The following is a 144,179-nucleotide window of genomic DNA, read 5'->3' on the forward strand; positions in this document are numbered from 1 at the left end:
TAAATCGGAAGCATCAAGGCCATCAAATTCAGCCTGAAGCAAGCTGAGTTACTAAACTACAGATTCTATACACTTACTTTTTTCATGTATTCTAATTTGACCAACTTATCCTTCCTCACTCTGTAATCTGTATTTATATTTGTGTGAACTTCAAGAATGTGTGCGTGTGAAAGGTGATGTGTATTTTATTATTTTACTTAGATCGATTTAAGCTAACTTCTTTGTTAGACTCAAAATAACTTTCTTACTGATTCCTTTATGATCACAGTGCGTGAACAGTTACGTGTTCACTGAATAGTTAAGTATATATGAAGAGAGGAGAAAGAGGGGAACCATTCAGTCCCTTCTCACCTGGTCATAACAGCCTTTTCAAATGAAAGTTTAGTTTGCCCCTTATAATGGTTTCCAATAACTTCATCACCACCAATGTTAGCTGGTCGGTCATTTACTAATTTATCACTATCTCCTATTTTAAGTGGTGTTGGATCCTTGGTCGCTAGTTTAGCTGGACTAATGGATCCAGGTTGCACGCTTGTTTTGGGATGAATTGGTACCATAGACATAGATCAGCAGATAGTTCTTATGTAGAACACATTCTATTTATTGACAAAGGAACTCTGCAGCCACACTTGTGTACTTACAACTAAAACCCTGTCTCTACATTACATAGGCTCTCACTCTAGACTACCAACTACTGATTACAGGCTACAGACTACTAAAGTAGCCTGCGCTACTTTGTCATTGGATAATAAGATCGTGTGATCTTCTATTACCACATTCTTCAAAAAGGTATATTACACATTAGATTACCAAACTCCTCCACCTTTACTCAGAAATATATTTTACAGTTACAATTACAATTTTTCTCAAAACATCAAATTATTTACACTGATAAGTAATTTACAAATTCAGCCTTTCTGGGGGTTTCCTTATGCATATAGAATGTCTCAGCTTTCCAGCTTCAGATGTTTTGTCAGGAACCTCTTTTTCACATGTTGTTCCAACATCAGGTTCTTCGTTGGACACCTGCAAATCTGTTTCCTCAACTTTTGCAGGTACAGCCGATCCTTCAGACACATCTGTACTCAGTTGAATTCTTTCAACAGGAGATGTTGGTGCAGTCATGATCACTGCGGGAATCATTTCCTGATACTTTGTTTCTCTCCTCCTTACATGACCTATGTGTCTCCATATGATTCAGTTTTCTACTTTCATGTGGTGAGAAAAAGGTCCAGTGACCACTTAGTTCACCTGATAATCACATAGGTCCTCGCCAGAATTTTTCGCATAAACCATCTCTCCTACACTAAACTTTCTGTCATGACTATGCCAATCATGTACAATTTTCTGACTTCCCTAATTCCTTTCCACTTTCCCCTTTAAATTTGGCATTACTAAGCTCAATCTCATTCTGAGATGGTGATCCATCAACAATTCCGCAGGTGTAACATCTGTTGCGTGTGAGAGGTGGTTCTATAATGGAAAAGAAAATGTGCTAACTTGGTCTCTATGGAGTCTCCAATTAATTTCCTCATACCATTTTTGAATGTTTGAACTGCTCGCTGGGCCAGTCCATTTGAAGAAGGGTGGTATGATGAAGCTTTTACATGAGTAATACCATTGAAGCTGATAAACCATTGAAACTCAGCATTCATAAATGCCGTCTGTCATCTGAAATGACCACTTTTGGTAGCCTGTTGATTGCAAAACTTTGATGTTTGTCAATTGTAGCAGAAGATGTTGGTGACTTTATCTCATATATGTCCATCCATTTTGAGTGTGCATCAACAACAAGGAGAAACATTGTTCCCATAAAAGGTCCCACATAGTCAATATGCAATTGCACCAATGGCCTTCCAGGCCACACCCACAGGTTAACGGAGCTGCTAGAGGTAACTTTTGCACTTGCTGACACTGTACACAACTTTTCACTAAGCTCTCTAATTCTCCATCCATTCCAGGCCACCATAGGTAGCTGCGTGCTATGGTCTTCCTTCTGAAAATGCCTGGAATGTGCACTATGTAATTCCATTAACAATCACTCTAGCTCCCCACAATAAATTACCACCCTGGCTGGTTATCTCATATCCTCTGTGAAAATACAGTTTCATCTCATCAGATTCCTGTTCTTGTGACCAACCGTGAAGAACTTGTTCTCGTACTTTGGATAAGACTGGGTCAAGACTGTTTGTCTCTCACATACTAGTGATGAATCTAAGAAGTTCAATAATAAAATGAGTTCTTGAGGGACTGGAATATCCTCATTGTTTTCTTTCAAGGCAAACAATTAAGTGCATCAGCGTTTGCAATCTGATCTCCAGGCCTGTGGATGAAAGTATACTCATACGCTGCCAGAATCAAAGGTATAATTTGTGTTTCTGTGTCTTCTTTTGATGAGCTTTCTTCTTTTTGATAATGACTTTATTTTTGGGATTCTTTTTGACTTCCATATTGGCCAGACTACTCTCAGGTGCAAGCTCATCTTGAGTGAACTCAATGGTTGAGTCTCCCAGGGTTTCATTATTTGTCTGCTTCTTGGAAAATTCTGCAACTTTTGTCTCCAAAGCCTCTTTAGCTTCATGCAGCTGCTTCTTCAGTTCTTCCATCTCTTTTTGCATTGGTGTACTGCCTCCTGGAAAATTAAGTATTGTCGTATCTTCTCTGCCAACTCATCCTTCATTTTACTTAGAGAAGTGCAGAACCCATTCTGTTTATCCTCATACTTTTCCAGAGGCACATACTTAGACAGGAGGGAAACTGGTAGTGTGTGAAAGTCTTTTGGCAGGTTTTCACTTTTCTTTCGGAGGTTGTTCACCTCAATCCAGCCTCTGTCCCTCAGGATGGTCTCCCCTAGTTATTTTTGCTGTCCTACTATGCCTTTGCTTGAAACATCCTGCATTTCTTTACGCTTTTGAGTCTTTACGCGCTCCTTTTTCAAAACAGGGATATTTCAGCTTCCTTTTGGAATCTCTGTGATAAATCAAGGCTGATTTCCCTCAGCTAGTTTTGTCCTAATAGGCTTGGTCCACGGCCTTTCAATATCAACACTTGTAGCTTTGCTGATTGGCTTCTGTACTGTGCAGTAATCCTGCTTATGCCTTTGATTTTGATGTCTTCTCCCATGTAAGTTTTCAATTTGGAATCCATTTCTTCCAAATTTAATTTACATTCTACATATTCAGGTATTTAAAAGTATGCTCACCTATCACTGAAGAGGAAGCTCCTATATCCACTTCCATTCTGACAGGCCTAATATTTACCCTCACAGTTACATAGATTGGTTTTGTTCTTCCCACCTTTAAATTATACAATGAATAAATATTGGAACCTGCTACTTCAGGCTCTTCTATGTTATGAATCTCACAGGTTTTTTTTTGATTGAAAGTCTGCCTGATTCCATCCTTGCAATGTATCATGAAGTGTCCGTTTCGATGACAGTAAAAACATTCGATTTTTTAAAACTTCGATTCATTACAAGGTTGTCTGCTTCCAGCTCTGTTACCATTATTCCATGTTTTCACTGTAAAGTCATTTATTTTTATTTGTCTGTAAGCTGTGACTGCTTCCCACTTCTTATCAGAGCTGTATATTTTTGCGCCCTTTTTTGCTGGGGCTCCCCACCCAATGTGAAGGATGGTGCCAGTTTGCACTCCCCATATGGCTTTTGAGTCCCTCACTGCGCCTTCCAAGGCCAGTGTTATTTCCAGCGCCTTCTGAAAATCCAAATTTGTTTCAGATAGTAATCTCTTCTGAATCGAATCTTCATTTATACTGCACACCAAACGATCTCTAAGCATTTCATTTGTAGATGTACCAAACCTGCAATATTCTGTTAACTGTTTTAGACTTGCCACATAACAAGTGACTGTCTTCCTGGGGCTCTATTTCTTGAGTTAAATTTGAACAGTTGAATTGTTACCGAGTGGTTGGGCTGATAATGATTCTTCACAAGGTTCACTAAATCATCAAAACATTTTGAATCTGGAGCACTGATTGCCATTAAACTTCGGATCAATCCATATGTCTTACTCCCACACGTGGATAAGAGGATCTCATGCCCCTTCTCCTCCCCGGCAATATCATTAGCTTGGAGAAAGAACGTGAAGTGTTCAACATAATGAGACCAATCCTCCGCAGTTGGGTCGAAAGGATCAACTCTTCCAAACTGCAGCATGCTTCAAGGAGGCTGCTTCAACGATTAGGGTGGAAATTCCACTCACAATTACCGTGCGAGGTATGGCCTGATCTCGCTTGATTTCCTTCCTTTTCTTGCTTTTTTTTCACATCCTTCCTTGCTATTTCTTGCTTTTTTTTCAACTCATCACCGGTTTGTTGGACTTTTGGTCACTAGTTTAGTTGGACTAATGGATCCAGATTGCATGCTTGTTTCAGGATGACTGAGTTGGTACCATAAACAAAGCAGATCAGCAGACAGTTCTTATGTAGAACATATTCTATTTATTTACAAAGGAGCTCAGCAGCTACACTTGTGTACTTACAACTGTCTCTACATTACTACATTACAGACTCTTACTCTAGTCTACTAACTACTGACTTCAGACTACTAAGGTAGACTGTGCTACTCTGCCATTGGATAATAAGATCATGAGATCTTCTATTATAACCTTTTTCTTAAAGATATATTACACATCAGATTACCACAGTGGTATAATATTTGCAATTCTCGAGTCCTCAGGGATTACTCCTTCCAAAGGGCATTTGATACATTGCTGCACAGCAGGCTTATAAGCAAAGTTAGAGCTCATGGAATAAAAGGGACAGTAGCGACATCAATACAAAATTGGCTTTGTGACAGGAAATAGAGAATAGTAGTTAATGAATGTTTTTCACAATGGAGGAAGATATATAATGGAGTTCCCAGGGCTGGTATTAGTACTCCTGCTCTTCCTTATATATACTCATTACCTAGACCTTGGAGTACAGGGCACAATTTCAAAATTTGTGGATGATGCAAAACTTGGGAGTATTGTGGACTGTGAGGAGGATAGTGTGGAATTTCAAAAGGACATAGACAGGTTGGAGAAATTGGCAGACAAGTGGGAGATAAAATATAAAGCCGGGAAGTGTGAAGTGATTTTAGTAGAAAAACGCAAAGAGGCAATAGAAAATAAAGGATACAATTCTAAAGGAGATGCAGGAGCAGAGGGACTGAGGTATAAATCACTGAACATGGCATTACAGGTTGAGAGTATGGTTAATAAAGTATTCAGTATCCTAGCTTTATTAAAAGGGGAATAGACTACAAAAATAAGGTGATTATGCTAAACTTGTATAAACCATTGGTTTATCCTCAATTGGAGTATTATCCAGTTTTGGAAGAAGGTAAAAGCATTAGACAGAGTGCAGAAAAGTTTCACGAGAATGATTCCAGGAATGAAGAACATCAGTAATATCTGTCTAGATTGGAGAATTTGGGGCTGTTGTCCTGGAATAAGAGGAGGTTGAGAGTAGATTTGATCGAGGTATTCAAAATTGTGAGAGGTCTGAACAAGAGTAAATAGGGATAACTTGTTCCCATTGGTGGGATGGTTGAGGATGAGAGGGCACAGATTGAAGGTAATGGGCAGAAGTAGCAATGGTGACATGAGGGAAAATTTCTTTATGAAGCAAGTGGTTAGGACTTGGAATGTGTTGTCTGAAAGTGTGGTGGAGGCAGGTTCAATCAAGGTATTCAAGGAAAAATTGGATTATTATCTGAAAAAAAAGAGTGTGCAGGACTATGGGGAGAAACAGGGGGAATGGCACTAGATGAATTGCTTCTTTGGAAAGCCAGCACAGACATGACAGGCTGAATGGCCTCCTGGGCTGTAACTATTCTATTGCGACTTTTATCCAATGAGCATTGAAGGATTGTGACCAATGTGTCTGCTATTTCTTCTGCTATACCTTTCCTCCTTTTAGCAATCAGCATACATTCCATTGGACCAGGTGTCTTACCAACTTTCAGCAACACTAACCTTTTTGTTATATCTTCTCTATCTATTACTATTCTGACCTTCACTTTCCTCATTCACATCATCCATTTCCTTTGTGAAGACAGATGCAATGTACTCATTTAATATGTTTGCCATGCCATCATACTCTAAATGAAGGTTTTCCTTTGGGTCCTTAATAGTCCAACTTTTTCCTTAGCAAACCACTCACACTTTTATGCATATGAAAAGTATTAAAGCTCAACTTTGTTTCCTGCTAATCTTTTCTTTTAATCTCTTTTTGCCTCCCATATTAACTTCCAATTCAATCCTGTACTTTCCATAATCTTCCTGGTTATTAATTAACGGATGGATGGATTAATTGATGGATAGACAATGACACATTGAGGCTATGTCTGCAGATGCTCAAAGCTCCAGAATCAAGACAGTGAGAAAACTTTCATTTAACTCTGTTACTTTAAAGTAATGTAAAGTCATTCATATACCCTCCAACACTAGTCAACAGAAATTGCTTTAGGCAGTAGCCATTTTGAAATGCTAAAGTAGTAAGCATAACTAAAAATTCAATAGGAAATACAACAGGAACTTAATTATTAATTAGAACAAGGTGAATATTCAATCAGTCATATGGACAACTGCTTGCTTTGATTTAAAGAATTGCAATTCAACTTCAATGCAATAATTTATAATAGTATGTTTATGCTCGTGCAACTGATGTAGAATAACCATTTTCTTCAACGTAGTTCATCCTCATCCTGTAATTCCTGCTCAAAATAATTATCTAAATTATAACACTGACATCATCATTAATTTATCATTTCTTAATCAGCAAATTACTCATATAATGAGTAAGAACTCTTTGAACTTGCAGTAAAATTAGACCAGGAACACAGGATGCCTTAAGTGTTGAGAGTCTGTTACCTTATATAATAACAAAACTTACACTTTAATTTTAAAAATTTGAAGGAGGTAAATGATTGTAACTATATTCTAAGATGAACTGGTTTATGCTTAATGTATGAGATGGAGTGCATGATCAATTGTTCTACATGGCAGTACTCTGCAATTAATTATCAACTCAATCTAATTTGAGAGGCTCACAGTACTATGTACTGCTGTAATGAATGGTTATAACTGGGTCTGGTTCACCAAATTCTTTTGTATTAAAATGTCGAACAGATTAGCTAGTACAATGCCTCACAAGTACACAGCATCTTAATAGTGAAGATTTTGGCCAGGAATTTCTGGCCCTACCGCTGGGATCTTCTGGTCCCACTGAAAGTCAAAGACCCACCATATCCCACACCACAGGTCCCACTATGATGGTGCTGAAAAATCCCGGCATTTATGTTTGAACTTGTATGCTGTTGAGTTGCTAACTTACATTTGCTTCATTGTGGAGGTGCAGAGTGAAAATGAATGTACTTTCCCAAGGAAAACAGAAAAATGGAAGGGTTCACTATTGGCTATTATCATGCATTGCTAAGCAGCCAGGAAAGCCAATTTTTCTTTCCAAATCTTTACTGGGTATAGCTGTGCCATACTGGAAGTGCCCTGTCTGTTGTTTTAAGAAAAAGTCACACTTGCACTTATATACCACGTTCACATCCTAGGTATATTCCTTGGTGTACTTTTTAAATGTAGTGTCTGCCTACACTCACTTGCATATCATTGGCCATAAAATGTTTCATAAACCAGTGCAAGTGTGCACCATGGTGTCACCCCAGAATAGTAACTTTGATTGATGGCCATTTCTGGTTCCTGGAAAAAAAAGCACAAACCAATGATTGGCTGCTGACTGCTGTGGCTAAAGCCCACATCTCATACTCTTAAAATAGTCAGTTCACAAAGGAGATGTCTCTTTATCTCAGTCGAAGTGAAGCCTCAGACAGCTCAGCTTTGAAGGGTTAACCTAGGCTGAGCAGATATTTGTCTTATAGTCTATGTTTAGAATATTACTTGGCAACCAAAGATTTTTAAAATTGGCAGGTAGAATTCAGTTAATGATTAAATCACTCCAGCAGAAACTCCTGCACATGCTGCAGGAGTGCTCGCTTCTCAAGCTTGATGAGTGTGGGTGGTATAGCATCAGCATCTGAATCTTTGCACATGGCGAGTGAGTCAGTAGCTTTGCTAAGCTCCTTCCTGGTGGGTTTGATATTCAGCTCTGCCATGACGGGCAGGCTATGATGTCTAGAGCTTCTTCTGTGAGAATGCTCACCCTAGAGTTCAACCCAAGGTATTGTTCCACACAAATGTCTCTGTGTCTGATGGAGAGAGGGGACAATGCCCCTGGATATGCATGATACAATGATTGTGACTCTGTACAAGAGCAAGGGCAACTGCAGTGATTGCAACAAATATTGAGGCATTGACCTACTTAGCATTGTGAGAAAATTACTTGCCCGTGTTTCCTTTGTCAGGCTGCAGATCCTGATTGAACACATCTACCCTGAATCCCAGTGTGGTTTCAGAACTGGAAAATTGACAATTGACATAATCTTCTCAGTCTAGCAGCTGCAAGAGAAATGCCATGAACAAAGGAGACCACTATATATTGTCTTCAATCATCTCACTAAGGCACTTGACCGTGTGAGCAGAGATGGTCTGTTTAAGCTAATGGAGAAAATTGGCTGCCTGCCGAAGCTGCTCAAAGTGATCTCCTCTTTCCATAACAACATGAGGAGTAAGATCAGCTATGACAGGGTAAAATCAGAACCTTTGAGGTCAGTATTGGAGTCAAACAGGGTTGTGTTCTGGCATTGACACTCTTTGGCATATGCTTCTCTTGCTGCTGTCATATGCCTTTAGGCCATCTACAGAAAGTGTCTACAGTTAAGAAATAGAGGTAGTTTAAGTAAGTTATACTGGTATTTGTGGGTGTTTCAGGAATGAGTTTCAGCTTTAATGTTTAAATTTGATTTGCATTTCTTTATCTCTGCGTTAAGAAAGGTCAAATTGAGTTTCAGGTTCACTTTAAAAGGTGCTTGCATTTCTAATGAGAGTTTACGATATAAGGAGTTAAGCAAACACAACAGTAGAAAAAAACTGTGCTGTCACCTTCAGGCAAGTGGACAGTTTGCAAAAGATCATCTAAAACCTGGACAAGAGTGGAATGATATAGTTTGTGGATTATGCAAAAGAATTAAAGAGTTGGAACTAACCATGAAACTCCACAGGGAGAATATAATTCACACTGCCCAAAGAGAAGTGGAAAAGGCCTGTTCGAAATGGGATCTGGGGAAACAACAATATCATAAAAGGATTAAAGACCAAACCAAGCAATGGTATGAAACATTTTTGTCTGAACATAAAAAGCATCTCAATAAAACCCATGAAACAGCAAAAAGAGATTTTGGCCAGAGGAGAAATGAAATGTTAACTCACAAAAATGCCATTTTGACTTTGTTAAATCAAAATGAGAATTTACCACATTTGGAGTTTGGAAAATGAGCTTGAGGATGGAATTACTCCAACAGCTAATAAGAAGGATGATTGGGCTGTTAACTTAAATGAAACATTCTTTGCTGTGTTAAAGACTGGGAATAAGAGGAAGACAAAAACATAAGAACATAAGAAATAGGAGCAGGAGCAGGCCATTCAGCCCATCAAGCCTGCCCCACCATTCAATAAAATCATGGCTGATCTGCCCCAGGCTTCAACTCCTCTTTTGTGCCAGCTCCTCATAGCCTGCAGCACCCTGGTATTTCAAAGTCTGTCTACCTCCTCTTTAAATACTTTCAGTGATCTCACCTCTACAATTCTCTGGAGTAGAGAATTCCAAACATTTACTACCCTCTGAGGGAAGAAATTCCTTTTCATCTCAGTTTTAAATTAGTGTCCCCTTATCCTGTAATTATGTCCCCTAGTTCGAGATTCCCCCACTAGTGGAAGCATCTTCTCAACAGCTACCCTGTCAAGGGCCCTCAGAATTTTGTACGTTGCAATAAGATCACCCCTCATTCTTCTAAACTCTAATGAATAAAGGCCTAATCTACTTAGCCATTCTTGATATGTCAACCCCTTCATCCCATGAATCAGCCTTGTGAGTCTCTTTTGAACTGCCTCCAATGCCAGTATATCCTGTCTTAAATATGGGGACCAAAACTGTACACAGTACTCCAGGTATAGCCTCACTAACACCCTGTACTGTTGTAACAAGGCTTCCCTATTTTTAAACTTCAACTCCCTAGCAATACAATCCAGAATTCCATTTGTCTTCTTAATTACTTGCTGTACCTGCATGCTAACTTTTGTATTTCATGCACAAGAACACCTAGATCCCTCTGTACTGTACATTTTTGGAGTCTCTCTCTATTTAAATAATAGTCTGCCTTTTGATTCTTCCTACCAAAGATGGGCAGACAGAAAGGCTCCAAGCTTCAGATTTAAAGAGACAAAAGCTGCAGAAAGTCAATTTATAGCGAGAACAGCTTGCAAGAGGTAAGAAGGTCCAAAGAGATGGCTGAAGGTCAGTAACTCTTTGCTATGGGCACGTGAAGCAGGGGTGCACTGTTGGTGGCTGAGTCGGTAAGAGAGAGTGCATGGAAGACAGCTTGAATGCTGTGGTAGCTCAGGGGAGAGGAACATCAGAAGGAGAGTTTGAAATCCTGGAGGTAAACCCTTGCGGAAGATGTCTGAGCGAAAGTGTTGGTTTGGGAGACAATTCCAAAGCGAGTTCTTGGAAAGCAGAGATTGGAAACCCTCATGGGAAAGACACAGTAAAACTGATTGGCTCACGGTATGACATGCGCCTGGGGGGAGTTGAGGAGAGATCCATAGCAGCTGGTTGAGATTGCATTTGCCACTTAGTTTCAGGATGTGGTGTGTCTGACCACAGGGTGCCTTTGGGCTATGTACTTACCATGAACATTAAAGCATAAGATAGTTTTAAGCATAAGATAGTTTTTGAAACTTGTGTTATCATTACAAATCTGTATATATCTGTAAAGTTGAGGGTGAAGGCATATTGTAATATAGTTCATCTTCTCTAGTTTAATATGTGTTTCATTCTTTTGTTAAAAGCTCATTAACTGACCCCGGTGACTTTGTTCAGCAGCTCCTCTTCACTATTTATACAAATAAATAAAAGTTGGGATCCATCAAACTGGGATCAGGTGTGCCCAGGGCTAATCTCAGCTGGGATCATGACACTACTTACATAGAAGACCTGATGGAAAGGTGTTCAACCTTGCTCACCTGAGATCCAAAGGAAAGGTGCATCAAGTCCTCATCAGAGATTTGTTCTGTGCTGATGATGCTGCATTAGCATTCCATACCAAGGAACATCTTCATTGGCAACTGGACAGGTGTTCTCATGCCTGTTAAAAACGCTTGTTTTGACCACCAATATCAGGAAGACAAATGACTTGGTCCCGGACTTTGCCATCCCATCACCTTTCAGCATTGACAATGTGAAGCTGGCAGTTGTCGATAGCTTCACATATGCTCTGCAATCACTTGATGCTGAAATCAGTACACACATCACAAAAGCTGCAGCTGTTATGTCCAAGCTGGATAAGAGAGTGCGGAACAACAGCAACCTGACTGGGAGCACAAACTACAAAGCTTACCAAGCCTGTGTCCCCAGTGCACACCTCTACAGTGGTGTGTCCTGGACAAGATATGCTAGGCAGGAGAAGAGGCTGCACAGTTTCCACCAGCGTTGTTTTAGATATCCTTGGCACCTCTTGACAGGACAAGGTCGACAACTCACAGTTCCTGGACCATGTTAATTCCATCAGCATATGCTTATTGCTAAACCAATATAATTTGTGCTGGCTTGGTCACATTCATCTGATGGATGGCAGTCATGTACCTAAAGACCTTCTGTACAGTGAATTGGTCACTGGGTCAAGACCTCATGGGCATCCATACCTCTGTTACAAGGACACCTGCAAGTGAGAAATGAAGAGGGCTGTCATTGATACTGACAACTGGGAGACAGTTGCTGTGACCTCTGGAGGCTGACTGTTTGGAAGGGCATTGGAAGAGGGAAAGGGGAGCAGAAATAATAAGCTCAGCTGGCGAGGAGGTCCCAGAGAAAAACAGAGGCCAGTGAATCATGTACCTTTTTAGCCCACTGTCTTCCTCTGCTGTGAATGCAGCAGAGACTGCCATGCCAGAGCGGGGCTCCTGAGCCACACCAGGTGATGATCAACACAGAGTTGACCATCATGGCGCAAACCCTTGTCTTATGAGATGTAAGACTACCACAGCAATGTTAAATACTAAAAATTCACATTTTCAAATGCATTATTTTAAGCTAGAAAACATTCTTATTATTGGAGAAGACAATGGAATAGTGGTGATGTCATTGACTTGTAATCCAGAGACCCTGGATAATGCTCTTGGGACATGGGTTCACTGAGGTGGGATTTAAATTGAATTGATAATCTGGAATGAAAAGTTAGTTTCAGTACTGGTGACCATGAAACTATTGTCGATTGTTACAAAAACCCATCTGGTTCACTAATGTCCTTTAGGGAAGGAAGTCTGTCATTCTTACCTGGTCTGGTCTTCATGTGGCTGCAGACCTACAGCAATGTGGTTGACTCTTTACTGCCCTCTGAAATGGCTGAACAAGCCACCCAGTTCAAGGACAATTAGAAATAGGCCTTGCCAGTAACACCCGCATCCCATGAAATAATAAAAGAAATGCATGTATTGCCAGATACAGGAGAACATAATGTTTTTTTCCTGATTGTTACTGTCATGCTTTATAGATGAATCTTTACAATTAAGCAGAATTCACTTAATTTTTTTCTTGCATGTATTGATTTTTCTAAAGCTATCTCCAAATATTTCAACATTAGTGACATGTTATCTTAGAAAACCAGAGTTTGGTCCAGCAATAATTATCCAGCATTTGTCATCTATCTATTGGGGTTTAAATTATGACAGGTTCTTCTATCTCCTGTGCTGATTTTTCTTTTGCTGATTTTGAGCTTGATGTAGGCTTTTAGTTACATTTTGCTCTTATTTGCATAGCAGTTATCTGCTTTTCACAGTCACCTCCAATAAACATGTTGCTAAACCATACTTGCCTTCCTCTCAAGTTAAGACCTGTCCCCCAGTAATTATTACTTGGACGTGCAGTTCATATTCTTTAGTTGCATTGAGCTGAATCTTTGCCTTTGGGTAGAAGCATGCTATTCAAGGACTTAGAAAATTGAGGTGGAGTTTATTGCTTAGTATATCGGTCAGTGGACATAAACCTAATTTGTTACACTAAGAATCTTGAAACCTTAATAGGTTTACCTTAGGCTACATCTTCCTATCGGTTTTCTGTGTGAAACTATGTGAATTTAGCTCGTACAATCTAGAGGTCTTATCCTTATGGATTGATAAAACAATTAGGTCATATGTGCTTGTTAGAAGATTAACATAAGCCTTCAGACTGCTTTGTTGCTTCATTTGTTGAATAAATATATGTATTGTGTTAGATGGCCATAGCTGGTTAAATGCTACTTGAATTGGAATATGTTTAGATAATTGCTCTCAAGAGCCTCATTGGGCCACATTTCACAATTAGTTTCTGTAAATTCCTTTAGCCTGTCAAGAATTTCTTTGTCAGAATTTTCTCTTTCTCTATTTTTTATTCTCATTTTAACCATTTAATTTCCCTTAATTTTTTTATTTGGCCCATGGACATTTTCCTTTGTGTCACATCACCATTTTCTATTTGCAAAGTATTTCATACATTTATCCTAGGTTATCAGCATGGTACATGACGGCAGAAAGATGTCTGCTTCCATTCCTGCATGCAATGTTGCTTGCCACATCCACACCAGTTGTTGTTGTTGAATATTGTTAAATCTGCATTTCATCAGAATGTCTGCCATTGCAAGACAGTTAAAGGACACATAGGCCAGGATTTTCCCCTCAGCGATTTGGGGGCAGGGCCTGCTCACCTAGGGGAAAATGACACGGGATGACATTGGGAGGAATCCCGACGTCATCCCGGTCCCTTTAAATTTTTAGGAAGGCAGCCGGACAGCAAAATTAACTGTCCGCCCGCCGATCTGTCAATGGCCAATTGAGGTCATTGACAGGCTAATTAAAGACCTGCCCATCCAACCTTAAGGCTGGTGGGCAGGCCAGGAGCCCCAGCGGGCTTCTGATTATTTATGAAACCTCATCCACTGGCGAGATGAAGTTTCATGTCCGTTTTGTAAAAAAGTTATAAACTTTATGTGTTTTTTATTAACATGTCCCATCTCGTGTGACATTGTCACATGAAGGGGACATGTTAATAATGTTTTAATTTTTGTATTTTTAAAGTTTTTCTGACTGTCACGGGTTTCCCTGAGACAGGACTTTGTCTCAGGGAGCAGTACGTTCTTTTGCGCGCATGCGTGAAAGAGCTCACTACGACAGATGGGGAATCCGTCCCCCCTCACACAGGAAGCACATAGCACTTCCTGTCGGGCAGGCCACTGGGTGGGCCATAATTGGCCCGCCCATTTAAAATGGCAGCAGGCCCCGTTTCAGTGGCGGGGGTCGGCTGGCCACCCGCTGCCGAGCTGGAGGGGCCCGCCCACCATCCGAGGGCAAAATTCTGCCCATGATCTCATTTTAGCAGACCTCTTACAGCTCACAAATCTGCCTGATTGGATTTCCAGCATTGGGCTTTATGGAAAACCTACCAAAATGTCTGCTTTAACAATGTAGGAATGCATTTTTCCCATGAACAGATTTTCCTGTTTCAACATTGGTGAATTTGACCCTTTAGGAAGTATCTTCATAACTGACAGATGTGAAATATGTCCATCTCAAATATGAGAAAGATTGAAAATAAAACATCACAGGCATAATCTTGGAAGAGTGGAACAATTCTAATTTTGCTTTCGTTAATGCAATGAGCCATATGGATCACCTTATACCTATGGTATAAAATGGCAAGGGAATATTTACCATAATCATTTACCTCTGATTTTCAGCAGTTAAGTCTCGTAACATAATCTATGGCCAGCTCTGTTCAACGTCTCCTTGTTAGTCAGTGAGACGAAGTCACTATTAGCAAAATTGATGGTTAATTATTTGGAGGTTAAAACATAACGTCAGATAGGCACATCCCTATTTCTAATTTTCAAAGCAAACAGACTTCTTATTTTTTGTGTAAACATGTAGCTAACTCCTTTGAGTTACTTTCTCTATCAATTATTTCTGAAACCACACATTGTTCTAGGAATCAAGATTCAAATATTTCATGAATATTTTCAATTATAAAATGCATGGGTGAAAAACGTTTATGTATGAAAAAATAAATTGCCATCCACAATTTCACCAACACGTCTATTCTAGCTAACTAATTTTCTTTAAATGATTGACAAGAGTGGATTTATTTGTTATGATTGATCCAAAAGCCTGAAGTATTCGGCTGCAGGAGCTTAGAGTATTGAAGGTCAAGAACCATTCCTCTAAATTGGAAGATTTGGATGAGATAAAATTCCTAAAGTGACAGATGACTTAATGAAATGCAAATCAGTGTGACATCAAAGCTAACTGAACTTTTTAACTTTTCAGTTCATTTGTTCTTCAAAGACAGAGATTCTTACCATTCTTTGAATTCAAAGTAGATGCTTAATCTAAAAGTGCTACCCTGAATTGCAACAAGTGTACGTTGCAATCTCATTGCTGACATTTGATTAAACTCAGGGAATGCTGTATCATTGGGCAGGATTTTCCCCCCGTTTGGGGGGAAGTTAAAGTGCGGGCACACAAGAAGCGCGCCTCCAATCGGCGCCCCCGACGGCGGGGGGGGGCACCGCCATTTTACGTGGGTGGGTCAATTAAGGCCTGCCCAGCATGACATTCACCAGGAAGCGCAATGTGCTCCCTGTGCGGGCGGGGAGAATCCTGAAACCCGAGAGTGCACTCTTCTGCGCATGCTCACAAAAGTGCACACTCACCTCCCTGAGGCTAAGTGCTGCCTCAGGGAGATCAGGTCTACAGTAAAAAATATTAAAAATAAAAAAAAAATCCATGACCTGTCCCCAGATGTGACATTGTCACATGAGTTGGGACACATCCATAACTTTTTTAAAAACTTTACTTACTATTTTTAAAACCTACATGAAACCTCATCGCACTGTGGATAAGGTATCATTCTTTTTCTGAAGCCCGCCAGGGCTCCTGGCCTGCCCGCCAACCTTAAGGTTGGATGGGCAGATCCATTAATTACTTCAACGGCTCTGTCAATGGCCTCAATTGGCCATTGACAGGTTGGCGGGCGCACAGCTGATTTTGCAGTGCCCCTGCCATCCTGAAAATGTAAATGGGGCGCGGTGACATCGGGAGTTCTGCGTGTCACTTTAAGCATCGGTAAGTGGGCCCCGACCCCGCTCGCCAAAGGGAAAATCCTGCCCATTGTATGACTTAGATTATGTCAATATGCGCCAAATACTTTGTGATTACTGCTCCTGAGAAATATAGTGACAATGACGGTGCTATACATGTAGTCAAATAAACTAAATTGGATACTGTGTCAAACATCGAGGACAGGATTTTCTGCTCGGCATGCAGGCACTTAGGCACTTGCCCGGCATGCCTGAGTATGAAATAGTGTACTATAACGTCGGGTGAGCGTCTCAATGTCATCGCGCACTCACATGATATTTCGGTCAACGGGCACATGCCAGAGTAGGCAGCGCGCCTGCTGACAATTAAGAGGGCTATTAATCCCATTAATCAATTAATTAATTAGAATTTTTCACTGCCTGTCCAACCTTATGGTTGACAGACAGGCAAACAGGCCAGGTGGCCTTCGCAATTTTGCAAAACCTCATCCACGGGTGGTATGAGGTTTCCAATAGTGAATAAAAAACTTTTAAAGTTAAAACGTTTTAAACTCATTTGTAATATGCCCCTGTCCATGTAGCAGAGTTACATGTGGGGACATGTTTACCTTATTTTTCAAATCTTCATTTGTAAGTTTTAAATCCTTCAATTCCCTGAGGCAGATCTGTGCCTTCAAGGAGCTCTCAATGAGCACATCCCTGTGCATACGAAAACTTCAGTGCTCACACCCCTCCCACCGCCACCCGGCAACTGTAAGGCTCTCTGCGGGGGTTTCACGCTGACTGGCCGTTAATTGGCTAACCAGCATGAAATCGTGGTCAGGGCCCGATCGCGGGCAGCAGGTCATTGTGTGGTCGCTCCTTGGCCCACCTGCCACGCCCACCCAACGAAGGGAAAATCCTCCCCAAGGTTTTTTCTGTTTAGCAACTTGAAATATTGTAATATTTATGATATTGTAATACATTGGCTGCACTAGTGCTTGAATGGAATTAGTAACTTGCTCTATATAGTGCTTTTAACAGAAAGCCACCTCGTTACTTCATGGGAGTTGCAATAGGTAAATTTGCGTGTGGAGCGAGAGAAGATATTAGAAGAGCTAATCAAAAATTTAGTCAAGAAGATAAGTTTCAAGAAGACACTTAAAAGGGAATAGGAAACTGCACAGGTTTATGGAGGAAATCCAACGTGTGGAGCCTAGAGGGTTGAAAGCATGATGGCCAATAGTGGATCAAAGGGTGTAGAGGCCAGAGGAGGTAGGCCTGTGGCAGATAGTAGGACTCAAAAAAGTCACAGAGACAGAGAAGGATGAACATCTTAAATTGTAGATATAGGAGGGGAGAGAGGCAGCTGGGGGTAGATTAGGTCAGAAAGGAGAAAGTTGATGAGTGAGCAGGACTAGGTATAGTCAATGAACTGAGGTTCACAGAGAGTGGATGATGAAAGGCTAGCCAAGAATAGAAGTAGTTGAATCTGGAAGTAATCAGAAACATTGCTGGGGTTATTAGCAACAGGTGGGCTAAGGCAGGGCTGAGACAAAGGCAAATAATATGTGAGGGTGGATGTAGACAGTCTTTGTGATAGACATGATATAAGGTGCATAGCTTGGCTTGTCTTTGCAAACTGTCTGGTTCAACCCAAGACATTGGCTGGGAAACAGAACAGAATCAGTGGCAAAGGTACGAAGTTTATAGTGGTGAAGGAAAATGATAGCTTTGGTTTTTGAAATGTTTAACTAGAGGAAATTGTAGCTCATACAAGACTGGATGTTGGACAGCATTCTGATAATACAGAGGCAATGGAGGAGTTAAGAGAAGCTGAGCTGTTCATCGTCAGTTCACTTGGCAATATTAACCAAATTGGAAGAATTTAATTTTAAAAAAGGCAGGTTTGGGTCAGATAGAAGGCTAAATTTTTGAAGAATCTCTTTCCCAACCCAAACTTGCCTTTGACCCATCCATTCTGGCTTCAACTGAAGCAGAAAGGTGGGTGGGTGACCAGCCTATGAAGGTGGGTTGCAGCTTTAAATATGATTATAAGCATGTAAAGCCTTATTGCCATTCAGCCTTTGAAATTCAAACACTGTCAGCCAGGGTTCCTGAGAACTGAGGAAACCAAAAGCTTTCTCAAGGTGAGGACATGGTTGATTCAGGAGGTAAATGCCTTCACAAGCATCCCCTGGATTCAGAGCCCTGCCTGAGGAGCCTCTGAAATCAAAGCTCCTTGACACTCCACCCCAATGACCTTCCTCACCTCCTACCCCACTCTCCACCCCCCACCCACACCTCCCCCCCCTCCCCCAGCAAGGCCTCAGATCTCCCTAAACCCTTCTTAGCAGGCTCCAATCCACTCTCACATTCCCAAGGCCTCCAATCCCACACTTCCCTCTCTGTGAGACATCTAATCTGCCCCCCTTCAGGCCACCAATCTCTCTTCAGGGATTGGCAGCTGCCACAATCGCCCAGCCACCCCAGCTCACCCACAATCTCCACCTCCCTTTGGTTGACCAGGCCCCTCCGATCAACCCCAATATAGCTCCTGATTGATCCCCACATCCCCTCCCACCAGTGGACCCTCTTCAATCAACAACCACCCCGCCACATCACCGCTAACCCCCCAATCCCAGCTGACCCCTGTTCACAGTGCGCATTTAACTGCTGTTGAGGCTGTCAATTTACTAGCTTCCCACTGGCTGAAGGCTATCAAACTGGATCTCCAAACAGGAAAGCAGAATGCACAGCGTAGTTTTAATGGCGGGGAATCCTGAATTGTGGGTTTATTGCTTACTTTCTGACTGACCCAGTCCCTGTGGGTCAGATAAGCAAAGTTTTTCCCCATGCCCTTGAATAATCTTGTCGATTTGGGCAAAGAGATGAGGAAGAAGAGGGATCCAAGGATAAATCCTTGAAGGACCCTTTGCAGGGCAGGAAGGGAAGTCATTGCTGTAGATTTCTACAATTGAATGGGTAAAGCTGGAAGTGTGGTCAGTCTCACTGAACTGGATAATGCAGGTGACTCATTAAACAAATTGGACAACAATGTCCAGTAATGGCCAACTGGCAAATTACACTGAAAATTACTTTGACTGTCATTGGCATTTGCTGGAACCAAAAAAAAATGTATAAAATAAGTAGAAATCGGTGGAAACATTCAAGCCAAGAAAAACACAGAATTTGCGCAATAGTCCCACTTCCTATATGAAAATGAAAGTCTGAAGCCATCTGGACACACCATTTTTAATAAAATGCAATTGCGTAATGTTTATCAACTTTAAACACAAATAATTATTACATTATTAAGAAGCATTCAAAAATACAGAAAGAAAATAAGTGTTAGTGAAGAAATATTGTTAAAAAGCATTGGAAAAGCATCATCATATAACAAGAGAAGTATGTGGTTGGCTCTCTTTACACTTAAAATTTTAAATTTAAATTTTATAGCTCATTCAGATGGCATAAATTCAGAAAATTCCTGTGAGGTACTTGTTTACACTCTGGACATCAGACCATTAATCCATTTCACTTGACTAAACTTATCTCCATTTCCAGAAGCCACACAAAACAACATAATTTTCCAAAAGTCTGAATGCCCAAGTAGGCCAGAGTATCCATTTGTGCTCATCGATCACAGAGACAGGCTTGTTATAGGTGGAGGAAACCTCCATCATATCAAAGGGAAAGTAGATCTCAATGGCAACAGCCATGAAATTACCATTCAGAAAACAAATCGCAAGCTATTTCAGATTTCTCAGAGCATTTAATTTGCATCAATTTTTAATGAGGCTATATTTATATGAGACTAGCTAGGGCTCGGCACTTATCTCTTACCATCACTGTTGCAAAGCAATGATGGAAAGAAGCAAATTCAGATACAAAAAGGGATTACAATAGATTTAATAGTGTGCTTAATTATGGTAATTAATACAACAGAATGTGAAATAAAATGATGTAAAACAAGAATGAAGCTGTGAAAGGACTGCTGAAAACTCCATTGTGTAGACATTGCAGGAAGCAATGTGTCCAGGCCTGAAAATGGGAGAGTTTAGTAAAAGGTTACAGGAGAATCTGCTTATTGATATTCAATTCCAACTGTTCTTCCAAATAACTAATGATTTCTTAATCTATGCTCTAACGGAGGAAGCCCAAAGACTTTAAATGTTGTATAAAAGCCTCACATCAGCTCTCTATGAGAACAATAAGAAGTTATTGCACTTGAGTCAGAACAGTCAGAATAGATTGGATGTTCCAATAAGATTAATAGTGAGGCTAACGGCATTCATTGTTATAAAAGGAAATATCTGACAGCAACTTACCTGGATCAGTTAAATATGAAATCCAGAACTTGTTGTCAGAAATGCTCTGCTCCTCCAAATGATACATTACATTCCATGCCAAGAGGCTCAGCACTGAAATCACTACAGGGTTATGGACTTGGGGCACTTTTCCACTAGCTTCCCACTAAAGACAGCTGAAAACGTTAGGCCTGGTTCTTTCAAGAGTAAGTGGGGTGGAATGCAGGCTGCATTAACTCCCAGGGCCAGGCAGTGTTGCAGCTCTCTAGTTGCTTGACCTGCACAATCGTATCAATGAATTCCTCCTCTGGTGAGTTTTTAATGGTATGATAAATGATAATTACTGCTGAACATCCTCTATCAAATCTCACATCAAAATCTCAATGCTTGATGTCACTTTCTGAAAGTGTAATTCTGTCTTATCACGTTTTACAGTTAATTATTATTGACACAAAACAATTACTATCTTTTGGGCATCTTAATATGATTTACATTGATTTGCTTCAAATTGATTGCCAGGGAGTTTAACAATTTTTTTTTATTTTTATAACTATTTTACATTTGTAATTGTTAAAGCTAAAACGGTTAGTAATCTGACCGATATAAACTAATATCGCCAAATATTTCAAGGCATGGATTATGATTGGAACAAAGAAACTTATTAGTTACATATGAAAAAAGGTGGGAAACATTGTTGGAAGGAGATGTTGTGGGAGAAACTCAACTATTTGGAAGTTAATTCTATTAAATTACTTTAATATTATTAGTATAGACAATACTCAAATTATAAACCAACAAACAGCTTTTGTGTTTTCTAGCCTCATGCTCGATTACTTGATACCTTTTGAGTGAAACTTTATATAAAGTAATGATGATTATAATTCTAGGATGTACATGCCTACCTCAATAAAACATATAAAAGATTAACAAAAACCAAAATACCTGGAAAAACTCAGCAGGTCTGACAACATCTGCGGAGAGGAATATAGTTAACGTTTCGAGTCCGTATGACTCTTCAACAGAACTAAGGAAAAATAGAAAAGAGGTGAAATATAAGCTGGTTTAGGGGGGTGGGGGGTGGGGGGGGTGGGGGGGTGGGGTGGGGGGGGAGGTGGGACAGGTAGAGCTGGATAAAAGGCCAGTGATAGGTGGAGATTGCCAAAAGATGTCATAGACAAAAGGACAAAGAGGTGTTGACGGTGGTGATATTAGCTAAGAAATGTGCTAATGGTGACATTAAGGGTAGAAAGCAGGATGAGCAAGGGACAGATAGCCCTAGTGGGGGTGGGGTGGGGGGAAGGGATCAAAATAGGCTAAAAAGGTAGAGATAAAACAAAGGATGGAAATACATTTAAAAATAATGGAAATAGGTGGGAAAAGAAAAATATATGTAAATTATTGGAAAAAGGAGGATCGGAAAGGGGGTGGGGATGGAGGAGCGAGTTCATGATCTAAAGTTGTTGAACTCAATATTCAGTTCTGAAGGCTGTAAGGTGCCTAGTCGGAAGATGAGGTGCTGTTTCTCCAGTTTGTGTTGAGCTTCACTGGAACATTGCAGCAGGCCAAGGACGGACTTGTGGGCATGAGAGCAGGGTGGTGTGTTGAAATGGCAAGCGTCAGAGAGGTCTAGGTCATGCTTGTGGACAGACCGAAGGTGTTCCGCAAAGCGGTCACCCAGTCTGTGTTTGGTTTTTATAAAAGATTAATTCTTTCTGGTTGTATTGAAGCTCTATTGCATGGATATCTTAAGTTATAAAAAATTACAATGATGGAAGATGAATAGGAAGGAAGTTTGATTACCGCAACTAATTCCCTGCACTTGTGCAATCATTCATTAAAAGATTTGTACAGGTACTGCATCTTAAAACTGACAACTTCGTGATCAAGTCCGTGATGGATTTTGGATCTTGCCGGTTTTTGGAGGAAAACAAAATCAGAACCTTAATTCAATTAGTACGAGATACATAAAATCAATTGAATATGTTTCCTTTCATTAAGGTTTGAAATAAGAATGCATAATAGTGAAGAAATAAGATTTGAAAAATAACTAAATAATAGGGTAAGTAAGGTTGACAGGCTGGGTCAGGTTGGCAGATTGAGTCAAGCAGGGTCGGGTGGGGTCAAGGGTTAATTGGACTATTTGGATCATGGGAAAAGACTATGGGTAGAATGTTCCCCCTGTCGGGGGGGTTGTGCAAGGACGAGCACGGACCCGATCAGCGCCCCTGATCGGGTCCGTGCCGTCATTTTATGTGGGTGGGCCAATTAAGTGCCTCAGGGAGATTACTTTAAAGTTTCTAAAATTTAATAAAGGAGAAAAAAATCTTTAGACCATGCCCCTGCATGTGAAAATGTCACATGAGCTAGGACATGTGTAGTAATTTTATTAAAAATTTTTCCAAGATTTCAAAAACATTCATGAAACCTCATCCCGCCCGTGGCTGAGGTTCCAAGAAAAATGCGAAGGCCACCTGGGCTCTTCGCCTGCCTGCCAACCTTAAGGTTAGAAGGGCATCTTTCTCAATAGGGTTAAATAGTTAATGGCCTTAACAGGCGTTTGGCAGATCGGTGGGCTCGTAGCTGAGTTGGCTGTGTGTCTGCCAAACTGAAAATCTAAACGACACGCGGTGACATTGAGGCGCATGCCCGACATCACCCCACGCCATTTTATGCCTCAGCGAGCGGTCCCTACCTCCACTCGCTGAGCCGGAAATTCTCCCCCGTATCTCTACAACTGGTCCGGAGTGCTGCTGCACCAATGAAGCACCTAGCCGAATTGTCCTGGTAAGTTATTTCACTCATTTGAAAGTGACTAAAATTAATGCATGAATATCCAGCTTTGGGACAACTCCAGTTTTCGGATAGCCAGGTTTGATACATTGTACTGGTATTAATTTAAAATCAAGGTCAAATATTAAAATGCAATATTTTGGAGACATTGTGAAAAAAAGTTTTTCTAAAGCTTATCCACTATCTAATGAAAAATGAGCCACAATTTCCTCCAGTTAAACAATGGGAAAACTAAAATCTTAATCTTCAGCCACCCTTGTACTGCCACCTCCCCCCTCAGCCCCCCTCAACCACCTCCCTTGAACAGTCACCTTCAATCTCCATCAATTTCATCCTTCAGCAACTAATGTCTCAAGTCAAACAAGCTTGTATGCAATTTTGGCATTAATTTTAACCCAAAGCTGAGCTTGCATCCCATATCCTTTCCATCACAAAGAATGCTGAGTTCCACATCCATGACATTGTCCACCTCTGCCCCTGCCTCAAACAATCTGCTATTGAAGCCTTCACTTTTGGCATCACCCCTCCTTTGTATCTTTATAACATTGTCCAGTCCTGCAACCCTCTGATAATTCTGCTTACCTGTCCATCCTCACTCTCCCTTTGCCTGATGAAGCTTGTGCCTCCAGTTTTCTAGGCCATAAACTCTGGTATTCCCTCATTAAACCTCTGCACTGTCCCTCCTCCCTCTCCTACTTTAAGAAGCTCCTTAAATCCCATTTCACTGACCGAGGTTTTAGTTATTGCTCCTAATACTTCCTCCTTTGGAACAATGGGATTCTTTCCTATGTTCATGGCACTAATAAATGCAAATCATTGCTGCTGCTATTGTTATTAAAGCAGCACATCATTGAAACTGACAGAGTGTTTAACACTCCAGCAACTAGAGGAATGTGATTGTATCTTTCAGAACTGTAAATCAAAATTAGAGAACATTAAAAACGGACCTATGCTGTGATCCCTTTATTTATAAATCCTTCCTTTGACAAATTTGATGCCTTGTTTCACCCACCTTCTCTGATTGACCAGGGAACCCCAGGTGGGATGCTAATGGCTTTGTTTAGTTAAGGAGACTTGGCAAATCCCACTGCATCTGTCAACAGGTCCCAACCTCCCTCAAGTGCCACTGTTTTTGCTGGGACCATCCACAGGAAATTATACCCATAGCCCTAAAGCAAGCTAGTCTGATTTATAGACTTATATAAGCTATTTAAAAAACTCAAATATCATTATTAGTGTTTGATTAATGTGTGATATGAAATGACTTATTTCCATCAAACAATTTTTTGTTTCAGAATTTCACAGATATTTTACAGTGCAGAAGGAGGCTATTTAGCCCATCATGTCTGTACCAGTTCACCGAATGAGCAATTTTCTTAGTGCTATTCTCCTGCCTCCGGCCCATAACCATGCACATTCTTCCTTTTCAAATAATAGTCAAGTTCCCTTTTAAATGCTTCGATTGAACCTGTCTCCACCACACTTTCAGGCACTGCATTCCAGACATTAACCACTCACTGAATGAAATTGTTTTTCTCTCATATTGCTTTTGCTTCTTTTGCGAATTACTTTAAATCTGTGCCCTCTCATTCTTGATCCTTTCATGAGTAGGAACAGCTTTTCCCTATTTACTCTGTCTAAATTCCTCATGATTTTGAATACCTCTGGGCGTAATTGCCCCAGATTTGCACTAAGTGCAGTAATGGGCAGGTAAGACGGCGTTTTACCCTCTGGCTGCAATGCCGGCTTTTCATACCATATTCTTCCAAACCCGCTACATTAATTAGGCATTCCTGGGATACAGGCTGTTTCAATGGGGGGCTAGCTCTGATTCACCTGCCATACTGTCACCTCGCTGCGTCTTCATGCCAGGCACCACATTTAAAGTACAGCCGCTCTCAGTGCTTCCACCCAGGACTACAGCAAAGAAGACATGGCCCCGGAAGGGAAGAAGAATGCAGCCCTCCAACACCTTTTGGAACCTGTGGAGGCCCGCTGTGATATCCTCTACCGCTGCTCTGGCCAAAGGAGGGGAAGCAACATTACCACTCTGGCTTGGTAGGCAATGGCAGTGGTGATCAGTGTCAATGTTGCACAGAAAAGGTTTGCCATCCAATACAGGCGGAGAATGAATGACCTCATATATGCTGCCAGGGTATGGCAACCATCTCATCACTCTAAACTCACACACTCAAGCCCATCACACATTCCCTGGTATTTCACTCACTGCCAACTCAAGGGACATCACCACCCAGTCTCACACACACATACTCTTACATGTCCATCTGACCTTAGCTCCTCTGGAGACTGCCTCCTCAGCCCTCACCATCTTGAGGCCACTTGCACAGATTAACATTTGCCCCCTGACACATGCTGAGATACCCTCCTTCCCCAGTACAGCTCTGGTCCTGCAACCTCTTCCGTTGCCTGAGGCCACTTCTCCCCCTTCCCCAAGCCAGACTTTGTCCTGCAGCCGTTGAAAAGCCACCCACATATGGCTGATCTGGTAGGTAGAGACTTACTTGTGAGTCACCCTAAAAGTGATGTGGTGATGCCTGTGAAGCCTGGCGTTGATGACTGTGGGTGCTGACCATAGCAAAGTAGGTAAACAGATCTTGAAGTCCTGAGCAAAGTGCAGCCCGCAATATATATGCTGTTGTGAAACACATCAGCATGTTTTCCCACTGACATGGGCAGATGATCCAGCGGGGGGAGGGGGGATGAGTCCACCAGGCTGGCCTTATAATGATATGCTGATGTGTTACAGTGGGGTTCCCGACATCTGGTGGCAGAGAATGTGACCCTCCATTAGCTGGTGGAGCATATGATCGCAAACTGGCTTCACAATGTTGTGAAACCGATTTTAGGCCTTTTTGCCGTTTTCCTTTTCTAGCACCTAAGGACTCAGAAGGGCCTGTCAAAGTGGCAACAAGGAGGATTTCAAACTTGAATCTATTGGCAATTTAACAATATAATTCTGCCATTATTGGGCAAGCCCCTGCTCTATCTTTTCTACCTTGAAGCATTATTAATACTATGGGGGGAATACCTGCATACTAATAAACAAATCCATGCACCCAACATATATGGGAAATGTTCAACTTACATAAAATTAATTTGCATTCTATTCCAGTGCAAAACATCTGTTAAATATTTAGTTACTATAGTTTTTTTATAATTAATTTCATTCATCAAGTATCAGCTATCGTAATCAATGTTTAAGTAACTGAAATTTCTTTAATTACCTTCACAATTAGAGATTCATGCACATAATTCAAATAAAAGAGCCTGTTAAAATTCTCAAAAACTCCCTACAAGGTATAGCAATACCTATACTGGAATTGATAATTATATTGAAACCACCATTGTGCTCTTATTGGCTAGATTCTGTAGACAAATGAGTCATCTTGAAACTGTCCCAGTACACTTGCTTTATTGCAGAGTCAAACATCTGTTACTTCTAAGATTTTCATTTTCACATTAATCTCTAAACTTCTGAAAGCACAGAGCCAATTTATTTCATAGCAGAAATTCCACAATGTTCACCATACTCCAGTGAAGTATTCTGCTTGGAATAACATGTGTGATAGTGATTCTAATTTGCTGAATAAGTTCCTTAGCTCCGTTATTCAGTGATGCACTACCACTCACTGGAAGAGTTGATTACCAATTCCTTTTTACCTTGAAAGAAGCAATTGTGAATAGTCAATGACAGTACTTTACTCCAATATGATATGTTCCACAGAGCAACACCCAAAATCTATAAGACTGCAGTAAAATTGCTTACATAAGCCAGTTGGTTTTCCATTAACTGTGGAGAGTTTGGTGATATTGTTCACCTAGAGAGATTTTTAAGCACTTGAATTTGCCTGGGGCAATAAGTAAAAAGAAGAGATAAGATATGATAATGAGGAGTCTGCATGCATGAAAACACCATTTTGAACAAGGTGTCTGCCACACATTGAAAAGAAAAGTATAATTATTAGAGAATAATATATAGATAGAGAATCTGAAGAAAAAAGACATTCAGCACTATCGGATACAGAAAAGCACAATTACACCTAAATCTAAATGATCTACCACAACTGCAGATTTGGCTTTCTAGTTAATAAAATCCCTGCCACAGTGCAAATAAATCAGTACATTGACAACAAATTCAGAGGTTTGGATGTTTTACTGCAGAAACAATTCTGCAGAAACAAGCACACCAGGACTAACTTATTCCTTTCAAATATTCATTAACTGAATTTCTTCCTGTCTCTGTTAAGTTTAAGCAAAAGCTATCACCTGTTACTTCTGGTGCTTCCACTCTTGTCATAGGTCATTGTTGCGTTTTATGCCTCCGAGATATGCAGAGACGATACACCAATTTCTATGTGTACTGGAGGAGTGTATGCTCTCACTTTTATAGCAGTTAGCCTCAGTCCAGTATCTCTCTCTGGCATAGTGCTATTGTCATTGGATTAGTTAATCCTGAGATCTAGGGTAATTCTCTGGGGACCATGGCAGATGGTGGAATTTGAATGCAATAAAAATCTGGAATTATAAATCTAATGATGACCATTAAATTGTTGTAAAAACCCATCTGATTCACTAATGCCCTTTAGAGAAGTCTGCTATCCTTACCTGGTCTGGTCTACATTTGACTCCAGACCACAGCAATGCATTTGATTCTTAAATGTCCCCTGGAAGTGCCTATCTAGCCACTCAGTTGTCTCACTCCCTACAAAGTCTCAAAAAAGGAATGAAACCAGACAGACCACCTGGCATTGGCCTAGGCACCTGAAACAGCAAACTCCACCTTATTGATCCTTTACCAATATCTGGGGGCTAGGCAGCTGGAGCTGTCAAGCAACAGCCCACATCCTGTGAATGAATAAAAAAAAACTCTCTTTCTAAGTGACCACACCCAGGCTTAAATAATCATACACAGTGTCAACAGCCACATAACCAAACAATGCAAATATTGAGTTCTGTGTCTTTTCCTCCTTGTATAACCAAATACCTTATTTTAAATTAAACCATCTGAAACAACTAACATATGTACATTGAGTTATTTCTTAAAGTTCAGTTTCTCCATTTCCTCCAAGTACTGAAATAGTCTTTGACATATGGAATGGGCAATAAATGCTGGCCTAGCAGTGACTCCCACACCCAGTGAATACATCTTAAAAAATGAAGTCTCTGATGACAGCGCTGAGATATACAAATTTGAGGTTGTCGTTCTTTGTGATTAACTACTTGGAACCTCCACGATACAGAACCTCAAAGTTGTAGTAATGAAGATGACCTGACCGTTTATAAATGCATAGGGGTCGCTGACCAGATCCTGACATGGCTAACAATGCAGTGAACACTTAGTAATCAGTGCAGAGAGTGAACCTTCTCCCACAGAGATAAAGGTGCCAATGTTCACAAGGGTAGATGCAGAGTCGTCCCCCCTGCTCTCCAGTAGACTTTTGAGTTCAGTTTCGGACTACGCATAAGTGATTGATCGTTCGCTTCTTTTATTGTTCTGTGAGAGTTCAGCTCCAGTCACATTTCCTGAATCATCTGTTGATATATAATGTCTCTACATGTAGGTTGAAATGTGCAAAGACTGCCAGAGATGATATCCTCACCTTTAATGTAACAAACATTATTGATTGGAAAAACTCAGCAGGTCTGGCAGCATTGGCAGAGAAGAAAAGAGTTGACGTTTCCAGTCCTCATGACCCTTCAGCAGAACTGGGTGAATCCAAGGAGAGGGGCGAAATATAAGCTGGTTTAAGGTGGGGGGGGGGTGGTGGTTGGGTTGGGGGAGAGAAGTGGAGGGGGGTGGTGTGGTTGTAGGGACATGCAAGCAGTGATAGGAGCAGATAATCAAAAGATGTCACAGACAAAAGAACAAAAGAACACAGAGGTGTTGAAGGTGGTGATATTATCTAAACAAATGTTCTAATTAAGAATGGATGGTAGGGCACTCAAGGTATAGCGCTAGTGGGGGTGGAGGGGCATAAAATATTTAAAAATAATGGAAATAGGTGGGAAAAGAAAAATCTATACAAATTATTGGAAAAAACAAAAGGAAGGGGGAAGAAACAGAAAGGGGGTGGGGAAGGAGGAGGGAGATCAAGATCTAAAGTTGTTGAATTCAATATTCAGTACGGATTCAGCAACTTTAGATCTTGAACTCCCACTTCCTTCCCCACCCCCTTTCTGTTTCATCCCCCTTCCTTTTGTTTTTTCCAATAATTTATATAGATTTTTCTTTTCCCACCTATTTCCATTATTTTTAAATCTTTCATGCCCCCCCAACCCCACTACAGCTATACCTTGAGTGCCCTACCATCCATTCTTAATTAGCACATTTGCTTAGATAATATCACCACCTTCAACACCTCTGTGTTCTTTTGTTCTTTTGTCTGTGACATCTTTTGATTATCTGCTCCTGTCACTGCTTGCTTGTCCCTACAACCACACCATCCTCCTCCACTTATCTCCCCACACCCAACCCCCCCCCCACCTTAAACCAGCTTATATTTCACCCCTCTCCTTGGATTCACCCAGTTCTGCTGAAGTGTCATGAGGACTCGAAACATCAACTCTTTTCTTCTCCGCTGATGCTGCCAGACCTGCTGAGTTTTTCCAGGTAATTCTGTTTTTGTTTTGGATTTCCAGCATCCGCAGTTTTTTTGTTTTTATCATATATTGATTGATTGCTGTACAATTGTCGATTCCTATTGTGCATCTTTGCACAGTAGCTCCTAAAGAGGCTCTGCGATCTCTGCATACTTAGGAAAAATTTGTGATAAAAGTTGGTAGTACCGAGGAACGATGCCAACACTTTCATGTTATATGGGGTCAGAAGTGCATAAATGGTATTGAAGTTGCAATTTGTAGGCTTTACTCCAGCTGCTGTCATTCTGCATTCTAACAAAGCCAATATCAGATGCTGTGAATGTGCATTTGTCCTTGCTGAGTGTCAAATTATGTTCTGCAATTCAAATGAGCACCACCGATAACCGCTGATCATGCGTCTCCTTTGGACAACAATGTCATCAAATAGGTTGAGTGTCTCCTCAACATCCGGCAAGACTGAAGAAATGAACTTCTGGAATGCACTAAGTGCAGAACTTAGTCCATAGGGCATTCTGCAGCACGGAAACACATCTTCAATAATAAAAGTTGTAGGGTATTGGCTTTGCTCCACTTGTGGTATCTGGAGGTAGCCCTGTCTCATTTCAAGTTTTGTGAAGATTATTGCTGAAAAAAGACATTTTGTCAAAGCTTTTCATCTTGCACTCATCAGGACAATCACAAGAACACCAATGTCAGGGGAAGCAACAACTTTATACTGTATGAGAACCAATATCACTCTCTTCTCATAAAGTATAAAGTTGTTGCTTCCCCTGATGTTGCAATTGTCCTGATGAGTGCAAGATGAAAAGCTTTGACAAAATGTCTTTTTCCAGCAATACTCAAGTTCTGTACTACCAAACGTCGATTTGTGAAGATTGTGGAGTCAAGAATGATGCTGATAATTCTTGGATTGTAGAAAGTGGATACTTGTTAAGAATAATAACTTTGTTGACTGCCTTAACCTCGGCACTTAAGCTCACCATTTTCATGTCGTGCAATGGCGAGGTTCAATATTCATGGTTAAAAACAAAAAACAAAAAACTGCAGATGCTGGAAATACAAAACAAAAACAGAAATACCTGGAAAAACTCAGCAGGTCTGGCAGCATTGGCGGAGAAGAAAAGAGTTGACGTTTCGAGTCCTCATGACTGTTCTGTCGAAGGGTCATGAGGACTCGTAACGTCAACTCTTTTCTTCTCCGCTGATGCTGCCAGACCTGCTGAGTTTTTCCAGGTAATTCTGTTTTTGTTCAGTATTCATGGTGTTGAGTTGATTTGCTCAATGACACCATCTGTTTCTAGTTGCTTCAGCTCCTGTGATACTTGGCAAGGATTGCAAATGGCAACCATCTCAAATTTTGTGAACCTGGCAGAATTTGTTTTGTTGACATGAAGAGCAGGACAGTACCCTTAAGAGGCCATCGTGCAGAGGGTCATTTTATTTAATATCCCACCTTTCGTCCTGAGTGAGCTCCGTTCACCATTTTTGTCAACTGGTAAGGGGAGGGTGTGTGGTTGAGGTTGGGATGGGGCCAAATCTGCTCGGTCTCGGGGAGACAGACCTATGTCATGCGTACTACTTCCAGTTCCAAGTTTTCATTGAGGTGGCCCAGGAGGAGTGCATGGATGGGGGTTTTGATGTTGAGCATGAGAAAGCCACCTGCTGCATCTTCTGGATGCCGGACAGCATGAACTGCCATGCCTGTAATGAGGTGGGGCAAATTAGAAAAAATTGTCACACCTCCAAGGCTGCCAATTCTACCAAGGTGGCTGAGACTGGCACTGCCACACCTTCCCCCACAACACCATCCCAAAACCCACAAGGGGAGTCAGCGCCAGGTACCAATAGCACCATGTCTACTGGTGAGGAGGAGGGAGAATGCCCACACAGAAGGAAAGCGCAGCGTTACAGCAGGAACATCGAAGCGAGGCCCCTGTGACTGCGAGTGTTCCTGAGCATGACCTGTGCCCGCAAGTGTCCCCCAGCATGACCCCGTGTACACGAGTGTCCCCGAGCGATTACCCAATGGCCGCGAATGTCCCCGAGTGTGACCCCATGTCTGCGAAGGTCCCCAAGCGTGACCCCGTATCCGCGAATGTCCCCAAGCGTGACCCCGTGTCCGCGAATGTCCCCGAGCGCTACCCCGTGTCCGCGAATGTCTCCGAGCGTGACCCCGTGTCCGCGAATGTCCCCGCACGTGACCCCGTGTGCGCCAATGTCCCCGAGCGTGACCCTGCCTGCAAGTGTCCCCAGGTGTGACCCCATGCCCGCAAGTATCCCCGAGTGTGACTCCATGCCCGCGAGTGTCCTCGAGTATGATCCTGTGTACGTGAGTGTCCCCGAGCATGACCCCGTGTACTCGAGTGTCCCTGAGTGAGACCCCGTGCCCTCGAGTGTCTCCGAGCATGACCCCATACCCATGAGTGTACCCAAGCGTGACCCCATGGACGCCAGTATCCCCGAGCGTGACCCCGTGTAATCAAGTGTCCCCCAGCATGACCCCTTGCCCGTGAGTGTCCCTAAGCGTGGCCTTGTGTACGCGAGTATCCCCGAGCATGATCCCATGCATGCGTGAATCCGTGTACTTGAGTGTCCCCGGGCGTGACCCCATGTACTCAAATGTCCCCGAGTATTATCTTGTGCCTGCAAATGTCTCCGAGTGTGACCCCGTGCCCGTGAGTGTCCCCATGCCCACCAAGGAGTCCTTCTGCCCCCCTCCCCTCCCCACCCACAGGTAATCGCCCAGCAACTGCACCTGAGACTGAGGACTTGCCCTCTCTGGTGGCAAGTATTCCTTCTGAGGCTTGGCTCTGATATGGAAGCACAGAAGATCGGGAGGGTGTGGAGCAGGCCATGTCTGGTGAAATGGGTGTCTCTTTCCCTCCGCAGCGTGGGAAAGAAGGAGGAGGCACCACTCCTCTGAAGTGGAGGAAGACAGGGAGAAGATCAGCCCCTCCAGGGAAGAGGTGCTGGTGTCTCCCATGGACCCTTCACCTCACCCTGATGGGGTGACGATCTTGTCAACTTCACCACAGATGCAGGCAACCAGGCTGGGCACCCTGGAGGCAGAGGTGGTTGAGGTCCTTGTGGCTGAATCTGCCCAGCAGCAGCCTAACATCCCCAGGGTCCTGCCCGACCTGGCTGGGGACTGTGGTGGCGAGGCCCAGCCCACTGGATCACTGGGCAACAGTGGAGAAGGGGAAGGTCCCTCTCTTTGTCTCAGCCTTTTGAGCCAGGCACATCAGTCCTGGGGTCAGATCTCTTCCCAGAGGTAAAAGTCACTACATCGCTGAAGAGGATGGTGCATTCTTCAAAATCTCCTGTGTCACCACATCAGTCACTGGAGTGACCCACTGCCAGAGGCAGAGCAGGGTCCCAAACCACTGCTGCCCAGTGGCCCAAAGCCCCCGAGGGTACCCAGAGAGGACCCCTCTGTTATTGATTCTGGGATGGGATCATGTTGGAGTTAGGGTCAGTTGCTGGGTTCAGGCCACCCACTACAATCTGTGGTGATGACCCGGAGGAGGGTGGCAGCTTGGTGGAGGGCACTGGGAATAATTTGGAGTCCATCACCAGTGAAGCAATGGATGCCGTCATGACCCCAACCAAGTCTCCACTTATCCACCACAGGAGAACTCTAGGAATTCCTCGCTGAAAACTTGGGTCACCACAATAGAGTTCAATTGCCCTCGACCAGTTGGTCAGAGCTGGTGCCGCTCATCCGATCCGCATGCTCTGCCCTAAAAACCCAGGCGTGGGCAGGTGCGTGAACCAGAATGAATACCACAATGCTCTTGTCATGCAGAAAACTCAGACCCATTCGGGAGACAAAGCTACATGGCAGGGAGGGGTCTATATGAGTCACCTGCCTCTAATTCTCATAGTGTGGCTATCTTGTTGGCTCCACATTTTCAGCCAGCAATCTTGGGGGTGAAGGAGACTGTACCAGGCCACTTGCTCCATCTACCCATCTGCTTGGGGGATGTGACTCTTCACTTTGTGAATGTGTACACTCCCAGGTTGCAGCAAGTGAGATTCTGTGAAGGAGTGCCCACTCTTCTCAGCTTCATTGATGCTGGCGAGTGCATTTTCCTTGGCGGGTGGATTTCAACTGCACCCCTGAGGCAAGGGACCACTCTGGTACCCAGCATTGGTGGGAAAGCTGAGGGACGTGATGACTCGGTGGACGTCTGATGGAATTTCCATCCTGACTCCAGCACCTTCACCTTCATGAGCTCTGGAGTTGCAGTGTTCAGAATCGACCATTTTTATATTTCTAAGGCAATCCTCTTCTGTTCTCTGGCGCATACTGTGCAGTAGGTGCCAGCTCGGACCATGATCACTCTGTGCTAGACTGGAGTCTGAATTCTGACACTTTAACAACCTGCTGCTGTAGGATAAGCGGCATACAGGGCACCAGTTACCTGAGTGATGCGATGATAGGTGGCAGATTGGGAAATTCTGCAGATGTCAGCTGCTGCCCAATGCAAAGGAATTGTGTCAAAGTCACCCTGACTGTGGTAGGCAATGGGCGGCCACCTGTGGCTTCAGGCCCTCCTCCAAGAGGCTGCAGAGATCTGCAACCACCTGGCAAGACAGTGGCAGCCATCGTTGGCACTGCTGCTCTGACAGGTCAAGAAGGCTGACTGCATTTACACCCTGTGTACTGGATGGAGCCTTTCTCTGTCTAGTGAATTTTGGCCATTTCCTCTGCACCATTCCACTGTGTGTGTGTTTGTGTTTGTGTGTGTGTGCACTTAGCTTGCTGCAGCTGACTCTGCTCCACCAGGTCCAACCGCTCCCTATGACAATGATGGGGCTCACACTCCTCCTCAGTGGGCCATCTAATTTAAGAGTAACTGGCAACCATGTCACAGGGTAAATGTGCCTGACTGCCCATTGAGTTAGCAGAGTATAATACAGAGAGCTTTCCACAATTTATCTCTCTGATACAATTTTATTTGCAGCAGTCTCTTGACTTGCTTCTTTAGTAACAACACTCTTCCATTGGCTGAACTCAGCCCTACCATTTCACCCTTTATAGTCCTTATAGCCTTGAGTGTAACTGGTTTAGGCTGATATTTTCTCAGCCCTCTGGAGTCGAGGGGGTGGGGTGCTGCAGGAAAGTTGCAAAAAGATGTGTCAACCTGGCACCACATTTTTCTAGATTATTTTGTGCATTTTTTCTAGGTGCGACCTTCAGGCACCATGGCAACCTGCAGCCATCAGTGCAAAGCCAATTAAGGCACTTGAGTGGGCGATGAAGCTGGATTTCCCCTCCATTTACCTCTTTTCCTGGAGCTGACCAGAGCCCCTACAGTGTGCATAACTCACCAGCTCAAAGGTGCACAGCAGCTTGAGCATTACATTAGATTTGAGAATAATCTTACGAAAACAGGAAGCCTGTGTTCAAAGGTATGCACAGGTCTGCCATTGTAGCAAGTTCTCAAACAATCTGCTGCCATTGAGCATGCTATAGCTTAAGGGACTCAATGTAGGCACTTCGTTCTCAACCTCCCTCTGGTAGCAAAGCTCTTTCTTGGCCCCTACCCCCAACACCTCACCAGCAATGCACCCTCCTCCAGTTACTGTAACTGCTCCTGATTGGCCCTCCTACATTATCAGCCTGATCACCAGCCCTAATTGGATGACAAACCAGGAGGCAGCCTGGGCGCACAACTGACACTTCGGGACACAGGTCTCGGGTCACGGAAATGGTCTCCCCGCTCAAAAGTCTTTAAAGAGCAGAATGTTCTGGCCAATCATTTCCCTCTGTATTCTCACTTCACAGAGTTGATGAAGTGTGGTGTCTGTGTGCCACTGGAAAATTTGCACTATTGTAGAGACATTGCTAGTAATTACCTCCTCAGCTACCTTAACTGGGTTACCCTGCCTCAGCTGGGTGGGTTGCCACCATTGGACTCTGCCCATTTCTGGGAAAAGTGGTCGGAGGCAGAAACACATAGGCAAACCAGGCCAAAGCACCTTTCTCCCATTTTGCTCACTCCCCAGCTTCATACCTACCTCCAAGAGCCAGGTAAAAATCCCCCCATGTCCCCAGCCCAAGTGAAAATTTCCCCCTTTATATTTTAAGTAAAGAATTTGAATCAAATCTTGAGACAAAAGGTTGGATCTTTGCGCGATAGTAGAAAGTAGACTACCATCTCGACATCATCAGGTTAACCTTATTGCTTAGAGTCATGATCTGTCCACAGTCTTTGTTATTTTGGTAAATTCTCAGGGCTTTTTTTGCAAGGGCAACTTCAGAAACAATTTCCCTGTAAACAGAGTCAAAATCCAGAAGCCTTTAGTGGCAATCTGACTTTAAGTAAGATTTGAGCCAGCCTCAAGTGGTTAGACTGCACAACTGGTACAACTGGATAGAATTTGTATCAGAATCCTGCAAGCAGACCCAGATTTGTACAAGCAAGATGCCTGCTGCTCATTTCAGACAGGTGTCCTAGCCACCTAAAAGGTGCCTGCTTCCAATATGGCGATCTGTAAGGCAGAACACATGGTGAGTTCATCAACTGAAATTTAGAGACCCAGTGAACCATGTTAGACCAGAAAAATGAGCAAAACTAAATTGACTTTCAATTTCAGTTTTGTATGGCAGTATAGAAAATAAACAAAGACAGAGTGAAGCAATGTAATGTGTCTTGCAGAGACAAACCTCATCAGAGATTGGAACTTATCCAGTTTATTGTTGCAGTTCTGTTAAATTGGAAACAGAATTCACGGATTGCTTTCACTGGGAAATAAGTTTTGTAGGGAAAACCCTGTTCTAAATTACAATCTATTGATAGGCAACTACACAACACCAATTATGTTTTAAATTGTTACCATGCAATTGTTTTCTAATACAGGCTCCCTGCTTTCTAGAATATATGACAAGTTCTGTGCAATATCATATCATTATTAAGACTGAGATAATAAATGTTTGATTGCGTTTAAATTCAATAGCAATAAAATAGAACATATTGATATAAAATTGACATTACGATATAACAGCATTGCTGAAATATAGTATAATATTTGAATAAAGCTCTCTATTCCTATAGGCAAACTTTTGCTAACCTTTTAATAAAAGGTCAGTACCCAAAATGTTACATCAGCCATTCTCTGCACAGAAGCTGTCTGATGGCCTGACTGCAGCAGACTCAGATTCCAGGTGGCCAAATTTTCAGCATTGCAGATTTTTGTTTAATTTATGTTATATTCACAAAAACTCCTATTCAACATGAGAGGAGAGAGTCACATAACAAATTTTAACAGTACTGATGGTTTGGTTAAAATAAAAATACATTCAGAATGGAATATATGAAAACTGTTGGCAAATCACAAATGGGAAAATAGTAAAATAATATTTAAAATAAAGCTGTTTTAAAAAGGGATGTGTTGCAATTGAACTAACTCTTAAGTTCAGATGACTTTAACCCACCATTCCAACTTGCAATACTCCTGAAATACTCTCCCAATTAATCACAATATTCTATGTAATGAGTTGCCAAATGAAACAAACTTCTGCTTCAAATCCCTAAATGCTAATTTAGGAATGTGGTTAGTTATGTTTAGGTATTGTGCAATCAGGAATTAAAGTCTTCTGTAGTGTTCAAAACAAGTGATCTTTTCTTTGTTTTAAGATTTTCCTTGAAGTATTTCCTTGAAATGTGTAATTTTTCAAGATCACAGTGCACAATGAAGATCAATTTGCACTTCATAGAGCAATGACATTGATTGCCCTTCATTACATCATCCTGAGTTTACTTATTCAATGTCTACTTTCCAGCACCTCTCTGCGCAGCAGACAGTCCCTCTGCCTGAAATTTATCTGCAAGTATCCAAGCTCTTCTTGAATTCTTTTACAACATATTTTATTAACTTTTTGCTTTTCTGTTTTTCACCCATGTGCAAAACTACTATCGAACAATTCTAAGTTGTGATAACAACAAAGGTTCAGATTTGCACCAGTTCAGCTAAGGCGCTGAAATTTAAGTGGATACACGTTTTGGAATTTTCCCAGATGCCATGATCTAATTAACCACCAATGAGGGTATCAGAAAGAAACTAGGTAATGATCTATTAGTTGCAACTTCACTGGGATTAAGTACAATATTCTCAGAGTTTCTATGCAAAGAATTGTGACCAAAAAACTGATAAAATGGACCGTGGAGAAACAGAAACTCTGGTATTTAGTCTTCTATTACCTGCAGAAAGTTTATATTTTCAGACTCTCTTTACTTGTGTCAACTGGGATGCAAGAAGTGAACATTGTGAATTTAAACAGTCCACTATATTTCAAGATACACTCTTGTCTAGCGCTTGTGTTTTCTGCAAAGCAATAGAAACGAATAAGCAGGGGTGAAAGTAACTTAAATATCTTACCAGTATGGTCTTATCACAGCTCCCTTCCCATCTCCATTCCAATCAGTGATAATCTTTAAATGAAGCTCCGAAATCAGGAGGCATGGAATGAGCACCTCTCACACTGATTAGTGCTGTTTGTGCAGCTACCAGTAATCATTCGTTTGATCACTCACTGCAAAGCCAGGAAGACAGCTGATCTGTGCCGCATTTCACGGGGGAATGGTTAAGGAAGGAACAACTGGGGACCCTGCTAGGATCAGCACAGAATACCAGAACCAACTGGGTCGAAAACTCCCTTACCCTCAGCTCCAGGGAAGAAGCTGACGAGAGAGATTTCAGACACTCAGGTGATTGGCCAAATCGAAATGGGAGCCTTCAATGGAATCATAAACCCTCTTCCTCTTACTTTTCTGTGACCTTTGCATCCTGATGTTCCTGCAGGAACCTCCGAAAACTTTGACTTCTCATGGCAGCACCTCTGATAGGTTAATAACAAAAGTATAAGTTGTGCAGCAATACAAGTCAAATATCCAGCCAACCAGTCAGGAATACAAACCGACAGTTACAAATGGAGATTCTTGCCCGTGTGAAAATGCACGGGCACTTTCTCACCAGTACACCGTACCGGACTGTACCAGCTTAATTTCACCTCTGCAAATAAGTAAATATTTGAAACTAATAGTGCAAATCATGATCAATTAGTTATGTAGTACAATAACATCACATTTTCTCAGAACATAGATTATATTTTATGACACTTTTAGGCTGAATGAGCACTTTTAATCTATTGTTTTGCAGTGTATATTAGTGCTTCATTTGTGATCTCCCCAGTTAATGTCACAAAATATCTGAAAAGAACTTGAGGGATAAATTGGATAGCTCTGAAAATCGGGTGCAGGGATCACGATGTACATTTGCTCTGTTCCCATTCAAAGTGAAAGAGGCAGTATACAAACTTTGTACTGGCTGATAATTATAGTGATAATGGGATGCGGCGCAGCATCGCTGAGTGGCTGCATACCTCAAGAGGAGGTCCTAGTTTGTGTGAGGCTAGGACTATTTAAAGCTAGTCTGAGCTGCTTAAAGCCAGATGGCACCACTTAAAGATGAGGTGCATTCTGGCTGCAACAAGGGAGGCAATTTGAGAAGAGTGGAAGACCTTGAGGAAGCAACAGAAATGGAGCAACAGGCTGCAAGCATGCCCCAAGATTTTCAGGTGCCATGCTGGAGGCCTTGTTGGAGGAGGTCAATTAAAAGAGAGACAGGTTCAGGGGACGAGGAGGCTGTCCAGACAAGTGCCAAGAAGGCAGAGGGAGCAGGAAGAGCCCATGGAGGTCAATGCCAACAGTTTGCTATGTGAACAGGGCCCTGGTGGCAAGTCCTGGCTTCTGCACATCACACTTGTCACAGCGTGTTCTGCACCGACATGTTATCCCGCTGATGTGGGTGGTAAATTTGCTGTGAGGGAATGATTTCAGATGAGCTGGACTTAAAATGATATGCAGATGCACTACAATGAATTTTCTGACATCCAAGGATGGGAAATGCAGCACGCCATTGACGGGCGGAGCGGATCGTTCCAAACGTGTTTCACGATGGCATGAAACCAATTTTTTCCCTTTCTGCCATATTGCCAGCTCATGCTCGTCATGATGCCTGACACCAGTAGGCATGGAAAATTCCGCCCATAGTATTTACTAATATCTGGATAGGTTGCTGAGGAATCCGTGGGATCTGTCTTGGTCGCATTTGCTATCTACTAATATCTGGATAGGTTGCTGAGGAATCCGTGGGATCTGTCTTGGTCGCATTTGCTATTTATTGTGTGGTTAGTTCAACCACAGTTTGCCTGTTAATTTGCATGTACCTCATATTAATCCTGAATGTTAGAGTATAGGATAGATATTGTAAATTGTTTTACCTTTTTGACCTTGCATAGTAAAGTGTATTTTTGTTTGTTTAAAACAAGTGGAATCTTGTGATTTTGTTCTCTTGGCAAGTGTCTTGGATCTCAAGTTCTGTCTACTTTAAACAAAATGTTTTTGGTCCCTAGACAGATCTTATTTAAAACTTGGGGGTCTGGTCTAGGACCATAACAAATTTGACATCAGAAGCTGGCATTGTGTGTATTTTAGAGGATGGCATAGAGCTGAGTGATGTGTCATCGGGTATGAGTGGGTTGCAGTCAAGGAAGGGGCAAGTATTCACATAGGTGCCAGCTCACAGGAGGGCAAGTTTGCACACAAGTTCTTCTGCAGAGGGCTTAGATAAAGAATTTGATGGGGACAGCATATAAAGAAAGACTGAAGAGCATGCACATGGAAATGTCTGGTGCATTGGCAGGCCTGCACATGAGCCTGATGTCACTGTCAAGGAGAATAGAGGAGTCTGGCTCTAGTGCCACACAAAGCTTGGAACTCATCCTTTGCAACATTCTGGCCAACTCAATAAGAACACTTCTGGACCAAAATGTAATGCAGCATGTGATGGTTGATGTCTCAGCTTTCATTGAAGAACAAGCAGAAGTTACTCAACTTCTGAATGTTCCAGTGGAAGCTGAGTTAGAAGTCATGAACTTCCAGCTTGTTGCTATGTAGGTTCAGGCTGCTGTCACAATGGCTGTGGATAGCAATGCTCAAAGGGGCTTTCAGGATTTCACAGCAGTCCAGTGATCTGTACCACCTAGATTACTAGGATCATTGAGGCGCTGAGCCAGGGAATGACAGTGGCTTTGTGGAGCATGAACCTTCAGTCCTTACTCAAGATGACAGCATTCGTACTCCCACTGCTGCCTTTCTGCCAGTGCTCTTGCTCTTGTCAGTCAATGAAACCAATGCTGTCATCATCAAGCAGACAATCAGACTGCTGTCCATGCCTTTAAGGCCCAATGCTGCAAGACTATCTGCAATCTCCTCTACTGAAAGTCAGCATTTTTCCACCAATCATGTTGTGAACACAGTACTATGTGGGGACCAGGAAAAGACATCTGCAACCCTGACACTAAGGGAAAGCATAAGGATAATTAGTTGAGTATTGAATGGAGTATAGGGTGTGGAATCTTTGCTTTGTGGGGTCTTTTATTTTGGGATTGTGGCCAAAATGAAACTGTGAAGATCTGTCACTGAGGGATGGTAATGTTTGGAACTGTTCAACAATGGGAATCTGGGATTTCATTCACTGGAACCAGAGTTTGATGATGCTTTCATGGACAGCCAATCGGAATGTGGACATGTCTTCTGCCATTTTCCTTGTTCTTCCTTCTCCTCTTTTTCCTCCTACACTCCTCTTGAGCTCACCAAACTCTAGGTTGTAACAGCTATACCTTCACGGTGACAAGGTTGTGGAGGATCCAACAGGTGATCTGCAGATGCTGCAGCAAGTACTGAGGTACTCCTCAAGAACTGTCCAGGCAGTGGAACCATTGCTTCAGCAGCCTGAATGTTTGCTTGATGATGACAGCTTTGGTTTCATTACGTGAGTAATGTCCATGTGTAATGGGATTGCTGATGGGAATCATTAGACAGATATAGAATGGAAACCTCTTGTCACCAAGTAGCCACCCTCTAGTTCAGTATGGTGACTGAAACATTGCTGGATTGGTGTAGGGTGAACAAGTTACGACCACTGCCACTATAGTGTATATTCACCAGCCTGGTGTGTTGGGTATGGTCGTGCACCGATTGTATTTTAATAAGTGGTAACCTTTGAAGTCCTGGCACATATCAATATTGAGAGGTAGTGCCCACAAAGCCCTATGCAGTAAATGGCATCTTGTGCCATGGGGAAACCACCCACTATCTTGGCAAAGTCAGGTGCATGCTCCTCCAGCTTCTCTTTGTTTAGAGAGAAGACAATGAAGTTTCCACTCCTGGCATTCAGTGCCTTTGTCACCTGCTGCTTGCAGCAGTCACAGTGAACTTTTAGATGTTTGCTATATCACCTGTTGCAGCCTGGAAGGATCAGCTTGGAAAAAACTTCAGGACCATAGTCACTGGCAGTGCTGCCCTGTCCCTGCCCTGAGGCTGCAGGTATGATTGAAAGAAGTGACACAGTTCTGTGACCACCTTCTTGGTGAATCACAACCACCTATTACCTAAGAGAAGTGCTCCCTGAAGACCTTAGTTCAGTGAGGCCTCCTAATGAGACCCATCCTCCATGTCCTCCCTCTATGAGCAGCTTGTCTTCTCTGCTGCCTCTGCTCCATCTCCCACTGATGCTGCATTGCATGGGGGAATACAATCAAAGGCTACATGACTGAGAGCAAATGGTGTACTCCGTGACTTTGCAGTAGCAACCAATGCACTCCCCACATGATGTACCACCCCCTGCAGACTTTACCAACTTTTTAAACTCCTCTAAACACCCAGCTCTTCCAAAAACTCAACAAGAGCCAGTAGAAAGTAATAAGCAACTAACCTGCAAGTTGTCGATAATCCCTTTAAAAGACACTGGTGGGGGTTGAGGGTGGTCCCTTGTGCTGCCGACTACATGTACAACTGTGCTTGTTAAAAGAGCATTTTGACTAGAGTGGTGAGGTAGAAAATGGCCAGTCAGGAATCAAATGAGCAATACACGCTGACTGACATCAGTACATCAATGATATGACAGCTGCATTGAAATTGGGTGGGAGCAGTGCAGGTAGCCTTTTTCTTAAAAACTGGCACTGGTAGTGCTGAAGCTACTGGTGCTTTGGAGCTGAATTCTGTAACTTATTATTTAAACATTGAAAAATTGGTAAAAATTTGACGTTCGCATGAAAATTTTAGAGAAAGGAAGGATTTTGTTAATTTTGTGCCCTTCAAGCCCTCATGACATGACAAAGTGCCAAATAATTCCTGTTGAAGTGCAGTCACTATTGTTATCTAGGGACACATAACAGTCACTTTACACACAGTAAGGTCCCACAAACAGCAATGACATCAATAATTAGGTAATCTGTTTTGCAAATGCTGTTTTAAGGACAAATATTGGCCAAAAGAACTCCACTACTCTTTGAATCATGTCATGGGATCTGCATCTTATTGTTTAATTGCTAAATTCCAAACACAACAATATCCAATTTGGTCCTTCTTTTTGAAACGAATGTTGTTGATGGACAAAAGACAATTTGTAGCAAGTTCTTTTTCAATAATTTCTTATGAACAAAGTCCTTTTGGTGCATGATCTCCACACAATTTGACTGCCAAAACGTCAGCTAAGAAATACAGTCCAATTATCCTGTAATATAATTATGTTAACCACACATTAGATAATTAGACGATGTCAAGATTACCATCTTCGACTTCAGACGTTTCATATAAATATAGAAGAATAAGTCCTTGGATCTAAGCTCCACGCTCAAATATCCTTGTATTAATTTAAATAGAAAGAATATAAGGCATTGTAGTAATTATAGTTCTGATAAACATAGGACTGTAGCTTTAAGAATAATCCTGTGTTGTAAGATCACATGATTTGTGTCAGTTAGCAGTGCGGGGAACTTCTAGGAGGGTTCTTCTTTAGCTATAGCGTTTGATGCACACATGTTGCTGCTGCTGCTGTCTTGTAAACAAAATTCAATGTTTCCACAAAGAAAAGTTGCCTGGAAAATCAACTCTATAACAAACTGGCGACGAGGATAAATAAGATCCGATACTCTTCCTTGGCCAGTGATTGTTAGTATCTAAGATAATTAAAAAGAAAGGAAGATATACTCATTTAAGATACCACGTTTTGGCAGAATCAATCCCTTTGAACCTGCAACAGATGACTGATCTCAATATATAGAACATCTTGTGTTCTACTTTCAAGCCAACAAAATCATGAGGGAGGAAATGAGCAGAGTGATTCTCTTGAGTATTTGTGGGAGCAAGATCTACAGTTTAATTTGAAGCTTGATGGCCCTCAGTGCCCCTGATTCGCAGACCTTCAGTCAATTAGTAGACCTCGTTAAGTGACATTTTCAACTCAAGCCCTCAGTAACAATGCAGAGGTTCAGGTTCAATTCGCAGAACAGAGCCCTGGAGGAGACAATTGCTACCTACATGGCAAAATTAAAACAACTAACAGAATACTGTGATTTTGGTGAAACACCAAATGATATGCTCAGGCATTGTTTGGTCTACAGCATGCAAGAGGATGCTATTTAGCGAAGATTGCTAGCTGAAGTAGACCTTGATTTTAAGAAAGCATTAGAAATAGTGCTTGTGATGGGAAGTGCTATACGGGATACACAAACGATTCAAGGTGTGCAAAATGGCGCCATTTTCCTAGTTGGGCGGGAATGGTCAGCTGAAAGTGGCTTGAAAAGCTGGGACTCACCACGAAGCAGGAAACAGCCCCCGCTAACCCAAATTTTAGAGGAAACAGCTCAGCAGCAAATTTGAAAACTAATTTTCATCGATATGGAAACAATCATACTCATAACAATTGGCAATTTAAAAAGGTGGAGTGTTATTTTTGTCACAAAAGAGGGCACTTGTTGAAACATTGCAAAGTGAGGCTAAAACAGGCTTCCAGGTAACAAACCACGCCCAATGAAGTCTATAGTGTGGAAGAGCCAGAAACAACCAATTCTGGCATTTATTCTTTATTCAACATGAAAGTTGGGAAGAGCCAATTACAGCCACATTGCAAGTGAATGGTAAGCCCTTAAAAATGGAAGTAGACACTGGTGTTTCTACTGCTGTACTAGTAGAACACACTTTCAGATATTTAAATAAAGGTGCTCAACAATTAAATTTCAAACAAACCTTTGCCAAGTTGAAAATGTACACAGGCAAAAAAGGTATCGCCAGTATACCTGTTTATTATAGAGGCCAAACAGCACAACTACCAGTGATGGCATTAGAAGTCAGAGGACCAAGCCTTCCAGGTCAAAATTGGTTGAGGGAAATTAACCTCGGTTGGCCAGTGAGATTTCAAAAGGAAGCAGGAAGAGATCCTGAGTTAGAAAAGTAACAAGGCAAGGTACTTCAGAAAGAGCCTGGAGAATCCAAGGACCACAACTGGATGAAAATGGAGTGTGTAACCATTCAGCAACTGGAAGTTATGAAGGCTGTCTTAAACAAGAACATGGAAGAACAGCAGAAGAAACTCAAGGAGACTCTACTGAATAACAGAATTCAAGATGAAGTGAGTGAGCTTTGCAAAGAAAAGGGAAACCCGTTGAAAGACCATCACAAATTACAAGGATCCCTCAGGTCAAAGTTCATATCTTTAGAAAATTACAAGGAGAAGCAGGAAGAATTTAATTTCACTCTGAACAAACTGAAGAACCAGTTGGCAGAGAAGGTTCTAGGATGAAGCCAACAGATACAAGGAGGAGACAGAAGAGCTGAAGAATCAGCCGAATGAACCTAAAAAGTCTTTGAAAGGAAAAGTCGCAGAACTTTCCGAGATGTGAGTAGATAATGAAATCATGGTTAGCTCAACTACTGAACTAAGACAAGTTGAGATTTCACCTGAGAGAAGTCTGGCCAACAGTGAAGTCAAAAAGAAGGTCCTGACTAAACTCTGCGGCAGAAAGAAGAAAACAAATAGGAAGAAGGTTTGAAAAGATAATAAAAGGTGGGAATGAAAAAGTTAACAAGTGAATCATTGGAAACTAAGCTTGCTCATTTCCTATTTCACTACAGAAAAATCTCATCACACTACAACAGGTTCAACACCTGCAGAATTACTAATGAGGTGCTGTCTTCAAACAAGACTAAGCCTGATACTTTTCAATTTGGAGGAGAAAAGTCAAGGGGACCAAAAAGCAATTCATGAGTTGCATAGTCGTGAGTTGACAATTTACTATCGGAGAAGCAATAAATGTAAGGAATTTTGGTAAAGGACCAAAGTAGTTACCTGGTAAAGTAAGCTCTGTGACCGGACCATTGTCATGCCATTGGAAATGGAGAGCCGGATTACCTGTAGGCATGTAGATCATTTAAGAAGAAGGGAGATATCCCAACAAAATGATGTTCCACTTGCAATCATTGCTGAACCTGTGGTTCCTGTTGAAGTTTCTCAACCAAGGATAGACTTACCTGATGTCTCTGTCGGAGTGCGAGACGCTGAACTACCTGTGCCTAATGAGGGACCTGATGTTAATGCGGTTCCAGAGAACGTGATTCCTGTCAAAGAATCAGAATTCATGAAGCTATGATGTTCAACACGAATCGGGAAACCACCTGAAAGACTGAACTTGTAATTTCATGACCTGTGTAAATATTGTAATGTCATGAGATAAATATCTTTGTAATTACAAAATGGACAGAAAAGTTAAAGGGGGTGCAATGTAGTAATTATATTTCTGATAAACTTAGGGCTGTAGCTTTAAGAATGATCCTGTGTTGTAAGGTCACATGATCTGTGTAAACCAATGAGTTTGCAGTATGGGGAACTTCTAGGATAGTTCTTGTTTAGTTACCGAGTTTGCTGCACATATGTGGCTGCTGCTGATGCCTTGTAAATAAAGTTCAATGTTTCCACCAAGAAAGGTTGCCTGGGAAATCAACTCTATAACAGGCAGGCTATGTAACAAGTGTCCCATTTACCCCACCAGATTTTTCATCTGCACTCAGCCTAGATGCTTTATGTCCTGTCATGTCCTAGATGTTTTATACCCTGAACCGAAAGTCTACCCCATATTGAAATATTGCATTTGCCTGTCATTGTGTAAAAAAAGTGTTTCTCGCTCTATCTTGTAAAAATTGGACAGTCCCTCTGAAGCCATCAGAGATAGCAAGAACACAGAGACATGTAAAGGTTAATGTTCAAGATACTGTATTCAGTATACTTTAGATTGTAATTTTCTTCAGCAGATATCATGGCTATCAGTATGTAGAATTAGAGGAAGGCTAATTAAGACTGTTACTATTGTAAATCCTATAATCTGTCCTGGTGCTTTTTCACTTATCCATTTCCTGTTTAATAATTTTTTGACACTTGAAAAGGACATAAGAACGTAAGGAATAGGAGTAAGTGTAGACCATAAGGCCCCTCAAGCCTTTGTGGTCATTTAATAAGATCATGTTATGTTTTATATCAGCTCCACTTTCCCACCCTCTCCCCATACCCTTTGATTCCTTTGGTGTTCAGATATCTATTGATCTTAGCCTGAAATGGGTAGAAAATTCCAAACATTCAATACATCTGAATCAAGAAATTTTACCTAATCTCAGTTCTAAATGGTTGACCCCTAATCCTGCGACTATGACTCCATAGTTCTAGGCTCCCCAGCCACTGGAAACAGTCTCTCAGCACGTATACTGTCACGCCTTTTAATAATTTTATGCTTCAATGAAATTACCTCTAATTCTTCAAAACTTTGTAGAACATAGGCTCATTCCACTCAATCTCTCCTCACAAAACAACATTTTTATCCCATGTATCAACATAGTAAACCCTTGTTGCAAGTATAGCCTTCCTTAAGTCTAATGAAATAGTGATTCTACTGCCTTTCTAAGTCAAGGTTGGCCATTTGATGGTACATGATATAATCAATATTCTGAAATACAATATCAAGGGTTTTGTGATTGACCCCTGACTTTGTTATTCAGATATTAGACAGATAAGAACATACTCTGTGTCACAGGGTGCAAAGTTTGCCTATAGGCATAACCAGAAATGCTGAACCAGAGAAAACTAGCTGGGTGAAAAATTTGCAAATAGAATATAATGATCTTCAGGTCAGGTAGAGCAATATTCATTACATTTCATGGAATTAAGTGCTTCCAGTAAAAAAAAATCCCTTGATCCATTTAAAGTAACACTGTTGCTAAATCATCTGACCACATAACGGAATAATGCTGACTCTACACATCTTCTCGTCTCATTCAAAGAAAACAAAGAAATGGATGTCATCGGCAATTATACTTTCTATATCACCAAAGAAACAAGAGCTAAGCAGAAATCATCTCCCAGTTTTATCAAAACAACGAGAAAAATCTTGCTACGGTACCAATGAACGAGGTGAAGACGATCAACTACCTTTATATATTTACTAAAGAGAAGAATGATATGGACAAATAGTCTTTTCAAATAATAAAAGAAAGTCACAATTTGGACACACCTCTAGAGAGATTGATATTGCATATAAATTCTCTTCCTGACCACCAGCGGAATGGATCACAGGAGAAGGTAAGTTTTCTGGATCATCTGTGAAATGCTGCTTTATATCTTTGCAGTGTGATAACCACTTATTGCTAATTCTTAGCCCCCGCCCAGCCCCCACACCCCCACCCACCTCCCCCCCACCCCCCCCCACCTCCCCCCCCCCCCCCCCCCCACCACCCGCCAGCCCCCAAAACTGATAGTGCTTGGAATTGCACAGGTACCTGATATAATCCAGCAGAACAGCTGATATTTTTCTCCTCCTTGAGAAATGTTAATGGATTCAATGTTTACTGTTTCAGTCTATTTCTCAGTACAATTTCACATCTCCATTCTCTCAGGGGAATAATTTTGGTAAATCAATGTTGCTATCAAGATTGGCTACTATAATGTGTTGCTGACCAATCAGTAACTAAACATGCTTATAATTTAAATACTAAGTTAAATTAAATATTAAATTAAAAGCAACATGCACCTTTAGCATAGTAGAACAACCCAAGATGTTTCACATGAACGATTATCAAACAAAATTTGATTCCAAAACCTTTTGACACCAGGGATATATTAGGAAAGGTGATCAAAGCTTTGGTAAAAGAGGTAGATTTTAAGGAATATTTTAAAGGAGGTAAGAGAGGTAGATAGGCACAGTGGTTTGGGAAGGGAATTCCAGCCTTTAACAACAACAATTTTAATTTATATAATTCATTTAACATGCTAAAACATTCCAAGGAATTATATAAAAGAGTAATCAGACAAAAATGAGCTAAGTATGCTGGGTAAACAAAAGCATGGTCAAAGAAGTAGGTTTTAAGAAGGAGAGAAGTGGTGATGGGAACAGGTTTGGGGAGGGAATTCCAATCCTGGTGTCTAGACAGTTGAAAACACTGCTGCAAATGGTGGAGTGAAGGAAATGGGGGATAGGCAAGAGAATGAGGTAGTCGGGGTGGGGGGGGGTGCAATTTCATACAGCCCGCAAGAGTGCTGTATGTGGTGAGAGGATGGTGCGGACAGTCAATGTAAGAAAATGAGGGGCCTAAAGGGCTGTGTAGGTACTGATCACAGGTAAATCCATCTCAGGGTGTTGGCTGGCAGAATCCCTACAGGGCTTTGAGTTCACCTAAAATGTTTCATTTATCCCCACTGAGAGTGATCTCAGATAATGCCCTTTACAATGCCCAGAAGGGAGGGCCAGATGAGCCTGCAAGTTCTGTCATGTCCACAGAGTGGGAGTAAAACATTGCACACTAACATGGACAGTCAATAGAGAGTGATATTATGACAGGGTGAGGGGGAGTGAGCTGGCCCCTTTTATTCATCCCCCTTCATTCGTCACAACGAAGGCTTAAAAAAATTATTTTCCACTTAGATACCTTTTACCAGTCCAAATGTATTTACTTGTTACTCAGGAGCCAATCAAATCAGCTTTTCTTGAGTCAAAGAAAGAATAGCCTATTAATTACTAAAACTCAAGAAAAATAATAAAAGATGCAATGATACACACACACACCTCCCCCCCCACGCACACAAACACACACACACCCACGCACGCAAACACACACACACACACACAGTTATCAGAAGTAGGGAAGATAGAGTCTAAATAAAAGCTGAAACAATATATAAGTAAGTCCTTTGTTGTCCATGAGACGTAGATTGTGGAACATTGTGGTCATTGGAGTTAAGTGGTTTCCGATAGAATTCTGGAGTTGACGTTGTTTGGGTCTGCACTTTGTTGAAGCCCCTCTGGCTTGTTTCAGGTCTGTGCTTTGTTGAAGACACACTTTTTGCTTCCAGAGAGAGAGAGAGAGAGAGATCTTTCCTGCTTTTTTTCCAGTGGGGCTTCAAATAACTGTCATGTCCTCCTGCTTGTCCGCTTTCTGTATCTGTAAGAGCCAGTGTGAACTCATTTCTGTATATCCTGGGAAGGGAATTCAATTAGCATGTCTTGCATCCATTGCTGCAGTAATCCCATTTTTTAATAAATCTTTCATCTCATAAGCCCTTTGACACATTTGTGAGATATAAAGCAACAGGAGATGGGTTTATTTTGTCCTCCACAGGGGGTTTTGAATGTCTGTTAGGTATCTGATTGAAGTCCAGCATATTGCATCTTTAATGCCTTCCTTTTAAGAGTCTCTGTTTGAAATGGATCTTGACACCACCAACTGCACTCCACCCCTACCACACCCACACCCCCAGCAAGATTTGAAATTCCATGCAACATCTCAGAATAGGTCTGCAATGCAATGCATATAGGAACTTTACAGAAAAGCGGTCATTTACAATGCCAGACATCATGACTGCTGGTATTCAGTTTTAGTCAGTGTCTTTATTTGTATTTTTAAAAAAACAGGTCTTCTTTAAACGGTTCAGTATGCCTATAGTTAGCTGGTGAAGTTGTAGGTAGCTCTCACTCAGTCAGTTTTCTATCATCGTGACAATAAACAAAAAAAAACACAACATTGTTTCTTCCACAATAAAGGAAATTTCCCTAACTCCCCTGTAACCATCATTACATGCCATCCATAATGCTTGCCAGTGCATTTAGCTCTTTGACTAAGCTGGTCTCAGTAAATAATGATGATGCTCACATGAATAAAGTAAAACCAATGCATTGTGAATTATTTACAAATGAAAGTTAAATTTGAAAAACCACCCATGTCAACTTTGTGACCTCAATAAGTCTTATATTAATGCCAATGGAACTGGGCAAGAAAGTTTTGACCATGATGCAGAGCCTCCTTGTTTGATCAGCCTGCTTTTACCTGCTGAATTGTCAGCTGATGGCCATAAGACCCATAAGACATAGGAGCAGAAATTAGGCTGTTCGGCCAATCGAGTCTGCTCCGCCATTCAATCATAGCTGATAAGTTTCTGAACCCCATTCTCCCGCCTTCTCCCCATAACCTTTGATCCCCTTACCAATCAAAAACCTATCTATCTCGGTCTTAAATACACTCAGTGACCTGGCCTCCACAGCCTTCTGTGGCAATGTGGAATCCATAGATTCACCACTCTCTGGCTAAAGAAGTTTCTCCTCATCTCTGTTCTAAAAGGTCTTCCCTTTATTCTGAAGCTGTGCTCTCGGGTCCTAGTCTCTCCTACTAATGGAAACATCTTCCCCACGTCCACTCTATCCAGGCCTTTCATGATTCTGTAAGTTTCAATCAGATCCCCCCTCATCCTTCTAAACTCCATCGAGTATAAACCCAGAGTCCTCAAATGTTCCTTGGCAAGTTTCACCACGGAATCACTCGTGCACGCTGCAGCATTTTAAATTTTAATTGTAATCACATGGGAAATAGGGAAAAGCAAGAGAAGGAAAGAGGTGTGCATTTCTGGTTTTGCTATCAGGAATGGCATGCCACTGACAAAATTCTACTTTAGAGTAGGAGGAATGCAGAATGCTTGGAGGGTTGTAGGACTATAGGATATTGCAGAGGGGCAGAGATGAGGCCATGGAGCTATTGGAACCTGAGGATGATAACTCCAAAATGGAGGCATTTTGGGACCAGGAGCCAATGTGGGTCTCTAAATGGAACAACATTTTTATAGTATAAGAAATTGAAATGCACCGTAACACGTATGCAAAATTGTGCTGAATTAAAAAGAAGGTCCCTTGAGCTTCTTAAAGTGTAAATTATATGATCGCTCTGTTACGGCTTGTGAATTCTGAATGGTATTAGATGAGATGTGAGTTTGGAAACTGGACATCTGAGAATCAGGTAAGAAAATGGCAGATTCCTCTATCAAATTTATGATGTTCACTAATTTTGATAAATTAAATTGTAAAAGCTAATTAACATTTAAGCTATGAATTTTCATTACATAATTTTTTTGCTATAACTTTGCTGGGCTAAGTATCCCTGAAGGCTGTGTGATGTTTTCATCAGCTATATTACTTAATCCATTTGATTTTTTTTTATTATTCAACCTATATTCCCTTCCTCCACCATCTATTAGTTGGAACAGGAAACCAATTAAAATAACAAGAAATATTTTGAATTTTATTTGTCCCTCTCCTACAGCTCTGGCATTCATTGGACACATTCATCTTCTTCTTCAGGATATACATAACTATACTGAAAACAACTTTGACTCTCATGGGAAAATTGCTTTGTTCATTCATAATGCGTAAATGAAGCATGTCTTGTACCAATATTACTCCATATTCAAGGTTATTTAATACACGGGGTTTCAGCTTTCTGCAGAAGTTGGGACGTCCATTTGGAGATATGGCGGGAATTTTATGGGCCCCACCAGCGTAATTACAGGTGGTGGGGGGGGCAAGTAAAATAAAACGGGTGGCTAGCCCACCGCTGCTCTGCCCATCCCTGAGCTGTGCCAATACTACAGTGGCAGGTAACGCATCAGCCAGCCCGACTGCCCTTAGGCCTATTGAGGTCCTTAGCTGGTCAATCAATAGTCAGTTCAGGGCCTCATTTCCCTTTGTCACCATGATATAGTGGGCAGGGGAAAGCGGAACAAAGGAAGCCAACCCACTCTTTGACGACTTTGGGATAAAGGGTGGGAAGGAAGGAGGGTACCTCCTTTGGGAGACTCCCAAGTGCCCCACGGACCGCCACCCCCAAAATGGTACCTCCCACCTTTTGCGCTTTCTCCCTGGCTCCAGAACCCTCCTGCCTCCTCCCCTCCACTCTTCCCTATGGATCCAAGCTTCCCCAACCAAACACCCACATTTACCTTTACGTCCGAAATCCATCTTATTCTCAAATTAGTAAGGGGATGAAAGATTATGGGGACAGGGTGGGAAATTGGAGTTGAGGCCGAAATGAGATCAGCCATGATCATATTAAATGACGGGGCAGGCTCGAAGAGCTGAATTGCCTACTTCTGCTCCTCATTCTTATTTTCTGATGTTATTGGCCCTCTTTGTAGCCCCAGCAGCGGCCACTACTGAGTTCTGGCACTGCTGAGACTACTCAGCTGCCGACCAGTCAGATTGGCTGGCAGCTCTTGAGGGCGGAACTTCCTTTCTCTGAGGGGCGAAATCCCATTCTCAGCTTGTTAAGACTGCCCCCAGTGTATTATCACAGTGTGGCAGCCTTTTTTAAAGTCGGTTGGTTCAAGACCGACGTTTCGACCTGGTATTGTTCACCCCGTGGGCATGGCCTATTAAAAACAAGTTATGACCAATATGTTTTAATTGGCATGTGTTGCTGCTGCTTGATCTTTGATGAGTATCATTACGGTGTGTAATAGTCAAAGCAATTGAATAGAATCATCTGTAGGGAAGGATTTCTGGTTTGAGAATCAATTGGAAATTGTTTATGTAATTCTACTTTGGAATTAGGATATTGCAATTAAAGCAATAGGACATATATAAAAATGAAACCATAAAACAAACTATGTGAAATAGCTCTTGGTCATTTCACATTCAATCACTTTCATCAGGAGTCTTCACTGAGAGGTCAGGATAAAGGAAATCTGTTCATTACATTTGAGGTTGTATTTTGACCTAACATAGGAACATGAGTAGGTCTCTCGAGCATGTTCCACCATTCAATTAGATCATAGCTGATCTGAACCACAAAGTTCATTTATTCATCTTTGCTCCATATCCCTTGATATCCTTATCAAACAGGAATCTATCAATCTGAACCGAAAGCAATTTGTTAATGCTGCTGAAATTTTCAATTGCTCCAGCAACCTCAGCCTTTTCATAAGCGAGTTCCAGATTTCCTATACCTTGCCCGTCAAAAAATGCTTTGTGATTTCATGCCTAAATGGCCTAGTTCTAATTTTGCCTTTCTATTCTGGATTCCCAAACAAGTTTTTCTCTGTCACGCTGTCAAATACCTTTATTACTTTAAACACCTTAATAAAATCATCGATTCAGTGTTTTTAAACTCGAGTGAATTCAAGCCAAGTTTATGTAACCTCCCCTTATAATTTAACCCTTTAATCCCTGGTCTCTTTATGGTCCTATTGTGTGCTGTAACACCACAGAGTTAATCTATTTTCCTGAGATTCATTGCCAAAAAAACTAAATGCAGTATTCCAAATGGCTTTGGATCAAGGCTCTGTATAACAGGAAACTTTTGAATTTTAACTCCCTTGAGATAATGGTTAACATGCCATTAATCTTTTAATTACTTTTTGTACCCACACTACTTTTAATGATTTATGTACACAGACAACTAAATCCCTTTCCTTCACAGCTCTTGGTTTCTCACCATTAAGAAATAATAGATTTATTCCAGATCCTCAAAATTACCCTTCCCTTTAATGAACTCCATTTACATAATATTGCCTACATCCTTTGTCTCTTTATGTCTCTTCGGAATGAGGAATCTTATCAAATTATATCAAAAGTCTGTATGGACAACATCCATAGACATTTCCCATATCCATCACGCTGGTGAATTTCTCAAAAAAAAATGTAACAAGCTTAATCAGGCAGGATTGTAACTCTACAAATCCATGCTGACTTGCTTTGATCAGCTGGTACTTGTCCAAGTGCTCAGCCACTCTGTCTCTGATGACTTTTCATTTAAACAATTTGGCAGTGGCTACTTCATCTGCTATGAAGTACTTTGAGATGTCCTGAAGATATGAGACAGGCCATATAATTGCTGGTTATATCCTTTTGGAAGCTCTTGAAATTGACAGACATTCCTTTGTTCAAATCTCAGAAGGGTGATAGGTAGTGAAAACAAGTTTATGTAATTACGTTCAGGCTATCTTGTGATCTATACTGATTTTAAAGCCAATAATGTAATGTTTGATAGGCTAAAGTATAAACATTACAGATTTTGTTTTCAACATTAGATTTTTAGTAAAAGAACAATGTTTTTAGACAAAGTGATGTAATCGAAAATATTGGCTGAGTTTTTATAAATATTATTAAATGCAGCACAATGTATATTAAACAGAACCTTCATCCCGCTTGGGATGATGTCATGTGACATGTTGGTGGTTTAATTTCCACTCAGCAAATATCCCCAGTATCCAATACATGTGAATAGTCTCCTATTCCCTCCAATTTTCAGTCAGTTTTCAGTCTTCCTTCCAATGTCATAGCCAACATTGACAATGCACTACATGGATAATTACAAATGTCACATCTGGAAATATCTTGCTATGCATTGTTGCAACACACCATATATGTAATTTCAAGTTTTGTAATGAATATAAGACTCTGATTAATTTTTAATATCTTGGGTAAATGAGTTTGTTGACTAACCGAACTCTAACTGCACGCCTTCCTATGTTCTGCTCAATGGCTGCTTGCAATCGATAACGGGGAGAGACTAATGTAAGAATAGTTTATTGGGACATAGGGCAGAGCACCAGATCATAAGTGCTCACTCAGAAACCTCCAGAAATAGATTTACAGTTCCCAGTTGCCCATGCTGCGGTGATTCGTCAGTGCTGTCACATGATCAGCACACTTGCATTCTCTTAAAGGGACAGGGTACCGCACTTTACCACACTTATCAAGGCAGAACACATTTTAAGTTTTCAGATAGCATTTAGGAATCATTCAAACTCTTTTCTCGAGGTTAGTGGTGCTGTTACATTTCACAATTTTGTTACACCTTTCGAGAACATTCCAAACTACCTATTATTCTTACAACTATAGTTAATAGTAGGATCTAATTCTTGTTATCACTGTCAGAAAACAATGGCTTTCTGGAATAGCATGGTGAGGGGACTTTTAGAGTCAAAACAAAGGAAATCTAGTTGCAGAAATGAGGAGCAGAAGATCAATATTGATGGAAAGCCATTGTTGTGGGAAACAACTGATTCAGTAGTTTTCAAGAGACCCAAACAGAAATTTGACTTTGGGCCCTGACTCCTCCTCTCCTTGCAGTTTGAGTCTGGAGCTTTGTAACGCAGCTTATAGGATATTAATGTTTTCAAGAAAAAAACAAAATGACTGTAATGCAAATGAATTGCTGCCAATCTTCCAGTGCACAAGAACTGACTGAGAGTTCAAACAATTTACTGTATATGTTGTAGAGCCAATTAATTGCAAACAACATCAAAACAAATCTTCTTCATAATGAACTCCAGGCAATAGTTAATTAGAAACCCAAAGCAATATTTTATAAATCTGCTTTTAACTTTTAGGAAGATATATATGACAATCTTTTACGTTTGCACAAAATATCATTTGTCTGCTGTCATTGCCAAGAGAAAAGAGCACGCTATAAAATGCATGTGTTGCACAGTTCTGAACACACGTGAACATTTCTTGTCACATTTTCCATTGGGATTGTGTACTGTTTCACAGCAGTTTAATTTTCCTCTAGGTTGCCTTCTAACCTTTAGATGAGGTCAGTTGTAACAGAAACTTAGTTGACAATGCTTGAACACAGCTGCTGAGAAATTGGTTGGATTGTCCCAAGGAAGTGTAATAACAGAGCCAGCCACCTGTGAAAAGAAATCTGAGTTATACAGCATCCATTTGCTGTCCTTTACTGATGGGGAACTGATCCCTGTCTAATAGGAAACACACTATAGCTAACATAAACTTTCAGCTATGAGGAGCAGTAGTATCTGCTTTACCTCACGTAACATAGGTCATATGATATTCATAGTTACTTTGATTTTTTTCCTTGCTGGCATTCAAGGTGAATAGGAAAGATCATTTGGATTTCTTTTCTAAATTCCAGTCTTTGGAAAAATTGAATTTAAAGACCTTTGGTTAATCCTGTTGGTTGACCCACAAATCCCCAGAGACTGCTGCAGAACACAACTATTTCTGCCACTATGATGAACAAAGATATTCTCACTCTGCAGTAACAAGAATGATATAAGTTCCCCTTCCCTTCCAAAGCAATTGTTGTTTATTAGTGGCAAAGCTGATTAGACCTCATGTTTATGCAAATACTAGGAAAATATACATTATTACAAAATGAGTTACCGGAAGCAGTCACTTATCATGATGGTTAAAAAGACTGTTGAAAGTATACGTGTAATTATGATAAGTATCCCTTTTTATACTATTTATATCTAAGTCTGGCATGAGCCAATTTTAAATTATTTAAATTAGGCAATACATGGTATTTGAAAAATGATTGATTTTTTTCACAATTAGTTATGACTTTCGTTTATAACTTCTACTGCCAATCCATTATAAACTCAATTTTAAACAGGTAAACTCCTGTCTTTCTGCTATTACACTGAGTTGCTATTTTCCCCCCTTTTCAATTTCAGTGATATTTTAAAGAAACCAAATTACTAAACATGAATGACAGATATATAGGAATGAGATAAAGATAATGCTGATAATATTTTAGAAATTGACTGCAGCATTTATGCTGGGGGGAAAGATTAGTAAGAAATGCTGGAGAGAAGACATTTCAATGCCTTTAACTGAGGCAGAGAATGGTAAAAGTGGATCTTTTGACTGCAGAAGTTTTAAAATAAACTGTTGGCATCTAAATGCCCTGCGTCTATTGAAGAAATAGGTAGACAAAGAGCACAATGTGATAACATATACACTTGATATTAACATAAGAAGAATTAAAATACAGACATTTGACTGGAAGATTAATGCTGTAGTTATAGTGCATTACTTGTCAGAAATTGATAGCTGCACAGTATAATTTGTTGCTGGCACCACTGAATTATGATGTTAAATTACAAATTGGATTATAATGGCTAGGGATGAGGTTTGTACATGCATAAAAGCCAACCTCCAAATTTTAGATGTTTTAGAGGCATCAGAAATGGCTTATTCAATAGCACTTTTGTTACTGAGTCAGTAGATTGTGGCTTCAAGCCCTGCTCCAGAAACTTGAGCACATAATCTAAGCTAAGAGAGTGCCACACTGTCTGAGGTGTTGTATTTCGATGAGAGATGAGACTGAGGCCCTGCCTGCTCTTTCAGAGGGTGTTAAAGATCTGTGGCACTATTTGAAGAAGAGTAATGGGGTTTCCTGATCGATATTCATCCCTCAACTGGCATCACTAATGCAGATGATCTAGTCATTCATTTCACTGTGTTGGTGGAATCTTACTTTGCATCAAGTGCCTGCCACATATCCTATGTTACAACAGTGACTACAATTCAAAAGTACTTCATTGTCCGTAAAGCTCTTTGGAACATCCTGAGGTCATGAAAGGTGTTTTATAGATGCAAAAACCTTTGTTACACTGTTTATAGTGCAAAGGTGGTCCAAAGGAATGCCTAAGCACTTTTTACATTGAGGGCGGAATTTTCTGTGCCTGTTGGAGTCAGACGTCATTGGGGGCATGAGCAGGTAATTTGGAGGGAAGGCCAAGCCAGTTTGCAATTATCCGCTCCGCCCATCAATGGCACCGCATAGCAGGAACTTCATTTTAATACATCTGCACATTGTTATAAGCCCTGTTTGCCAGAATCATTCCCCCACACTGGATCATCTGAGCACATTGGCATGGATTGCATGCCGACGTATTTCACAACAGCATTCATAAGGCGTGCAGCTGGCCAGCTACATTTTAAGGGGAGCTCAGAGGTGAGTGCGCAGAAAAATTGCATAGCGCTTGCGAGGGTCACCTGTTGGAAACATTGCATTGAATGCATTGCATTCGGGAGAGGGCACAGGTAAGCTGCATTTTCCCGGCTGGCTGACAGTGTGGTTCCGGGGCAAGGGCTGCACTGTGATTGATGGTAGCACACAAGCACGTGCGGGATACGGGGAAGGGAAGCGGCCACACATAGGGAAGTGACACCATAGCTGAGACAGTTCAGGTGCAGTCACATTGACATGCTTGGAGTTGGGCCTCCAGCTTATCTGCCCACTCAAGCAATGCAGGGGCATGAAAGTGCCACCAAATGCTCTAGGGCTTTTCACCTCTTGGGCACAGACTGCAAACTAATGAGTGTTTTATTGGACTGCAGAACAGTTCGATGACTGGACACGTTGTCCTTGCTAAAGCTGGCCATGGAGCAGTCACTGGTGGAGATGCTCACAGCCCCTTGCAATGTCATCATCCTGGTTTGGACCAGTCTTCCCCATGGTTCAAGCTAACAGTGCAGCCTTGCAGTGTGGGTTAGGAGAATGCCTGTGCCTGAGCTGAGAGCACAACATGTAGTCCAGTGGGCAAAGCTGCCGCCAATCGGTCAGGTGGAGTGGGGCGAAGGTGGGTGGGGTTTCAAGCAGCCATGCAGTGCACCAAACTCTGGCCATCCAAGTGGTGGCCAGCACTCTCCAGGATGCATTAGGGGGCCTTCAGGCTTAACCAAGAGATGTCCTTAGTATACCCAAGCTAACTCACACATCTCTGTCTCTTTCATCCTGCAGGAGGAGTACATCAGGAGCATGGAGCCTGGTGACCTAACTGTATGCCTCATTGCTTACAGAGAGCGGAGATGAAGAAGAAGAGGGCAACGGAGGTGCCTGGCTGGGCAGAGGGCGGAGTAGCACCCTCAGGAAGAAAGAGTGGCTGGGGCTTCCTTGCACATGTCTGAAGAGCTACAGCGAGACATCGTTAATCGGCACCTAGCTAAACCCAGGGTCTATATCCTGCAGATAACTGAGAACCAGTGTTGCTGAAGACTGTGTATGTCCGGGAACTGGTCGGTTATATCTGTCACCTGCAGAATTTGGCGCCATGGGGACAAGAATGACATCCATTGCCAGCAACTGTGAAACTGATCACGGTGCTCAATTTTTATGCCAGTGGCTCCTTTCAGGGATCCACATGTGACCTCTGTGGGATATCACAAGCATCTACCCACAAATGTATCCCATGAGCTCATGGATGCCATGTTCACGAAGGTACACAACTTTGTGCATTTCGCCTAGGATCATGAAAGCCAGGAAGCAAGAGCGCTGGGATTTGCCCAGACCTCAGGTTTCCCAAAGGTGCAGGGTGTCTTCAACTGCACTCAGGTGGCACTCAGATCTCTGTGGCAACAAGAGGTTGACTATATCAACTGCCAGAGCTTCCACTCACTGAATGTGCAGCCGATGTGCGACCAGCTGAACGCATGCTGAATGTCTGTGCACAGTTCCCAGGGCGTGTCTATGACTCCTATATTCTCAGTAGATCTCAGTCCCTGATGTCTTCCAGGGACCAGAGAGGCTCCAGGGTTGGGTCCTTGGGGACAAGGGCTACTTGCAGAGGACATGGCTGATGATACCCGTGTGGTGGCTTCAGAGTGCAGCAGAGAGAATTTACAATGAGGGTCATGCTGCAAAGCACAGTCTGGTGGAGCAAACAATCGGAATGTTGAAGATAAGATTCCGGTGCCTGGACCGGTCTGCTGGAGCCCTGCAATACAGTCCACAGAGGGTGTTATGCATCACCATCACCTGCTGCACCCTTCACAACCTGCGACAGGGAGAGGATTTGGCTGAGGAGCAGATGGAGGAGCTGCACATCTTCTCGGATGAGGAAGTCGTCAATGAGGATGAGGGTGAGGAGGTCCTTGAAGGTGAAGGTGAAGGCAATGAGGCCAACCTACTGGCCAAACAAGCCAGATGCACGCAGGAAGCCCTCACATCTCCCAGATTTGTGGAGGATAATAACAGCATGCAGTGAGGAGACACCATAGATCCTCACATTGCACCTGTGAGCTTTTGAGTCCTGTCTAGCTGATGGCAGTGCATATACCCTCTGTGATAATGCTCCTGTCAGACGCAGCAGATGCCCATAATCCCTACATTCCAGGAGGATGATGATGACATGCAGTGGGGACACTCCAAAGATCCTCACATAGTTTGTATGAATGTCTGACTCCTGTCTGGCTGATGGCATGTCGCTTGCGCTCTGTGAACAGGGTCATATCATGGAGATGCAGCAGGAAAACTTGAAGTTCTCCTGATCCTATGGCATCCTTCATGAGCTGAACCCTTCAGGGCCGCACTGTCACCAGACACAGATGCTGAAGAGAAGTGGAAGGGTGCTGGGCAGCCGCAACCCAAAGGTGCTGCGAGCACACAGAGAGAATGATGGAACTCTGTGCTGCCAACCCAGGACATTCTGGCAGCAATGATTAGCCCCAGCAAGGTGCAGGCATGACTGATGTGTCCAGTGACTGTGAAGGTGCACCATCAGTGTGCTGGGAAGGTTGCACAAAGCACAGGGAAGAGGCCCTGGACTGAGACACCTGCCTTTATCTTGTGCAGGGACCAAGGTTTCACATCTGAGTGACACGAACACTGCTCATCAGGACAAGGAGCCACAGGCAAGGAGGCATTCTTGAGCGTTTATTAACAAAGTGAACATCTGTCTTGATCGTTCCTTCAGGATTGCTTAGCAACTGCTGTCCAATCATGGAATTACATCGAATGTTGGACACTATGTTTTGAATTTTGGAAGTATGGGCTGATTGGATTGCACTTTTCAAACAATCCTGATTGTGGTAAGAATTACACTGACAACAAATTTAAAACTTTCAGTCAGGCTTGCCTTGTGGCTTACTTATGCATGCTAGAAGCTACATATATTCATATATAGGGCCATGTCCTTTGCAGACAGAAGGAGCACGCCCATGCATTGTGCCCTTTTCAGCTAAGCAAAAGCTTGCCAGATAGCCATGCTTTGGTTCATTCCCCATAGCAATGCCTTAACCCATCAGAGTCCATCTGCCTGGTTTGAATTTAAATAAAAGCTTGGCAGTTAAGTGTTCCCTGCTGCATTCTCCACAGTAAGACCTTTACCAATCAGAGTGCACTTGCCTACCAATCAGCACTCTCTTCTCATGCAGTATAAATTGCCCTTCCCTTTACAATTGATATTCTTGTGTGTCTGTCCTGATGACTGCAAGATGAAAAGCTTCATCAACGTGGACAGAATTTTATGTCCCCCATTCAGCTGTCCACGGTTGTGTCAAGCTGATGACAGAAACTCTGTTCAGCCGGGCAACGACCTTTATTCTTTACCGTATGGACAAGGCCTGCCAGGCTGAGTGGGCCAGAGGCTTTGCAGCAATTGCTAGGCTCCCCCTTGTCCAAAGCGCCATCGACTGTATACATGTGGCCATCAAGGTGCTAGTGGGTCAGCCGAATGCCTTCATTAACAGGAAAGAATTCCACTCCATGAACATACAGATAGTATGTGATTGCAGGATACAGATTCTGCAATCTGTGCAAGTTGCCCTGGCAGCTCCCATGATGCTTACATCCTCAGACACTCACAGGTGCTGAGGCTCATCAGTGCTCCGGCCCAACTGGATGGATGGCTGGGTGACAAGGGCTATCCGTTAAAAAGATGGCTCATGATTCCTCTCTGCCACCCAAGAACAGAGGCAGAGAGGCATTACAATATGAGTCATGCCTCCACAAGGGCGGTGGTTGAGAGGATCATAGATCTTCTCAAGATGAGCTTCCGATGCCTGAACCATTTAGGTGGTGCACTACTATACCCCACCCAGAGTGGGTGTCACTGATCGTGGATGCATGCTGCGCTCTCCACAATCCGGCACTGGCAAGGGGGGACCCACTGGAGGAGGAGGATATTGAAGCAGCCCCACTGGCCACAGTTGACTCATAGTCCAGTAATGAGTCCAAAGAGCAGCATGGTGAGGAGAATGCTGAGAACATGGAGGCAGACCTCGCTAACCTGCAGGGAGACAGAGACACCAGGGGCACCTTGATCCAATGTTCCTTCAGCTATGCTACCACATGCCAGGGTTGCCGTCTCTATCCCGGATATCTGAAAGGACCCTTTCATTTGAACACAACACTCAGTGTGTGTGCAATAAAGTTCAGAGCCACCCATGTCCAGCATTACATACTGGTGTCCCCCGCACCAATGAAATAAAAAGGTGAAGCATACTCAGGCCATGACGACAAAAACACAATTTATGTCATTCTGACTGTTTAATAATCTTAGCAGAAGCATTTTTGGTATTCATCATCAGAACAGTATACATAAAGTAACAAAAATGAACATAAAATCACCCATGACCAGTCCCTCTTGTGTTCATGGTATCTTTAACTTAAGTTTGCGAGTGCTATGTCCAGGTGCTCCCCCCTTGCTGGTGCCAGCACTGGAGACAGCCTGCTGACTCTGCTGTCTTGTTGGCCTTGATGACCTTGGTGGTTGTCCTCTGCCTGGGAGGGAGTGGCCATTGCCAAAACTGGCATCTCCCCAGCCGTTGCAGCCTCATCAGATGCCGCGGTCACCGGCGGAGGAGCTGCTGCCCCTAGTGCCCTGAGAGGAGCCCGCAGAGATGACAGGCAGCTCATGCGCTAACGTGAGGTCGCTCTGGACCTCCCTGCACACCATTGATGGACTGTCACCTAGCTGGGATACTGGGTGTCTCATCCATCTCCCACACTGACACTGACTACCTGAGGTCAGTGTCTGTGTGAGGCTTGCAACCCTGGGAACCCCTCATTCTGTCCCTGGAGCTGCCTCTCCATGAGAGTCGTCACTCTCTCAATGGAGGAGGTAGTGTGCTCGGCCATGACAGTCAACACAGAGTTCATGCTCTGCATGGACTCCTCCATCACAGAAATGATGGTATGCATTCCCTCATGGATCTCCGCCATATTTTCCCACGCATCTCGCTGGACGTCCAGCATCTGCCGCCTAATGGAAACCTCCAGAGTCTCATCATCAGCCTTCGGCTCAGCATTGTCTTGGTCCCCAGCAGTCCTCTGACTCCTGGCACTCTGTGAACTCTCTGTCTTCCGCCTGCACCTCAAACAATTGTGAAGTGCCCTCACCAATGTGCACCAAGATACTAGCTGCCACTCTAGTGGTATCTGCGCTAGTGCCTGCTTCAGAGAGTGGGTGTGACGCAGGTGCAAATGATGCCCGGTAGTCCTCCAGTATCAGGGGTGGCCTTTTGGGGTTCGGAGAGCAAATGCCTGCTAGTGAACCTAAAAGGGAGAAGAAGGACGTGTCATTAGTTAAAGTCATCACACTGATACTATGTGTGCCAAGCACCCCGATGTGACAACCAAAATCAGCATCATGGTGCTCTTGTCTTCCAATGATCAACGGGGACTCCAGGTTCGAGACTCATATCAATGCCGAGACTACACTAGAATGGTTGCACAAGCCAAAATTCTCAACTCTGTGCATTGCCTCTGCCTGCATCCTTCATCTGGCACCCCGCCTCTCCATGCCCGATTGCAAGGGTGTCACTCCTGGCAGCCACCTCCTCCAGGAGGACGGAGAGGCACTCAACAGAGAAGTGGAGGGCCAAGTGCCCACCCTATCTGCTGCGCCCACCCGCACTCGGGTTCATAGTGTCAGTTCAGCCTTCCAGGGGCTGCCCGGGCCGCTTTTTAAGCTCGGCCCTTCCTGTCCAGTGCTGAGCCTCATTTCATGCTGGGCCCACCAGCATGAAATCGTGATTAGGGCCCGGTCGTGGGCAGCGGTCTGTTTCGCAGCCGCTCCCGGGCCTGCCCACTGTGCCTGCCCTACGACTGGAAAATCCTGTCCCATGTCTTTTTGTTCAACAATAACACAAGTCCCATACCTCCACATATTTCCTCCAATTTTAATTTATTAAGATTGGCAATACAGGGAAGATATTTTTTTGTTGACCTAATTCAAAACCAGTGATTGGCACTTTGTCAGGCACTGATAATGCATCGCCGCCTGCAGCACTGTGAGAGAAGTTTGTCACTATGAGGATACAGATGTCAGAAATGACAGGATGAACCTCCTAAGGCATGGATGCTCACAAATCAGGATAGCTGGTTCAATGCCTTTAGACTCTCTGCTCGGTGGTTTGGTCTCCATCCACCCGTATCTTATTGACCATTCCTTCTGCCCCATAGAAAGGCATGTGGCTGCATAGAAGGCAGCTGGTGCTGCTGTTGGTTCTGTACCAGCTGCAGTTGAAGCATGTTGCAGTGGGCATCCCCATGCCTTAGAATCTCAGCAGAGGGGGATGGTGTAACTGCATAAGTTGCTCTGACAGCTGGCAGCATCGGCGGAAAAGAAAAGAGTTGACGTTTTGGGTCCTCATGACCCTTCAACAGCTGTGCAAGGCAAACTCTCAACCTCTGCATTTCTGTACCTGGTCAGCGCAACTGACTTCACAGCTTGTCAGTTTCACTGACTCAGTTGCTCCCACTGTGCTCTAGTCTTCTCCTCACTGCTGGGTTAGGAACACAGCATGAGACTGCTCCCCTATTGGGAAAGCAGAATTTCACTGGGATGATCCCTCTTAATTGGCTTCTTAAAAGGTTTAGTTGGCTTCCTGCTGCTGCCAGTAGGGTGGCTGACCGCACACTCAGCCTGTCCCTGGGAGAAGTGGGAGAGGGAAGGAACACTTTAGGATATTTGTCCACTGCCATTTTTTTCATCTTCCCAATCCCAATGCCCCCAACCACCCACTTGCCTCCTAATCTGCCTTCATGGGTCGGGGAAAATAGTTTGATGAAAGGGCTGATCTGGATCAGTCAAACACGCTCAGAGCTTCTGTGGACATACCATTCATTTAGGCAAGATATTAAGGGGTTGCTGTTGCACAACTGTAGAAAGGATACAGATGAGAACAAGAAAATCTATGCCATTACTTGAAGATGATCAGGCGTTATCTTGGTTAGCATTCCTGGCTTAAACAATTCCACCAAACAAATGGGTTAATTAATTATTCATCTCATTGCTACTTGTGAAATTGTGCTGTAAGCAAAATTGTATTTTTCCATATAATAGGTCACACCAAAATGTCACTTGCTGTAAAGCAGTTGAAATACATGCAGAGACACAATATAATTTCAAACCTTTTTTGTGAAAAACCTGGCACCTATAACTTAACATTAAAGAATCTTTGAGGATCCAATTTAATCAACATTTCTCTTTGATTCCCAAGGCCAAATAAAATCTAGTTTTAAATAGTTATTAAACAATATTTATTCATGCAAAATTGTGGCACTTTAATTAAATCCAAAGTTATATTGATTTTGTAGAATAAATGTTTGATTTTAAATCACAGATCTGGTGAAGCAGAGAACAGAAGAGATATTGCCTCCAAGAAAATTAAATTTAATTCTCATATTTGAAATATTATTTGTTCCCATTCCATTTTTTCAAATGGCATATTAAAACTCAGTGAACTCATCAGAAATTGCTAAATTAGCTTTCAATGACCTGTAGCATGCACACCACATAGGATCTAGTTTGTATTCTTGGTCATCAATTTTCTCTGGATTTTTATGATACAGTGACAGAATAATGTACCTGACCAGATCATTTGTCAATTTCAACTCATTTTGCTACATCTCCTGCAAGTCAGTTGGTCATATCAACTGTACCACTGGCTTGTAAACAGGAAAGAAATCCAGTGTTCAGCTTGTCAGTTCACTGAGCTGGATAATTGATAAATTGGTGAGGTCCATGAGGATGATATTTCTGTCTTCAACTATTCTCATCACTTGTGATCAATTACCATTAACATGACCTGGCCTTGCACCAGCAAGTGCATGTGATTTGTCTTGTTTTAAATCTACATATTCGTCACACAGCTATTACATTTGTGACATTACTTTGAGTATATTCCTTTCTAGCATTAGCCTTTTGTGACAGTTTTTCAAAGCAAACACTTAACAAGGCTATGAATATTCAGTTCTTTAGAGTGTTGCATAAATCATGTTGAGAGCCATTATCATGTTGGTCCACATTTGGTTATAATTATGCATTTATTTCAGGCCCACAGAGAACAGAAATCCAGTCTTCAAGAATACAACCCTTGTACAGGTAAGCATTACAGCCAGCAACTCTGCTGTATACACTTGTAATTAAATAATGCTTTAACTGGAACTGAACACGAGCTCATGAAAGCATATGATGCCCTTAAAATTCCCCAATTATATGCTTTTCTAACACACTGCTGAGAAGTAGTCATGTTTAAATCATAATACCCTTTGACCACAGCTCACTATTTACTATCTTATAATTTGGTAAAGGTCAGTAAAGCCAAATTCACCAAATGATAATGCATGGATAAATGGGGAGTCTGAGTGGCACAGTTAGAACTCCATGGCACTCCACTTTGAATTCAGCCCAATCTGAAAATAAGAGACTTTGTTAATTCTCTTGTGGTTATAAAGGTTCTCATTGAGATTTAGGTACCCTCAATCCCGAAAGCTGATAGTTCACACCATACAAATACATACTAGTTAATAGCTTCAATTATAGAAAAGTCACAAATAGCTTTAAATTCAGTATTGATAGTGAGGAGAACATTTCAATAAGGGCAAGCTAACTTAAGAATAACATCTAAAGACTGTTTGGCAAAACTAGCTTTCTGTCCATGGAGTGACAAGTTGTAGGAACAGACCTGAGAGGCTAGTCTCACCTGGAATGAATTGGTTTTCCTGTACAATTTATCAGGGCCTCACCAAAATTTGTGCTGACATAGGTGAGATTTCCAGGCAGCCTCTGTGTCACCAGAGTGCGAAAGCAATCGTTTTCATGAGTTTGCCAAGGAAGTAATTGTTTTTTACGAGTTGGCTGGATCAAAGAAAGATCAAGATTTACTTGCACTTTTAGTACATTCAACTGATAAGTAAAGGAACATCACATAAAATCTTATAATCATAGAATCTTAGAATCATACAGCACAGAAGGATGTTTGCCCATCTTCTCTGTGCTTGCTCTTTCAAAGATCAATCCAGTTAGTCCCAATATCTTGATTTTTCTTGGGATCCCTGCAACTTTTTCTCCTAGTATTTATCCAATTTCCTTTTGATGCTATTGAAGCAGTGCATTCCAAATCCTAACCAACCAGTGCATAAAAATAGGTTATCCTCAAATTGCCTCTTTTGCCAATTAAATACGGGCCTTCCAACCACTGGAAACAGTTATCTTTATTTACTCCATCTAAAGCCTTCTCAATTTTAATAGCTTCATTAAATCTCCCCTTAAACTTCTCTGCTCTAAGGGAATAATGCTTGCTTCTCCAGTCTATCCACATAACTCTAAACCCTCATTCCTCGAATCATTTTCATAAATTTCCTCTGTTTGCCCTCCAAAACATTTGTGTCCTTCCTAAAGTATGGAACCCCAGAATATATGTTCACTTAAATAATCAAACAAAGGGCTAAAATTTCGATATGGCTAGATCTGTGGAAAGTTAGCTCAAATTAAAGCTAACCCACACTTCTTAAAAGCCATCATTCACCTTTAAAGGGGTGGTTCATTCTGGCTACAGCAGGTGTTGGAACTATTTCAGAAAGTGTTTCTGATGAGTAATAAAGAGTACCAACTGAGTATCACTCCAAAGAGAGGGATCTCAGGCTCTTTGATCCAGTGCTACTGCCCTCCTTAGTCCACAACGTTCAAAGGAGGAAAGACATTCTATTTCCTGCAAGAGGCTAACAAGGCCTATACTGTGAAGAGAATGGGAGCAGATAGCCATTGATGTCAATGCAAGGAGCCCAGCCTTAAGGACTTAGCTGCAATGCTGTCATGAATGCATCCTCAAATGTCTACCCACCATCTACCTATGCCAACATCTGTCCACTTCACCACCAAACTCACACACTGCTCAATACACCACATTCTCATCACTCACCATCAGCAAGCTGTAGCAATTAGGTGTCAGGCCTAATATACAATTCTCCACCTCATCCTCATAGACTTAACACTGCTGCAAGCCTCACATCCACATCTCATAGCTTGCATATACTTCCAAATGTTCAGCAATGGCAAATGCATTACCCAAATACATGGCAACATACTCAATGACATCCCCCTATTCTCTCTTGCAGGAAAATATAGCAGTAGGGAGCAACAGAGAGGGACAGGCACAGCTGCATCTCCTGAGACCTCTGGAGGAGACAGTGCTCCAAATTACTGGCAATGGCTGAGGCCATTGCAACTGGCGTCGCTGAAATCATCCAGGTTTATGGTATGTTCCTGCCTTATGCATCTTCTCAAATCCCACTTCACCCTCAATATGCAATCTGGTTGAATTACAAGGCACACATTGTGTAATGATGGAACACTTGCTTTTCATTTACCACTCTTCCCTCACTCCAACACTTCCCTCCTGCATTTATGCTCTCAGATACCCAAGAAGTGCATTCTGATCAGCCTGATGAGGAATGGGAGAACAAACATCCAATGAGGAAGTACCATCACCTGATCTGACACTCAAAGCCGCCAGCTCAGTATAGAGATGGGATCAGTGTATGATGACTCACCAACATGAGTAGGCAACCACCAGGTGAAGGGAAAGGGTAGTATGTGTTCTTGCTCAACTGGAGTTTGAGTCCGTAGATGAATTTTGCTGCTAAGGACCCAAATTAGAACATTGATGAGGCGGTGAGCAGAATGTGGATGAGCATGCACACAGAAATGTTTGGTGCATTGGCAGGCCTGTCATAGAGCCTCCTGTCATGCCAATGAGCATGGAGGAGTCCAGCTCCAACTAGGCAGTTGGCTTCACATGGAGCTTGGAGCCCCTCCTTTCCAGTGTGAATGCTGAGGTCTCAGTTTCCCCAGCATCTGAGTGCTGCCTTGATTGCTCAAACAGAAGACATGAAATCCATGCTGTTGACATACAAGCTCAGCTTGGTGACATACAGGGGCTCACACTCTTGCCACCAAGGCTAGTGCACTAAAGAGCTTGCAGCTTCTTACCACAGCCCAGCAATCTATGCTCAACCAGATTACTAGGATTGCTGAGGCACTGGCCTGGGGGAGTGGAAGAGGTTCCATGGCGCACCAACCTATCCTCCCTCAATTTCCACCACTACTACTTCTCAAGTGCCTCTGCTGGTGCCTATGAGCCTGGCTGCCTAGACTGCTGCTGCTGCCAATGCCAAGATGATGCAGCCTGTGTCTGGCCCTGAAGGTGCAGAGCTGCGCAAGGGTGTCGTGCAAGGCCATCTTTGGTCTCCCTCGAAGAAAAGTCAGTAGCATTCCACCAGCATTGCTATATACATGGGTTGGCAGTGTGTAAGAGCAGTAGGCCAGGCAAAGGAACCTGCACAACAGACGCTAAGGCAAAGTGCAAGGGTCAATATTTCAGTTTTGCATGTATTATTGAAAGTGTTGCTGTAAAGAAGCTACAGATTTTTTTTCTATCGAGTGGAGTCTTTTATTTCAGCATTTTGGCCAAGAGGACACTGTGATGGTCTATAGCTGAAAGATGGAAATGTGAGGATTTGTAGAAAAATAGTCATGCAGGGTGTTTTCAGAGGAACTGCAGTCTGATGAGCTGTTCATGGACAGCCTACCTGGTGAAGTGATGTTCTGGATGCCTCCTCCCTTCCTTCCTTCCTTCTCCTCTTACACCTCTTCCTTCTCTTCCTCTGTCTCTTGTACTTCCTGTTCTTTTTCCTCCCAAAGTGTTTGCCAAAAGCCTAGTGGTAAGGATTGTTCCCTCGTGATTGCTAGGTTGTGTAGAATGCAGCACTCAGCAACGTGATGCTCTGTGCACGGTTGCACACCAACTCCACATCATATGAGTAGAACCCTTTGTGGTTGTGGTACACCTGCTCAATAAGTGGCCCCTGCAGACACACTAGGATCCAGTTCTGTCGAAGGGTCATGAGGACTCGAAACGTCAACTCTTTTCTTCTCTGCCGATGCTGCCAGACCTGCTGAGTTTTTCCAGGTAATTCTGTTTTTGTTTCATTGGGAATCATGACTGGGCAATGCCATGTCCCCACTCCTCCTACTTCTTCCAGTTTAGAGAGAAGACAATGAATTCCCCGCTTCATTGCATAGAGGTTTGATGACTTTGAAGCAGTGATACACAGAAAACTGAGTGATTTTGACAATGTCAACAACCCAACCCTGGAAGGATCTTGAGGCAGAGAAATTGAAGGCAGCACCCTCACCCTGCTCTGCAGTTGTAGGCTCAGTTGGAGGAGGTGGCATAGTTCAGTGACCACTTCCTTGGTGAACCAAAGCTGCATCAGAACTGCTCCTGATTGAGGTTTAAGTAGAAGAGCTCAATATCCCAGGTGGATACTGTCTTCAACTGAGAACCCTTCTGCTCCTTCACCCTACTCTATGCATAGCTTCCCCTCTCTGCTACCTGTGCTCCTACTCCCTGTTGTGCTGGAGCCCAGAAAGGACTACAACTACAGTCCCCATGAGTAAGAATAAGCTTCCTGCTCAGAGGCCTTTTCCACTCAACTCCTTTCAAAGGTCCAGCACCACTCCATTGTGAATCCAAAAAATCTTCCAAACTCCTTCATTGACCCTCAACACAGTGCTTCCACCTACTCTGCAGCAGCAAAGGAAAATCAAAAGTACCTCAGTTGAAAGTCCTGTAAGCTGTTTAAATAAAATTAGTTGGGGAGGAGTGGTGGGGGTGGTTACTCATACAGCTGATCACATGTCTAGCTCAGAGTGATTAAGAAAGGGAGATAACAGCACCTGCATTGTTTGAAACAGTGGGGGTTTGTGCACCAAATCAGCACCAGATGCTATTTGTGGTCCTAGTACATCCACTCCGCATGTTCCCAGGACATGCATGGCATACTCCCGTCAGTGTCCTTGCAGTCATCTGGACCATGATGGAAGTGGCTGGCTGTGTTGCAGACGACATTTTTGAAGCCGCATATAAGTCTAGCACCAGCACCGGATTTGGCTCTGCACCTTCGACACCGGTGCAGTTTACACCATATTATTCTGTGCCATGTGCCATTCGTTCCACGTCTGAAACTCTCTCCTTTAATCATTAAGAGGCACAAACAGCAGGAAATTAACACAGTCCAAATAGTGAATGAACATAAAATACACTCAAGCATGTTCCTTAACTCTTACACATTCTAAGTATCAGGAACTATAAGCTGGTCAGGTTAACATTGTTCAATTAATGTTCCAGCAAAGAGGTGGTCAGATATATTTCCTTGATAGCATCATAGGGCTGAATCCGTGGCTCGGCGAGCAGGGGCATGGCCCGCTCGCCGTGCTGTAAAATGACATGGTGTGACATTGGGCGTGCATCCTGATGTCACTGTGCATCATTTAGATTTTTAGTTCGGCGGCCTTCACATTTTTCATGGAAGCTCATTCATGGGCAGGATGAGGTTTCATGAAGGGTTTATAAATTAAATAACTTTTTTCATTAAATTTCATGACATCCCAGCTGATGTGACACGATCACATGAGGGGACATGTCTTAAATTCATTTTCTCTTTATTAAAATTTTTAAAACTTAAAACTTATCTCCCTGAGGCATCTCTGTGCCTCAGGGAGATTTCTGCTCTCTTTCACACACATAGTGACTCCCGGCTCAGGGAACACCCCCCTCCCTCGCTGCCCACACAGGGCGCGCACAGAGCTCCCAGGTATGCGTCACGCTGGGTGGGCCTTAATTGGCCTGCCCATATAAAATGGTGGCGTGGACCCGATCGGGGGTGCCAATCAGGTCTGTGCCCGCCCGCGCCTGCCTTCATACAACCCCCCCCCCCCAGATGAGGGATAAAATTCTACCCATAGGGCAGAATTTTATGGGTCGGTGAGCGGGGGTGGGGCACACTCACTGATGTGTAAAATGACGCTCAGTGACGTTGGGGGAGCTCCCAACGTCATCGTGTCCGATTTAAATTTTCAGGAAGGCGGGATCGCAACAAAATCAGCTGCGCACCCGCCAACATGTCCATGGCCAATTGAGGCCATTGACAGGGTCAATTAAGCAATTAAAGGACCTCTCCGTCCAACCTTAAGGTTAGCAGGCAGGCCAGGAGCCTCCGCGGCAACTAGAAAAAAACATAAAACCTCATCCACAGATGGGATGAGGTTTCATGTAGACTTTAAAACATTTTAATAAAGATTGTGTAAAAATTGTTGACGTGTCCCAACTCATGTGACATTGTCACATGAGGGGACATGTTAGGGAAATTTTGTTTTTCTATTTTTATCTTTTTTACATGTAGACCTGATCTCCCTGAGGCTGCACTTAGCCTCAGGGAGATGAGTGTGCTCTTTCGTGCGCATGCGCAAAAGAGCACACTCTCGATTTTGGGATTCCACCCCGCCCACACAGGGAGTGCACAGCGCTTCCCTGCGGACGTCACGCTGGGTGGGCCTTAACTGGCCGGCCCACGTAAAATGGCGCCCCGCCTCCGATCGGGGGAGCCGATTGAAAGGGCACCCATCCATCAACTTCCCCCCCTAACGGGGGGAAAATTCAGTCCATGGAGTTTCTAGAATTTATTCAGGGCTCTTTGAATGTCAAACCCTAGGATGTGTTTTTGCTTTTTAATGCTCTGCATGTTCTTAGCCAACTGTTCTACATTAATAAAATCAACAAAACCATTGAACAGTCCTAAATGATACAATTTTTGATTTTTTTTCTATAATTAATCATTTAATTCATAGCAGCTCTCTAACGTTTTGACATGGTTCTTAGACTAAAGCTATCAATTAAACTGCTAATGTGCAATGAAAAGTTTGTGTTTGTTAATGTTTACTCACTGGTAATAACTGGTGTCCAAAATAATAATATGTTAAATAATTTTGAAGCTATAATTGTGTTTCCTTCAATTCCAATATTATTAACTATCACAGGCATTTTAGTCTTTATGTACTTGCAGCAAGTTCCTAATTTGCATCACTATTTTTTTTAAATACTATATTTTGCATGAATATTACTCCAGATTGAAATGCATGAATTAAATTCAATTAACTGATTGAGGTTTCTGTTTCATACTTCAGAAGTATGTATGTTCAATCACATTTGTTTGGAAAGCTCTGCCTGGTGGTTAGAAATCTTCAATTTATGGATTTTTGACAACTGAACGCCCCTAAGGTTAGCCGAAAAAAATTAAATGCTATCTGAGTAAAAATAATTCAATTATTAAATTTAAATAAACAAATGAAGAAATATACCACCAATCAATGACTCTCAACGCATTAACACTATATGTATGAGAAGTGAAAATTTTAAAAATTGTAATAGTTGTTCTTCATAGATCTCCCTAAATTTGAACTGAATGATTGGCTTTGAAATCTGTCACAGTAATTAAAGATAGACAATAAACACGGGCTGGAATTTTCCAGCACCCGCACCTCCCCCCATCTCCGCCCCTCTCCCCCCATCCCCCATACTGTGGTGGGGCAGGTGAGCCATTGAAATCTCTGTTCACAATGGTGGGACCGGAAGATCCTGCCAGTGTGAGTGGCTGGAAAATCCCAGCCATAGCCTTGCTAGTGTTGCCCACATTACCAAGATTGAACTTTGAAACAAATGATTGTTATAGTGAACATAAAAGAGAATTGCAGCAGTTGAGATCCAACTCATAATACCAATGGGAGGATATAATTGATGAGCTTGAAATTTTCAGCTGCCAAAACAACATTGAAAAGAATTGAGTACATTTTTGAGACTAGTTCTGTGATTGAAAAAAAGTTCATAAAAAGATAACCAAAAATTTAACAACATCAATTTACATTTATACAGCATCTTTAATGTAGCGAAACATGGCAAGGTACTTAGGGGAGGTGGTGGCATAGTGGTATTGACAGAGGCCCAGGGTAATGCTCTGGCGACCCAGGTTAAAATCCCACGATGGCAGATGTTGAAATTTGAATTCAATAAAAATCTGGAATTAACAGTGTGATGATGACCACTGCAGATTTTTGTTAAAAAAACAGCTAGTTCACTAATGTCCTTTAGGGAAGGAAATCTGCTGTCCTTACCTGATCTGGCCTACATGTGACTTCAGACCCACAGCAATGTGTTTGACTCTTTATTGCCCTTGTTCAGAGGGCATTTAGGGATGGGCAATAAATGCTGGCCTCGTCAGTGAAGCCTACATCCCATGAATGGATAATAATAAAAAACGTCACAGCAGTATTATCAGACAGACAGAGCCACCTAAGGAGATATTAGGCTTTAAGTGGGTTCTGACATATTAATAATGCCCCTACTCTTGTGTGTCTGAATTGAGATAATTATTCTTACAATTTTAAGAAATAGGTTTCTGGTACATAATGGAAGTCAGAACCTATGCTTTTCTGATAGGAAACCAATTCTATTTACACAACCATTTGCTTTGAGCTGTATATGAGAGAAAAACAAAGTTGAACTGATAGGCTCACCCTTTCACTCACATTATACCTGCTGTGTTATCACAGTGCATATTGTACTTGTCACAAGAATATTTACTGCCTACTCTGTGGAGAGAAGTGTAATCTAATTGAGAAATGACAGCAATGAAAATCTCAGTCTCTGTGAAAAAATAATAAATGCCATTTTAGATCATAAGAACAGTAACAGATAATGAAACTTTGGTTAACAATGTTTTAATATGTTGGAATAAGAGATCTCAAGTTGTAAGATATCAATTTTATTAATGGCTCATCACAAAATGGAAATGAATAGTAGAAGTAACAATGATCTTACTGGGAAACTAATAAATTGCATAAATAGTTTGTGATAATTCTAGTCTACTTCCATTCTGGTTATACACTGATTTCCCGTTCCTTAATGTCCGGTGTTCTTTTAATTCTAATTTTCTAATGCACCATGTGCTTATTTATAGGATTTAATGGTCATTTTACTAACTATTGCTATGCCACAGGTTAGTGAGACCTTAAAACAAAAAACTAGCAAACAAGCACTTGGCTCTACTTCGAAATAGAGGTGAAAAATAGGGATGTTATGCTAAACCAGTTTTGGACCTTGGTTACACCGTGTGCAATTCTATTCACCATGTTATAAAAATGATTTAGAGGCACTGGAGAGGGAGCAGAGAAGATATACTAGGATGATACCAGAGATGAGTGGGTATACATATCAAGAAAGGATTGACAAGCTGGGTCTCTTTTCTCTTGAAAAAGGAAGGCTGTTGACTGAATATAGGTCTTTAAAGCTATGAAAGGTTTTGATAGAGTGGATACCGAGAGAATATTCCCTCTTGTGGGGACAGCATAACTAGAGGCCATCAATATAAGATAGTCACCAAGAAATCCAATGGGGAATTCAAAGGAAATGTCTTTATCCAGAGTATTAAGAATGTGGAACTCACCACCACAAAGAGTGTTTGAAATGAATAGTACAGACACATTTAAGAGGAACCTAGACAAGTATATGAGATGGAATGGAATAGATGATAATAATGGTAGATTTAGATGATAAAGATGGGAAGAGACATGAGTGGAGCATTAACACTGGCGTGGACTGGTTGAGCCAGCGAGCCAGTTTCTGTGCTGTAAATCACATGTAATCCTACAGTAACAATGTATTAGATTGACAATTACTTTCTGAAGTTGAATCTTACTAATATTCCATCAGATAGAAATAGTGGACAGGTGAGTGTGAAACACTGGCTCTGGAGAAAATTTAAAATAGAGGTTATTGTAATTGCTCAACCTCGGTACAATAGACGAATTTGGGTGGGACGCAGCTGCCAATCTTCAGAAATTTGGGTGACATTTGGCCATTCCCTATCTTGAAGGTAAGTGTAGGGAAAGAGGTTTGAGAGTCTCGCGGGAGGGAAGGAAGTCCAGGACAGGGAAGCCCAAGACTTCCCTTGGAGGGCCCCATGGAGCACTGTTGATGCCCCTCTTGACCCGACAAAGAAAAGAGAAAAAACATAAGCATGCCTTTTCATTTTAGGTCACAACTCTCTATCACAACTCTCAATGTGACTTCTCTTCTCAGGTCTGAGTTAAAATTGTAAATGAGGTCCATTGATCTATGTAATTGAATACCAATCTGCATATTTAAGGAGAGATATTACAGGCTTTGATCAGGCAACATAGGAACATAGGAATTAGGAGCAGGAGTTGCTGTACCTGCATACTAACTTTTTGTGATTCATGTACCAGGATAGCCAGGTCCCTTGTACCACCAAGTTCTGCAATCTCTCTCCATTTAAATAATAAACTGCTTCCCTATTCTTCCTGCCAAAGTGGACAACGTCAAATTTTTCCATGTTATAATCCATCTGCCATACTTTTGACCTACTCACTTAACCTATTTATATCCCTTTGTAGGCTCTTCACCTCCTCTTGACAACTTACTTTCTTACTAATCTTAGCAAATTTAGCTACCACATATTCAGTTCCTTCATCCAAATCATTGATGTAGATTGTAAATAGTTGATGCCCCAACACTGATCCTTGTGGCACTCCACTAGTTACAGCTTGCCAACCCAAAAAAGACCAATTTATCTTTCTCCTTCCTGTTAATCCTTTATCCATGCTAATATGTTACCTTTACACCACGTTTTCTTATTTTTTTTACAGTAATCCTAGATATGGAACATTAGCAAATACCTTTTGAAGATTCAAGTACACCACATCTACAGGTTCTTGTTTATCCAATTTGCTTGTTACTTTCTCAAAGAACTCTAACAGATTAGTTAAATACAATTTCCCTTTCACAAAACAATGCTGACTGTGCCTGATCACATTATGATTTTCTAAGTATCCTGCCATAAGTTCCTTAATAATGGATTCTAGCAATTTCCCTATGATAGATGTTAGACTAATTGGCCTCTAGTTTCCTGCTTTCTGCCTCCCTTCCTTCTTGAATAAAAGTGTTACATTTGCTATTTTCCAATCCGCTGGCACCCTTCCAGAATCTAATGAATTTTGGAAGAATATTACCAATGCATCTACTATCACTGCAGCCACTTCTTTTAAGACCTTAGGATGCAGGCCATCTGGTCCTGGGGACTTGTCAAATTTTAGGTCCAATTGTTCTTCCAGTACCTTTTTCCTTGTTGATGATGATTGTTTTAAGTGTCTCCCTCCCTTTCAACTCTTGGGGTAGAATTTTCTGCCTACTAGGCGGGCAGGCCTAATCCAATCTCTGGTGGGCAGGAAGCCGATCCCCACCGGAGAAGCGGGCCCCGCCGCTATTTTAAATAGGCAGGCCAATTAAGGCCTGCCCAGTGTGATGCCCGACGGGAAGCACTCTGCGCTTCCTATACAGGCAGGGGCGGGGGGATGCCCCAAATGCAAGAGTGTGCTCTTTCACACATGCGCACAAAAGAGTGCAATCTCCCTGAGGCTAAGTGTTGCCTCAGGGAGATCGCTGAAAGTTGCACAAACATTAAAAATAGAAAAATAAAAAAAATTCTTAACATGTCCCCCTCATGTGACAATATCACCCGAGATGGGACATGTTAATAAATTTCACTAAAACTTTATTAAAGTTCTTTAAACCCGACATGAAATCTCATCCTGTCGGTGGATGAAGTTTCAAGTTTTTTCAGAAGCCTGCCAGGACTCCTGGCCTACCAACCTTAAGGTTGGATGGGCAGGTCCTTTAATTGTTTTTATTATCCTGTCAATGGCCTCAATTGGCCGTTGACAGGTCGGCGGGCGCACAGCTGATTTTGCTGTGCCCCCGCCTTCTTGAAGATTTAAATGGGGCGGGATGATGTCGGGGGTTCCACCCGACGTCATCCTGCATCATTTTGCACGTCGGCGAGTGGGCCCCACCCCCTGCTCGCCGATGGCAAAATTCAGCCCTTGATTTTCAAGTATCTTTGGGAAGGTTTCTAAGTTTTCTATAGTGAAGATGGACACAAAGTACCTGTTCAATGCTTCTGCCATTTCCTTGTTTTCCATTATCAATTCCCCAGATTCACTCTTTAGAGGACAAACACTTTCTTTACTTACTCTTTTCCTATTTAAATACTTGCAGAATCTCTTATTATTTATTTTTATGTAACCAGCTAACTTTCTCTCCAACTTTATGATGTTTTTAATTATTTTTGATGCTTCATAAAATCTGGTCAATCTTTTGAAGTACCTCAAATTTTTGCAGGTTTATACAGCATTTCTTTCAATTTGATAGTATCCTTAACTTCTGCATTTAGCCACAGATGATGCATCTTTCTCAAAGAGTCTTTTTTTTCTGACTGGGATAAATCTTTGTTGAGAGTTATTAAATATCACCTTAAAAGTCTGCCACTGCATCTCTACTATTTTACCTTTTAATGTAGCTTCCTAGTTCTCTTTATCCAACTTCATTCCATTATAATTATCTTTAATTAGGCTTAACTCACTCATCTTAGACCCACACTTCTCCCCTTCAAACTGAACATGAAATAATGTCATATTATGACGACTGTCACATAAAGGCTTCTTTACCATGAGGTTATTGATTAATTCTGCTTCATTGCACATTACCAGGTCTAGGATAGCCTGTTCCGCGGTTGGCTCTAGGACATATTGCTTTAAGATATTGTCCCAAATACACTCAATAAACTAACTTTCTAGTCTATCTTTGCCAATCTAATTTGCCCCATCTCAACATGTAGATTAAAGTATGTTATGACGCAGCAGATGATATGCGCCAGGTGGACCAAATCCATGTGGGAAACCTGGTTGTGTTATCACAATGGTTTTGCAATTTGCATGCACTGAATTCAGAGGTAATAAGTCCACCAAGACTTTTAGAGATTTAAAAAAAATAAATTAAAATATTTAACAAAATAAAAGATGTCAAGCACATACAGTGGACTACAAATTACTGCTATTATAATACCTCCTAGGATTCCCAGTCAATGTTCCAAAAATAGATGCTAGATTTTAAACAGATCCAGCAAATTAAAACAACACCCTGGACAGTGGAATTCCAATTTTTTTTTTCCAGCTTCAGTTGCGGTTGACAGCAGACTTATGCACAAATACTGGAGGCCTCTTTAAGGCTATTTCACAGATGTCTGTTAGATCTCAAATGAACTTCTCCTCTTATATAGCCCTTCATTCTCCTCTATATATGTTTTTGCCTTTTTAATATGTAAATTCTATTGTCCCATATGTCTTTGAAACTGTATCTCCCTCATAATATAAAAACTTTCATGGTGCCAATATTACCAGTAACCCTTAGGAAAAATAAACACATTCCTTAGCCTTGCTTATCTGGCTAGCTGTAAACAGACTAAAATCCCTTTGAAATCAAAATATCTAAAAATGCAAATTCCCTTCACACCTTACATGCCAAGCCAGTATTCATGTTTACTCATTTGCATGTCAAACACCTTTTGATGAGTTAAAGTTTGCAGCCTATTTGACTCCAAATGTAATTAAATCACACACAGACCCAACTATACTTGTTCCCATAAACCTACTGCACAATAAACCAGAAAAATATAATGAAAATTATTATACTTTCATGACAAGTTGTTAATGTATATTGTGGTAGCTTTCTTATATGTCCCATTCATTTCTTCCTATATATTGTGTCCTACAGTGTGACTATTATTAGGGGGCCTATACATTGTGCCCAAGTGACCTGTCACCTTTCTTATTTCTTATCTCTGCCCAAACGGATTCCAATTCTTGCTCTTTCAAGCTAAGATCATCTTAATTAACAGAGCTACCCCACAACTTTTTCATAGCTTCCTTTTTTCAACCTGCCAAATACCCTTCAATATTCAGGGCCCAGCCTTGGTCACCTTGCAATCACGGGCAGAATTGTCCCAGATTTTCACTATGTGTGGCTTCTCATGCCATTTTGTCCCAAACCCTCCGCCATAGTTATGCATTCCCGGGAAGCATGCCATTTCAATGGTGGGTGAGTGGCAATTCACCCATCACACTGTCAACTCACTGCTTCATCATGCTGGGTGCCACATTTAAAATACAGCCACGCACACACTTCTCAGTGCTTCTAGCCCAGGACTGCTGCAAATAAAACACTCCGAGAGCCAAGAAGACTGCAGCTACCAGGTTTGGTGCCGTGTCCCTCAAGTGCCCTTTGGATGCTGTTGGGGCCCGCTGTGATGTGCTCTATCCCCACTCTGGCCGCATGAGCAACATTACCAGTCCAGCTTGGTGGGTGATGGCAGTGGTGATCAGTGCCAATGCTGCACAGAACAGATTGGCCATTCAATGCAGATGGAGGGTGAATGATCTTTTCCCTGCCGCCAGGGTAAAGCAGCCATCTCATTACTCTAAACTCACATATTCAGGCCCATCACACATTCACTGGCATCTCACTCACTGCCAGCTCAAGGGACATCACTACTCACTCTTTCACACATACCTCACATCTTCACCTGGTCTCACCTGCTCTGGAGACTGCCTTCTCATCCCTCACCATCTAGAGGCCACTTGCAGAAATCAACTTGTGCCCCTGCACAGAACCAGGATACCCCCTTCCTCAATACAGCCTCACCCTTGCCACTTCTTCCTCTTCCTTAAGCAAACCGTACAAAGCCACTCCAGCCATATGGCTGGTCTGGTAGGTGGAGAACTTCCCATGAGGCCCCCAAAAGTGATGCGGTGCTGCCTGTGAAGCCTGGTGCTGATGACTGTGAGTGCTGACCGAAGCAAGATAGGCAAAAAAACCTCGAAGTCCCGAGTGATGTGCAGCCTGCCAGGTGTCCATCACCTATGTGCAGTTGTAAAACACATCGGCGTGCAATCACACTGATGTGGGTGGACGATCCAGCATGGGGCGATGAGTCTGGTGGGCTGGCCTCATAATGATATGCTGATGTATAACAATGAGGTTCCTGACATCCAATGGCAGGTAATGTAGCCTGCCATTGGCAGGATGAGCGGATGATCGCAAACTGGTTTCGGAATGTTGTGAAACTAATTTTTGGCCTTCTCGCCATATTGTCTGCTCATGCTGCTGAGCACGCCCGACCCCAGGGGGCATGGACGATTCCTCCCCATGTCTCTGTAATGGCCATCAGGTCATACATATTTATTTTTATCTCTGTTAACAATTCATCTACTTTGTTACGAATGCAGCATGCATTAGGCTACAGAGCCTTTAACTCTGTCCTTTTACCATTTTTGCAATCTATGGCCTTATCTGCTGGTGGACTCATGTCCCTTCTTGCCATATTCTAGTTGTCATTGCCCAGTTCACTACCCTGCTCTATTACCTCATTGTTTCTCTTTGGTTTACTACATCTGTTCCCACATGATCACTACCCGCGGCCCCCCCCCACCCCGCGCCCCATTATTTAGTCCAAAGCACTTCTACCATGCTAGTTATACAACCCAGCAGAACATTGGTGGCAGCAGGTTCAGGTGAACGCTATCCCAATGGTACAGCTCCCACTTTCCCCAATACTGGTGCCAGTATCCTATTAATCAGATCCCCTTTCTTCCATACCAGTATTTGAACCACGCATTCATCTATCTAATCTTTTTTACCTGACTCAAATAATCCAGAGGTTATTACCTTTGAGATTCTGGTTTTAATTTAACCCCTAGTTCCTCACGCTCCCTTAGCAGGACCTCTTTCCTAGTCCTTTACATGTTGTTGGTACCCACATAGGCCATGACAACTAGACTCTCTCCCTCTCCCTCTCATTGCAAGTTCCTCTCCAGCCCAGAGCAGGTCCCGATCCCTGGCAGTGTACAGGCAACACAGCCACCTGGGCTCTCGCTCTCATCTGCAGACCATTGTGTCTATCCCCCTAACTATACTATCTCCTACTAGCACTACATTCCTATTTACTCCCCCCGCTTGAATGGCTTCCTTTACCACGGTGCCAGGGTCAATTTGCTCATCCACCTTGAAGCACCTGCTCTCATACATACCTCGAGCCTGCTGGACATGTGCAAGGGCTGAGGTTCCTCCACTCCTACATTCTCAATCCATATACTTGCATAAAACAAAAATCCTGGGAAAACTCAGCAGGTCTGACAGCATCTGTGGAGAGGGATACAGTTGATGTTTCAAGTCCCTAAGACCCTTCATCAGAACTAAGGAATATAGAAAAGAGGTGAAATATAAGCTGGTAGAGGAGGGTTGGACACGTAGAGCTCGATAGGGGGCCAGTGATAGGTGGAGGCCAAGAAAAGACTTCCAAAGATGTCATAGACAAAAGGACAAAGAGGTGTTGACAGTGGTGATATTATCCAAGGAATGTGCTTTTGGGGACATTAAGGGTAGCAAGCAGAACAAGCGAGTAGCAGATGGCCCTAATGGGGGTCAGGAGCAGGGGGTGGGGGGGTGGGGAGGGGGGGTGGGGGGGCTGTATTGGGAGGGATCGAAATGGGCTAAAAGGTGGAGATGAAACAATAGATCAAAATAAATTTTAAAATAGGAGGGAAAAGAAAAACATATTTGTAAAAAAATTATAAATGATCGGAAAGGGGGTGGTGATGGAAGAGAGAGTTCATGATCTGAAATTGTTGAACTCAATATTCAGTCCAGAAGGCCATAAAGTGCCTAGTCGGAAGGTGGGGTGCTGTTCCTCCAGTTTGCGTTGAGCTTCACTGGAACATTGCAGCACGCCAAGACAGATATGTGGGCATGAGAGCAGGGTGGTGTATTGAAATGGCAAGCAACAGGGAGGTCTGGGTAATGCTTGCGGACAAACCGAAGGTGTTCCGCAAAGCGGTCACCCAGTCTGCGTTTGGTCTCTCCAATGTAGAGGAGACCGCATTGGGAGTAGGGAATGCAGTAGACTAAATTGAGGGACGTGCAAGAGGGAACGATCCCTGCGTAAAGCCGCCAGGAGGGGTGAAGGGAATAGCGGAGGATGATCCTTTAAACGCTGAGGATGGTAGGGTAATAAGTGAGGACAAGAGGGACCCTATCATGGTTCTGGGAGGGAGAGGAAGGTGTGAGGGTGGATGCGCGGGAGATGGGCCGGACACAATTGAGGGCCCTGTCAACCACTGCGGGTGGAAAAGCTCAGTTAAGGAAGAAGGAAGACATGTCAGAGGAACTGTTTTTGAAAGTGGCATCATCAGAACAGATGCGACAGAGGCAAAGGAACTGAGAGAATGGGATGGAGTCCTTACAGGAAGTGGGGTGTGAGGACCTGTAGTCGAGGTAGCTGTGGGTGTCGGTGGGCTTGTAATGAATATTGGTGGACAGTCTATCACCAGAAATTGAGACTGAAAGGTCAAGGAAGGGAAGGGAAGTGTCAGTGATGGACCATGTGAAAATGATGGAGGGGTGGAAATTGGAAGCAAAATTAATAAATTTTTCCAGATCCAGACCATACTTGCATCACTTGCAGTCATAACCTCCTGTCCCTGGCCATGTCTAAATCAAATAACCCTATCATAAGAGGTGTAGCTGCCTTCTGGAGCAAAGTGCCCAGGTAACTTTTCCCTCTCTGAAACATCGTAGTGTCTGTAGCTCAGCCTCCAGTTCATTTATTCCACGCTGAAGCTCCTCAAGCCACAGACACTTACTGCAGATGTGGTTGCTTTGGATCACACTGGTGTCTATGAGAACCTACATACTGCAGCTGCAACACATCACCCCTGCCATCAATATTACATTTAAAGTAATAAATAAATTAATTATTTTCTTAATTAATTTTTAATTAATGCCACTCTTTACCACCACTTTCCATACTAATTTAAACCTCAGTAATACAATAAACTCTACCATAGAGTCACGGGCTCATAAGGACTACAGCACAGAAAAAGGCCCTTCAGCCCTTCGAGTCTGCGCTGGTCAAACAAGTACCTAACTATTCTAGTCCCATTTTCCAACACTAGGCCCATGGTCATGTATGCCATGGCATCGCAAGTGCATATCCAAATACTTCTTAAATGTTATGAGAGTATCAGCCCCTACCACCCTTTCAGGCAGTGAGTTCCAGATTCCCATCACCCTCTGGGTGAAAAAATTCTTCCTCACATCCTATCTAAACCTCCTGCCCCTTACCTAAGATCTATGCCCCCTGGTTATTGATCCCTCCACCAAGGGGAAAAGTTCCTTCCTGTCTACCCTATCTATGCCCCTCATTATTTTATACACCTCAATCATGTCCTCCCTCAATCTCCTCTGCTCCAGGGAAAATAACCCCAGTCTATCCAATCTCTCCTCATAACTAAAACTCTCCAGGCAACATCCTGGTAAATCTCCTCTGCAATCTCTCTAGTGCAATCACATCCTTCCTATAATGCGGATTCCAGAACTGCATGCAATACTCTAGCTGTGGCTTAACCAACGTTTTATATAGTTCCAGCATAACCTCCCTGCTCTTACCACTTAAAATTAAAATAAAACACCAGCTTCCTACTTCTCTCCTGCTATTGTCTCTTAAATAAGTATAAGGTTTATTTCAAAAGTTACAATTTTCTGATTTCCAGCTCTCCACACACACATCCTAATAGTAGTTACACACCAGCCAATCAACTTACAATTGTCCTGTGATGTTTCTTTATTTTTTCTCTTTCTTCAAAGCCCCAGAGAACCTGAACTTCCCTCAGTCTCTGTTCCTCCTGCAGGTCCACTTTTTGCCCCGAAAGTAAGTGGTATAGGCCATGCTCCTCGGGCTGTATTTATCTGCTCCTCAGTCTCTGTTCATCCCACAGGTCTGCTTCTCTTGCCTCTCTCTGTCGAGGTAAGTGAGCTACCTACCTAGAAATCTGAGTAAAACTTGCAATATTTTTTTTTCATGTGATGCAGGCCTCGTTTGCAAGGCCAACATTTGCTGCCCATCCCTATTTGCCCTTGAACTGAGTGGTTTGCTAGGCCACTTCCAGAAGGCAGTTAAGAGTCAACCACTTTACTGTAGATCTGGAGTCACATATAAACCAAGCCAGGAGAGAAGAGGATCACAGATTACCTTCTAGAAAGGACATTAGTAATGTAGTCAGATATATCTGGTTAGTAAACCAGATGGGCTTTTATGATAATTGATTATAGCTTTATGGTTACTTCCAATTCCAGATGTTTTAACTGATTTTAAATTACAGATGTTTAACTGGCTTTAAATTGCATCAACTCCTGTGGTGGGATTTGAACCCATGTCCCTAAATCTTTAGGCTGGGCTTCTGGAATAATAGTCCACTGCTATTACCACTATGCCACCATCTCCCCTGAATAGCCCAAAATAACCCAAAGTAACAAGCAGCAGGGTATTGTAAAGCCAATACAGGGATTGTTCTACAGATAAACTATGCCATCAAGTTATTTCAAAATGGAACATTGCAGACAATGTAGTTGTTAAAAGCACAATAAGGTACCTGAGTAAACATAGTGTGGCAGAATCAGAACAATTAGGAAACTAAAGAATAAATGTCATACTCAAACCACAATGTATTATGTAGCAAAAGGCTTGTTCACTGCACACGTATTTACATGTATTTATATTATTCTAACCATGCCATGCTACGATTTCCTGACATGCTTTTATAGAAGAAAATTACTGTATCATCATGGCTACAATTTCAACAGTCTTAAATTAAAATTCAGTTCAAGCCCAATATTCATATCTAAGAGGCTTTAGTGGACAATGGCAAAATTCTTTGATCAAGGTATACATAAGCAATTAATATCTCCCTTCAAACCCCAGGCATTGATGTCACAATGAAAAACATACAATTACCATGACTTGAAGTCTCCATCTATTGAGGAAGTCAGAACAGCGTAGCTTGTTAATAGGACCAGGACATCCTAACCTATTAAAGCATCCAAGTATGCTGAGGGCAATTACACTGACTTTGTGCTGGGAATCAGAAAAAAATCAGATTATTTTTGAACAATGTAGTTGAGGGTAAGGTCAAATATTGACCCAACAGCAGGTTATTGCAACACACATAATGCAATTGCTTCACTGTAGTTAAGGTTTGCCTTTAACCAAAGCTTATAAAGAAGCCTGATATGTTCTGCTGTGAACTAAGATGACAATCAGTATAATCATCCTAAGTAACATCCAAGAATTATCTTACTTGAAATCACAATCCTAGTGCCAGCACTGCTCATCGAGATTAGCTCAAACTGCTGTCACTGTTCCTAACCATCAATGATCTTCACATCCTACTTGATTTGTTGACCTTTAAAGTGCTTGACAGAATTTGTTAAGTGAAAAAATATCTCTGGATTAATATTCTCATCCTACAATCATTGAAGGATAGTTGGACATATAAGATCTTCAGTCAGACTTTAATTATAAAATTAATTGGTGGCCATTCATTGAAAGTTGAAGTTTCATCTGCAAATGTAATTATATGGGCTTCATTATTATGTTACTTACGAATAATGTAATATTCTTTCATTCTTTGTTCCTATGTTAAAAGAGTTATTTCTTGTCAAATCAAATTATTTTCCAGCATACATTATTTGAGACATGCATTATTATGCTCACATGAAATATCACATTAACATTAACCTTAAAAATTCATTGGTCTGTCTGAAACCAAAATAAAAGAACTTATTAGATACATTGTTGCCAAAAATCCATGCATCTAGACTAATCTTCTTATAAGCCCTGAGATGCATTCACCTGGAATCTCTGTTGGTGACCTTAGCAAAGTTTACAGGATACGAGGGAGGTCCCTTCAGTACCATCCACTGACAGCTGCTGGGACTAGGAGCACATCTAGTGAACTGACCTTTCCTCACAGACCAAAAGGTCTAGCTCTCCCTTTGATTGCCCTCCAGAATCCCCTTTGTAAGTGAACCTCATTTAAAAATGAAAAAAAAGCTTATCCTTTCCTTCAGGCTCCATGGCAATTCTGCAGTCCTCCCGGCACACTCTCACCAAAGTTAAGAGGGGGTGACTTTGGAAGGAGGGATATTGTTTTATGTTTTGAGTCTATGAGTTCACTAGTCAAGTAAGCTCAAATTGTACGCCTTCATATACACTTGTTAGTTGGTGCTCGCTATCAATAACTGAGAGAGATCGACATAAGAACAAATTGTGATTGTTTATTGTAACAGAGGACAGAGCACTAAATCCTTATGTGCTTCCCAAACCACCTCCAGCTCTAGAATTACAGTTAACCAGGAGCCTGCACTGTACATTGAGTGGTCAGTACTGTCACATGGTTAGTCCATTTGCCTTCTCTTAAAGGTACATGGTACTCCACTTTACTACATCCCTCCTCTTTTACTTAAAAAATACAGTTGATAAACTTAATAACATGTGAACTATTTACAGTAATAACTATTTACAAATCAAGTCTCTCAGGAGGCTTTCTCAGACATGTTGAACATCGCAGTTCAACAACCTCAGCTGGTATATCCGAGACCTCCTTTTCAGGGGAAGTTTTGCTCCAGTATGTGGACAAAAAAAGCGCCCTGTTCTTCTCTTCCCCTGTGATGTCATTAGCGGTAAAAAAGAATGCTAGGCGTTCAACATACTGAGACTAGTCATCTGAAATGGATTGACATGCCTGAACTGTGGCATCGTGAATGACTGCAAGGGGACTGAGCTTCCGATGGGCTTTGCAATTAATGACAAATTCAGGTGTTTGGCTTAGTGCAGCTTTCTTGACTACCGTCAATCGATTTGTGTTTTGCTTCTGCAGAGTTGCCCTCTCTGTGGGGTCTCATAATTTTCTTTCCATAGCCATTTTTCTCATGTGTACCACTTTAAACGTATTGCCATTTAAGAGCAGTCACCTTTTTTTTAAACTCCGCCTCTGCAGCTGTCGGCTTTTCTGTGCTGTGTTTTGTGCTCTTATTGAGTTTTGGCGGGATCCCTATGATCACAATTCTGCAGGGTTTCTTTTCTCTTTTCTTCCAAATTTAAAACTGCATCACTTGCTTTCTGCTCTGATTGCCGCCTATTTCACAATCCAAGTACAGATTCGTTTTCTAATGCTTTGCTCACCTGTCTTGTGGATTCTCACTCAGGGGTTTTACAATTTTGCTATTTTCATCCTCGTCGCCAGTTTTATGTCTTGAGTCTATGAGTTCACTAGTTGAGTAAACTCAAATTGCACGCCTTCATATACATTTGTTTGTTGATGCTCGCTATCAATAGTGGAGAGAGACCGCCATAAGAATAAATTGTGATTGTTTATTGTAACAGAGGGCGGAGCACTAAATCCTTGTGTGCTTCCCAAACTACCTCTGCCTCTAAACTTACAGTTAACCAGTAGCCTGCACTGTACATTGATTATTCAGTATTGTCACATGGTTAGTCCACTTGCATTCTCATAAAGGTGCATGGTACTCCACTTTACCCACATTAACTCTGTTTCTATCTCGACAGATGCTGTCAGACCTGTTATGTTTTTCCAGCACTTTCTGTTTTTATTTGAAAGGAAGTGGAGCTGGATGAACTGTAGATTTTCAGCCCCATTAGATTGGACTAATATTGAACAATCCAAATGAATGTTACTGGCATGCTTTTGGATTCAGCTGTTTATTTGCCAGTCAGTTTGGCAATACAGTATTTCAATACGGTATCTCTATTCTGACAACTATGTTATTTTGGAAACTGCATTTGAATTTCATATAGAACTCAAAATGATTTGCTCAGATCTTCATTTCTAGCCAAGTTTAAACATTTCATTGTCTATAATTGTAGTTAAATGTGTGATTTCTCAATAATTTATTTCTTAATTTGATTGCTTGCTAGTTTATAGGTAACACTCAAAGCCATGTTTAGTTTTTAAAGAAATGTGGTACCAAGGGAATTGAAAAACTTTTTCATGTAGGAACCTGTAGAATTACAACCAATACCATGTAATGAGTCAATAAATTGATGACCTCTTTGCCTATTCATGCAATTGCAGAAGCTTTTATTTTTTAAAAAATGGAACCAATCATTAAAATGTGTCAGCTCAGCTTGAAGGGTATTTCCAGTTTATTTACTGATCCCACCATGGACATTATCGTCCCAATAATAATCTGAAGGCAGCTTCCATGCTGGGGAGATGGAACCATGTGGGGAACCCCAGGTGTGAACTGAGCGAATCAAAATTTCCACTCTCAACTTAATTGTGCCAATGAATTTTGACGTTGGCATTTCACACCTTCCAGCTGCGCAGTGACACGACCTCAGATCTATTTAAAGGGGCAGTCCACAAAAGTAAATTGGAGGCGTTCGGGATGAGTGGTTGACACAGAGGAAGGGTAGCAGCCAGATTTAATGCTGCCTTGCTGGAATTCCTGCTGGCTGCAGTCAGAAGGAGGATGAGGAGGGACATGCTTGCTGCCAACAATGGGAGGACAAAACCAGATGCCGTCAGCAAAAAAAGGAGTGGTTGGAAGGTAGCTGAGGAGCTGAACAACAGGAACATTTTGCCAGGTCATGGATGCAGTGTAAAAAGTGGTTTAATGACCTAACAAGGTCAGTAAATCTGAGTGCATTTCCTTAATACTATACCCGGCATCGTCCTTTCATTCTATCTTGCTAAGTATTCCCCATTGCTCCTCACACCCATTCAACTTTCACCAGCCCTCATTTTCTACGTACTTCATCAATTCCCATTCATACATCCACCATTGGCACTCACCCTAATCTTTATCAAATGGGATACATGTGTTTCATAGTCACCATCACTGAATATTTCACATCCATTGGGTGCATACCTGATGTTGACTCACTCACAGCTCTGTCTTTTTGCACCTTGTGAAAGAAAGGAGTGCAAAAGGCAAGGGAGAGGGACAGATCTGGAGGTAGCCTATCAGAAATAGCATAACTCACATGCCCCTCTCATTTGAAGATGTGGAAACAGGTAGCTTGCAGATAGCTGGTGACAGAATTATAAATATCACTGACATACATATGCTACATTCATTTAATCAATAAGTGAACTGTCAGAAGACAGAGAATGGTGATTGTCAAGATTGTGACTTTACCCGACTAAATCTCTCTTCCTGCAGTCTTCTAGGACAGGTCAGTAGCCATGATTCCTAAGAGGAGCTCTTTCCTTCTGAGGGTGCACCATCACCGGGTGCACAGCCATGCACCAGTACAGGTAAATGCACTTTGCTTAGTCCACCCAAACAATTAGTCGGGTTTTCACCAGGTAATTCACACCTCACATGTGGGCATCAGCAGAAACTGTTGGCAGACATAGCTGTGTTGAGTTTGCATCAGGGATCACAGTCCTCTCTTAGCTCTACTCAGCTGGACACAGTTGCTGAATCCTGGGGACTAGATGCAATTACTGATTCCAGGGGTCTATTGTTGAGAAAGGAGGACATTAGAGGCTTATCAGTGACTTCACCAGATACTAACAGATGTGCCACACAAAATCTCCACAGTAACAGAAAGGATGGAAGAGCTCAACACGAGTGCCAGATGTTTGCTGCCAGAGCAAATTGTGTGAATGCCTGCCGTGGAAAGAGAGGCTGCCTCATGTAGTTTCAAGCAAGACTCTCAAATGAATCCAGATAGGACATAAGCATGGCCATGTAGACTTTAGGTGCCAATTTGTGTTGTATGTTGGTTGTGACTGGGTGATTGCTGAGACATTGGGTGAAATCATCCCAGATTTGCACTAAGTGCGGTAACGGCCAGGTAAAACAACATTTTACCTTTCGGCTGCGATGGCAGTTTTTCACGCCGTATCATCCCAAATCCGCCACATTATTTATGCATTCCTGGGAAAGTAGCCGTTTCCATGGTGGGCGGGCCGGCTATCATTCACCCGTCCACCATCACCTCACCACTTTATCATGCCAGGGGCTATGTTTAAAATCCAGCCACGTGGCCAAGTCAGTACTTCCCCGGCCTCAACTGCTACAGGGAAGATGTCCACAAAAGGCAAAAATACTGCAGCTCTCAGATGCCGTGGAGACCTGCTGGTATGTCCTCTACCCAACTCTGACCGCAGGATGGGCAGCGGCATAGCCAACCAGGCTTTGGAGGGGCTGGCAGCAGTGGTCACCGCCAACTCCCTGCAAAAGAGGGCAGCCACCCGATGCCGCAAGAGGATGAATGATCTCCGTTCCGCCAGGGTAATCACTCTTCTCATCACTCTCAACTCACACATTCAAAAACTCATCTCACATCCACAGGGCCCTCACTCACTACGAGTTCAAGGGACATCACCAGTCATACTCTTATACTAACCGTCATTGTCTTCACTTCGTTAATAGGACCATTCATCACCCACACACACCAGGAAAACTTATCATCTGGCCTCACAAGCATCCTGTTTACACATTCTCCATCTCTATTCATGTAGGACAAGCTGGCAACAGGGAGAGGTCATAGACCAGTGGAGGAATGCCTGAAACCAAGCTCCTCATGGACTTTGAAAACAAACCATCCAGCTGGCCGGAGAGGATCTGAACCGTTCCTGTGCTGGCGGTGAGGTCGGCGCTGCTCTATCATGTGAGAGTCCAGCGGTACAATACCAATCAGACAACCATGCTGTGAGTGATGTGTCCTGTTTTACAGGCCACTGCCATGCACTAATTATCTCCCCTTGCTTTCGCAGGCACATCTGGGAAACAGCCAACTGGGTCCACGACCCAGGGCCTCCAATCAAACCCCAAAGAAACCTCTGAAGAGGAATCTGAAGGCACCCTCCTTGTTGTACAATCATGTTGCTCACCCACACCCTCCATCAGCGCAGAGACATACACCTCGTTGTGACCTAGCTTTAGAATAGCCTCGGGATCACAATCTAGTGAGCACATCACACTGTCTGACACACTGTAGTGGCAGCAGGGACTTCCCTGGTATCTGACACTCAGAGGGCTGCTGGAGGCCAGACATTTGCTGAGTCTGAGTCAGATGACAAGCCTCTGGACTTGGTCATGGCACAGTTGCTGGAGCTGCAAAGGCAAGCTCAGGGAGATCAGGAAGGGATGTCCACTGCACTCCTGAGATTGCAAGGCACGATGGAGGAGTCCATTCGCCTTCTGTCTGAGGTGATATTGCCGGCATGCCAATGCATCAAGGTCAACCCTGTTAGGGTGGCAACTGCCATTAAGACTTTAGTGCAGGACATTGGCCCTGTACTGCTGCGCGGGCCCAACTACATCACTTATGCCACAGTTGGCCTCCAACAGTGTGTACGCAAGATGGGTGCGGGGCAGCTCAATCTTACTCCAGCTACCCCTTCTCCTCAAGCAGACAGCCAGGGGACCTCAGGCACCCAGAGGAAGGAGGATCAGTAGGCGCACACCCCAAGGCCATCCATCCAGATGACTCTGAGAGTGTCTGGCCCATCTGAATCCCCTCTTCCTCCGATCTCAGCAGCTCTAGCTCCACATAACTCCGCATAGTTAAAGTCTCTGGAGTGCTTGGTGGCACTTTAAAGTCTCTGCATTGCTTGCGTGGTCAAATAATTGGAAGCCCAACTCCAATCCTATTAATGTGGCTGCGCCTGAACTGTCTCAGCTGCAGAGAAGTACAGGTTTCCCTATTGTGTGGCTACTTCCCTCGCCCACACTGCCCTCCACCCTGAATGCTTGTGCTGTATCTTCGATGGCTGGGCTGCCCTTGACCCCCTCCAGCAAGATGCCTCAACTGCAAGGCAGCCCATGACCACCCCCAATGCTTCTCAAGCTTGAAGTCCAACAGGCGACCCTGGCGAGTGCTGTACATCATCGCTGGGCACTCACTTCCGAGTTCCCCTCAAAATGCAGCCCACCAAGTGCACACCTTTTATATGCTGCTGTGAAACACGTTGGCGTGCTTTCCCGCCGATGTGGACAAACAATTCAGCACGCAGGGGGTGAGATTCTGGCGGGCTGGCCTAATAATGATATGCAGGTGTACTACAATGAGGTTCCCAACATCCAATGGTGGGCTGAGCGATCAATTGAGTGTCATATTGTCTGCTCACTCTACCGAGCTTGTCCGACGCTGGTGGGCCCAGAAAATCCCAGTCACTGGTGTGTCTAAACATTGACCAGAAACTGATCTGGACTCGCCATATAAATACTGTGGCTACAAAAACAAGTCAAAGGCTCAGAATTTTGCAGGAAGTAACACACCTCCTGATTAACCTCCCAAAGCCTGTCCACCATCTACAAGGCACAAGTCAGGAGTGTGATGGAATACTCTCCACTTGCCTGGATGATTACAGCTGCAACAACATTCAGGAAGCTTGACACCATCCAAGACAAAGCACCCTGCTTGACTGGCCCCCCATCTACAGCACTGTGGATGTACCTTCAGCACATGGACTGCAGCGATTCAAGAAGGCAGCTCACCACCACCTCCTCAAGGGCATTTAGGGATGGGCAATAAATGCTGGCTTAGCCAGTGATGCCTACGTCCCGTGAATGAATTTTTAAAAAACTGGTTTATTGCCTATAACATAACTATATACAGGTATACTTGACTAAGTGCTGCTCTGTCTAAGCTAGAAGCATTCTCCTTCTTGACTCTTGATCATGTGCTTTTTACATCATATGCTGATGGTACTGTTTCATCAATTCTACACATTAACCCTTTCAAGCCTGAGCACTCTAATGCTACGCCTCTACTCAAGTCTTTGCCCATATATACATTTAACATTTATATTATATTATATTATATATCTACCCTTTCTCCTCCCCCCAATCCAAGTCGCTGACTTCATAGATTTAATCTGTCAGGAGGCTTCACAATTCTCCTTGATCATGTTCTTGCCAGACTTGGAAGATAAGTAATCTCTCTTTGGACTTTTCTTTGACTTGGTTGGTCTTCGGTAAGAATTGTAGTATCCGGTGTACTGTCAGTTTGTGATTCAACATCAAGTTCTTCCAAATGTATGATTGATGGTTGTCTTTTATAAATAAAGATAAGATTCTTCCTGTTCCTTCTGATAGTACCTTCTGAAGTATGTACTTTCTAGGATCTCAGTTGATTGTTATCCCTTTGAACAATATTCCTTCATTATGTTGTCTCTTAACTGGATCTAGACTTGATGCTTTCCTTTCTCTCTTTGCTGTTATACACCTCTCAATTACTTGTCTCTTTCTCTTGATTGGATTTTGTAGGTTTATCCATCTCTTTGTATTTCACATGTTCCCTATCCTTGTCTGTTGAATTAGCCCTGATTCCTTTGGATGACATTATCTGTCTTTCTTGACTTTTGGAGTGATGATTCCTCTTGTTTGTGACCTCTTTGATAATCTTGGACTGCTATCTCTGGAAATAATTGTTTAGGTAGAATGTGAAGCTGTGAGGAAGCGACTAGATCAATATCTTGTTTTCCCTCAAATTCCAGCAAGCCTGGTGTAGCAATAAGGTCAATGACTTCCAATGTGGAAGAGGCGGACATTGCATGGTTTGGTTCTGTGTCCAGTTTTGGACTTGTTTGACTGCTAACATCCTTGACGACCACTTTTGATGGATGGATAGGTGCAGGTGTACTGTCTAGAAGGTCACCACTGTTGGATGAATGTGGTATTGCAAAAGTGCATTCTGTCACTTGAGCGCCATCTTCGATCTTCACAGCAGCACCACAAAGTGATGAAGATTCATTGTCATATTCAAGTACTCTCTGGTCTAATCGGTTCACTATGCCTTTGGTGAGAATGAGTTCACTCACTCCGCCCTCGACATCTTCATGGAAAAAGGGCTGGATGATCAATCTTTGTGAAGTATTTCAAAAAATCAGTGCTGAAGTACCAATCCAGATCTTCAGTGCAGTTGGATAGTTTCAAGAGTTCAGCTTTGATGTCATCATTGGATGTCTGTTGATTGATGTCTTTCATTGTCTTGATGAGGTCGAGGTCTACATAGGTCTTTTGATTTAGAAGAGAAAATTCAGAGGAAGTAGAAGTAATGTCACTGGACTAGTAATCCAGAGGCCCAGGCTAATTCTCTGGGGACACGGGTTCAAAACCCACCATGGCAGCTGGTGAAATTTAAGTTCAATTAATAAATCTGGAATGTGAAGCTAGCCTCAGTTACGATGACCATGAAACCATCATCGATTGTTGTAAAAACCCATCCAGTTCACTTTAGGGAAGGAAATCTGCCATCCTTACCTGGTCTGGCCTACATTTGACTCCAGACCCACAGCAATGTGGTTGACTCTTAAAAATACCCTCTTACATGGCCTGGCAAGCCACTCAGTTGCACCAAACTGCTAAGAAGTCTAATAAGAGGAATGAAAACTGGACAGACCACCCAGCATTGACCTCAGCAACAGAAATAACAATGGCAAATCCAGACCTGTTGACCCTGCAAAGCCCCCTTTACTAACATCTAGGAGCTTGTGCCAAAATTGGGAGAACTGCCTCACAGACTAGTCAAGCAACAGTCTGACATGGCCAAAACTCATGGAATCATACCTTACCAGCAATGTCTCAGACACCTCCACCACCACCCCTGGGTGTCCTGTCTCACCAACAGGACAGACCCACCAGAGATGGTGGCACAGTGGTTTACAGTCAGGAAAGAGTAGCCCTGGGGGTCCTAAACATTGACTCCAGACCCCATGAAATTTAATGGCATCAGGTCAAACATGGGCAAGGAAATCTCCTGCTGGTTACCACCCGCTGCTCGCCTCAGCTGATAAATCAGTGCACCTCCACATTGAACACCATTTGGAAGAAGCACTGAGATTGTCAAAGGCACAGATGGGGGCCTTCAATGCCCATCAGCAGGAGAAGCTCAGTACCATTGCTACTGTCCAAGATGGCTGAGACCTAAATGAAATAGCTGCTAGACTGAATCTATGGCAGGTGGTGAGGGAATCAACAAAAAGAACAAACCTACCTTACCTCGTCCTCACCAATCTACTTGTCACAGATGTATTGGTCCATGGCAGTACTAGCAGGAGCGACCACTGCACAGTCCTTGTGGAGACAAAGTCTGCGTTCACATTGAAAATACCCCCCAACGTGTTGTGTGGCACTACTAGTGTGCTAGATGGGATAGATCTCTAACAGATCTAGCAATTCAGAATTGGGCATCCAAGAGGTGCTGTGGGCCATCAGCAGCAACAGAACTGTACTCAAACAGAATCTGTAACCTCATGGCTGGCCTATTCCCCACTCCACCATTACGATCAAGCTAGAGGACCAACACTGGTTCAGTGAAGAGTGCAGGAGGGCATGCCATGAGCAGCACCAGGCATAGCTAAAAATGAGGTGTCAACCAGGTGAAGCTACAACACAGGACTACTTGCATGCCAAATAATGCAGCCATATAATTACTGTGGCTAATAAAACGGGTCAGAGGCTTGGAATTCTGCAGAAAGTAACTCACTTCCTGATTCCCAAATCATGTACACCATCTAAAAAGCAGAAGTCAGGAGTGTGATAGAGTACTCTCCACTCGCCTAGAGGAGCTCCAACAACACTCAAGAAGACCGATACCATTCAGGGCAAATCAGCATGTTTGATTGGCACCCTAACAACAACCTTAAACATTTACTCCCTCTACCACTGATGAACAGTGGCAGCAGTGTATGCTATCTACAAGATGCACTGCAGCATCTTACCATGTCTTCTTCAATAGCATCTTCCAAACCCATGACTGCTACCATCTAGAAGGACAAGGGCAGCAGATACGTGGGAACACCATCACCTGCAGGTTCCCCTCCAAGCCACACATCATCCTGACTTGGAAATATATCACTGTCCCTTAACCATCGCTTAGTCAAAATCCTAGAATTCCCTCCCTAATGGCGCTGTGGGTATATCTACACCACATGGACTGCAATGGTTCAAGAAAGCGGCTCACCACCACCTTCTCAAGGGCAATTAGGGATGGGCAATAAATGCTGACCTAGCCAGAGACATCCACATGCTGAGAAAGAATTTTTAAAAAATCCTAATTGTGCATAACCTATAACATTTCCAATATCAGTTTTCCCTTGTACTGGAGCTTTGCTTGCAACATTCTCTTGACTTGTAGTTTTATCCCTCCTGGACCACATAACTGGGTTTCAGTTGTCATCAGCCATTTCATTATCAGCTCCTGTTCTTTGTCTGATAAAACTGCTACACTTGATCCTGTGTTCAGTTTGAAATTTGTGATATGCCCATTGACACAAATATCTGCATTCCAGAAAGTATATCTCAAGTCTTTGATCTAACAAGATTATTATTCCTCTTCTTGTTGAAATTCCTCGATTTCATTGATGGCCTTGTGTGTGAGGTTTCTCTGATTATCCTCTGTGTGTCTAAAGGTTTTAGTTTTGCGCATCTTCCCAAAGCTTCCAAACCTTTTTGCAGTAAAAGCATTCTGCAGTGCTTACAGGATCCTGATCGTGCCTCTGGGGTTTTTTGGCACTACAGTGCTGGCATGGTTTGATGGTGTCTTGAACTTTTGTTCCATATGGTACCTCCTTCCTCTGAGTTTCTTTGACATTCTTTTGCTTAATAAATTGTACCATCATTGAGAGTTTTCTGAAGCAAGGTTTTTCTTCTCCTCTGAGTGTGGCCCAATTCTGTTTCCAGACTTCTGTTTATCTCACAAACTGTATTGCCTTCTCCAACATTAAGTCTTCTTTGGATTGTAGTATGTCAGATAGGGTGTCATCAGTAACACAGACTACAATTTGGTCTTGTATTTGTTCTGTTTTAAGATCACCATATTCACAACCTTCAGTCAGTCTATACAGGTAATTAATAAGGACATCTGGACCTTTTTGTTGATTTTGGCCCTTTCTAAAATTGTGTTACTCCGTAAATTAAAATAATTATCAAAGGCTTTGAAGGCTTCAAATTTGTGTCAGGTTTCATTGTATAACTTGTCTTTCTATAAAATCATCCACAATTACTGCAATAGTGTTTGGCTTGTTTGGCCTCAGACTTATTGTCCATTCCTGAAGCAATTCAGGATCTTAAAAATCATTTCCTCCATGGTACCTAATTCTGTGTTTGACTTCTCTGACTCTCCAGTAATGTGAATTTGAATTGTTTTAAACTTCTAGGTTTGGCTTAATTTTTTAAACTTCTTTTTAAATTTCCCATGCTGATCAGCCTTTCGCTGATACCTGCTGCAGTTGCTGACCTTTTTTGGTATTCATTCCTTAAACTTCACCGATTTTTCAAACTATTTGCTGGAAGTTACTACTAAGCTTTGTTCACTGCTTTCCTCTGCTGGGGAATTGCATTGTCATGAAGCTATTAATGTATATATAATTGGAAAATATTTTTCTTTTAAAATTGAGGTTTGGTCTGTGGATGTGTCTTAATTGGATTAAAGCCAGCTAGTCTGGGTGCTTTGATGCTTACTAGTTTTGATATGTGGGAGAGATAGAGTGCATTTGCATTTTTTGAATACAGCATTCAAGAAGTGGAGTGAAAACTGACACCTATCTAGCAGATACCAAGCAATATGTTCATGTTACCAATAAAATTGGTAATTTTTATTTGGGTTTATTTTAAGGGGTTTTATTGTTAGAAGAGGCTGGTGATACAATGAGAATTTAGATTCAATGGGTGGTGGCAGGTATAACTTCAGCAGTTTTCGGGTCTGCAGAGCAGTGACAATGAGAGATCAAAAGGCAGCGGTAAGCCTCCAACTTTCTCCACAATAAAAAGAACCTAATTTTGAATTTGCAAGCTGAAAATGCTTTGACTGGTGTCTGGTTAGGTCTATGGGTTGCTGTTGCCTTAATGGAGATGATTTTGGGAATTTGTTAAAGGATATGATAGTAGTAGTTTGTAGCCATGTGTATATATATTTTAACCTGTGTAAATTAATAAAAGGTTTCATTTAATTTAATGTAAAACCTCGAGAACTAGTGGTCTGATTCCTGAATTTAGTGTCACATTTCAAACATAACATCTTAAAATGATAGGTTATGACAGTTGTTTAAAGTTTCCCTCTGGGATTTTTAAATAACTCCGCTTTATCAACTGCATTGATCATAACATGCCTATAGACAGCTGATTTATATATTTTTTTGATTGCTATCTCGTGGTCACTACGTGTACTGATCTTGGACCTGGACTGTGAGGTGTATAAAAGCACAGTGCTGTATGCTAATTGTGCCATAAACCTGAAGATTATTACCCCTTTTCAAAGGTTGCTTACCGTTCCTCAATTGCCACTCGGTTCTCTGACTCTGCTGCCGGATCAGGATTTTTCACGGACCACCACGTGCTGTGGTGCAGCCCTTACTAAGCTGAACAGTTGATTTTTCGTCCTCTCTCTGCCTCCATGTATTCAATGGAGCTCTTTCGGAGATTTGCAGCTGACCAAAGTCTTCAGTTTTGGTGCCTTTTTTCAGGCCAGACTTGCAAACTTCTTCACAGTTGATTTGCAGAGGCTTTGGGGTCCTTTACAGCTGCCACCACATTGTATGTTGGCTGAGGAATGATTGCTGAGACATAGGTATGTCTAAACAATAACTGGTTTATTGGGTGTTACAGGACTAAAAACAGATACACATGACAAGGTGTTACACTGTCTAACTAGAAGCATTCTCCCTCCCAACTCTTGGTAATGTGTCTCTTATATCATCATAGGGGCAGTACTGTATCTCCAGTCCCACATGTTTCAACCTTGATAACCTAATACTACAATTTGTCTGCCATCTTAAACAGGATGCCAGCTTCTTGCAGCAGGTTGTTAGGAGTGATGCGGCACAGGTCCAGCACTGGGATGGTGACAAAAGGAGACATGGAAGTGAGAACTCCACTCAAACTTCTCCCATTTATCACCTGTTGATCCTTTCCCCTGGCCAGAACCAGACATGCTACCTCGTCTCCCGATGGCCGAGTCAGCTCCTGCATAGGTGCAAGTGGAGCAATCTTTGCTGAGGTCCTCAGGCACTCTGAAACCCAGTTTAGAAGCATCTCAGCAGTCCGGACAGGAATCTGAACAGTCTGCCTCTACCACTGCTGAAGACACCGTGGATAATGTAGAACCAGTAGGAAACATAAGTTGAAGGAATGGTAGTTCACCAAGGGTATGCACATGGATGTTTGCCAAAATGTTATTTTGTTAATTTTCTTTTTATTCCTAATCTCACATAATTATTTGCACCACTTTCACACCTTGATCATTATTGCATCCAAAGACCAATCCCACCCTTTCATATGTTACAAGGTGAATATCTACACATGTCAGAGCCTGTTGGCTGGATGTGCAATACATGGGTGATTGGTTGAAGGACTCGGGCTGTTTACTGCAAATGGTATGGAGGGGTGGGTGTTTAGTGGTGAGTGCGGGGTTGGTGCTGGTGGTGACTGTGAACTCCAGGATTTCATCTGTTCTGTTTCACACTAGGTGATTCTTTGTGATATTAGCAGCTGATCTGGTGATGGTCTATAATGTAAGCAGCCGGTCTGATGATGATCTATAATGTAAGCAACTGGTCTGGTGATGGGTATCCTCTTCAACCTCCTACTGCTTCTCCTCTATGATCCCCTCATCACAAGATGAGCACTGAGCCACTTTGTCATCATCCAGCTGCAAAACTCCCTCCTGCGGCCCTTGCTTTTTTGCACTTGCTGAACCCACCACAGTACATTGTTGCTGTTATAGTGAGATGACCTTCTTCTTATGAGGGGCTGTCAAACATCCAAGGCATCCTAACCTTATTAATTTGCAATTCTCTAAGGTTGAAAAAAGCTGCAGCCACAAAAGCGCTCGCGATCAGATATTTGTCAGAGGGAGGCGACGTAGCAGCCGCATTAGGTTTTATTCAGGTGGGGCCATGAAGATTTCAAATATCTACTTTAACTGCTGCTCAGATTCCCATCTGTTTCCCTGGCCAATTTCCCAAGCCCCAGTAAATCCAGCCTGCTTAAGTGCCCTTTGGAAACAAGTTAAAAGCAATTTTAAAATACTTAATTAATGTGACTTAAGGATTGTAATTGTGCCAAGCAGACCTCACCTGCAGCTTAGAGACGGCAAAGACTCTCACTAACAACCACTCCATGGCTTCCGAAGGTTCACATGGGGCAGCAGCTCACAGTTACGACAAGGAGTTGCTCTGGCCTCGGCCTTGGCTCTGTCTGTAAAGTTGGAAGAAGCCTCAAGACAGTGTGGAACTGTGTTGGTAAACACAAGGATTCAATTCTCGTGGTCATTAGATTGGAAGTTTCCCGTACAAAGGGCCACAACGGCGCCTAATATTGGATGCTGCCTGACTTGCTGAGTATTCCATCATTTTTTCAGAGACATGAGGGGTGACCAAAACCTTGGTCAAAGAGGTCGGTTCCTTTAGGTGTCTTAAAGGAGGAGAAAGACTTGGAGAGGTTTAGGGAGGCAAGTCTGGAGTTTGGAGCCTTGATGGCTGAAGCAAATGAAGCGAATGCTAGCTCATCTTCAAACTTACGATGAGGGAGCATGTAACTAGGAGCAGCAGGGACTAAACAGAGGCATGTCTGGTTGTCCTAACCTCCCAAAGAAAAGACGGTACTGACCATTATTGGAACAGCCATTGGCCAGAGGTGAGGTTTAATCAATTGAAGATAACAGTATTGTCATGATCCAAGCTGGACAAGTCAGATCCCAGAATAGAACCTGGATAATCGACAATAATTTCTTTTTTTAAACCAAGGAGGGTACTTATTCAGAACAGATTCACAGGAGTCTGCTGTTGACTTTTTTAACAAAAAGAATAAATAAGAAATCCCTGACATCAATGAGGCTTCTGCTGGTACCCAAATGCACTCCTTTAAACTCAAATTGTGCTCCTGCTTGGATACTCAATGATGTTTAACCCAACTACATGCAGCCAACCCATCCATTCCTAGTGGTTACTTCCTTCCATTTATATTTTGTAATGAAAATGCAGATTGGAAGTTTTAGACAATAATACTTTAAATGTGACCACACTTCCAAATTTATTTAGGTGTTTATGTTCATTTTATACTATTGTTTTGCTCAGGGAAGAACTAAGTACACTATTCGTTTGAACAGAATATGGAGAAGTGTCTCAGGCTTCAACCTAAAGAGAATAAAATAAGCCTGTTTATAGTCACCAAATCTCCAGTTACGCACAGCACAGTAAATTTCATTTCCTCTGCAAAGTTGTCCTTGGTTGTATGGGTGTGGGGTGGGCGGGGGGGGGGGGGGGGGGGGGGGGGGGGGTGGGGGTTGGGGGGGGGGCGGGGGGGGTAGGTGTGGTGCAGGGGTGGTTCGGGGTGGTGATGGGGGAGATTGGGGTGGTGGGGGGGATGTGGTGCGTGGGGTAGGGAGTGCAGGACGGTCATAAGGATTTCTCTTTTAGATTAACCGTGCCATTGCACTTCGATATTTTTCTATGACTGATGGTTAAATCAGTGACCTCAATTTTGAGTGACAGACATGTGCAATGACCAGAAGACAACTGTGCCACCACTAATGAGGATCCTATTGAAATATATAAGGCCCTGAGGGCGCATGACAGAATGGATGCTGAAAGGGTGTTTCTCCTTTTGGATGAGACTAGAGCTAGGGGACACAGTTTAAGAATAAGGGGTCTCCCATTTAAAAGACGGAGGTTAGAAGAATTTTTTTTCCTCTTAGAGGGTCATGATTCTGTGGATCTCTCTTACCCAGAGAGTGGTGGAGGGAGGGTCATTGAATATTTTTTAAGGCAGAGGTAGATAGGTTCTTGACTAAGGAAGTTAAAGGTTATCTGGGGTAGCCAGAATTTGGAGTTCAGGCCACAGTCAAGTCAGCCATGATCTTATTGAATGATGGAGCAGGCTTGAGAGGCCAAATGGCCTACTCCTGCTCTTAATTTGTATGTTTGGATGTAATGTTTGTAAATCAGGAAGTGGAAGGGAGGGGGGATCTTGATGAAATTACAATTACGAGGTTAAGCAGTGCTAAGCACTGACGGAGCTGGGGGCTGACAAGTCTTTGGGTCCTGATGGACTTCATCTGAGGGTCTTAAAAGGGGTAGCTAATAAAGTAATAGATGCATTGGTGTTAATTTTCCAAAATTCGCTACATTCTAGAAAGATTCCATGAGGCTGGAATGTAGCAAATATAGCCCCTCTATTCAAGAAGGGAGGGTGGCAGAAAACAGGAAACTATAGGCCAGTTATGTTGATATCTGTCATGGGGAATGTGTTAGAATTGATCATTAAGGTGTTTATAGCTGGGCACTTAGGAAAACGCACGGTAATGGGGAAGAATCAGCATGGCTTTGTGAAAGGGAAATCTTGGTTAACCAATTTATTGCAGTTCTTTGAAGGAGTAACATGCGCTGTGGATAAAGGAGAACTTGTGGACATAAGGTACTTGGATTTCCAGAAGGCATTTGATAAGGTGCCGCATCAAAGGTTATTGAGGAAAATAAAAGCTCATGGTGTAGGTTGTATCATATTAGCATGGATAGAAGATTGGCTGGCTGGCAGAAAACAGAGATTATGCATAAACAGGTCTTTTTCTGATTGGCAGGATGCGATGCATGGAGTCCCTTGATGGTCTGTACTGAGGTCACAACTTTTTACAATTTACATCAATGACTTAGATGAGGGGAATGAAAGCATAGTAGCTAAATTTACAGATGACACAAAGATATATAGGAAAGCATGTTGTGAAGAGGACATAAGGAGGTTGCAGATGAATATAGATAGGTTGAGTGAAGAAAACTATGGCAGATGGAGTATAATATGGGAAAATGTAAAGTTGTTCATTTTGGCAGGAAGCATAAAAAAGTAGAGTATGACTTAAATAGGGAACATTTGCAGAATTCCGAGCTGCAGAAGAATTTAGGTGTTCTAGGCATGGGTCACAAGAAGTTGATCTGTAAGTACAGCAAGTAACTAAGAAGGCTAATGTTATGATACGGCAGGTGGTATTTGCCAGGCTGACCAAATCCACAAGGGAAACTTGGTCATGCTATCACAATGGTTTTGCAATTTGTATTTATTACGAAAAGGTTTCTATACTGAATTCAGAAGTAATGAGTCCACTAACACCTTTAGAGATTTTACAAATTAAATTAAGACATTTATTAACAAAAGAAAAGAATAAGACACATGCTCAAGATTACAGTTACACAGTTACTTAATATAATAATTCCCAAAATTCCGAATTAACCAGACTCCCAACTATACACCCTCTTTAAGGCAACAGTCCAAAATAGATTTCAAATTTATAGAGACAACCAAGCAAGATTACCACAAGCACCTACCTGACAGCGGAATTCCAAAGGATTTTAACACAACTTTGGTTACTGGAATAGCAGACTCTTGCAAAGTGGTTAGAGGCTTTTCCCCAAGTCTGTTTCACACAACGTATCTTTCAGATTTCACACAGCCACAACCTCACACAGCCCTCCATCGTCTTTAAATATATTTCTTCCTCTTTAATCTGTAAATCTTGTTCCCCCATGTCTTTGGAATTACTTTTCCCATAATATAAAAATCTTTCATGTTGTCATTTTGATCAGCACTTTTGGGAAAAATTAAAAATCTAATGATGACCATGGAACTATTGTCAGTTGTTGTGAAAACCTATCTGGTTCACTTTAGGGAAGGAAATCTGCCAACTTTACCTGGTCTGTGACTACATGTGACTCTAGACCCACAGCAATGTGGTTGACCCTTAACTGCCCCCTGAACAAGGGCAATCAGGGATGGGCAATAAATGCTGGCCTAGCCAGCGACACTCACATCCCATGAATAAAATAAAGTACTTGCTCTACATGCCTTTTGTGATTCATGCACCAGGATACCCAGATCCCTCTGAATCTCAGTGCTCTGCAATCTCTCAACATCTAAGTAATAAGCTTCCTTATTATTCTTCCTGCCAAAATGGGCAATTTCACATTTGCCCACATTGACAAGGTGGATGTGGAAAGGATGTTTCCTCTTGTGGGTGAGTCCAGAACTAGGGGACGGTGTTTTAAAATAAGGGGTCGCTCATTTAAAACAGGGATGAGGAGAATTTTTCTCTCTCAGAGGGTTGTGCGACTTTGGAACTCTCTGCCTCAGAAGGCGATGGAGGCGGGCTCATTGAATAGTTTTAAGCCGGAGGTAGATAGATTATTTTCGGCCAGGGAATCAAAGGTTATTGGCGGTAGATGGGAATGTCGAAAATGAAACAAAAACAGCTCAGCCATGATCTATGGTGGAGCAGGCTCAAGGGGCTTCGTGGTCTACTTCTTCTATTTCGAAGATTCACGTGTTTATATGTTCCAATGTGGTGTCTTGAGAAGCTCAGCAAGGTTAAAAGGAAAGATGCCCATGATGTAACTTAGTTTTTAAAAAAAATTGTACTAATGTTACTGTAGATAAGAACACAGTTAATAAATCTATTCGGCAAAATTCTCTTGATCCTGTGTCTGGTTTTATTGAATAGTCTGGATGTAGGAAATACAAGAATATCAGGCAGAGCGGAATGCTCTCCCATTATGAAGCCCAGACTAACTTTCCAACCATTCAATTAAAGGAGAGATTCCCTTTCTGGTATGCATTATTCCCTGCCCGGTTTTCCTGCAATTGTTGTATCCTGATAATCCAATACGCTCACTTATGCGAGCAGGACAATTTTGGCCCCAGCACAGGCACCTGCAGGACGCCACGCGTCGCACCCTGTCAATCAGAAAAAGACCCATTTATGCATCATCTCTGTTTTCCGCCAGGCAGCCAATCTTCTATCCATGCTAATATGTTATTGAAAATATCACGAGAAGCCGAAAATAGTTTTGTATTGCTGCCTGAAAATTGTTTAGAGAGCTGAAAGCAATATAGTCAAAATATAATAATGAACTTGTGGTCATGTAGCAGGTTATAATTGAAGAGAATTATTTAATTGAAAGCTTTGTTCTGCAATCCTGTCTTTTAAATTAAATGTCCTGTCCTCAATTACATCCTTCCAGATATTGCTTAATTTGTTACCCTGCAGAGTTCAGCACTGATCTGAAACAACCCCACTGATGAATATAGTCAGCAGCATGGTTAATAGATTAAACAAATTTCAAAATGATGTCCATTTGGATATGGTGCGGTTGTTGTGAGCTGTAAAGGTCATCATTAACCTTATAATGTTATAACAATCTTACAACACAAAATCTTTGATAGAAAACTTCAATTAAAGGTATGATTAACAATTAATTATTAACAATTATAAAGGTCCAGTAGGTCATAATCTGGAGAAAATGTACCTAAATAACTGCTTATTTGTGTTATTCAAAAAACTACAGGCTCATTTAATAAGAAAAATAATTCCTTTAAGGTAAATTTTTCTTTCAATCTCCATGACTGTTATTGCGTTAATTCTAGAGCACAACTAGGAATTTTTTTGTTTGGTTTCACTATGGGCTGAATTTTCTGTTTGGTAGGGGGGTGGGGTAGAGCAGGAATGGGTGCAGGCAGGCACAGATCTCATTGGAGCCCACAATCGGGCCTGCACCACCAGTTAAGCGGGCAGGCCAAGTAAGGCGCGCCCAGCGTATTGCGCGACTCCCGAGGAAAACAGGAGTGGGCGGGCAGCGGCAGGAGTGCACTGTCTGCTGGGTCCAATGGCAACCTGGCGGCCTGTTTATCAGAAACACTGGCAGCCTTTGCAAGTGTGCTCACAATGGCAAGCAGAAGGGTTCACTAGAAGGCTTCTGGTGAGCAGACCAGGCCAGCAGAGCAGGCCAGGCTGGAGGGTAGGGCAGCGGGACAGGCCAGGCCGGAGGGTAGGGCGGGGAGCCAGTGTTTCTCGGAAGACTGCCTTGCTGCCCTCCTCGAGGAGGTGGCAGCACAGGACGTGAGCAGGAGGTACTGATTCCCCAGGATGGGAGGAGGAGGCCCCCCCCTCCACACATGACTAAACATGCCTGGGAGGAGGTGGCAGAGGTGGTGAGCTCCTGCAACGTGGTGTGGCACACCTGGATTCGCAAAGGCTTCAACGACTAGTTGCGCTCTAGCAAGATAAGTACCATGTCGGCATTGGTCATGTAACACAGCAGGTTGGCTTTTCCCCTGCTGCCCCCAACCACCACACCCCGCCCCCACCCCCTGCCAAAGTCTGAATGTAGTGACTGCATTGAATCATTGACAGCATTTGTCCTTTGCGGGGTGGGCAAGCAGCTACTACCCATGCTGAGGTCAGCCTGAGAGGGTGATGAGGAGATGTGTATTGTCCCCGCAGCGTGTGTTACACTGAGTCCCACTTGACTGGTTTGGGAGCAACCTGGAGGAGCTGCACCTGGGCGCTGTGTTTGAACTCAAGACATGGCTTAGTCAGGGTGTTGACATGCAGGGAGGGGAGTTTCAAGGTGATGTGGCAACGAACCATCTACTGTGCTCTGCGCTCCGAGTGCTTGCGCCTCCTTGCTATGGAAGGACATACCATGTGGTGCCTAATGTGATGTAGGCAGCATGTGGTCAAGGGTGGGGGGGGGTGAGTGTGTAGAGCAGGCTTAGCACCTTTGTGTGAGTGAACAGCAGCAGGGTGGTGAGGAGGCTCTGGAGCCCTGAGATTTCCCACTCTGGTTGGATGGGCTGTAGGCTTACAGAGTCCATGTCCATTTTCAGAAGAAGAATGCTCATAACGTGGCAGTGTGTGCGAGGACTGGTGGCAGCCAGGCGCAGATCACCATTCTTTGAGCAGGAGGCCCTGGATCTGGAGAGGCACCATGTGCACAAATCCACTGGTGTCGGTGAGGCTGGGGGGCCACGGCCAGGTATTTATGCCCAACCATGAGGTCAGTATTGTTTTCCCAATAGTCATAGCACTGTTGAATGTTAATTGAGTTAATTTTGCAACATGGCTTGATCATTGGTTATGGAAGGATGAGTGCATAATGATCCGGGGAACAGGGATGCTCTTTGACATTGTGTCCACGTTAGCTGGTCCATTGTCCTTGTCCTTTCTTTCAGCTTCATCGGAGTAGGGCTGGGAGGAGGAGCAGCAGAGGCCCCCTCTCACACCTGAGGGGCCTGAAGTCTCACCAGCATCACACCATCTCTGCGAGGCAGGCGCAGCGCAGATACTAGCGCCTCAGTGGGAATTAAAACATCGGCTAGTGTCCCAGGACACAGCGGTGAGGGCACTTCACAGCCTCTGGAGGAGCTGGCAGAGACAGAGAGTGCCCATGGTGCCAGCAGTTGGAGGACTGCAGGGGATCAGGCACATGCTCAGTCAGTGCCTGATGATGAGTCTTTGGAGTTGTCCATGACGCTGCAGGTGCAGGAAATGCGGCCGGGTGTGTGGGAGCATCTGGGGAGATACATGAGGCTATGCTTGGCTTGGTCTCCATGGTGGAGGAGTCTATGCGGACCCTCGCCGAAGCAATAAGACACATGTCTGAGCGCCATGCATCCTCCATGGAGAGAGTGGTGACTCCCATGGAGAGGTTCCTCCAGGAGACCTGTCAGGGCTTCCTGGGGATGCACACTGACCAGCAAGCCCTCACATCGGCAATGACCTCAGCTGGTCAGTGCCAGTGTGGGAGATGGTTTGGACATCAACTTTCCCAGCTCAATGCCCATCCATCCACGGTGAGCAGGGGGGTCCGAAGTGACCTCATGTCTGCACAGCAGCTGCCTGGCATCTCTGCAGGTACCTCACAGAGCGCTCCGTATGAGGGCAGCAGCTCCCCTGTCCTCTGTGATCGTTTTATCCGGCGAGGCTGCGACAGCTGAGGAGATTCCAGCTGTGGAACTGGCAGTTCCCTCCCAGGCGGGGCAAACACAGGCTCCATTGGCCAGAGGACGACCGCCAAGGTCATCGAAGCCAACAGGACAGCAGAGTCAGCAGGCTGTCTCAGATGATCTGAGCGATGGAGCAGCATCAAGACATAGCACCTGGAAACAAAAACATAAGGCACCCCGGCTTTTTCACTGGTGCTTTTGTGTTGGACCAAGATGAGGTCCTTATGATTTGTTTTCTTTGGTAACACTGTTCTCTTTTTTTTTGGAATAAGTTGGTTTGCTTGACAGAATAAATTCAGACATGTCACCATGGCTGAGGGTGCCTCTTTTCTTCTGCATGTCTAATGTTTCCAAAACTGTAATGAGTGCTTGGTTGAATATTCAGCTTTATTAACAAGGCCCTTAGTTACTGTTCCTAACCAGACAGATTTTTCAATTAGGTGTCGAGTATTGACACCTTTAGTCCAGGCTTATCCAGGAGGTCCATCTGTGTTGTGCTAGCTGAAGGTTCATTGGATTAAAGCCTCCCAGGTGTGCCTGCCTCCCTGGAGTATGCCCGGGTCAGCGTCTACCCTCTCAGCATTTCCCTGTGCATGCTCATCCTCAGACTCACTGCTGGATTCATCGTGTGCAGCTGCAGCCTCTCTGTAGACATCGTCATCGTCCACTGCGTCCCCCCTTTCTGGCGCAAGATTGTGGAGAGCACAGCATGCAACCATTATCACTGACACACGATCTAGGGGGGTACTGGAGTGCACCCCCTGAGCAGTCCAGGCATCAGAAGCGCATCTTGAGAAGGCTGATGGCTCTCTCCACCACAGACCTTGTGGAGGCGTGGCTCCTATTGTAGCGCTGCTCAGCTTCTGTTCTTGGGTGGTGGAGAGGCATCATGAGCCACCTTCTGAGGGGATAGCCCTTGTCACCCGGCAACCATCCATCAAGCCACTTTGGAGCGCTGAAGAGCCCCGGCAACTGGGAGTGTCTGGGGATGTAGGCGTTGTGGGTCCAGCCTGGGTACCTTGCACAGATTTGTAGAATCAGCATCCTGTGATCACACACTATCTGCACGTTCATGAAGTGGAAGCCTTTCCTGTTGGCGAAGGCACCGGGCTCACTTGCTGGCACCTTGATGGGCACATGTGTACAGTCTATCGCACCCTGGACACGAGGGAAGCCAGCAATGGCCGTGAAGCCTCCAGCCTACTGTGTCTGGAGTGGATGAAGGTCAATGCATGCCTGAACACAGCATCTGTAACCTGCTTGACACAAGTGTGGACAGCTGTTTTGGAGACATTGCAAAGATCACCCACCGAGCCCTGGAAGGAGCCAGAGGCAGAGGTTAAGGGCAGCTGTGACCTATAGAGCCACTGGCATGGGATGTCCACCAACACAGTTAGCTGAAGTCTCAGGCCCAATCATCTGACAGATGGAGGTGACTGTCTCCCTTGAGAGATGGAGCCTCCTTTGGCACTGTACCTCAGACATATTGTGATAGCTGCTTTGCCACCTGTATACCCTGGCAGCAGGATAGTGGCATCATCTGCAGCCCTTTCCACCTTGGACTACCTCTTGGCCCTGCACCCCTTGTGCCTGCGCCTGTCTTCCCAAAGGTAGCTCCCCTGGAGGCTGAATGTGTATTCCTGGCTTCCTCCCCCTTCTAGCCATCCCTTCCTCCTCAGAGCAGCTGCCTCCAGTGGACAGTACAGCTCCCATTCCCAGGCTAAGGAGAGGCTTCCTGAAACCTGCAGGCCCAGAAAACATTACTTACTGCAGAGTGCTGACCTGAAGGTTGTCAGTCCAGAAAAAGCAGCTGGTATGCATTTTGAAGTGCTGCAGATCACATAGGCAAGTTTCAAAAACTATCAGCAATAAATGCCTGACTGTGGATACTCGCAACCCCAGTGAGCACTCTTATCCCACCCGTGGATGAGGTTAATACAAATGTTTCCTACCCGCCTGCCATTGCGCCCGTGCGCTGAGCTGAAGATCGCACGGGCGCCAAAAAATTGGTGTCGATTAGCACCTCAAGGGCCTTAATTGGCCCGTTAATTAATGGTGGGTGTGTGTTGGACATCATCGCGCACCCGCCCAGCGAAATATTGCAATGGCGCGCGGTGATGTCAGGACGCTCGCCTGACATCACCGCGCGTCATTTTACGTTCGGACGTGGTGGGGGGGCCAAAGGGAAAATTCAGCCCTACGTTAACAATCTCTTTTAATTTGCTGACCCAGAAATTATCAGTTTACTCAGGTTGAGTTGCCAGCTCAGATCATGTCTTCACAGGCAGCTCTCCTTCATCTGAGTGCCTGGATGGGAGGGGGTCTTTATTCATATTGAAAAACTGCCAGATTGAACATAAAATTTCTTCTTGGGCATGGAGACCTGGAATTTCCCCGGAGATTTTCCCAATCTCCTACAAAGCCCCTAGAGAAACAAAGTCAATGTTCACTTTTTTTGTCCTACATCCTGGTTTTCACTTGGCTCCACTTTGAAGGAATTCCAAACATTGCTTTCCATCTAGTTTTACTATGTTTCTCTCCACTAAATTGGTTTTGTTGCAAAATAATACGCTTAATTTTTCCAGTTTCTTTCCAAAATGTTTTCAAAAGAAATCCCTATTGTTATTGTAATCTATTTATTGTGCGTCTTTTCCAGACATATTTATGAAAAATATAACCCAGAGTCTGTGGAGTTTCAATTTTTGGTCCTTTTTTTTGGTATTTCCTAAGTATTTTTGATGCTTGCTCTAGTTATGCATTTAACTAAAACATATTGGCTATTTATGTGGAATCCATAGGGGCTAAATATCTCAGAATAATCTGAAAGCAAAGTTACCACCGTACTGGGCATTACAATGGCTTCTCTCAATGGAAAGGTGCAATGTTTCTTGAACAATGGCTGAGATTTTCCCCTCCCTCCAGCGGTGGGTGTCATGGCAGGTGGGAGCAGAAAATATCACGAGAAGCTGAAAAAATTGGTTTTACGTCATCGTAAAACCAGTTTGTGATTGTGCGCGGTCGCTGTCAATGTCGAGCCGCGTTTCCTGCTGCAGCATGTCAGGAATGTCATTTCAATAGGTTTGCTTCTCATAATAAGGGCTCTTTGCCGGAATCATTCCCCCCACCCTCGACCCATGCTGGATCATCAGGGCACGTCGACTTGCAATTAGAAAAATGTGTTTCACAACAGTATATACGTGACATACACCTGGTGACCTGCACTTTGCTCGTGACTTTGAGGTTTGTTCACCTACCTTGCATCGCCCAGCACTCATGGTGATCAGTGCCAGGCTTCGGAGGCAGCACCTCGTTGCTTTCAGGAAATTATCACAGGCAAGTCTCTATCTATCGGACAAGCAGTAAGGCAGGGGTGGCTTTTAATGTGCTGCAGTGCAAGGGCTCCACTGAGGAAGGTGGGGGGGAAACTGGCCTGAGGCATGGGATGGGGCTGCAGGGCAAGGGCTCCACTGGGGTTAGGGTGGGGGTAAGAGTGGGGAAATCTGCACTCAGAAACACGGCTGGGGGTCGGTGCAGGGGGTTAGCATCCTCGGTTTCAGGATGGAGAGAGGGTATGTTACAGGATGACATAAGCCACTTGGGGCCAGAATGGGTGGATCACTGAGTGAAGAAGCGCTTCAGTTTACGTTGTTGAATTTGCGAAGACTGTCCTTGTCCCAGTCCAGGGAGGGGGAGGGCAGGTCAGCCCAGTCTCAGTTGGGCCCAGCATGTTGTGTGAAGGGGGTTGGCGTAACATCACGCGCATCAGTCCACATGGTTTCTGGCATCATACTGGGCCACAGGTGGCACACTCTGTCAGGGGAGGCAACAGCAGCCTACAGATGGGGAAAATATATTTTAGGGGCATCCAAAGGTTTAGGGGGTGGGGGTATACGTGTAACTGTGCAAGTGGCCTCAAGCTGGGGAGGGGTGAGGTCCAGACAGGGCATAAGCACATCTACTTCAAACTGTTCATGGGCTAACAAACAGATATCCAGCACAATCACGATGGGATCAAGGACTACAGGGGGAGGATTAAGAGGTTCTTGGAGGGAGGGAAACCTGAAATTAAGCTCCTTCAGGGTGATGGGAGAGATTTTCATTCTCACACAGGGAGGGTCAAAGCTGGTATGGCAGTGAGAGCTCAGCACCACCATCTTCCAACCTGCAGTGATGATGCATTACAAAAGTAAAATGAGGAGGAGCGCAGCTGCTGAAGGCTCTGCAGGCAGATTGGAGGACAGGTACATGCACTGGGGTGGGGCAATTAAAGGGGCAGCCAACTGAACTGAGCATTCTCAAATGAAGAGAGGTGCACAGCTGAGACATGTCAGGAGCCTTTCAATGACAATGCAGGGAAATAGGAAAGTGAAGCAATGATGCACATTCATGTGAGGCTAATCCCTCAAAGTGGCACTCATCGATCTCCTTGTATTAACCAGTTGTTCACAACGTGGAGATTCCCCAGAGCGGTAACGCACTCCAGAGTAATTAGGCGACTGGACAAGCATTTTGGAATCATGGTGCTGACAGGTTCACAGAAAAAAAACCTCAGACCACCCCTCAAATAATCTCATTTCCTGGCTAAACATTTTCCCTCATGTTTATTACAAAGAGCATAGCATTAGAGCGCAGTCAATGAGCATCCCAGCACCTGGGCTGAAAGCAGCACATCCAAGCACCTGACCAAACCAATCTTACAGCAATCGGTCTTATGAAGGGGCAGGGGGATGGAAGGAACATCTTGATATGCACCCTGCATTGGACAGGATTTCAGGAGTGGATAGTTGCCGACACTGGAACAAAGCCCTTGAACCCACATTCATTGACGAACCATTAACAGAAATAGGACCTTTGGAGGCTGATGCTGACTCATGCCTGTTTCTCATTGATGCTGCAGAGAGGGGACCATCAGGAAGATGAAGCCTGGATTTATTGCTGCTGCATAATCGCACACAACCAGGAGAGAACAAGGAGAAGATTGCAATGGAGGTGACTGGCTCACCAAAGGGAGAAGCTAAACCCTCAAGACCAAGGGGCAGCAGGGCCCACTCCAGCCGCAAAGGATGAAGCTCACAGAAATGTTGTACATGGGCGGCTCACAAGATCTAGGGTGTACAGAACTGGCCTATCATAGCTGCAGATGAGCGAGAGACAGATGCATGTCCAGAAATCTGGTGACTCAGGGCGGAATCGTCCCAGGTTTGCACTAAGTGCAGTAGCAGGCCTTTTACCCGCAGGCCGCGATGGCGGGTTTTCATGCTGTATCATCCCAAACCCGCCACATTATTTATGCATTCTCAGGAAATGTGCCATTTCATTTGCCTGCGCAGCATCAGCTTGCCGCTTCATCACGCCAGGTGCCATATTTAAAGTTCAGCTGCACAGTCCACGTCTCAGGGCTTCCAGCCCACGACTTCTATAGGGAAGATATCCACGAAAGGCAAGAAGGCTGCAGCCACCAGGTTTAGCGATGTGTCTCTGTAACATCCCGCTGCGATGTCCCTTACCCCCGCTCTAGCTATAGGAAGGGCAGCGGCGCTACCAACCAGGCTTGGGAGGCAGTGGCAGCAGTGGTCAGTGCTAACACCCTTCTAAAGATGACAGCCATCCAGTGCCGAAAAAGGATGAATGATCTCCTTTGTTCCACCAGTGTAAATTACTCTTCTCATCACTCCCAACTCACACATTCACAAACCTATCACACATCCAAAGGGCCCTCACTCATTGCCAGTTCAAGAGACATCACCACTCACACTCTCACACACAGCGTCATTGTCCTCATCCCATCTATGGGATCACTCACCACCCACACATGCCAGGCATACATATCATCCGGCCTGGCAGACATCCTGCTTATACTCTCTCCATCTCTACTCATGCAGGACAAGCTGGCACACAACAAGAGGGAGAGGTCGCACCCTGATGGAGGAATACCTGAAATGAAGGTGCTCACAGACTTTGAAAACAGCCATCCAGCTGGCCAGTGACGATCTGGACTGGTCCTGTACTAATGGTGAGGTCGGCTAATAGACTGAGTGAGGATCCAGCAGTGCAACATCCATCAGACAACCATGCCGTGAGCAATGTGTCCTGTTTCACAGGCCATTGCCATGCACTAATTATCTCTGCTTGGTTCCACAGACACATCTGGGAAATGGCTGACAGAGTTCATAACCCAGGGCCTCCAATCAAACCCTGAAGAAATCTCTGAAGAGGAGTCTGGAGTCACCCTCCTTGAAGTCCCATCACACCCACACCCTCCACCAGCACAGAGATACACACCTCGGTAGGATCTAGCTTTAGAGTAGTTTCGAGATCACAATCTGGTGAGCAGATCACACTTTCTGATCCACTGCAGGTGGCGGCAGGGACTTCCCAGATCCCTGGCACTCAGAGGACTGCTGGAGGTCAGAAATTTGCTGAGCCCCAGTCAGATGATGAGCCTCTGGACTCGGTCACGTCACAGTTCCTGGAGCTGCAAAGGCAAGCTCATGAACATCAGGGGGGGATGTCTGCTGCATTCCTCAGATTGCAAAGCATGATGGAGCAGTCAGCCTGCCTTCAGGCTGATGTGATAGTGCCGCCATTCCAAGGCTAACACTGTTAGGATGGCGGCTGCCATGAAGACCTCGGTCCAACACTTCACTCCTGCACTGTTGACTGGGCTCAATTCCATCGCTGATGCCATTGTTGGCCTCCAACAGTGTGTAGATGAGAGGACTGCCAGGCAGCTCGATCTCACTCCGGCTACCCCTTCTCCTCAATGAGTCGGCCAGGGGCCCTTAGGCTCCTAAAGGGAGGAGGATCAGCAGGTGCACACCCAAGGACCATCCATCCAGGTAACTTTGAGAGTGTCCGGCCCATTCGCATCCCCTCTTCCTGTGACCTCAGCAGCTCCAGCTCCACTATCTGAGGAGGGCGCCACTGTCACACAGCAGGACCCCCAAAGCAGGCCAGGTCCTCCAAGTCTTGGCCCTCCAGTGGATGTCCACCAAAGTTATCACAGGCAGGGCATAGCAGTCAGCAGGCTGCCTCGACCTCCACTGTGGATGTCTGGGGAGTACCAATAAAGGCAGGCTAAGGAAGGTTAAGATGAATTAGTTGCACAACCTAGGCATGGGTGTTAATCGCTTGTACATACTGTTCACTATTGTCAATAAACTCCCAAGAATGTCTTTCTGCCAATGGCTCCTTGTTCTGATGAGCAGTGTTCTTGTCACTCAGATATGAAATCTTTCTGCACAAGATTAAGGTAGGTGTCTCAGTCCAGGGCCTCTTCCCTGTGCTCTGTGCAGCCTTCAGAGCAAAGTGATGGTCCAGCCTCACTCCCTGGACACATTAATGATACCTGCATCTTGATGGTGCTTGTCATTGCTGCTAGAATGTCATTGGCAGGTGTTGCAGAGTTCTGTCATTCTCTCTGTGTGCTCGCAGCACCTTTAAGGTAGGGCTGGCCCCCATCTCTTCAGCATCTGTGACCAGTGATGCTGTGCTCCTTAAGGGCTCAGGTGCTGAAGGCGAACAAAGGATCAGATGCTCCTAAAGTTTCACAGCTGCACCTCTATGATATGACCCTGATCACAGAGTGCAAGCAAGCTGCCCTCGGCCAGACAGGAGTCAGATACTCTCAGAGGCTCTGTGAAGATCTATAGAGTATCCTCATTGCACTTCATCATCATCCTTCTGCAATTGAGCAACAGTTAAGGCCTCCGCTGTGTCTCCATGACCGGAACATTCCCAAAGAGGGTATTCGTGCTGCCATAAGCCAGACTGGAGTCAAATATTCACAGATGTGATGTGAGGATCTATGGTGTCGCCACACTGCATATCCTCATCATCCTCCACAAATCTAGCAGTTATGCGGGCCTCCCAAGTGCGCCTGTCTCATCTAGCCAGTGCGATAGCCTCATCGTCGCCTTCAAGGATGTCCTCACCCTCATCACCATCGGCGGCCCCTCATTGGAGGAGACCTCCAGCTGCTCCATCTCCTCCTCAGCAGCAAGGTCCAGGACAGAGGGTGTGGGTGAGTGCTCTGATGGGTGTCCTATGGTGCTGTCCTTAGGTTTCTCATCTGAGGTGTCGTCGGGGCTCAAGCTAAGGGCATGGCTGGTTGACGGCCTAGGGTGCTTGGCAGAAGTGCCTATGAAAGAAAAGTAGAGATAATTAGTGCATGGCAGGTGACTCTAAAACAGGACAATGCACTCACAGTATTGTTATCTGAAGCGTGAGAAGGTGCAAGATCCTCACATGGGTGTTCGCCGCTGACTTCACTGTTGCTGCAGGCATGTCTTCTCTGGCCAGTTTGATGGTTCAGTTCTCGAAGGCAGTGAGGACCATGAGTTCTGGCATTCCACCCATGATCTGGGACCTCCCCCCGCGATTTCATAAAGACAGGGCAGATGATAAGGATGCCTGGTGTATGTGAATGGTGTTTGGAGCTATGGACAAAGTGATGCTGCAAGATCCAGAGGAGATAAGCCCAGATGGAGATGTGAAGGTGCATAAGAGAGTGAGTGGTGATGTCCCTTGAGCTGGCAGTGTGTGATATCCCTTTGAATGTCTGATGGGCTTGTAAGTTTGTGAGTTGAGAGTGATGAGATGGTTGACTTACCCTGGTGGCATGGATGAGATCATTCATCCTCTTTCTACACTGGGTGGCTGACTTTTTCAGTGCTGCATTGGCACTGACCACAGCTGCCACCACCTCTCAAGCTGGAGTGATGAGGTTGGCGGACTTCCTCTGGCCATCAAGGGGTTAGAAAACATCATGGCAAGCCTCAGTGTTTCCGGCAGGCATTCCAGTAAAGCGTCACTGAATTTTGGAGTAGCATGCTTCTTACCTTTGGGCGTCATGTCTTTTGTAAAACAGTCCTGGGCTACAGACGTTGAAAAAGCAGGGCTTGGGTACTAGTGAGGAAACGGTGGGGCGGGCGAATCAGAAGGCGCCTGCCCGTGATCCAACGTGTTTCCTGTCTGTGCATAATTAATGCAACGGGAAGTGGACAATGCGGTGCTAAAACACACATTCATGCGACCAGCAGATAAAATGTGGATTTTGATGCCTGCTGCCGCACTTAGTGGAAAGTCCCACCCAATTCATTCTGCCACACTTTGCTTGAATAAACTCTACCCTACATTATACACAATTTTCTTTTTCATTTGCTCATGGATGTGGGTGTCACTGGCTAGGCCAGCATTTATTGTCCTTCCTTAATTGCCCTTGTTCAAAGAGCATTTAAGATTCAACCACATTGCTTTGGTTCTGGAATCATATGTAGGCCAAACCAGGTGAGGACAGCAGATTTCCTTCCCTAAAGGGCATTAGTGAACCAGGTGGGTTTTTACAACAATCAGCAATGGTTTCATGCTCATCATTAGCCTTTTAATTCCAGATTTTCATTGAACTCAAATTTCTCCATCTACCATGGTGGGATTTGAACCCAGGTCCCCATTAGGCTGGGTCTCTGGAATATGAGTCAGTAACAATACCACTATGCCACTTCCCTAGATTGCCTGTTCAGAAAGCCTCAAAGATACATGAGGATAAATTTTGCGATACTTCATTCTCAGGATAATCAGGCACAAAGGTCAATCTGCTCAATTTGCAGTGTTCCCAATTTTACCAGTCATTAAATGATGTGCTCATCTCTGTGTTTAGTTTTCCAATCCATGCTTCTGTCAAGAAAAACACCACATTGAAATTGGAGGCTTTAAAAATTTACCCTATAGTGCCTTTGCTGTAAAGGCATAAAAATCAACGTGTATTCAAATTATGACCCACATCATCTACCTATAGTACTGTAAACAGAAGTGCGATATATTGAAATGTGGAATGTTGATAACACACTCTAACATCTTCTTGTACATTCCTCCATCCCATGGGCGGCAAGTGCCCGATCTGATTGGGCGTAAAATAGCGCGCAATGACTTTGGGTGGGCGTACCAATGTCATCGCACACTTGTACAATATTTCGGTCAGCGGGCGTGAGTGAGTGCCGGAGCTGCACCCGCCATTAATTAACAGGCCACTTACGGCCACTAAGAAGCCAATTGATGGCGATTTTTTGTTACCTGTACAATTTTGCACTTCTTCACACGGGCAGGGGAGCAGCCCACAAGTTCAAAAACCTCATCCAAGGGCTGGTTAAAAAGTGGTCAGCAGCATTGCCTGTGTCAGTAGTGAGGATTTTGGTGGATGCTTTGCTGCTGGTGACTTATTGGCACTTGGCAGCTTCATCTCTGTTCGAGGCTTCATAGTTAGCATTTCCAGGCTTCATTTCAGGTGTCTCTGAAGGCCCCTGGATGATTCAAACTGTGTCAATCCTTCCAGGTATCAGACAGACATCCATTACCCTGGTAATGGGGATTGTGCTCTCAGCTGGTTGCATCTCCTTTGAGGAGGAAGAGAGGGGCAGAAGGGAGAGGAGGCCACGTGCCCCAAGCTAGCTTCCAGGGGAGGGACCTGTGGGAGGAGAGGTGCAGGCATAAGGGGCGCAGGGCCAACAGGAAGCCCAATACGGAAGGGGCTGCAGAAGATGCCACTATCCTGATGCCAGGATTTATAGGCTGCGATGCCCGAGATGCAATGCTGAAGGAGGCTCCGCCTCTCAAGGGAGACAGTGGCTTCCATTTGTCAGATGATCAGGCCTGAGATCAGCTCCAGCTGTGTGGGTGGAAACCCCATGATTGTGGCTCTGAGGGTCACAGTTGCCCTCAACTTCTATGCCTATGGCTCTTTCCAGGGGTCAGTGGGGGACCTTTGTGGGGTCTGCCAATCAGCTGTCCACAGTTGCATCAAACTGGTGACAAAAGCTCTGTCCAAGCAGGTTCTGACCTTTGTTCTTTATCGTACGGATGAGGCCAGTCCGGCTGAGTGAGCCAGTGGGTTTGCTATGATTGCTGGGTTCCCCCCTGTCCAGGGTGCAATCCACTGTACACTCATGGCCATCAAGGCACCAGCAGGTCAGCCGGGTGCCTTCATCAACAGAAAGAGATTTCATCCCATGAATGTACAGATAGTATGTGATCACAGGATGCAGGTTCTGCAAGTCTGTGCAAGGGACCCAGGCAGCTCCCATGATGCTTACGTCCTCAGACACTCCCAGACACGCCGAGGCTCATTAGTGCTCCAGCCCAACTGGATAGATGGCTGCTGGGTGACATGGGTTATCCACTGAAGAAGTGGCGCATGATGCCTCTCTGCCACCCAAAAACAGAGGCAGAGAAGCATTACAATATGAGTTTTGCCTCCACAAGGGCAGTGATAGAGCGGACCATAGGCCTCTCAAGATTCACTTCCGATGCCTGGACCATTCAGTGGGTGCACTACAATACCCCCCAGAGTGGATGTCACTGATAGTGGTTGCATGCTGTGCTCCGTGGGTGGCAATGGTTTATGTGTGACAGGTTGCAGCGTAATGGATACGGGCAAACTTCACGGAGCAACTGGTATTTTCCTGACTTCTGTGCAAATGCCAGAAGAAGGCTGCCTCACACTTGAACTGATGAGCCATTGTAATGTAATAGAATGAAAGGAATCAACATTTGTAAGGCTGAGGTGAATGCTTTGGGTTAAAGGTGGATCTCAGAGAAACTGGTGTGCGTGGAGATTATGACAGGGAACATTTCTCACAGTGTTTGAGGAAGGAAGATACTGAATGGGCCTTTCCTTGCTTTCTTATGTCTCACAAATACAAAGTACAATCGTTCATTTCTTGTTTCCATGATGAAAGTTATTGTGACTAAAAAAAATGCAATTCTATAGCATCCTTCATGACCATTCTAGCTTATTTTATCTATTTCCTTACCTATCTTATATAATTATGTTAGATCATCTCGGACAGTTCCATTTCTGGTTGACAAGCCAGTTTCTCCAATTTTCTTTCATAACCCAGATCCCTGCCACTAGAGATCAGCCTCATGAACCTTCTCTTCACTGCCCGCAGAGCTTGCAACGTGCCCCTTGTGTCTTAGCAGCCAGAGGTGAACACAATATTCAAGGCACGGTCTGGCCTGAGTACTATGAAATTTGATCACAAATTCCTCTGATTTATATTCAACTGCTTTGACTACATAGTTCAACTTTTGATTGACTTTGCTGATTGCTGCACTGAATTAACTGGGCATGTTTAATTTTGAATCTACATCCATCCCTCTTCAGCTTCATCTTTAACTATTTTAGCACCATTCATGGATAGTGTATGATCTGGTTTCTTTCCTTCATATGTGCAGTACTTTATACTCAATTCCATTAAATTTATTCTCCCTACCTTTAGGATCCTGCTATAACATGCATGTGTCACTAGTCAAATAGATGGGTAGGCATTTTTGCAGTTATTTTCCTATGCTCCTCTGCAATAAACACAGCATGGTGCAATAAACACAACACCTAGGAATATTTTTGCCACGTTAAAGGTGTTACATAAATTCAAACTGTTGATATTATTGCATTATAATGATCCTAATCTTGATATTTTTTTCTTTCATTTGAGAAACTATCTTGCCTATGTTCACCAGGTTATCCTGGTAGTTTGTCTGAGATTGCAACCTACATCCCAGTACCCTAAAGTACAACACATTGATAAAATAACTCCTACTGATACTGAACCACTTTTACTCTTGCTACCTAAAGCGCTACTGTTTTTTGAGATTGGAGTTATGAAAGCAGCTTTCGTTCACAATAAAGAATAGTTTTGCATTAATGGTTGCTGCTTGGAGGAGCTTGCAGCTCAAAAAACGTTGCTTCGATTGCGATTTGGACTTTTTAACCGGCAACTTTCATTAAAAATTTATTTCTTTTTTTTTGCCAGTCAATCATGCACAAATGATCTTGTCATGTCTGGCATGTTTTTAAGAAATGTTACAGCACACTGCTGTATTGCCTGTGACATCTGACAAATGACTGCTTCTAAATAATAATATTTGTTATAATTCTCTATTTTCATGGGTGCAATTGATTCCAACAACAAAGAAACAATCAGAATGTGGAAGTGCGAACATTCCATTTTATGTATCTTTCTTCAGTCAAACAAGCATTCCGAAAATATAGATTTTTCTGAAATGATTTGTTTTCTAAACCTGATTCTGAAAATAAACCATTAAAGCTTCGAAATTACTTTGTGCCATATTAATAACAAGCACATTAAGAAATATGAACTTTAACAGATTTGTGTGATGTTCTTCTGTCTGATATTTAACAGAAATGCTAATCTGGTTATGTTAAATGAACTAATTCTTACACTAAAATTGTTGTAGGAGGAATGATACGCATTTGTTTGTTAGTATGGCAGATGGTGATTTCAAAAGCTGTACAAATGGTTGAAATGTACAATTAATATGTTGCCATGTTGGATAATATTTGTAGATTGGTGGTGATATAAATCTTCTTTTAATATTTCTAGACCCAGTGAGAAAAAGCTGTTTGAAACTGTTCACTGTTAAGAGCGAACAGCTTTGTTAGATCTGAGCTGAGGAATTAAAAAACATGCTAATAGAATGACCGAAATTCTGACGTGACAAATGCTGATATGGCGATCAAAGCTGTTCCAGTGAAACGATTGGCACTTCATTTTCACAAATAAAATATTATTTTTGCATTTTCTCTAGTTTCTCTCTCATCTTCTAACATTCCCCGCTGAATTCCCACCGTCCAGATTGCTCACCACTCAAGTTCACTTCCTGTCTCCCATCTTAGCTCTTATTGTTAACAGTTCCCTCCACTCAGGTGCTGACCCCTCCCTTCAAATCTGCTGTCATCACTCCTATCCTCAAAAAACCCACCCTTGGAACCAAAGTTTGCCATCCAGTCGTAGCCAGGGAACCACCTTGCAATGCCTTCTCTTCTCACTCCCACACCATTCCCTAAAGATCTAAGGATCTATCCTTGTCCACCTCCTATTTCTCACCCACATGCTGCCCCTTGGCAATATCGTCCACTAACATAACTTCAAGTTCCACATGTACGTTGACGGTTCTTGACTCCTCCATTGTCTCTCAATTGTTAGACTTCTAGTCCAGTAATGGATCAACAGAAATTTACTCCAGCTAATTATTGGGAAGATCAGAACCATTGTCTTTGATTCCCACCACAAACTCTGTTCTTTCCCCACTGACTTCATCCTGCTCCATAGTAATTGTTTCATGCTGAACCAGGCTATTCACAACATTTGTACCATATTTGATACTGAGATGAGCTTCTATCCATACATCTGCCCCATTACGCAGACCACCTATTGCCATCTCTGTAATATCATCCAACTCCACCCTACATAAACCTAAGCTCACCCAAACCTCTCCTAGCTTGTTTCCTAACTTGCATCAAGTCCCATTCACCAATCACCCTGTGCTTGCTGATGTACATTTCCTCATGGCCCAGCAATGCCTCAATTTTAAGGTTCTCATACTTGTTTTTCAGTTTTTCATTGGCCTCATTCCTCCCTACGTCTGTAACCTCCTCAGTCCTATAACCTTCCAAGATCTCTGTGCTCCTTAAATTATGGGCTCCTGTGTATTCCCAGTTTTAGTCACTCCATCATTCTCGGCCATGCCTCCATCTGCCTGGTTCTGAAGTTTTGGAAATCTCTCCTTTTCCTTCTCAATCTTTCTACCTCTCTTTCCACCTTTAATACATTACTTAAAACCTACCTTCTTGACTAAGCTTTTGGTTAATTGTCTTAAAACCTCCTTGTGTTGGTCAGTGTTGAATTTTATTCATGTGAAGTGCCATGAACATTTTAATATGCTAAAGGCACTATATAAATGCAAATTGCTATTGATGTTCTCTAGCATTTTGTTTTCTTAACTTGCCATTATTATCTTTTGCCATTCAACTTACTTTATCAATTAGAATAAAGTTGCAGTTAAGGGTTTATCTGGTATATAGATTACTTTTTGAAATGATACATTCTACAACGACAATGATCTTTTATTTGGTCAGTCCACAGAAGTGGAGCTCCTTGTATGTGGGGAAATATAGGCTGGGATTTTCGCTGCTGGAGGAAAGTCCCATTGTTGGGACCTAATGCAGGACAGCCAGTGAGACTGCAGCGGCAATTTTCCTGGCAACGGCTAATTATGGGGCCACCAGCAGGCCCGCTGTCCAATCAAGGATGGCACTCTGCCTCTCCACGTTGCCAGCCCAATCAGAGTGCCTGCAGCTCTGCAGCCTTGACATCAGCAACACTAGAGGTGGGAACTGCTGAGGCTGCAAGGAGATGAGAGGATGCTTCCATTTTGAGGCACTCAAGTGAAGACAAGAAATTGTTTCATTTTCTCAGGACAAGGCAGGCAGCCCCCAGTTGTGGAAGGGTAACCCCTTCAGTGTTGGTATAGGAGTGGTGAGGCAGCCATTGTTGCTGCCCCATGCAGCTTTAGGAACCAACATCCACCAACCCTCCCACTCAACCAAGAAGCCTCTGGTAGGCCGACTCGATTTAGCTGGCAGCTACTCCATGCAGCAGAGGGCTGCTCTGTCACTTGCAAAATGTGCGAGACCTGTGAAAATGGCTGTCAATTGGCCCTTTAGTTCTGTAAATTTGCCGTCTACTTCTGGTTGGCAGGTGGCTGAACCACAGCCAATTCTGCCCCCAGGAAATTGGCCCAGCTGCTGGACTCCATTGGGAGCTTTCCTGACTCAACTCCACAGCCTATTACCACCTCAGCACCCCCTTCCCCACGCTACCTGTGGGCTGGTAAAACCCCAGATATGACGTAGCCTATTCATTATTCAATACAGAGATATATTCAGAAAAGTTACCTGATGAATAAGTGGACAATTGGATTTTTATTTATGTCTATTTTCCATTTGTTCCTTTTTTCTCCCCTATTTTTCCATTCCCTTTAATGTTTCCTGCCACCCTGCTTTCAACTTTAATCAAGCTCTGAGTCATGAACTTCCCCACTCAGAATATATGACTGGAATTGTGCTCTGATATGACTGATCTTGACTATTATTCTTTCCAAGTGTAGAAATGCAATGGTGCATCAAGCTCACAGCTTATGATTTAATTTCACTGTAACTCAGAGCTTATGACCTAAAAGTAGCTTCACCTCTCTGCTGCTACTGTTAGCCCAATGACAGAAAATGATTATTAATGTGCATCACGGTGGAGATTTGAACTCAGACAAAGTGTCATTATTCTAATACTTTTGGAAGATGCTACGCTATCTGAAAAATGAAAAGTTTCCTTTTTTGCAATATCTTATTGTAAAATAACATTTGGATTTTACATTATTAAAATCATAAATTTCATCTAAAGTGGAACTTAAATCTTTTTTTCTTTAATAAAATACATTTGTTTAAATAAGCTAATAAACTCCCCAGGGCCACGTAGAGCACCCAGAGACCCAACTGGCAATTGCTTCCAAATTAAAGTTGCCAACAGCAATCACTATTTGAGCTATACTTCAGCAACTGGACACATTTTCTAATTAACCCACATTACGGGAATTTAAATGAGCAGTTGAGGGGGGGGTGGGGGGGGCAACCTCCAAATCAAAAACTGGTAGCAGTCCCACTGACCCGACCTCCAGGAGACCTGATGGAATAAGTGTCTAATTGGCAGTGGGAACCCTGCCGCCAGGGCTCCCAGCTCCACTGAGGACATTAAATTGCTGAACCTGATAAACCAGATATCCCACCCCTGAAAGCTTTTAGCCAATCAGAGGCTGGCAGCTCTCCAGTACCGGCAGCACCACCAGGGATGGTGACTGCTGCAGATATTGCACTGGGGTCTACACCTGGGATCGTTGCCGGAACCCTAGGAGAGAGGTATGTGGGGTAGGGTAGGAGTCGCAGGGAGGGAGGTGCTGGTGAGAGGGTTTGCTGAGCAGTTGACCTGCATAGCGAGTCCTCCACTTGCCACTAATTGAATACCCTAGGCGGTGGGATGAGGCCCTTAAGTAGCTATTAAGGACCTCAGTTGGTCTCTGGGCAGGAAGGCTGCCATCCACTGGCAGTGGGATCTCCACCCTAAAGCTTCCCACCCAATTACACAGCTCCCCTTCTCCAAACTCACCTCCAGGAAGGACATTAAATCCTGCCCAATGTGTGGCATATTCTAATAGCATATTATTAAGATATTCTAATAGAATATTATTAGAATATTCCTAATTTTAAACTGTAAACAAAGTATGTCCATTATTTGAACATACATTGGCATGTTAACCAGATTGAATACATCACATATACAATCTGCATTCAAACATATTAAATAATTGCTGCACATTTCACGACAAGAATATGGGAATTAATTGCATTCTTGATTAATAACCGTTATGGAATGTTTATAATAAATTGCTGTATTTTGATTCTAATTTGTAACTGTAGATAGTTAAAGACCATTAAAGGACAATTCAACCTTTATAACAAATGGATTAAAAGTATGTGATTAAAATCTTGACATATTTTGAAACAATCAGGTCACCACACACCATCAAACTGCCTGGAACTCTGCAATTGCATGCTAGCAAAAACATATCTACATATTGCTTTTTGTGTTAAGTAACCTCACAAAATTGGAATGAAGCAGCTTGAAATAACATTACATTGGCACTTACATCAGCCGAAGTTTCTTCACCTCACAGGCTGATACGACAGTTTCATGAGCTAATACACACGTCACCAAAAATTGATGCAATGAAATGCTTACATGAAGAAACAACCCAGCTGCGTGAAATAGAGTATCTTTCATTTGTACCAAAAAAAAAATTATAAGCTAATGGTTCTAAAACTGGACATTGTCAATTGCACACAGACATTTTTGGGGGCATACAAAGCCTGACAGCAACGTGAACCTTCTTTTTCATAGTTCTAAAACCTAACCTTACTCAGACACAACTTAAAGACATTTTGCTTTGCCCCTTATTGAAACAATCACATATAGGAAGGTATAGACAGAAATTATTCTAGAGATCTTGAAGACTGGGTGGAATGCCTGAAACTATAAATGGAAAACTTGGTGCAAAAATGTAATATCCTCCTAAAAGTGAATTTATCATGCAGATCCTGATGAACAACGAACCATCCTACATTTGGAATTCAGCTGACTTGTGGTGGCTCAGATTGACACATTTTCATGGTTATGCAGAAATAATACAGGTTCTTCAATAAGCATGCTTTAATAATAATAAGGCTTTATTAGATAAGGTGAGATAAGCAATTATTTGGCCTGCATTAGGCTCAGCACTATAACTGGCTTTAGTTACAGCTTTGAAGGGGGAACCCACTGCTGTAATGGTAAATATAAAAAGAAAATCAACCTTAACAAGGTAAGAATGTCTGAGTTTGCCAATTATTTAGTGAGATTATTCAGCGTGTAGCTGAGCCATGCTTGAACAGAAAATTCCAGGTCCTATCTCACATCCAAGTTAGTTAATCTCTGGCATGTGGGGGCATGATAATTGTGGTAGTGAAGGGGAACAAATCAATACAATGTCTTGATCCTGATCACATTCCAGCGATTCCTGTTGAATGTATGGATACATTAAAAAAATGAATATTTAACATAGAACTGACTTACTACAAAAATTTAAATTGCTGATTAGAAGAGAGTTCACCTCATGAGGTTACTTCAGGAGCCTTTTTAATTTTTGCAAAAGGAAAAAAGATGTCAACCTGCTGTGTGTTCACACCAGATGTACGTCCAGATGCCTAGCGCAAAATGAAAAATCTGTCAGTATGAAGGGAAACTGTGTTCAAACCTGATAAGCCACCTCTTAAGGCTGCTTGGTAGAAAACCACCTTTTAGAGAGAGCCTATGGTACTTGAAATGTTGAAGTAGTGAGGAGGCTTCGCAATTAGGTCCAATTAAGTTTGCTGTTCCTAAAAGAGCATAAATACTTTGCAATTTCATGGGCTTTTCTCAATTTTCACTGCATATTCTTCTGAGTGAAACAAAGTGCAAACAATGAGAGGCACCATCAACTGAAAGCTTGGATGTAATTTTTATTCATTTATGCGATGTGGGCGTTGCTGGCTGGGCCAGAATTTATTGCCTGTCCCTAATTGCCCTTGAGAAGGTGGTGATGAGCTGCCTTCTTGAACTGCTGCAGTACCTCTGGTGTAGGTACACCCACAGTGCTGTTAGAGAGGGAGTCCCAGGATTTTGATCCAGCAACAATGAAGGAGCAGTGATATATTTCCAAGTCAAGATGACGAGTGGCTTGGTGGGGAACTTCCAGGTGGTGGTGTTCCCATGTATCAGGTGCCTTTTTCATTCTAGATGGTGGTGGTTATGGGTTTGGAAGGTGCTGCCTAAAGAGCCTTGGTGAGTTTCTGCAGTGTATCTTGTAGGTGGCACACACTGCTGCCACTGCTCGTTGGTGGTAGATGGAGTCAATGTTTGTGGATGGGGCGCCAATCAAGTAGACTGCTTTGCCCTGGATTGTGTCAAGTTTATTGAATGTTGTTGGAGCTGCACTCATCCAGGCAAGTGGAGAGTATTCCATCACATTCCTGGCTTGTGTCTTGTAGATGGTGGACAGGCTTTGGGGAGTCAGGAGGTGAGTTGCTAGCCCCTGACCTGCTCTTGTAGCCACAGTATTTATATGGCTAGTCCAATTCAGTTTCTGGTCAATTGTAACCTCCAGGATGGTGATAGTGGGGAATTCAATGATCGCAGTGGCATTGACTGTCAAGTGGCGATGATTAGATTCTCTCTTGTTGGAGATGATCATTGCCTGGTGCTTGTATGGCATGAATGTTACTTGCTACTTGTCAGCCCAAGCCTGGATATTGTCCAGGTCTTGCTGCATTTGGACATGGATTGCTTCAGTATCTGAGGAATTGTGAATGGTGCTGAACATTGTGCAACCCTCAGTGAGCATTCTTACTTCTGACATTATAATGGAAGGAAGGTCATTGATGAAGCAGCTGAGGATGGTTGGGCCTAGGACACTACCCTGAGGAACTCCTACAGTGATGTCCTGGGACTAAGATGATTGACCTCCAATAACAGCAACCACCTTCCTTTGTGTTAGGTATGTCTCCACCCAGCACAGACTTTTCCCCCTGATTCCCATTGATGCCACGCTCAGTCAAATGCTGCCTTGATGTTAAGGGCAGTCACTCTTACCTCACCTCTGGAGTTTTGTCCATGTTTGAACCAAGGCTGTAATGAATTCAGGAGCTGAGCGGCCATGGCAGAACCCAAACTGAGCATCAGTGAACAGGTTATTGCTAAGCAAGTGCCACTTGATAGCACTGTTGATGACCTCTTCCATCACTTTACTGATGATTGAGAGTAGCCTGAAGGGGTGATAACTGGCCAGGTTGGATTTGCTCTAATTTTTGTGTACAGGGCATACCTGGGCAATTTTCCACATTGCCAGGTAGATGCCAGTGTTGTACTGTACTGGAGCAGCTTGGTATAAGATATAGGCTGTTACCATAGAGGAATAAAACAGGAGGATATTGTGAAAGGCCAGTCGTAGAACCACAAATACTATCAAAACAATGAGGAGCAGGATTGTCTCAGATGGTAACCCTAGCAATGATAAACCAAGGTTCTGATGCTATACGTTTGATTGTTGACTAGTAACTTATTGTGGAAGTGAATCAATATCCTTTCAAATTTGAAGACTGCATTTCTACTGAACGTGAAAAGAATATATAAATGTCAGAAACTTAGTCTGAGTCCACTGTTTCACTATTCAGTTCAATTGTTTTATTTATGAAGCAACTTTGCACTTAACCAATTAGTGACATGAAGAACTCAACCATGCAGAAAGAGGCAGCAGACCCACAAAGGGACTAAATTGCAGCAGTCATCATCCAGAAGTTCTCTGAAGTCCTATAGAAGGCAGACAAACATAAATCTCAGTCAAATGCAGCGATATTCACAGCTACAAAAGTACCTGGAACTTGAGAGAGTCTCCCAGATCCTGAATTAAGTATAGAGCCATTGAATAATAGGGCTAGGTTTTTTGGCCCTGCTGGGTGCGATAGGGAAAGGTGGCACTGAACATTAGCCCCACCAGCTGACTTGTCTTTCCTGGTTCCATCCTGCCTCCAGACCATTTCTGCACAGGTGGGATTGGGGACTAGAAGGGCTACCTACTTGCATGCGGCAGATCAGGCTGGTTAAGGGCCTAATTGCAAATTAAAGGAGGCAGAATGGAATTTGAGGATCAGCTTAAGTGTCTATACATGGACACCCAATAGCAGGCCAATGGAGCAGCATGTTTCATGTTTAAAGACAGCAGAGCTTCTCAGTGCTTTCTCATTGTAAGTCTTAATTGAAATGATGTAAAATGGCAACCTACAGAACTTCCCTTATAGCAGAGGTCACATGACTATAACAAGCCAGATAGGACATGTCGTAATGTTGCATATCGAAACCTAAACATCCCCCTTTTCCTAATAAACAGAAGGCACATTTGCATGCACGGTCATGTGCAACTATGAGTTACCCAAGTTATTCACCATTCTCATGCATTAACAACTGTTTGTTCTACTAATGAGTCCCTGCCCCTGAATAGCATACATTTGGATTTCCAGCATCCGCAGTTTTTTTGTTTTTAAATCATGCAGGTCTCTTAATGGTATTCATTGTCATTGGCTGTTTACATTAGTGATATTCCTTATCTAGGAGAGTGTCATCCCTGTGGCACTTGTTGCCACAGCATTTGTTGTTACATTGCTATTGTTGGGGACCCATGGACCGCTGGTTTTGATGGTAGTTCTGCACTTAGTACAGCTGATGAGATCCCTTCTCCCTGACCGGCCTATTGTTCTGAAAGAACAGTTTCACTAGTCGTGTGTGTGTATGTGCCTGCAGTTGCATCAGTATTTTTGGTCGTTCACTTCCACCACTTCTGATCGAGGTGACAATTTCTCTATGCATGTTCCAAATTTCTACATGGGCTTACTCCTGTTGAGAGCATTGAAGGTTTGTATCCTGACTGGCTCTCCAATGCTCAGCTCTGGTTGTGGTTAAGCCGTCTTGTCAAAATGAAATTTGGCTTTCTGCCATTTCAATTTGATTTTTTTCACTCTTGCCTGTTACTGCTTCTGGTTTCAGTAGATTTTTTGTTATTGGTAGAGTCGTGTGTGTGCGGCATGACATTAGTCTTTGGACTGGACTACTTTCCATACCTTCAATTGGTGTGATTTTTCACTCAAGGATTGTCTTGTATACATCTGTGCTAGATTTGCTTGATTTCTTGATTTCTTTGGTGATTTTCACAGCCGCCTCAATCTTTCCATTTGACTGGGGATAGTGTGGCGATGAGGTGTAGTGTTGAATTTCCTAATCCTTTGTGAAATAGCTAAATTCTTCATTTGTGAACTGAGAACCATTGCCACTCATCACAATGTCTGGAGTTGTGCTTTCAGGCATTCTACTATTTCTCCTGTCATTGTTGAAGTCAGCTGTTATAACTCCCAGTAGTCAGAATAGTGGTCTACAGCGATAAGGTAATCAGTTCCTGCCATAGTGAAGAAGTCTACTCCCAGCTTCATCCATGATTTGTTTGGGATGTCATGTATCATCAATGGCTCTCTAGGTTATATAGCTTGATAGTCACAACAAGCACCACACCAGCCAATGTGGTTTTTAATTTCATTGCTCATGTTTGGCCAGTAGAGCACTTCTCTTGCCTTTCTCAGACTCAATTTAACTCCTTATTGGATTGCATGGATGTGCTTCACCATCTCTCCTTCCATCTTCTTAGGGATGATGACTCTATTTCCTTTGTACAAGATGCCACCTTGGGCTGTCAATTCATCTCAGTATGTCCAATATGCTCTTGTGACCACAGGTGTGTCCTTGATGCTCTCAGTTCATCTTTTCACCACTACTCCTTGTAGCACTTGGGTGGTGTGCTTGATTTGATTAGGTGCTTGACTGCCAGATTCAATGGGTGGAACCATCCCAGATTTGCACTAAGTGCGGTAGTGGGCGGGTAAAATGATGTTTTACCCGTTGACAGCGATGGCGGGTTTTCATGCCATATCGTCCCAAACCCGCTACATTATTTAAACACATCTGGGAAATACGCCGTTTCCATGGCAGGCAGGCTCTCATTCTCCCACAAGCCACTGCCCCGCCACTGCATCATGCCAGGCACCATATTTAAAGTCTAGCCGCAAGCACACAGCTCAGTGCTTCCAGACCACCACTGCTGCATGGAAGACATGGTCCTGAAACTAAAGAAGACTGCAGCCCCCAGGTTCAGTGATGCATCCCTTGAGTGCCTTCTGGATGCTGTTGAGACATGCTGGGATGTCCTCTACCCCCGGTCTGGCCGCAGGATAGGCAGCAACAGCACTAGCGTAGCTTGGGAGACATTGGCAATGATGGTCAGTGCCAATGCCCTTCAAAAGAGGACAGCCACTCACTGCTGCAAAAGGATGAATGATTTCCTCTGTCCACCAGGGTAAGTCACTCTTCTCATCACTTTCAGCTAACACACTCACAAACCCATCACACATCCACAGTGATCTCACTCACTGCCAGTTCAAGGGACATCATCATTCACTCTCTCACACTCACCGTCATTGTCTTCATCCTGTCCGTGGGACCACTCACCACCCACACAGGCCAGGCATACTTGACATTTGGCCTGGCAGGCGCCCTGCTTACACTCTCCGTCCCTATTCAAGCAGGGCAAGCTGGCACACAACATAAGGGAGAGGTCGCAGACTGGTGGCTGAATACCCGAAATCAAGGCCCTCATGGACTTTGAAAACAGAGCCATCCAGCTGGCCAGTGAGGATCCAGATCGGTGCTGTGCTGACGGTGAGGTCAGCACTGCTCTACCAAGTGGGATCCAGCATTTGCCAAACAGCCAATGGAGTCCACGACCCAAGGCCTACAATCAAGTCACGAAGAAACCTCTGAAGAGGAATCTGGAGGCACGCTCCCTGAAGTCCCATGACAGCGCTCACCCACACCCTCCACCAGAGCAAAGACACACACCTCAGCGGGACCTAGCTTTAGAGTAGTCCCGGGATCAAAATCTGGTGAGCACATTGTACTGTCCTATCCACAGCAGGTGGAGGCAGGGACTTCCCAGGTCCCCGGCACTTGGAGGACTGCTGGAGGCCATAACTTTGCTGAGTCTGAGTCAGATGACGAGCCTCTGGACTCGGTCATGTCACAGTTGCTGGAGCTGCAAAGGCAAGCTCAGGCATATCAGGAAGGAATGTCCGCAGCCCTCCTCAGATTGCAAGGCACAATGGAGGATTCCGTCCATCTTCAGGCTGAGGTGATAGCGCTGGCATGCCAACGCACCGAGGTGAACACTGGTAGGATGGCAGCCACCATGGAGACCTTGGTCCAGGACTTCACTCCTGTACTGCTGCGTGGGCTCAACTCCATTGCTGATGCCATATTTGGCCTCCAAATAGTGGGTAAGCGAGAGAGGTGATGGACAGCTTGATCTCACTCCAGCTACCCTTTGCTCCTCAAGGGGTCAGCCTGGGTCCCCCGGCCATCCATAGGGAGGAGGATCAGCAGGTGCACACTCTGGGCCCATTCATCCAAGTGACTCCAAGAGTGTTCAGCCCTTCCGACTCCCCTCTTCCTGTGACCTCAGCAGCTCCAGCTCCACAGGCCGAGGAGGGTGCCACTGCCACAAAGCAGACCCCCAAAGCAGGCCAGAGCCCTACAAATCTTGACCCTCCAGAGGACACCTGCCAAGGTCATCACAGACAGGGCGTCACAGACAGCAGGCTGCCTCCACCTCTGCTATGGATGTCTGGGGAGTACAAAGGCGTAGCGGCAGGATTAGGAAAGTTAAGGAGAATCAATTGCATAGCCTGGGCACGGGTGTTAATCACTTGTACATAATGTTCACTGTTGTCAATAAACACCCAAGAATGTCACCCTGCCTATGGCTCCTTGTTCTGAGCAGTGTTCTTGTCACTCAGATGTGAAAACTTTCTGCACAAGATAAAGGCAGGTATCTCAGTCCAGGGCCTCTTCCCTGTCTTCTGCGAAGCTTTCAGACCAAAGTGATGGTCCAGCCTCACACTCCCTGGAAACATTACTGATGCTTCCACCTCGGTGGTGCTTGACCTTGTTGCCAGAATGTAGTGGGCAGGTGCCACAGAGTTCTCTCATTCCCTCGGTGTGCTCTCAGTACCTTTATGGAGGGGTTGGACCCCATCTCTTTGGCATCTGTGACCACGGATGCACTGCTCCTGCAGGTCTCAAGTGCTGAAGGTGGACAAAGGATCAGATGCTTCTAAAGTTGCATGACTGCATCTCCATGATATGACCCTGATCACAGAGTGCAAGCGATCAGCCCGTGACCAGGCAGGAATCAGACATTCTCAGAGGCTATGTGAAGATCCATTGAGTGTCCTCACTGCATGTCGTCATCATCCTCCTGCAATCTAACAACTATTAAGGGCTCCACTGCATCTCCATAACAGGAGCATTCCAATCTCACAGCACTGCCATAAGTCAGACTGGAGTCAAACATTCACAAATGTGATATGAGAATCAATGGGGTCACCTCACTGCATGTCGTCGTCATCCTCCACAAATCTAGCCACTACGAGGGTCTCCTGAACATCCCTGCCTTGTCTAGTCAGCACGAGGGCCACATCCCCACCATTGTCACCTTGGAGGACTTCCTCAGCCTCATCCCATCGGTGTCCTCCTCATCAGAGGAGACATGTAGCTCCTCCATCTCTTCCTCAGCCAGCTTGTCTCCCGTTGGAGCACCAGGTTGTAAAGGGTGGAGCAGACGACAACGATGCATGATACCTTCTGTGGATTGTATTGCAGGGCTCCACCAGACCAGTCCAGGCACTGGAACTACATCTTCAGCATCCCAATGGTCTGCTCCACCAAATTGCGAGCCTCATTATATTGTCGCTCTGCTGCAGCCTGAGGCTACCGTACAGGTGTCATCAGCCATGGCCTATGCAGGTGGCCCTTGTTCCTGAGGATCTATCCCTCCAGCCTCTGTGGACCCTGAAGACTCCAAGGATCTGTAACTGACTGAGGATGTAGGCATCGTGCACACTCCCTGGAAACTGTGTGCATACCTGCAGGATGTGCTTCTGGTGGTCGCACACCGGTTGCACATTCAGTGAATGGGACCCTTGCAGCTAATGTAGTCCATCCTGTGTTGCGACGGAGATCTGAGCACTGCATGAGTGCAGTCAATCGCACCATGCACCAGTGGGAAACCCAAGATCTGGGTGAATCCAGTCACTCTTGCATCTTGCACCTGGTTCCGGGCAAAATGCACAAAGTTGTGTGCCCTCGTGAAGATGGCATCTGTGACTTCATGGATGCATTTGTGGGTGGAGGCTTGTGAAATTCCACAGAAGTCACCTGTGGAGCCCTGAAAGGAACCACTGATGTAGAAATTGAGTGCGACGGTCACTTTCATGGCCATTGGTGATGGATGCCCTCTATGTCCCCATGGCACCAGATCCTGCAGTAGCTGACAGATATGAATGACCAGTTCCCTAGACATGTGCAGACTTGGTTCTCGGTCATCTGCAGGAATGAAAGACAGCATCTATAGACCCTGGGTGTCTGGCCATGGCTGATGACACCCGTGCGGCAGCCTCAGGCTGCAGCAGAGCGACAGTATAATGATATGATATGAATGATATGAATGACCAGTTCCCTAGACATGCGCAGACTTGGTTCTCGGTCATCTGCAGGAATGAAAGGCAGCATCTATAGACCCTGGGTGTCTGGCCATGGCTGATGACACCCGTGCGGCAGCCTCAGGCTGCAGCAGAGCGACAGTATAATGAGGCTCGCAATTTGGTGGAGCAGACCATTGGGATGCTGAAGATGACGTTCCAGTGCCTGGACTGGTCTGGTGGAGCCCTGCAATACAATCCACAAAGGGTATCACGCATCGTTGTCGTCTGGGTGTCGCTAGGCACTGGCCTGCTACAGCTCGCTGTGGTTCTTGGGTGGCTTGTGCGGGAGCCTCAGCTGCCACTTCTTTCTGAAGTTGCTGCTCCTGCCTCTGCACAGCCAGAAGCCTCAGTTGCTCCCTCCTCCATCATCTTCATGCTCTGTAGACCATCAGGCATACAGCTAGTTCACCAGGCTCCATGATCCTGATGTACCCCTCCTGCAGGATGAAAGAGAGAGACATGTGATTAGCATGGGTGCACTAAGAATCTGTCCTGGTTAAGTGTGACAGCCTCTTAACGCTTCTTGGAGAGTGTTGGCTACCGCTTAGATGGCCAGACAGCAGTGCTCTCCATGGTTGCCCTGTTAGCTTGAACCATGGGGAAGACTGGGATGCTGAGGGAGAGTGAGTGCCTCCTGCAGTCACTGCTCCATGGCCAGCTTTAGCGAGATTTTACATTTGCAGTTATCCAACTGTTCTGCAGTTCACTGAAATATTCATGAATTTGCAGTCTCTGCTGAGGTGGTAGTGGGTGCTTTGGAGCACTTGGTGGCACTTTGATGCCCCTGCATTGCTTGAGTGGGCAGATGAGCTCAGAGCCCGGCCCAATTATATCAATGTGGCTGCGCCTGAACTGTCTCAGTTACGGAGAAATGGTCACTTTACACAGGTTTCCCGAATATGTGGCCACTTCGCTGAACCACCCTATCCTCTGAGCACGAATGCTTGTGCGCTATATTAAATGGCAGGACTGCCTTTGCACCCGCCCCCCCCACTACACTCTATCACTCCGGTCACCAGTTGCCTCAAAGGTAGGGCTGCCCTTAACCGCCCCCCCAACCCCCGCCACCAGTTGCCTCAAAGTAGGTCTGCCCTTGCACCTCCCGCCAATCACCTTGACGGCAGGGCTGCCCTTAATCCTGATCCCCCCTCGCCCCTGAAGCTTGAAGTCCAACAGGCCACCCTGGCACGTGCTGCACAATGTTACTGTGCACTCACCTTCAAGTTCCCCTCAAAGTGCAGCCCGCCAAGTGCAAGCCTCTTATACGCTGTTGTGAAACACGTCAATGTGCTTTCTCACTGACATGGACAGATGATCCAGCGGTGGGGGGTGGGTTACAATTCTGTCAGGCTGGCCTAATAACGACATGCTGATGTATTACAATGAGGTTCCTGATATCCAATGGTGGGACGCCGTTGGCGGGCTGAGTGGACGATCATGAACTGGTTTCCCACCATCATAAAACCGATCGTGCAATATTGTCCGCTCACGCTACTGATCACACCCACAAAAAATTTTGCCCAATGTCTCTGATGGGTTGATGACTTCCAATCATATTGAGCTGCTGCTTTTCATTGAATCTGGAAGATTTCACATGCTGCTGTAGCCTCCTCAACTTTCTTCATGGGGAGTGCTGCTCTTGACAGCACGTCTGTGATATACATCTGTGTCCCTTGCTTGTATGTCACCTCCAGATGATGCCTCTGTAAATGAAGTAACATTCTTTGCAGACACTTCGGAGCAGATTGTAGCAGTTTGAGAAAAATGCTTTAAAGTGGCTTTTAGTCGGACTCCACTATGACTTTGTTTATCCCAAATAGTTATTGATAAAAATGCTCATGAGCAAGGACATTAGCCAGGCACTCTTTCTCGATCTGAGCATAGCATCCTTCCATTTGCATTAGTGCTCTGGAAACAAATGTGACTGGGTGTCCTTGCTGCATTAGGGTTGCTCCAAGACCTGTCTCGCTGGCATTACACTGAAAGATGACTTCATCATTGACATCACAGTACTTGAGCACTGGTGTTGTTGTCACTTGTTGTTTGATTTTAGTGAATGTTGCTTCTTTTTCTGTGCCCCAATACCACTGCACATCCTTGGCAGTGAGCTTGCGTAATGGTTCACATCCGGATGACAAATTGGGCAAAAATTTTGCTAAATAGTTCACAAATCCAATAATTGTTGGGCTGCTTTCAAAGCTGTTGGTCGCTGCGCCACTGCTACAGCTCTGACCTTGTCAGGATCCGGGCAAAGGTCTTTTACTGTCAGTACTTGACCTTTGTACTTGACTTCAGGCATCTTCAATTGAAATTTATTTTTGTTCAGCTTTAGGTTCATCTGGCGAGCCTCCTCCAGCAGTCTGTGATGTTTTGTTATGGAGTCACTTTGCTCGCAAATCGCTTGCACGCTTATCTGTCGGCAGGCTAGTCAATTACAATATGCTGCAGACACAGAGACCAATATGAAATGAAACACATACTACTTATTTACACAGACAACAGAGCACTAACATGATATGTGCTTCTCCAACCAGACCCTACTCTAGACTAACATTTACATGGGAGTCTGCACTACACAACTATTGGGTTTTACAGTCATGTGGTCAACCTACTCACAGTCTTTTAAAGGTGTATTACACCTCAGATTACCGCATCCCTCCCCCTTTACTTGAAAATACATCTTACAATATATTAACTATTTAAAAAAAATGAACTATTTACAAATTCTGTCTCTCAGGAGGCTTTTTCAAACTTGCCGACCGTCGTAGTTCCACGACTTTGGATGGTTTATCTGAGGCCTCCCTCTCAGGAGTCATCTGTCCACTAGGCTCCCCAGTAGGAACCTTTAAGTTTGCCTCTTTGACTCTCTCAGGCTTAATAGGTTATACAGGTACTTCCAAAGCAAGAGGAGTTCCTTCTACCAATGCTGTAGACTCCAACGGGAATGTTTGGTGCACCTTTTCTTATAGATCTGCTTCTTTTTTCCTGAGGTGATCTATATGTCTCCTGATTATCTGACCTTCAACTTATATATGGTAGGACAGGAGTCCTTGTCACTGCACTGACTTCACTTGATAGCCATTTGGACCTAAACTTCTTTGCGAAAACAGCTTCCCCTGTGAAGTTTCTTTCATGACTATAGTAATTGTGTTCATTTTTTTGGGCCTCCTGACTTCTCTCTACCCACCACCCTGTCCCCCAAATTTGGCCTTATGAGACTTAACCATGTCCTGAGATGTTTCTTCATGCATAACTCTGCATTGGCAATACCGGTGGTTATATGTGGCGTACTCCTATAGCTGAGCAGAAAATGTGATAACTTCGTTACTATGGAGCCCCCTCTAGCTTTTCCATTCTGATCTTGAAGGTCTGGACTGACCTCTCAGCCAACCCATTGGATGCAGGGTGGTATGACGAGGTCTTAATGTGTGCCATTGAGAGTCGTAAACCTTTGGAGTTCCCAGCTGGTCGATGCTGTTCCATTTCAGACATTATTACCTCTGGTTAACTCTGTATCACAAAACTCTAACGCAATCTGTCTAGGGTGGTGGCAGATGTGGGTGATCTCACCTCGTGTACACCCATTCATTTGGAGTGGGAGTCGATAAGTAAGAGGAACATTGTGCCCAAAAATGGCCTCACATAGTCAACATGGAGGTGGACCCATGGCCTTCCTGGCCATTCCCAGGGATGGAGTGGAGAAGAAGGAGACAAATACAGCACCTGTTGGCACTGCATGCAGCTTTTGACCATGTTTTCGATTTCAGTGTGCATCATTGGCTACCATAAGTAGTTTTGCGCCAACTTTTCCTTCTAGAAATGCCGGGGTGAGTGCTATGCAATTCTATCAATAATGGTTGACTTCCAATGGGAGGCACAATGACTCTCACTCCCCACAGTAGGATGCCATCCTGGCAGGTGAGCTCGTATCTCCGGTTAAAATAGGGCTTTATTTAGTCTGACTTAACCTTGTTAGACCATCCCTGCAAGACTTGTTCCTTGGTGTGAGACAAAACTGAATCATGGTTGGTCCATTCTGTGATCTGTTTGGCATTCATTGGTGATGAATCCATAAAGTTTAATAACAAGACAAGTTCTTGTGGGATGGGGACGTTCACATTGCTGTACTTTAGTGGTAATTGACTCAGTGTGTCGGCATTGGCAATGTGGCTTCCTGGCCAGTGGATATAAGTATATTCGTAAGCAGCTAGAATCAGTGCCCACCTTTGGATGTGGATGTGTGCCGAGACAATTGGGGGGTATTGCCCTATCTTCTGCAAACAAGCCTAGTGGTGGCTTGTGATCCAATACAGTGGTGAAGTGGCAACCATGGATGTATTGGTGGAATTTCTTAACACCAAAAACAATGGATAAGCCTTCTTTCTCTACCTGTGAGTATCTTCGTTCTGCCACACTGAGTGTTCTTCAGACATAGCCAGTGGACCGTTTGGAGCCATCTGCCATCCAATGGGAGAGCACTGCCCCTACTCCATAAGGGGATGCACCACAGGTTAAAATCAATTCTTTCTTTGAGTTGAAATGCACCAACAGGACTGATGAATATAGTAACTGCTTTAGTGCTGTAAGAGTCTGTTGCTGTGGGCCTTGCCAATGTTTTTTCTTGAGTAACCCATATAACGGAGCCAGTACAAATTTGGGAGAAAACGACCAAAGGAGTTACTCATTCCTAAGAAGGACTTGAGTTCTGTGGTATTTTCCAGGGCTGGCACCTCAAGAATAACTCTCACCTTGTCTTCTAATGAGTGAAGGTCCTGTGAATCGACCCTATGGCCCAAGTAAATCATTATTTTGCTTGGAAGATATATTTTTCCCTTTTCAAACATGCTCCGGCTTGTGAGAAATGCTTCAATACCTCTTCCAAGTTAGCCAGGTGTTCTTCATCAGAGTCCTATTACTAGGACATTATCGAGATAAACTACAACATGGGGTAGAACTTGAAGTAAATTTTTCATAGTCCATTGGAAAGTGGCACAAGCCAATTAGACTCTGAAGGATAATCTGGTATACTGATATAACCCCTTATGTGTGTTGATAGTTACAAAATCCCGAGCGGCCTTTTCTACCTCAACTTGCTGGTGAGCGTGGTCCATGTCAAATTTATGTATATGTGGTTCCCCCTGCCAGCTCGGAGTACAATTTGTCAAGTTTTGGCATAGGGTACCTGTCAAGTCTAGCCACTTTGTTAAAGTTCAACTTGTAGTTCCTGCATAGTCGTACACACTGATCAGGCTTTAGTAATGGAACTATGAGCGCTGTCCATTCAGAAAATTGTACAGGTTGTAAGACTCCCAACCTTTCCAGCCTGTCCAATTCAATATCCACTTTTTCTCGTAATGCATAGGGGACTGACCTCGCCTTCAAATATCTGGGGGTTGCTCCAGGATCCATGAGGATTTTAGCTTGGAGCCCCTGAATCTCTGTGCTCTTTCCTGAATACAGGGGCATACTTTTGTAATAATTTTTGTAGATCTTTCATTCTGAGTTGAAAAATCTCAGTCCACTCCAACTTTACTTCCTTACGCCAGGACTGACCAAGTAGAGTTGGACCGTCCCCTGCTACCACTATCAGGGGTAGATTAGCAGACTGGCTTCTATATTGTACTGGACCCTTGCATATATCTCTTACTCGTGTGTCTTCGCTGGTATGCGTATTTTATTGAGGATCTGGATTTTCCAGCTCTAGTGAGTAGCCTCCTCCATTCAGATATTTGATCATTATGTTCCCGTATAACTGTTGTGGATGTCCCTGTATCCACCTCCAATCGGATGGGTTTTCCATTGACTTCTACTGTCAATTAGGTTGGCTCTGTTTTACCCATTTTTAAGTTGTTTAGTGAGTAAATATCTGACTCTGTTTCTTCTGGTTCCTCCATTATATAAATTTCATGACAACTGCCTTTTTGTTTGAAATTTTGCCTCAATCTTTCTTTACAATATCGCATAATGTGCCCAATGTGATGGCATTAGAAACACTTGGTTCTTTTAAATTGTTGTTCATTTGCAGGCTGTCTGGTTCCAATTCTGCTATTATTAATGTGGTTTTTATCCATTGAGCCATTGCTTTTCGCTGGTTTGTAAATGGCGTCTGTTTCCCGCCTTTTAGCGGGAAACTTCTGCGCCATTTCTAGCTGGTGCCTCCCTCCCGGCATGAAGAATAGTGCCATTTTGTGCTCCCTTAATTTCTTCTGAGTCCCAGAATGTGTTTTCGATTGCGAGCGCCAACTCCAGCGTCTTGCTAAAGTCTAAATTTGTTTCTGCCAACAGCCTTTTTTGAATGGCACCTTCTTCAATCACACTCTCCAAATCGGTCTCTTAACATGCCATTAATTGACGTCCCAAACTCACAATGCTCTGTCCATCGTTTTAAGGCTACATAGCAAGCGACTGTCTCTCCCGGGATGTGACACCTCAAATTGAATTTAAAACGTTGTTTTGTTATCGAGGGTTTCGGCTAGAAGTGGCTTTTCACTAGATTCACCATCTCATCAAAGCTCTTGGAATCTGGGGTGTTGGGTGCCATTAGTACAAATTAGGCCGTATGTTTTACTGCCACGTCTCGATAATAGGATTTCCAGCCTCTTTTCCCCTTCCGATATGTCGTTGGCCAAAAAGAAAAATGTTCAATACAATGTGACCAGTTATTAGTGGTCTGATCAAACAGTTCGCTGCGGCTTAATTGTGGCATGGCAGAGGGAGATAACTTCAACGACTATGGTGAGGGCTTACAATTGTAATGTACTTACAATTGGCCTTCAAGGCATGCTGATTCACTACAGTTGAGTTATTGCAGTTTTCCTTGGTGTCATCAACTGGTCGTGTTTTGCCTCATCGCCAGTTGTTATATTTTACTCTGGGGTCACTTTTCTCAAGAAGCAGTTGCACACTTATCTGTCAGCAGATGAGTCGATTACAATATACAGCAGACACAGAGACCAATATGAAATGAAGCACAAGCTATTTACTTACAAAGACAACAGAGCACCAACATGATGTGTGCTCCTCCAACCAGACCCTACTCTAGACTAACATTAAAATGGTATCCCACGCTACACAACTATTGGGTCTTACAGTCATGTGGTCAATCTGCTCACATTCTCTTAAAGGTGTATTACACCTCAGATTTCCACATAGTCATATTAAATTTTGATTATGGGCAGCCATGCTTCTTCCATTGTGTCTCCACACCCACAGACAAACAGATCATCCACTATGGCTTCCACGCCAGGAAGATCACTGACTATCTCGTGCTGTCTGCGTTGATAGTCTTCTGGAGCCATGAAAATGCCAAACAGGCATGTGCAACCATCTGTACCTCCCAAACAGCTTCCAGAATGTAGTTAGAAAGCTGCTTCTTTCATCTAGCTTCATTTGCCAATAACCATCCTTCACATCTAAAGGAGTAGAGATCTTTGCCTTGGCAAGTTGCGGCAAAATTCCTCTGATGGTTGACATGGGATAGTGAGATGTCTTCTGCACTTTATTTATATCCTTTGGGCCTAAGCATACTTTCAGCTTTCCAGGTTGTTTCACTGCCACCATGCTGCTAACCCAGTCTGCGGGAGTTGTCACTTTCTTGATTACTCTCTTCTTTTCCAGCTCTCCTATCTTGTTCTTTGGCTTGATTTGAGGGCAGCTGGAACTCTTTTCCGCAGATGCTGAATTGGCCTTGTATTCTCATCTACTTCGAGGTGATATTCACCAGGTAAACATCCCAACCCTGTAAAACCATCTTTGTACTTCTTTAGGATGTGTTTAGTGGTCAATGGTTTTGTGTGCTGTGACACGTTGTAAGTCTCTTTTGGCATGCTTAGGATTACTAGTTAAAGCTCTAGACTTGCTTCAGCTGAGATGAGCGGCTTTTGCTTACCACCTATGACCTGGAACTCTAGATCTTCCTTCTTGCCATTGCATTGGGTTCCCAGACTAAATTGTCCTCTTGGTATGAATATTGTGCCATCATATAGCCTCAACCTTACTTTTAAAGGCTTCATTTTTGGATCGCCATGTTGAGCCACTTTGCACAGGTCTGTGAAGGTCATTATGTTGCATGGCGCACCAGTGTCTATCTGACACTTCTTGTTCACTTGATACTCTCCTTCTGCAGTCATCATTATAACAGTGAGAAACCATTTATCACCTATGGACTTGACAGAGCCAATCTGTTGTTTGGTGAATAGTGCTTCATCAGACTGTTTGGCTGATATCTCTCCAGTGGCCATC

Source organism: Carcharodon carcharias, chromosome 9 (genome assembly GCF_017639515.1).
Source record: "Carcharodon carcharias isolate sCarCar2 chromosome 9, sCarCar2.pri, whole genome shotgun sequence".
Taxonomy (NCBI): Eukaryota; Metazoa; Chordata; class Chondrichthyes; order Lamniformes; family Lamnidae; genus Carcharodon; species Carcharodon carcharias.